Source organism: Delphinus delphis, chromosome 2 (genome assembly GCF_949987515.2).
Source record: "Delphinus delphis chromosome 2, mDelDel1.2, whole genome shotgun sequence".
NCBI classification, from domain to species: domain Eukaryota; kingdom Metazoa; phylum Chordata; class Mammalia; order Artiodactyla; family Delphinidae; genus Delphinus; species Delphinus delphis.
In genome coordinates, this window is record NC_082684.1 from 136,570,665 (window position 1) to 136,682,874 (window position 112,210).

The following is a 112,210-nucleotide window of genomic DNA, read 5'->3' on the forward strand; positions in this document are numbered from 1 at the left end:
TGAACTCATAAAGTAGGAGCTTCCAAACATAGAAAGGGTGTTTCAAAGGTTATCTTATCTTACCAATATGGCTTATTACCTAAAACACATAACACTCAATAAATACCTGTTGATTTATTACTCTTCAGTATCCTCCATTAAAACAGTACCTTTGGGATCATCTAATCCAGGGGTCTCTAACCCCTGGGCTATGGATGGGTACCGGTCCATGGCCTATTAGGATTCAGGCACACAGCAGGTGAGCGGCAAGCGAGCAAAGCTTCATTTGTATTTACAGCTGCTCCCCATGGCTCACATTACCGCCTGAGCTCCGCCTCCTGTCAGCATTATGGTGAGTTGCATAATTATTTCATTATATATTACGATGTAATAATAATAGAAATAAAGTGCACAATAAATGTAATGCGCTTGAATCATCCAGAAACCATCGTCCCCCACTCCACCCCCATCTGTGGAAAAATTGTCTTCCACAGAAACCAGTCCCTGGTGCCAAAAAGGTTGAGGACCACTGATCTAATCCATACCTTCTGCCTTAGAAAAGAGCAAACAGACTCAGAGCAATAAAGTGATTTGATTGTGGTCAGACTTTTAGTTCTTAGTAGAGCTGATGTTATGGTTTGCGGATGTAGTCCAGGAAAGATTCCCAAAGGTCTAATACAATGTACAGTGATGTAATAGTCTTCTTGTGCCGAGAACTGCTTATGTGCCTTATTGTGAAAGTACTAGTTATTCACATTCTTAATATTTTTGGAAACACTCTAAAGTTCTAGATTTGCAAAATAAAAACATTCGTTTATTTTTTTCTATTTTATTGTATGTGGCAGTCTACTAATTTTCCCCCAACATCTTTTCACCCCTTCTTCCACAGTAATAGAAACCCTGAGTTTTTACTGGGTCATGACCACCAAGAATAAAGACTATATTCCCAGCCTCTTTTGCAGCTGTGTGTGGCCATGAGATTACATTCTGGATGTAACCAGAATTGTCGTATGCATCTTCTGGGAAACATTCTTAAAATGTTGAGTCATGCCCTTCTCTCTTTCCTCCTTCCTGCTGACTGGAATGCAGTTGGAGCTCTAGAAGCCATCTCAGAAAATAAGGTGAACTTGAGAATGGAATGCTCACGTGGTAAAGCAAGAAAACAGGACACCAGTTTCCTAACACCATGGAGCACCATACCAACTATGAACTTACTACCTCCAAACTTCTTGTACGTGAGAGACAAACTTTCTACCTTGTTTATTGTTATTTTAGTGTATTTAGTTTTAGTTTTTCTGTTATTTGTAGCTGACCAGATCCTAATTAATAATCCCTGGGCTCAGGACATGGAAGCAACCTAAGTGTACATTGACAGATGAATGGATAAAGAAGATGTGGCACATATATACAATGGAATATTACCCAGCCATAAAAAAGCGAAATTGAGTTATCTGTAGTGAGGTGGATGGACCTAGAGTCTGTCATACAGAGTGAAGTAAGTCAGAAAGAGAAAAACAAATATCGGAATCTAAAAAAAAAAATGGTTCTGATGAACATAGAGGCAGGACAGGAATAAAGACATAGATGTAAAGAATGGACTTGAGGACATGGAGAGGGGGAAGTGTAAGATGGGACGAAGTGAGAGAGTTGCGTTGACATATATACACTATCAAATGTAAATTAGATAGCTAGTGGGAAGCAGCCGAATAGCATAGGGAAATCAGCTCCATGCTTTGTGACCACCTACAGGGGTGGGATAGGGAGGGTGGGAGGGAGGGAGATGCAAGAGGGAGGGGATATGGGAATATATGTATACATATAGCTGATTCACTTTGTTATATAGCAGAAACTAACACAACATTGTAAAGCAATTATACTCCAATAAAGATGTTAAAAAAATAAAAAATAAAAATAAAGACACACCAAAATATTTGCTTGTTAAAAAAAAAAAAATCCCTGGGCTCGTCACCTTGATTACTAATGCTGACGCAGACCCAACTGGGTGATACGATCCCAACCTGGGCATGTTATGTACAAGGCAGGGGCAAGTTGATGCCACAGTCTTGAGATGGAGTCCTCAAGTACATAGCAAATCACTACCACCAGCCAGTCCAGTACTTACCTAAGTGATAAGCCCAAATAACACCAGACAATAGATAAGACACAGAGACTTTGCTTTTCAAATGTGGTTTAGAAATAGTTCATGGTCTTTTAGTTTTAAAAGATTTACCCCATTTTTCTTCTTTCAAACTTCACCTCTGGACTGGGTTTCCAGCTTTCCAGAAAAACTTTTACACTCCATACTCAATCCTTGTTCTTTGATAGTCTATTTTTCCTTTAACACTATTCACTCTTTTCTTTTTTTAGCTCTTTCAAATCATTTTAATAACCTGGGAGTGATTCGAAGTATGAAAAGATTCAAACATTTTCCCTTTAAAGGGAATGCTACCATCATTGCCTCACAACAAGCATGATCAAAGGCAACGATGAGACTGGATTCCAAAGAGCAAGGGTCGTAGGAAGGCTTCAAGGCTCACGGATTGGAGAGCTTGGTTTCAGAAAGTCTCTCGAAGGCTAGCAGGCAGAAGAGACATGAAATTTTCGAAGATCCTCAGAGGATGGGGCACGGTTTCTGGGTCATGAGCACCTTGAAGTGTCTCTTGATGGTGATTTGGTGTCTAGAATATTTATCCAGGGAGAACCGAACAGGATGGGCCGAGCAGGTCTGTTGTCCCATGGGGTCAAACTTCTTCAGCATATAGACCCAGTCTCCCAGCTCGTTGAGGCAATACTGGAGAAACCCGACCACACTGAAGCCGGAGGTTCCAATTCCATCTGTAGCTCCTCTAACTGACAGCCTCATGTGTTTTCAACACTATTCACTTTTAAAAACATCAAACAGTTCTAAAAGTTTTAATGACATGGTCTATGAGAAAGTTATTTTTTATATTTCTGGTGCAATTGTTAAGGAAAATATATTTCTAGTATTCCTCACATATGAAAAAGAGGACAGTCTTAGACATTAATATGCCAGTGCCTTACAACTGTGGTAGTTATATTCACACAGACTTACGATCAATTACCAAAGCCTTTACATGTTCTAAAAGGGTCAAACAATTTACAAATTATATGGATAATAATAGGTAACATTTATTAAGTACTATCATTTAATCCTCCTCATAACCCTATGAAGTAGATACTATTATTAATAATAAGGAACTGAAGCACAAATGTCAACAAGTAGTAAATGATGAAACTGAGATTCAAACCCTCAGAGCTTCAGCTCTGGGCTTTTTTGGGGGGGCGGGGTGGCATATAACTTCTTAATTTCTCAAAGTGCTTTTTTTTTTCTTTTTTTGGCCAGGCAGATTGTGGGATCTTAGTTCCCCCACCAGGGATCAAACCCATGCCTCCTGCAGTGGACGCACTGAGTCTTAACCACTGGACTGCCAGAGAGTTCCCTCAAAGTGCTTTTATATTTATTTTATTAGACATAAAGTAGAGAATATAGACTGTTATCTGGATAATTAGAAGAATGCCTCTTGCCTCAGTTACCCGGACTCTTGAAGTTAACATATTTCCCATTTAAATTAATGTTAATTTTGTAAATTGCTTAATATTTTTTATCTTGCATTTATAGAAATAAAACCATAAAATTAAGGAAAATGTGGTACATATACATATTTGCATACATAATTTTAGATAGAGCTTGCAATTTACTTTCTCTTATTCTTTTCACATATTTATTCTATAATTTTAATGAAATATTTCAAGCTACAGGAAAGTAGAGAACGAATGTAGCAAACACTACTCATCTTCTTGGTCTGTCAAATCTTGATGCTATAGGTGCTAAAGGTAACTTTTTTTAGTTTTCTGAATAGTTAACACATTTATATGTTCCAAAAAAGTATGGTGTTAAATCCCCATCCCACCCTGTCCCGTATGTCCAGTTCCCATCTCCACTTACTTATATATTTATTTTGTGTGCATGTGTGTGCAAGCAAATATATATTGCACGAATATATTTGGACTCACATAAAAAAAAATTAAAGGTAACACATTTTTGACATTCTTCTTTGTGCCCACAATCCTAACACTCTTTACTGCCTCTTTTCTCGGCTCATTATTCAATTAATAGAACACTTATGTTCATGGAATTTTGTTAGTAACTCCGAAGAATCGGTAGTTTCTCATCAAATTCTGTTTGCCTCCATCATTTATATTCCATCCACAACCCAGTTTTCTAAAAACCTGAGATCTGCTTCCAAAGTCTGAAGTGCATAGAGCATAACGAACACGAACATCACGCGGACAAGGAGACTAAACTCCTCGGAAGAATTCGTGAGGGCGTAAGCGGTAGGGAAAGCAGTGCGGGATGGGTCGGACGCCGGAAAGGTGGGGATAGACGTGGGTGGGCGGGACCTGGGGGAGGTGGGTCCGGTAGGCACCGCCCAGGCTTTTGGCGCCAAAAGCCAAGGACTCTTCTCGCGAGAGTCTCGCGAGATACACCGTTTCCCGGCCGCGCGGATCCCTGTGCTGTGCCTACAGCAGTCGGCTCGAGGTGAGCGCTGGCTGGCGGGAGAGTGGGGTTCCCGAGGGGAGAGCCGGCCGAGGGAGTCAGGCTGGGGAGCGGGGATGCCGGGAAGTCGCAAGGAGGGAGTGAGAAAGCAGGAGGACATGACTGAGACGGACCTGGGCTGATCGGGACTGGAGAGGAAGGAGGCCTGACCGGCTGCGACCTGTGCGGAGAGGAGGTCGGTGGGGACCAGGGCCGGCGCTTTTACTTCTTGTTTACGTTTCGGGTCTGTCTCCCTCTAAACCAGGCCTTTTAGTGTAAGGGAACGTGTGTCAGATAGATCTTTATATCTCCAGTTTCTGTACCGGGGCTTCTAAACACTGGAGGCGTCCTGTGAATGTTGAATGAATGAATGAATGTGGTTGAAGTGAGAGGACAGACAGGGGAGTGAGGATGAAGGGAGGTCGGAGAAGAGGGATGGGATGGGAAGTTTTGTGGTTTGAGGACTGGGTAGCAAGGAGGTCATTGAGTCAGTTTGGTAGGACTTCCTAGCGACAGGGACTTCTGTTTTGGTGACTTAGAAAAAGTTGGGCATTGGACACCTAAGGGTCTGGGAACGAATTTGGATATTAAATTTTTTTGTTACCTTCACCCTTCTGCGAGTCTGAGGACTAGAGGAGGAAGTGAAGAGACCTTAATCAATGTCTAAAAAGAGACTAGGCAACCATTGTCAAGAAGTTAAAGACAGAGCTATCTTTTTTTTGCGGTACGCGGGCCTCTCACTGCTGTGGCCTCTCCCGTTGCGGAGCACAGGCTCCGGACGCGCAGGCTCAGCTGCCATGGCTCACGGGCCTAGCCGCTCCGCAGTATCTTTCCGGACCGGGACACGAACCCGCGTCCCCTGCATCGGCAGGCGGACTCTCAACCACTGCGCCACCAGGGAAGCCTAAGACAGAGTTATCTTATTCACTACAAGTTTCCTGACAAGTCCTACCCCAGGCTTGTCTGGTTCCTTGCATTGCATCGTTACACTTAATATAGTTTGTGCCCTGTTATCTCGTTCATAGCTCCCTGTTGGCTTCAAAGGTGTGAGCCCCATTTCTTCCCAGAAGGCTTAACTATTGATAGAAGGAGACCCAAAAGTTCGTTTTTTCTGCAAGATGGCTCTAGTAGTGCTTCTTAGTTGTCTTTAACTTCATTTGAAACAATGAGATATCAATGTGCATTTAAAAAAAAACTTATCAAAATTGGTGAATTTTTGTGTAGCCATTTTGATATTGAAGATGGAAGACAAAAAGCAACACTTTGGGCATAATTATGCTTTGTTATTTCAAGAAAGGTAAAAATGCCACTGCAACATAAAAAAGGATTTGTGCAGCGTATGGAGAAGGTGCTGTGACCGATCGAACTTGTCAAAAGTGGTTTGTGAAGTTTCGTGCTGCAGATTTCTCGCTGAATGATGCTCCACGGTCAGGTAGACCAGTGACGTTGAAAATCATTTGCACCAGCTTGGTTATGTGAATCACTTTGATGTTTGGGTTCCACATAAGTTAAGCGAAAAACCTTCTTGACCATATTTCCGCATGCGATTCTCTACTTAAACGTAAAGAAAACGTTCCGTTTTTAAAACAAATTGTGATGGACAATGAAAAGTGGGTACTGTACGATAATGTGGAATGGAGGAGATTGTGGGGAAAGGGAAATGAACTACCACCAACCACACCAAAGGCTGGTCTTCATGCAAAGAAGGTGATGTTGTGTATATGGTGGGATTGGAAGGGAGTCCTCCATTATGAGCTCCTTCCGGAAAACCAAAGATTAATTCCAACAAGTACTGCTCCCAATTAGACCAACTGAAAGCAGCACTTGACGAAGAGTCCAGAATTAGTGGAAAATGCATAATCTTCCATCAGGATACCACAAGACTGCATGTTTCTTTGATGACCAGGCAAAAACTGTTACAGCTTGGCTAGGAAGTTCTGATTCATCCACCATATTCACCGGACATTGAACCTTCGGATTTCTATTTATTTCAGTCTTTACAAAATTCTCTTAATGGAAAAAATTTCAATTCCCTGGAAGACTGTAAAAGGCACCTGGAACAGTTCTTTGCTCAGAAGGATAAAAAGTTTTGGGAAGATGGAATTATGAAGTTACCTGAAAAATGGCAGAAGGTAGTGGAACAAAATGGTGAATACGTTGTTCAAAAAATTTCTTGGTAAAAATGAAAAATGTGTTTTTCATTTTTACTTAACCGAAGGAACTTCAATATGACCTTTAACTGCCTTTCCAATTTTGAAAACCTATGGTTGATACTTTGGTTTTTTTTTATGTACTTGTGGTCTTGGAAGTTTAGAATTGGAGAGAATTTGGAGATCCTCTAGCTCCAGTAGTTTTACAGTTTTGGGGAAGCTTTGGAATTCTTCACTCCTCCATTCAACAATTATTTCAGGGACTTCCCTGGTGGTCCAGTGTCTAAGACTCTGCGCTCCCAATGTAGGGGGCCCAGGTTCGATCCCTGGTCAGGGAACTAGATCCCACATATGGCAATGAAGAGTTCGCATGCTGAAACTAAAGATCCCGCATGCCGCAAGTAAAGACCCCATATGACGCAACGAAGATCCCGAGTGCTGCAACTAAGACCCGGCACAGCCAAATAAATAAATAAATATTTTTAAAAAACCAAATTCTTTCTTTCTTTTTTTAGTGGCCCACTGCAGTTATTAAATCCTGCTAGACAGGAATTATAAGTATCATTGCCATCAGAACTCTCACTATCCATAAACTCAGGAACTGAACAGATTCAGATAATTTTTTGAGATATCTTTCCTTCATGAACTCTCATGTTATCCCAAACTCAGGAATCTGATAGATTTGGGTAATGCATTACACTACCCATGACCTGAACTCACTAAAAATAATTCTCACCATCTGAGTTCAGGAAACACATGGATTGCATAGTGAGGATTCCTGGGCTACGTGAAATGAGAAAGCTCAGTTGGCCACCTCAGTTCTCTCTGGGGCCACCCCCTTGTTCCCCTCCTCCAGGGTCCCAGCCTTGCCCTCCAGGAGCCCCTTCCCTGTGCATTTCCCTCTTGGCCACATTTGAAGTAGGCGTTAGGAGGTGTGCCCTCCTTTGGGGCTGCAGAACTGCTCAGGTTTTCTGCTAGTTCGAGTTGGGAGGACCAAGGTCAACAGCTATTTCTTGAGCACTGGCTGTATATCACTTCTGGGGATACAGTAGAGGAGCACAGAGACCCACCTTGTCATTGCCCTTTTAGAGCTACAGTCTATGATGGGAGACACATTAATCAAATAATCACACAAATAGAACCTAATATTGGAACTGGGTGAGTGCTACAAAACTTGTACTTGACATTTTGAACGCTTGTCATAGGAGGATTTAATTTAGGAAAATTGGGGGAGACTTTTCTGAGGTGACGGTTGAGATCTGAAAGAGATTAGGAGTCAGGGAAGAGCCTTCAAGATAGGAAACAGCTTTTGTAAAGGTCTAGTGGCCTGAGGGATAGAAAGAAAAAGCATGGAGAATGGTGTGAAATAAGTCTGGAGAAGTAGGAAAGTGCTAAACCCTGCAGGGCCTTGGAGTTTTATCATTATCCTAAGAGCAGTAGGAAGCCATTGAAGTAATTAAGCCTAGCAGTAATGTGATCAGCTTGACATTTCCAAAGGTTCAGTTTAACTGTAATATGGAGAATGGATTGAAAGGGCAAAATGGATAGGAGTAATGGTGTAATCCAAACAAGAAGTGTTAGGAAGTGGTTGTGGAAATAGGGAGAAATGGACGGACTCAAGGGTTAACCTGGAAGTAAAATGGACAGGGTATTTAGGATGGGGGAATGAAGTGTTAAGGATGACTTGCAGGTTTCTGATATATAGCTGGATAGGTGTCATTCATTGAATTGGGAAAATTTAGAAGGTTGGTTTTATACATGATGAGTTATAGGTGCCTTTGAGAAATTTTAGAGCTGTAAAATGAGAAGTAGGGATTTAGAGCTCAGATTTGATGCTCAGGTGGAGATAAAAAATTAATGGGTCATCTATAAATTAAAACCATGTGCATAACTGAGTGAAGAGGGCCTAGGATGAAGTCTTGGATACTAACTGACCAGGTTAGAGGAATATGAATCTGCAAAGACGATCCAGGAGGAGTGTCCAGGAAGGGAGGAAAGCCAGTTGAGTACTGTGTTTCAGGAGTCAACAAAAACACTTTTCCAGAAAAAGGAACTGATCAGAAGTGTCAGATGTTTCTGAGAGGTCAAGTAAGATGGTACTGAAAAACATTCTTTCAAGTTACCAACTTAAGGATTATTTCCATTTCTTCAAAGGAAACCTTACTAGAAAACCAATATGTAAACAGTATTTTTATTTTTCCTTTTTCGATCCTCCTGCACAGCTTATGGCATATTAGTTCCTGGAGCAGGGATTGAACCCGGGCCCTCAGCAGTGAGAACGCAGAGCCCTAACCACTGGACTACCAGGGAATTCCCAACAGTATTTTTAAAAAGCTTCTCTGGTTGAAGTGGGGGTGAAGTATTGTACCCTGCCTATTTCACACCCCTTTGGACCACAGTTTGAAACCCTCTGAAAAGTTAAAATCATCATTTTATGATGGGGAAACTCAACAGTTGAGGTAAAATTATTTGCTCAAAATCATATTGTTATTTAGTGGTAGGGTCTACATTAGAACTCAGTTCTAATTTCTAACTTTGTTCTTTTTTCCATAACTTATCTTCTTCACTTCAGTTCATGATGTGTGAGTTTGAAATATGGTTTAACTGACTGAAACACATGCATTTTGCTGCAAGTGGAACTTAACTGTGTAATAAGACTACTTGGATGCATAAACATGTTTACTTTTTTCCCCCCCTAGAGGAAAAGATGCTAGAACCACAGGAGAATGGCTTGATTGACCTACCAGATTATGAGCAGACAGAAGATGAAACTTTTCCTCCATTCCCACCTCCAGCCTCTCCAGAGAGAGAAGATGGTGAAGGAGCTGAACCTGAAGAAGGTCTGTATAGGGTTCCAAAGTGGTGTCCATGTTCAGCTATCCATCTAACAGCTTAGAAATGATACATTTTATAAATGAGGCTTAAATTACTTAAGTAATATTAAATCTTGGTATATTTCACCAGAGTTAGGGAGAGGAGCACCTGTTCCTGTACCTCCAAAGAGAACAGTTAAAAGGAATATACCCAAGCTGAATGCTGAGAGGTACATTTACTATTTCCTTAAATATTTATACTTTTCTTTCCATCATTTTTTCCCTTTTATGTTACAGGCTTTTGGTTGGGATGATTTGGAGATCAGACATTTTTCTCAGTTCAGTAGTTAATATTTTTTTCTTCTTATGGTCTTGGTTTGGCCTTGATGGCTTTAGAAAACTTGAAATTTAAAACATATTTCTATTCACAGATTAATTTCAGAGAGAGGGCTTCCAGCATTAAGGCATGTGTTTGATAAGGCAAAATTCAAAGGTAAAGGTCATGAGGTAAGAAGTGTCTGATTTTTATTTTAGACCTTTGTTTTTTAAAATATCAATAAGACTGTGGGCCCATTATCATGTTCTTAGGAATCTTAGAATGTTTCACAGATACCATCATTCATCATCATATCTCTTTAGAAACTATGATGTAGTAGAAAGGACACTATTTGAAGACATTTAGGAACTGTAAATCTCTGCACAAACGTACATTTAAAAATTCTCTTTGAATTGTGTAGCGTGTAGATACAATTTTTTGCAGATGATATCTTTGTAGAGCTTTGCAGTTTATGAAGTATTTTCAATTATATTCTTTCATTATCAATCTCTGGGGTAGGTGTTGGTCCCGTTATCTAGTGAAGGAAGCAGAGTTTTAGAGTTTTAAGCCTCCACTGCGAGTGGTTAAGGGCAGAGCCTCGACTTTGCATTTCACGGCCCAGCTAGAGTAACATTAACACAGCATGAGCATGATCTTGGTGTGGTATTCAGGATAGTTGGAAAGAGGGAAGCAGCTGGAGGCAGATAGCAATTCAGAGGCTATTTCACTACCAGCAGAATGAGGTGAAATAGCCTGGATAGGGTAATAGTAGAGGGATGAACAATATATAATACTTGGAGGTGATTGGGAGGTACAAAAGTAAAAATTAATCCCAAGATTTCAAACCTGGGAGGCTGAAAATTGTAGTACACTTGCTTAGTTTCGGTGGACAGGAAGGGAGAATATAAGTCTGTGTCCTATTTTGCCACAAAACTAAACATAAATCAAGATACTTTAAAACCATGCCCAGCTCGGTTAATTCATTGCTCTTATTGAAATTTTCAGGTAGTAGTGATGAATTGATGCTTTGAATTTATGACCTCTTCATCATTTTCATAATAAGTACTTTAAACTTATACAAAGGATAAATATTTTGTGTTCCTTCACTGGGTGAGGTTGGGCTCTGAGTTTGTCTAGTCTTCTGTACTTTGCCTTTGAAAATTCTACTATTTTCTAACAAAGTTGAATCCTCGATGCTTTTTTCTCCATGTATGACTTGGGACTTCACACTGTATTTAGGTATTTCTCTTCTCTGTCCCTTGGGTGTAATGTGATATTGTGAGGTGGCTGATCAGCTACCCCAACAACTGGAAAATGGTCATAGGTGATTGAACTTTTTTTTTTAATTTAAAAAAATTTTTATTTTATTATTTTTGACTGTATTGGGTCTTCATTGCTGCACGCGAGCTTTCTCTAGTTGCGGCGAGCAGGGGCTAACTCTTTGTTACGGTGCGTGGGCTTCTCATTGCAGTGTCTTCTCTTGTTGCGGAACACGGGCTCTAGGCGTGTGGGCTTCAGTAGTTGTGGCTCACAGGCTCTAGAGTGCAGGCTCAGTAGTTGTGGCACACGGGCTTAGTTGCTCCACGGCATGTGGGATCTTCCTGGACCAGGGATCGAACCCGTATCCCCTGCGTTGGCAGGCAGATTCTTATCCACTGCGCTACCAGGGAAGCCCGATGATTGAACTTTTGAAAGAACTTTTATTTTTATCAGAATGAGAATGAAATGACATTATGTTCTCAGCATTACATATTGAGTTATTGGTAGAGTTGATTATTTTAACCATTAGCTTCTTAGACAAGATCACATACCACCACAAACAATAATTGCCAACATTTGAGGACTTGCTTTGTGTCAGACACTTTACTTGTATTACTTAATCCTCCTAACAACCCAATGAGGTATGTATGTTCTCGTTTTATTCATGAAGAAAAAGGCACACAGAGGTAAAGTGATTTGTTCAAAGTCACACAGCTATTAAGTGGTAGAATTTAGATTTGAATCTATGCAGTCTGATCCAGAGCTTTTAACCAGTCTCCTATTTTAAAATACTATAAGAAAATAAAAAAATATTGTACAGTAAAATCAGGAATTTGAAACTTTTTTCATTTATTACTCTAGTTTATTAAACTTTGTTTTTCATTTTCATTAAAAAATTTTTCTAATGTTAAATTGAAATTTCAAATATAGAGAGGTATTGTGATCTGAGAATGTTTACACTGTTCTTGCTAGTCTTTGGTACTTTGCCCTTGGGATTTCTGAACATATTTTCACAGAGCTGATTCTCAGTGCTTTCTGTATATTGTTTAGAGACCTGTCAGTTTGTATAGTTATTTCAAAAAGATATCTTGCCATATTTTATTGAAGTTTATTTTCAAGTATTTATAGGTCTGAAAAGACACATGTGATTATCTTTTGACTTTTATTAAGTTTTCATACTGGGTTTCTGTTTTCCTCTGATTTTTAAAAATCTATCCAGTGCTATTAGACTGCAGTCCTCTAAGCCAGCAGTCCCCAACCTTTTTGGCACCAGGGACTGGTTTCGTGGAAGACAGTTTTTCCCGGGGGACGAGGGGTGGTGAGGGGTGTGGGGGATGGGGAGTGGCAGATGAAGTTTCGCTCTCTTGCTCGCCCATTGCTCACCTCCTGCTGTGTGGCCCAGTTCCTAACCCACCGTGGACCGGTCCATGGCCGGGGGTTGGGGACACCTGCTCTAAGCCCTTGATAAATATTTTTCTTCTTAAAGTTTCTTTTAAAAGTTTATTAACCTTATAAATATAAAAGGACACGTGACTTTGTTACTATTATTCAGTTCTAAAATCTGCTGACAAGGTCAGTTGTGAGAATGAGTCTTCTATTTAGCATTTTTATTTTTATGTTCCAGGCTGAGGACTTGAAGACACTAATCAGACACATGGAGCACTGGGCGCATAGGCTATTCCCTAAACTGCAATTTGAAGATTTTATTGACAGAGTTGAATATCTGGGAAATAAAAAGGAAGTTCAGGTAGGTGTTGAGATCATTATGAATATCATTCACAATGCTAAATTGTATAAGGATAGATTAGTGAGGCTAAGTAGCTCTTTGGGGGTCTTCATTTTCAGTCTTAGTAGAGAGAAGGAACTAATAATAGCTATTTGAACAACTTTTTTTGAAACTAATAGTAAAATCAATGACCGTTTTCCCCCAAATCTAAGTGAAAATGTAAAAATGTTTTTTATTTTCAGACCTGTTTAAAACGAATTCGACTTGATCTCCCTATTTTACATGAAGATTTTGTTAGCAATAATGGTAAGAATATAGGTTTATCTACTTTATAATAATTTTGCTTTTAGAAATGGATCTAGTTGGGGTAGGCAGTGTTACAGGACTGGGTTCTTAGTCTATTTTGAGTATATAATTAAAGTACAGTAAATAGGAGTGAGTTAAGATGCCTTGGTATGTCTAGAATGTTGTACATGATATTTGTTTCTTAAAGACATGGTGGTATGCCATTAAGAGATGTTGTAAAATATATTTAGCCACAGAACATGAGCTTTTGAGAACTCATGATGATGGCCCATTGATCCTTTGTAGTGCTTGCTAATAAAAATATATGACAAGATACAGTGTTCATATACATGTCCACCATTATAAAAAAGTGGCTCTGGGGCTTCCCTGGTGGCGCAGTGGTTGAGAGTCCGCCTGCCCATGCAGGGGACGCAGGTTCGTGCCCTGGTCCGGGAAGATCCCACATGCCGCGGAGCGGCTGGGCCTGTGAGCCATGGACGCTGAGCCTGTGCATCCGGAGCCTGTGCTCCGCAGCGGGAGAGGCCACAACAGTGAGAGGCCTGCGTACCACAAAAAAAAAAAAAAAAAAAAAAGTGGCTCTGAGGAATTAGGCAGAACAATTTGATGATGAAATAGGTCACATCTCACACAAGAGTACAGATCTTGTATGTAGGACTTTAGTTAGACCTATGTGACTGTTCCTGGTATTGATTGCATTTGTTAGTTGTACAATGCAACCATAGGCAGTCACACACATCAAAACATATGGTTCCTGCCGACAGAGTCTGTATAGTTATCAGATTTTCTGTGCGATGGCTCCATACATGTTTGTTTTTTGTTTTTAAAAAATTTAATAGATGTAGCAGAAAATACAGGCTCCATATAGAATCCCCCCAAATTATTTATAAACTGCTTTTGAAAGTGTGAAGGATTGTGATTTAAATAATCCAAGATTTAATTATTTGGTAAGGTATGGTACGAATTGATGGCATGGGATTTGATAGATGGAAAGGAATTAGTTATTAGAGTCTAAATCCCACAGCATATACTACTGGGTCAGTTAGTTTATTTATCGAACTTTTGTTTGTTTGTTTGTTTGTTTTTTAATTGATATTTTTTTAAAATTGGAGATGAACAGGGGATAGTGTACGGGGCAAAGGAGAACACAGTTACTTTTACCTAGGGGAAGGGAAAGCTTGGTAGGAGAGGGGAAAGCTTCACATAGGAGGTATCACAAGTACTTTAAATGATAAGCAGTAGAAGTTAGGCAGAGGTGATTTTGGATAGAGGCAGCCACTTATGCAGAGGCATAAATGAACATGGCACCATTCATGGAATTACAGGCAAGTTGCGGTATAGGGTACATAGAGGAGGCCTGTATCAGAGAGCCTTGTTTGTTGTTGAATCTGTTTTCTTTGTATCCTAAGAGAATAGTCTCCAGACTTTTGCATGAGGCACTACAACAGTAAAAATGTTTTGAACATTTTATTTTTCTAATACATGTACTGCTGTACTGATATGATATATAACGTACATTTTTGACCTTAACATTGCAGTTTTAAAGTAAGAACAATATGATTGAATATTCTACTGAATAATTTTTACCAAAAATTTTGGGCTAATACTTTTTGATCAGTGGTTTGAAGGTTTGGTTGTAGATTCAGTTTTTTCTCCCAAATCTTGGTTTTAACCTTTCTAAGTTGCGTAAACCCAAATGGAAGTAGAGCATCATTAACTGCACTTAGTAAATCTTGGTATTCATCTTCCAGTCTCATTCACCAGTGCAAGGACTTTTGTTGAAGTTTACTAGCAAATTTTCATCTGCCCCTTTTCGCTCGTTTTACTTAAAATTAGTCAGTTTTTATATTTTTAGCACGTGTTGTCATGTCATTCCTCTGCTCAGAGCCCTGTAGTGGCTCTTTATTTCAATCAAAGTAAAAGCCACAGTCTTTATATTGTCCTACTTGGCCCTATAGAATCTTGTTTTTGTGTCCTTATCCCATTCCTCTTGCCTCCCTGACGGTATCTTTACTATTCCGTTGCTTCAGCCACACTTGCATCCTAGCTGTTCCTTCAGCCTTCCAGGCATATTTCTATCTTAAGGCTTTTGCACTCTGCCTTGAACACTGTCCTTTGCCCTCCCTCCTGCCCCTAAATCTGCATGGCTAACTCTCTCACCCGCGTCAAACTGTTTTCAAATGTCAGTTCAGTGAAGTCTCCCCTACCACACTGTTAAAATTGGACCCCCAGCCCCATTCCTGATTTCACTATGCTTTTTTTAAATAGCTCTTATTTCCCTTTAATTATTATGTAGTTTGTTTATCTGTTAGTTTATATGTACCAGAGTGATGGCATCCTGTAGCACATTGACTATTCTTGGCTTTAGCTTCTTTGCCACAATAGCTTGCCTATGAATGTGGCAGTGAATGAATTTCATGTGTGGTTCTAATATTTTTTAATGCCACCTTTATCCTAGTCAAAAGGGGTTATATTCACATGGATTTTCTGTTAAGATATTGTTTGTACTAAAGAGGTCATTTACTGTTGAAGAGATCTTTCCTTTCATGGCTCACAGAAAAGTATTGAATAGTTTTTTATGTATTTCATTACTATTAATTCAGAATCCTATAAGCCCTATAAGGTGAAGCATATTAGAAATCCTGTATATTGCATAATTGGTTCTAATACTTGTTTCTTAACTTTTCCAGCAATGTTTTCTAAATGTACTCCATCAATATTTCCTGACAAAGGAATGTATTTTAGTTTCTTGACACATTTTTTTCCATATCAGGAAGGAAAAGTGTATGGCTTTCTGTCTTTCACTATTAAGGAAGAAACCTCAAAAGGGGCTTAGATTGTAAAATGCTGGATTAAATACATGATTTTTAAACCTCACTGGTTTGTATTTATGTTTTAAATATTTTGCTAGTTGTGATGGTTTTTACTGGCATTAGCTAATACCTCACTGTACAATATGTGCATAGGACAAGGAGAGTAATTGTAAACTCATTTCCAATGGTGGTCTTGGTGATAATGAAGTTTTTTTTTACCTACTTGTCAGATCTGATGAGGTTATTTATTATTTTTTTAACACCATAATGTGAATGATACAGAGAGAAGGTGAAGTGTCAGCTTTGCCATCTTCTTAGTTCTTGCTTGTACTTCTGTTATCTTCTACCTACAGGTGTTTTGTTATTTTGCAGAAATCTTTTAAAGCTACCACTTGTGCATTTTGTTAGGGTTGTTTTGTTTAAAATAGATAGTATGTCAGGTTGCTTAACTGGGTAGTCAGAATTAGCTATATATCATAGTATGCTGAAATTAAAAAATGAGTGAGGACCCAATTCCACCCTTCCGCAGTATGAGCTTGCTGTCTTGAAGGTAGCTTACAGACCAGATGATTAGCTGTCATATAGATAAGTGATAGTTTGTCACTGCCAGTTCTTTTAAATATAAGTTAGTAAAACTTAATTTTTCGTAATTCTTAAATGAAATATAAATGGAAGATCTCGTATTTACTTTTCATACCCTGTGGATCATTTTAGGAACATCCTACTTTGAGATAACTGGTGTACAGAACTTTAAGAATTTATTAAGACTAATCATGTAGAGAGCACTGAATTTTTTAAAAAGTTAACTTGGAAATATGTCCACAGATCTAAATTTCTTCCCCTTTTTCACTTTGTGTCTCAGTTTTACTGTACACAAAAAATAGCCTATATAAAATCATTACTGTGTATCATACAGACAATATGGCAAGCTACTAAAATGTTTTTAATATAAAACAAGGATAGGGCTTCCCTGGTGGCGCAGTGGTTAAGAATCCGCCTGCCAATGCAAGGGACACGGGTTCGAGCCCTGGTCCGGGAAGATCCCACATGCTGCGGAGCAACTAAGCCCGTGCTCCACAACTACTGAGCTTGTGCTCTAGAGCCCGCAAGCCACAACTACTGAAGCCTGCGCACCTAGAGCCTGTGCTCCACAAAAGAGAAACCACCGCAGTGAGAAACCCGCACACCACAAGGAAGAGTAGCCCCCACTCGCCACAACTAGAGAAAAAGCCTGCACACAGCAACAAAGACCCAGCGCAGCCAAAAATAAATAAATAAATTAAAAGAAAAACACAATAAGGATATACTTTGGATTCTTTAAGTTCTTTTTTTAGCAACTAAGAACTTTTGCTTTCTGTTCATGCATGTTTTTAAACTAGTATTCCATTTGACTTAAAATGCCTCTTTAAAGTGATTAATAAATATTCCTTCTACTTGTTTGAATCAAGCATGTATTTGTAACATTCTCATACCTCACAAATTGTTTCTTCAGGTCTGGCACCTTGTTGCTTTAAACTGGTTTTCAGTTAATAGCTGCATAAGCTCTTTTTCTAACTAATTTAACACTACAGATGCACTAATTTTTTCTTTTCTACTGCAGATGAAGTAGGGGAAAATAATGGCCATGATGTAACTGCTACCGAGTTAGATCCCTTTCTGACAAACTCATCTGAAAGTGCAAAGTTTGCTTCTGAGTCGAGTAGAAGCCTAACAGAAGAACAACAACAAAGAATTGAGAGAAATAAACAACTGGCCTTGGAAAGAAGACAGGCAAAGCTACTGAGTAGTAGTCAGTCCCTAGGAAATGGTAAATTTTATGCTGGATTTTATGTGCTACCATTAATATATCAAGGGCATGTTAGAAATTTTAACTTCTTTACTCTTCCCCAAAATAAAATACCTCTAGGAATAGACAAATGTGATATAGTATATTAAGCTTATGTATATTTGAGAGAGAGTGGGCTTGAGAGCTAGCTGGAATCCTCAAAGAATATATGCGTCCAGGATGGTTTTCTGGGTAGCTGAGTGTCTCTTAAAAAATTGTTTTAATCATTTAAAATTGATTCTGGATCTTTCGAAAACATATTCTTCCCTGACTCCTTAAAACATGTGACATACAATTTTATCTTTATGATAATTAAAACATTACTGTGGTACTTTCCTAAACATATAAAATTCTTTGTACCCATTGAGGACTTTAGAGCCATTTGCTGTGACATGAATAGGTCCAAAAATGCTTTTTATTGCAGCGTTTCACTTCTGTTGTGAGCCGTCATGTTTGATTTCTTGTTGATTCCCTTGTCTCTTTTAAAACTGCCTTAAAATTTGCTGTTTTTTAAACAGACTGTGGGTTTGGAAACTAGACAAGTTTTGTTAAAACTATATTTAAAAATAATTGCAAATTGGTTTTGAATGAAGCACGCACAGTCGCATTTATCTTTGTCAATTTCCAATCCAGTTTTTTCCTTTTGAAATGGGAAAATAGGAATTACAGTAAGTAGTGAAGATTACACGTTGTAAAACAAGTTTCACCCAAAATAATGAAATTCTGAAGTGAAACTTATTCAGTGGTATTATTATGATTTTTTTCCAGTTAGAATGATTTTTTTTTTTTAACATCTTTATTGGAGTATAATCGCTTTACAGTGTTGTGTTCGTTTCTGGTGTTTAACACAGTGAATCAGCTAAACATATACATATAATCCCATATCTCCTCCCTCTTGTGTCTCCCTATCCCACCCCTCTGGGTGGTCACAAAGCACCGAGCTGATCTCCCTGTGCTACGTGGCTGCTTCCCACTAGCTGTTTTACATTTGATAGTGTATATATGTCAGTGCCACTCTCTCACTTCGTCCCAGCTTACCCTTCCACCCCCCCATGTCCTCAAGTCTATTCTCTACGTCTGCATCTTTATTCCTGTCCTGTCCCTATGTTCATCAGAACCATTTTTTTTTAGATTCTATATAAATGTGTTAGCGTACGGTATTTTTCTCTTCCTGACTTACTTCACTTTGTATGAGACTCTAGGTCCATCCACCTCACTACAAATAACTCAATTTCATTTCTTTTTATGTCTGAGTAATATTCCATTGTATATATGTGCCACATCTTCTTTATCCATTCATCTGTCGATGGACACTTAGGTTGCTTCCATGTCCTGGCTGTTGTAAATAGTGCTGCAATGAACATTGTGGTACATGACTCTTTTAAAAATATGGAATGCTTCACGAATTTGTGTGTCATACTTGCACAGTGGCCATGCTAATCTTCTCTATCATTCCAATTTTAGTATATGTGCTGCTGAAGCAAGCACTAATTTTTTTTTTTAAGTTTCAAAAAATTTTTAATTATTTATGTTTGGCTGCATTGGGTCTTTGTTGCTGCACGTGGGCTTTCTCTAGTTGGAGCAAGCAGGGGCTACTCTTCATTGCAGTGTGCAGGCTTCTCATTGCAGTGGCTTCTCTTGTTGCGGAGCATGGGCTCTAGGTGCATGGGCTTCAGTAGTTGCAGCACGTGGGCTCAGTAGTTGCAGCACATGGGCCCTAGAGCGCGGGCTTCTGTAGTTGAGGCTCGTGGTCTCTAGAGCACAGGCTCAGTAGTTGTGGTGCATGGGCTTAGTTGCTCCATGCCATGTGGGATCTTCCCAGGCCAGGGATCGAACCTGTGTCTCCTATATTGGCAGGAGGATTCTTAACCACTGTGCCACCAGGGAAGTCCAGGATGGATTTAACTTTTAACTTAACAAATGGATGTTTTGTACTACCTTGTGAAAAATTTAATGAAGATACAACTATTGTTGATGACAGTTCTTCCTTGCTGTCATTATCAAAGTTTACGTGGCAATAAGCATTTTAAGGCTCATCTTCTATTTATAATATATGACTTTAAGGGACTTCCCTGGTGGTGTAGTGGATAAGAATCCGCCTGCCAGTGCAGGGGACATGGGTTCAATCTCTGGTCCAGGAAGATCCCACATGCCATGGAGCAACTAAGCCTGTGCGCCACACCACTGAGCCTGTGTTCTAGAGCCCATGAGCCACAACTACTGAGTTCTTGTGCCACAGCTACTGAAGCCCATGCGCCCTAGAGCCCATGCTCCACAATGAGAGAGACCACCGCAATGAGAAGTCCACGCACCGCAACTAGAGAAAGCCCGTGCACAGCAACAAAGACCCAACGCAGCCAATAAAAATTAAACAAAAGATATTTATAATATATGACTTTAAAATTTTTCACTAGAAATGAGTATCTTAAATGTTCTTTACTGTAGATCACTTTGACATACATCTCATAAGAACATTTGAGTTTTAAAAACTTCTATCTAGTAGTTGTGATTTTTTAAATGAGAACAGTTGCATTTGACTGATTCAAAAGTCTGAGTTCAAGACTTGCATTTTGAATGGATTTTATACATGTATAGAAATGGCTTTATTTGGAAGAAAGTTATCATAATTAACATTAACTAAAGTGATCGTAGATTTCATCTCTACTGATTTAAACATGTGAAGTTTGTATTAGGTAAGATTGGATCAGGTGCTTGTAATGAATAATAATGATTTCTCTTGCAGACTTGTTAATGAACACACCCAGTACACAGACACCTGAAGAGGGTAGTACAGGTGAGGAGCAAAAGGAGGAAGAATCAAATGGATTTAACAAAGACCTTCTAGACAATCCACATAATGATGCTGCTGCCAATACTGTAAATGAAGAGGAGGAATTAAAAATAGAGAAAATGCCACTGGACCAGTCCTTTTAAAATACATAATAGTAAGTTAAAGCTTCATCTTGAAATGTTACTGAGGTTGGATAGGCCTCAAATGAGAAAATCTATTAACTTGCTATCTTCCAAATTTGAGATGACGATGCATTTTGCCTACTTTGAGTGAAAATCCTTATATAGTGAAACTTTTATAGATTCCTGTTTAAAATCTGGTATTATCTATACTTGTTTCTTATCCACTTTCGTTGTCTATTTATTCTCCTTAGTGTTTATTTTTATATGGGTATGACCTTGTAAAAATGATTGGTAGTTAATAAGTAGCTTCAACTGCTAGTGTGCCATTGAATGCCCTGTTTTTACTAAATTGGGTGGTGTTTTAAGATGTAAATATGTAATAAATGCTAATGTTCTTTTTTTTTTTTTAAATAATAAGCTCACAAACTATCCCTAGAGGCTTTATAAAAGTTTCTCATCGCTATTTAGTTCTACACTTTACACTTTTGGTAAAATGTTCACAGTTGTTATATGTGTTTACATGTCTTTTGAGGAGTCACTTTAATACTTAAAGGGTCACGTGAAAAGCTGATACATTGCCTGGCCTGCATAGGTGCTGGGGAAGTTCACATGCTCCTTGGTACCTTACTGACTAGTTAGTTGGAGAGAAACTTGCAAAGTATAATGGGGAACACAGAGCACGTAGGGAGGATTCGGTGGAGATGCCAAGGATTGGGAAGAACATGTACAATAATATAGAAATGAAAATCTAGGAAATGAGAGCTTTGGGAATGGTGAATGTGAGGCTGAAGTGTTAGGGCCACGTGGTGGGAGGACCTAATTGGAGTTTTTCCTGCCTGAGTTTATCAACTTGGTGGAAGGGTAGTTGCAGATAGAAAGTACCACGTTGAGAATCAAGTTTAGAGGTTGGTCTGGTTCTCGGCAGGAGATTCCCATGGGGGAGAGGGAAAGGCAAAGCTAGTTTTTACAAACTAGGACATGGGAAGGTTGCTTTTTTGGGGGAAGACTGGCGGAGTGATGGTGCTAAGTAACAAGTCTCCAGCAAGGGCAAGTCCAATGCAACTCATCATCCAAGGAGAGGGTGGGAATGGAGGTTTGAGAGAACAGACCTTACCCTGTGCACCCCACCCGGCTCCCTAAGCCCTATCCCCAATTGGTGCTGGGGACAGCAGGGGTGACTGAGTCAAATACGAAATAGGGAGTTTTAAAGTGGATACGTGGACAGGATGGAGCTTATTATCTGAAGGTGACTGAAAAGTTAATCTGGCAGATGTCAGAGGGGCCTATGACCCAAATGTAGCAATTACTGGAAAAATTAATACTGTAAAAGAATGGATTTGAGACAAGCTAACCAAAAGTCAATTCTGGGTTTATTAGCAAGACCAGCAACATGATTTGCAGAGCCAGGATTCAGTATCTACTTATCTCTGAAAAACCACTTTCCATAGTGACCTAACTGTACTTTATTTCATGCAACTTAAATTAATGATAAGAAAACATTTCACAAATATCTGAAATATCTACCCAATCCCACTCAGGGATTGGGTGACATGGGGTGATGCAGAAAATTACATCTTAATGTTTAAAAGAAGGTAAAACATTCATGTAAGACAAAGGTCTTTTAATGAAGTCAGAAGAGTTTCATATTCCATAACTGTTGGAAACATCCAGGAGAGCCAGGTCTCTTATTTCCTCTAGAAGTGTGTACAGGCTTCTTCCCTTTGTCTGGCAATATTTTTGATAATCTTTCTCAATGACATTTACTTTGACTTCTTGAGCAAGCTGAGCTTCCTCCATTGATCTAGTTACTTCTTTCACTAAATCACTCTTTAGCAAGGGGAACTCTGCTGAAAAAGTTCTGTATCTGGCATCATGTATGGTTTGTTGCTTATTATTTCAAGCCTTATTGTATCAGAATGGCAACGTGAGGCCTGTACAGATATTCTCACCTGTCATAGAGGAGAAAATGCATATTACTAAATCACAGTCTTTGTTCTTTGCAGTGAAAGCAATACTTAACATAAATACAGACTTACTGTTACGTGGTCAAACAAATGGAACGTAACAGATTCCCCTCCTGTCGTGGTAGAGGTGATTTTGTTTTGAAATCGTTGAAGGGATCCTGGTTTCCATTCAGAATGGCCATCTGGGCTGCATGAGATCACCAAACCATCTTTATTTTTTAGATAAGCAGCACCTTTAATCCCAAACCTGAATCATTGTCAGAATAAAAATCCAGAGATAATATATTCTTAGTATGCAGATTTTGTATACTTATCTAGAATGCTAGTTTTTCTTACAGATTAAAAACAACTTTTCCAAAAAAAAAAAGAACTTTTCATCTGATTTACCTCCAAATACCTATTTCACTGAGCAGATGGAAACAAAATGTTTGGCTAAATAACAAAATAAAACTCTAAGACTGATACAGATGTACTAGATTCTAATATCCATTTCTACTTACATAATGAATTATGTATTACATTATGTACATATGATAACTACAAAACAGTTGCTAAAATAAATGCTTTAATAAATTACATCTAATGTACCATTTATATACCATGTCTATACTTTAAGGTTAACCATGATTTCTTAATAACTATTGTGTTAGAAATAACATACCTTGGTATAAACACAAGCACACCGTTTGTCCTAATTGAATAAATAACCCCATCAGCTATGCAACGCTCCTCAGTTTCTGGGTCTTTGTCTTTAAAATACATGCACTGGAAGAGCTCTGTAGACTGCTTCTGAGAATGCTGTGCTGCCTGTAAGAAGAAGCACAACCCCAAAGCATGATGATGGACTTCCCTGACATCCCCAGAAGAAACATGGGATTCATATTTCCACAGAAACAATGACTTTTAAAAAAGGCTAGGTTCTAGAAAACTATTAATACAAACATTCTTCTCTATTATGAATTAAGTCAAATTTGAGGGACCCTTTTTCATTCCCTCAAAAATGTCTTAGAAAATTCTTTTAAGAAAACAACTTGTTATTTAAAAACTGTCTATAGTTCATACAGGAAGAGGAAAAGTATCCAGGTCTATGTCTTACCTTTATTTTCAAGTCTGTCCTACCAAAATCCTGCTGGTAGAAGTGCAAATTAGAACTACTATTCTGAAGGGCAATTTAGTAATAGGTATGAAAGTTTTATTTGTGCAGCCCCTTTGACTCAGCAATTCATTATTACCAGGAATTTATCCAGGCAAAATGTGAGAAGTCTGTAAAAGTGTATACACAAGGATGGTTGTAAACTAGATTGCCTGAACAGTGCTGCCTAACAGAACTTTCTACAATGATGGAAACGTTCTGTATCTGTGTTGTCCCATAGGTAGCCACAAGCCACACGTGTCTGTTGGGCACGTGAAATGTGGCTAGTGTGACTGAGGAACTGAATTTTTAATTTAAACCAACATGACTAGTGGCTATAATGTTGCACAGTATCAAACTAGAACCCTGGATACAGAAAATAATGTTAAACATTTAGGCAGCTTCCAATCTTATGTATCACCAAATGGTCTAGTTCTAAGCTGTACAACATTATGGCCACTAGCAACAATATAAAATAGAATACAAAGCAGTTTCTAAAACAATGATGTAACTATATTGACATGGTGTGCTATCAATAACATGTTAAGTGAAAAAAGGCAGATGACAAACAGCAGGTATGATTGGATAATTTTATAAATAAAAAGAATTGTCTAGAATTGTTATTATCTTTGGGTAGTAAGATAATAATAATCTTTCACATTTCTACATTTTGGGAAAAACATCTAACCCGTGGTAAATCTCATAAATCCACATTAAGTCACTTCAGAACATTTGTAAATGTATTGAGAGCTACTCAACAAACTTTATGATTTTTCATATTATTTCGTTGGTTGGAATAATTCTAGAGTTTAATTTGCTAGAATATACGGTACTTCATTCCACTATACAATAAAGCTTTTCTGTTAGCAAAAGAGATGATGGGTAAGAGAATTAAAAATTCCCTCTTACTCGGTTTCTGTTGTTGATATGTCTGCATAATTCCTCCAGATCTTTGTTGCTGAACAAATTTTCCTTAATTTCCATTTTCTTATCTTTTGAAATGGCTGCCATTAACAGTCGGTGTACTATAATATCTGAGTATCTTCTTATCGGAGAGGTAAAGTGAGTATATTTATCTAATGCTAGACCTTCAAAAATAAACCAAAAAATCAAAATAAACAAAAAGATATACTTTTTAAACAACTTGCTCAAGGTTATGGGTACACAGAATAAAATTTTATCATTCACCATAGTGATGGAACTCTTCCTCGGCACATGATCCAGTGGAGAAATACAGTGCGTTAGACATGGCTTGTGTAGCCATTGATCGAAGCAACCAGTTGACAATGGGATCGTTGGGATCATTTGCATTATCCAGAGAATCAGCCAGTGCTTTATTGGACCTGACAAAAAAATGTAAAAACTTTTATTTAGTCCCCAGCCATAATTTACAAGTCAACACTCTGAGGGGAACCCTTCACTCATCATCTGAATACGTTCATCTGCCAGTAGTTAAATTTATTTTGGACACATTTCAGAAGCAACTTTTTTCAACTATAGAAATCTAGTTTGCGGGGCTTCCCTGCTGGTGCAGTGGTTAAGAATCTGCCTGCCAATGCAGGAGACACGGGTTCGAGCCCTGGTTGGGGAGGATCCCACATGCCACGGAACAACTAAGCCTGTGTGCCACAGATATTGAGCCTGTGCTCTAGAGTCCACAGGCCACAACTACTGAGCCCGTATGCCACAACTACTGAAGCCTGCAGCCCGTGCTCCACAAGAGAAGCCACCGCAATGAGAAGCCTGCGCACTGCAACGAAGAGTAGCCCCTGCTCGCCACAACCAGAGAAAAGCCCGTGCAGCAACGAAGACCCAACACAGCCAAAAAAAAAAGAAAACTAGTTTGCTTTTGAGGTTTAAACAAAGAGTGTCAGAATTCAAGTACATTTCTTTTTTTGGTGCCATGCTGCGTGGCTTGCAGGATCTTGGTTCCCCGACCTGGGATCGAACCTCCGCCATGGCAGTGAAAGCGCCAGGTCCTAACCACTGGACCACCAGGGAATTCCCTCAAATACGTTTCTTAAGTACTGAAGAGTAATGTGCTGAACTTATGAGATGAAGTTATACTCAGCACATAGTGGGTGGCCAGGTACTTGCTGAATTAAATTCCTAACACCCTTAACCTTAAACATCCTGTACAGGTCAAAGAATGGATTTTTTCTTTTTTTAAATCAAGAATTATTGAGCCAGGGGCTCCCCTGGTGGTCCAGTGGTTAAGACTCCACGCTTTGATCCCTGGTCGGGGAACTAAGATCCTGCATGCCAGGCAGCACAGCCAAAAAAAAAAAAAAAAAATTATTGAGCCAGAGAGAGTTAAAAAACAAAACAGAACTAAACCTGAGGTACACAAGTAGAAGAAACCCAGAAAAAGAAAACCTTTTTCTTTTTTTAAAGAGGGCGAGAGGAAGCATTCTATTTACTTTTAAGTAATTTTTTAAAACCCAGGAAATATAGACTTATATTAACAATTTAATAATATAGTATATAATTCAGTTTTGTACCATAGCCTGCCAAGAGAAATGGGGAAGGAGAACGGCGGATGATAAAAGGAGAAGCAATGTGACAGAGTGGGCACTAATGTGAGCTTTCAAGTCTGACAGACATGGATTCCAATCCTGGCTCTGCCCTAACCAGCTGCTAAATTATCAGCAAATTAACCTCTCCAGACTTAATTTCCCTATCTGTAAAAGATGAATGAATGATCCAAGCTAACACCTGAAAGCCCTTAGCATGTGCGTCTGGCACGCACTCAGAGCTCAACCACGGACTAAACCAGTTAAGAGATACTATCTCCTAAAGAGAGAGGCAAAAAATCCATTTTCATAAATGAATAAAAGATATATTAGTTAGCACCTGTTACAACAAAATATTGAAAAAAGAATCCCCTTTATACATCATTTTTAACAGGGAAAATATTTTATCCTGGAGGTGGGGAGTAAAAACGTCTCATTCTACGGAGGGATGGTATAAATTTACCATCGGTGTGGTGTCTTACGATATTGCCACAGAGATAGGCTGCATTTTTAAAGTTTTGAAATAGAGGATTAAGTCTTCGCATTTGCTTAAGGGGCAGATGAAATTAAATCAAGGATAACAGGTTCCTTACTTTTATATTACAAACTGTAGTGGGTCAAAATTACGCCTAAATAAACTTGTTTTAATTTGAAGTCTCTAGGGAATTCCCTGGCAGTCCAGTGGTTAGGACTCCAAGCTTCCACTGCAGGGGGGGCATGGGTTCTACCCCTGGTTGGGGAACAAAGATCCCACAAGCCACGTAGTGTGGCAAAAAAAAAAAAAATTGAAGCCTCTATACCTACATTATAGTAAGTGAAGAAAGCCAAGAAGTTTTCTATTTTTGGTCAAAGATGTGGCTGTCACATTTTAAGAACTACTGTAAGATCAAAAAGTGCACAGCATCCCCTACCAGTTCCCTGCCCCCTCAAAAGAGGAATTACCGTGTATCTATGAAGAAGCCCTTTGCTTTAGCACACTCTCGGAGTTCAGAAAAAAACTCCTGGTGTGGAGGAGGGTGCCGGCGCAGCAAGGCCTGGCGAGGGAAGCTCTCGTAGATCTTCTTGGCTACCCAGTGGTTGGCCAGGATCATGCATTCAGCCACCATCTCATGGACTTCCAGGGGCTGCTTGGGGATGAGGTCGTGAATGTTCTTCTTCTCATCGAGCTGGATGCGAACCTCTACCCCTTCCAGCCCCAGGGCTCCGCATCGGTCTCGTTTGGCTCGGATGTGGCGGGCTATGTCCGTCAACTTTCCGATTGCCCACAGTAACTCCTCTAGCTTGGCTTGTCGGCTCTTCTCATCCATGTCCCTGAATTCTGGAATATCATCAACAATGTCGACGTTTCCGTCCAGTAATTCTTGGGCTGCTTCATAAAATAGTTTGTATGCTGATCGAATAATGGTTCTGCCATACCATACTTTCTTAATGTCATAGGAGGTTTTATCCAATTCCCACATGATGCTTACAGCATACCTACAAAACCAGTCACACTCACATCATTATTTAATTCTTCCATTTTTGAAATAAACAGAACTAGACCCTAAATGTAATTTAAAAAAATGACATTGCTACAGGGCTCTGGTCTGATGTTTCAATCCAACACTCCACTGCTAAATCAAAAGGTACTTAAAATTAAAACAAGGTTAGATTAGGTTCTGGGGAGCTCTGAGCAAATCTGAAATAAGTTCACGTGGAATGTTACAAACCTGACTTTATGGTTCTCCATTTTCCTTAGAACAGCATAGCACTGATAGAGTTAAGTCTCCTGGGCTCGCTAGCAAAGAAGAGCAAAGCCTTTCGAATGCTACCGGATGACAGTGAACTAGGATATCAGCCTTGATGGTAGGTTCATTAGTAAAAAGTTCACTTAGTAAAGAATCACTTTACCACCAAATCACGCTAATATTTGCAACTCACATAAAAAACACTGGGCTAACTTCTTAATGTATAAAGAGCTCTTGGATATCAATTATTAATAGATCAAGAAAGCAAAAGAAAAAGGGGCAAGAAACATGAAATAGTTCACAGAAAAGGATATACAAATGACTGTTAGGCATACAAAAAATGTTTGACTTTACTCATAGTAGAAAACTGCAAATCAAAACCACTCTAAGATACCATTTTTATTTTTCAAATTGGCAAAGACACAAAAAACCACAACATTGTGCTGGCAAGGCTGTGGGGAAACTAGCATTCTCATACATTGACGGAGAGAATATAATTGGTATAACCTCTGTGGAAGGCGATTTGGTTATTATCTATTTAAACACAAATGCATATACCCGTTGACACAGAAATTCCACTTCTAGGACTTTATCTTCCAGAGATACTGTACTTTTAAAAATGTGAAATGAGTTATATTCCAAGTAATTCAGTACAGTTTTGTTTATAATAGCAAAAGTTTGGAAACAATCTAAATTTCCACAGATAACTGTTATTAATATGGAATGATTTCCATATTAATGATCTCCAAGATACATTGTTAATTTTTAAAAAAAGCAAGGTCTGAACAGTGTATATATATATATATATATATATATATACACACACACACACACACACATACATACATACATATGGTCACCATTTGTATAACAAAGAAAGACCACATGTCCATAGGTATGCATGTGTGTGTGTGTGTTTATTTTTGAAATAATAGAAAATAGATATTGGTCTTTGTCCCTAGCTCTTGACACAGTGCTTCTGAAACCCTTGTAATTTCCTGGGAGGTAGGAGTGTCTTTTGTTCTAAGGAGGAGACTCTGGGTGGGCTCCTGGATGAGGGCTGGTCACTGGAAAGACCAAAGCCATGATTAGAAGCTTTCAGCCCTGCCCCTCATTCTCCTGAAAGGGAGAAGGGCTGAAAATGGAGTTACTGATCGATCGTGCCAACGTGATGAAGCCTCCATAAAATCCCCAAAGCGTGAGGTTCGGAGAGCTTCTGGATTGGTGAACACATGGAGGTGCTGGGGAGAGTGGCATCCTTGGGCCTGGAAGCTCTGTGTCCTTCCCACATACCTTGCTCTACACATCTCTTCCATCTGGATGTTCATCTGTATCCTTTATCATATACTTTTATAATAAACCAGTAAATGTAGGTAAACTGTTTTCCTGAGTTCTGAGAGCTGCTCTAGCAAATTAATTGAACTTGAGGAGGGGGTCTGGGAACCTCTGATTTATAGTCGGTTGGTCAGAAGTACAGGTAAGAATGTGGACTTGCAACTGGCATCTGAAGTCTAAAGAGGGGGTCATGGGAACCTCTAATCTACAGCTGGTCGTTCAGAAGCATGCTGACAATCTGGGCTTGTGATGGTGTCTGAAGTTGAGGGGTGGGGACAGTCCTGTGGGACTGAGTCCTTTACCCTGTGGAACTTGATGCCGTCTCTGGGCAGACAGTATCAGAACTGAATTAAATTGTAAGACACCCAGCTGGGGTTGCAGAGAACTGCTTGGTGTAGAGAAACACCTCTACACGTTTGGTGACCAGAAGTGTCAGATGTGACGTGTTCCCTGTAAAGGCAAAGGAGACTCACAGGAAAGAAAGACGTAGCGGGGAAGAGCTGGATTTTTCCCTACATAGGAAGGTGGAAAACTGAGGGTTTTTTTTGTTACAGTATTATGTCTAGGAAAATACAGAAGAAATCGGTAACTGAGGGAAAGTGGCAGGTGGGAGCCTTTCACTAAACATCTTTTCGAACGTATGAATTTTGGGCTACATGGTTTTATTATCTATTCAAAGACAGACATAAACTTTACAACAAAAAAACAAAAAACTCCCTAAGATCATGATCCTCATTGCAAAACAGCCTCAACCAGGGAACACATATGTACAAAGGTATATACATTTGTTCCTAGACTTTGACTTTAAAAAGCCAGCAAGAGGGAGAAGCAGCCTCACAGCTGGACAGAAAGAAGAGAGAAAGAGGAGCGGAAGGGAAGGGAAGGTGAGAGAAACAAATCTGCCCCCAAATAAATGGTGCAGCAGGGTGTAGAGGATGTAGGGGGAAAGCAGGGGTGGGGAGGCGGGCAGGAGAGTATATCAGAAAGAAGACGAGGAAGAGGCCACAAGCGAGAGTCACTAGTCACCACAGAAGGGGCAAGACAAGCTCTGATGATAAAAGTAATGAACAAACTCACCTGTCAACGCCTCCCAGGAGGGAGCACACATCAGCGCTGAGGATGGAGGGCAGCATGTCATAGCGACGGTCCGCTAAGTAATAAGTGGTGGCCCTGTGAATGACACACATGCAGGCACATGACCTTCAGCAGCAAGAAGCAGGACTGCTGACGGTACGGGCTGCAGTGAGGAAAATGGCCGAAAGTTCAGCACAAACTGCCCAAGGCTGTTGCTTTTTCATCAAGTGCAGCAGACTGGGTAATACAGCTATTCCCATGTTCCCACTTTTCTAAGTGATACCGCTTTGGGCTGAATATTCTTCCACTGATATAAAAGAGAAAGAAAAAGTGGTACGAATCTTAGTTGTACAAGAAAAATTAGAGTGTAATGATCCAGTATTTATATAAAATAGGATATTACTACAAGAAAAATGTAACCCATTTCAATTCAGAAGGAAACAACACATGAAAAGATTGTTAAAAAAGGAAAGGTAAATTGATCAAGGTACTACTTTTCTAAAGGAAAAGGGGAAGTGGACCTCAATTTTTTTTTTTTTTTCCTGGAAGAGATCTTCAGAATTGTTCCCAACTGTGAAATCTTTGTTTTAAAAATCTGAAACTAGCAGTTACAAAATACATTACAGTCACACATAATCGCAGTGCTGATTTCAAACAGCGTTACCTTGTTCTAGCTTCAATGTCAATATAAGAATGCGATGTCACAAAGTGCGTCACGTCTGCGATGTGGACCCCGAGCTCTAGGTTGCCGTTATCCAAGGCTCTGACTGAGAGGGTGTCGTCCACATCTTCACAACCTCTGGGGTCAATGCTGAATACCAGATGGGTTTTCCTAAGGTCTTTACGTTCTCGTTCCTCTTCGGAACTCACCTTCCAGGGATTTTCGGCTGTGTTTACTGGCATCTCACACATCTGTACAAGGAGAGTCCCCAGATTCAGAAATTCATGCACCAGAAATTTCCTATAAAAATCCACTCTCTACCATTCTCAATGTGACCTCATGGAAACCCCATTCATTACCCATTACCTTATGCAATTAACCTATGTTTGCTTTTTTTGAGCAATAATTATTTATTAGGTGCCTCCAATGTGTCAGGAGCTGTGCTAGGCTCTGGAAATATGGGAGTCAATAGGAAAGACACAATCCCCATGCCCCTGAAGGCGCTACGGTCGGACAGGAAATGTCCCAGGGTGTTTACAGCCTCTTCAGTCGTGGAGGCTGGAGAATGAATGGGTGGCTTATAAAGAGTACAATATCCACCCCATTTTCAAATCCATTTGAGCTTTTAATTCAAGTCAAGCCCGGATAAAAACCAACATGTCCCAAATATTAAAAGCATATTCCTTTTTGAAGCAGGATCAATCTCGAGCATTTTCTCTGCATTGTTACCTGTTCAAGCCATCAATTTGCAGTTAAGTAGGCTAAAAGGGAAGAATTCTAGTCCTGTGAAGTCTAATCCACGCTTTATTTTGCTCTAACATTTTCACTAAGCTGTCAAAACAAGTCAACAAATAATTTCCAGATACTAACGGTAAACATAAAAACTTAAGAATGTAAAATATTCTAAAGTATTTTACTATTGTAGCCACCACTCTGTCAAAAATTATAATGAAAATAAGATACCCATATGCTCTTTTTTTTAAAACATCTTTATTGGAGTATAATTGCTTTACAATGGTGTGTTAGTTTCTGCTTTATAACAAAGTGAATCAGCTATACATATACATACATCCCCATATCTCCTCCCTCTTGCATCTCCCTCCCACCCTCCCTATCCCACCCCTCTAGGTGGTCACAAAGCACCGAGCTGATCTCCCTGTGCTATGCGGCTGCTTCCCACTAGCTATCTATTTTACATTTGGTAGTGTATATATGTCCATGCCACTCTCTCACTTCGTTCTAGCTTACCCTTCCCCCTTCCGGTGTCCTCAAGTCCATTCTCTATGTCTGCATCTTTATTCCTGTCCTGCCCCTAGGTTCTTCAGAACCTTTTTTTTTTTTTTTTTTTTAGATTACACATATATGTGTTAGCATACGGTATTTGTTTTTCTCTTTCTGACTTACTTCACTCTGCATAACATACTCTAGGTCCATCCACCTCACTACAAATAACTCAATTTCGTTTCTTTTATGGCTGAATAATATTCCATTGTAGATATGTGCCACATCTTCTTTATCCATTCATCTGTCAATGGACACTTAGGTTGCTTCCCTGTCCTGGCTATTGTACATAGAGCTGCAATGAACATTGTGGTACATGACTCTTTCTTTTTTTTTTTTTTGCGGTACGCGGGCCTCTCAGTGTTGTGGCCTCTCCCGTTGCGGAGCACAGGCTCCGGACGCGCAGGCTCAGCAGCCATGCCGCTCCGCGGCATGTGGGATCCTCCCAGACCGGGGCACGAACCCGCATGCCCTGCACCGGCAGGCGGACTCTCAACCACTGCGCCACCAGGGAAGCCCCTATTTTTAGTTTTTTGAGGACCCTCCATACCGTTCTCCATAGTGGCTGTATCAATTTACATTCCCACCAACAGTGCAAGAGGGTTCCCTTTTCTCCACACCCTCTCCAGCATTTATTGTTTGTAGATTTTTTGAGGATGGCCATTCTGACTGGTGTGAGGTGATACCTCATTGTAGTTTTGATTTGCATTTCTCTAATGACTAGTGATGTTGAGCATACTTTCATGTGTTTGTTGGCAATCTGTATATCTTCTTTGGAGAACTGTCTAGGTCTTCTGCCCATTTTTGGATTGGGTTGTTTTTTTGATATTGAGCTGCATGAGCCGCTTGTATATTTTGGAGATGAATCCTTTGTCAGTTGCTTCATTTGCTACCCATACGCTCTTTTTTTAAAAAAATAAATTTACCTTATTTATTTATTTATTTATTTTTGGCTGCATTGGGTCTTCGTTGCTGTGCATGGGCTTTCTCTAGTTGCAGTGAGTGGGGGCTACTCTTCGTTGCGGTGTGCATGTTTCTCATTGCAGTGGCTTCTCTTGCTGCGGAGCACAGGCTCCAGGCTCACGGGCTTCAGTAGTTGTGGCACACTGGCTCAGTAGTTGTGGCTCGCGGGCTCTGGAGCGCAGGCTCAGTAGTTGCAGTGCACGGGCTTAGTTGCTCCGTGCCATGTGGGATCTTCCCGGACCAGGGTTCGAACCCTTGTCCCCTGCATTGTCAGGCGTATTCTTAACCACTGCGCCACCAGGGAAGTCCTTGCTACCCATATGCTCTTGATGGCAGTGCAAACTGGCCCAATTTTTCTGAGGAACAATCTGCCAATTCATAGCAAAAGCTATTTAGATTTTTTATGCCCTTTGACTTGGTGATCTCACTTTAAAGATTACATTCCAGAAGAAAATGATCAAAAAAGAAAAGTAATATTTATGAAATGTTTGAAGTGGCACCTTTTATAATACTGGAAAATGAAAGAGCCCAAACGCTCAGCAATTGAGGAATGCTTAAGCAAACTAGAGTACATCACTAGAGAGTAATTGCCACCACTATTAAAAATAAGTAGGCTATGTCAATACAGAGAAATGATTCTTAAGTGAAAGAAGCAGAAAATAGACTGTGCACACTGTGAGTATAGCTATGCAAGAATAATAAACAAGATTTACGAGGATTTTAAAAGATCATAAAGTGATAAAAATAGCTGACGTTTTATGTTCACGGAATTTTTGTTTTCTGTAGAGGTTACAAAAACAGTTTCATAATGAGCATGATTTTTTGACCCATGGGTCAGAGATGTACGGAACCCAAGAAGCTGCTCCCTGCAGCTTTCTGCAGGCCTCTGGTTGAATGATTATGACAGGGACCAGAGCCCAGTTGGGTCTGTAACCAGGTACCCGTGTAGTACCACGGGGGATGGACGTATACTGACTGTAAGACACTGACATACCATTTGTAAGCACAGTAGGAAAACGTAAAAATTTGAGAGCTGTGAGGCTGCAGGAAACTAACTCTGCACTGGAAGCTGACTTCAATCTGGTTCAAACACAGAATAAAGAGTGAGATTTTTCCATTATCTGTGGTTTTAGACAGTGGGTTGTTACATAGTACAAAGATTTTTCTTAATGACAAAACAGACAACAACAAAAGCAAAAAAAAAAAAAAGAAAAGTAGAAAAAGTCTTTTATCAGAACAAAGGACTGGCGGAAGTCTGACCTGAGCTTCTGAGAAGGGGACAACTGAAATGCTGTTCTCCACCAGGATGGTTGCAATTTCCCCTTCCAGGTCTCCGATTCTTCCTAAAACACGCACAAAATGTCCACTTGGATACATGGATGTCGACTCCCAGGAATCAATGCGCACAACCACCCGGAAGTCCTGAACAAAGAGGGGGAAACATGAGCCCAGCGCCAGGAGTCGAATGGGTCAATTAGCAGCACCAAACAAACGCGCGATAAACAGCATCAAGCTCCAAAGAGAGTGGCCAGTTTGCAAATAGCGGTTTTTCTTTCTTTTCTTTTTCTTTTTTTTTTTTTTTTGCGGTACGCGGGCCTCTCACTGTTGTGGCCTCTCCCATTGCGGAGCACAGGCTCCAGACGCGCAGGCTCAGCGGCCATGGCTCACGGGCCCAGCCGCTCCGCGGCATGTGGGATCTTCCCGGACCGGGGCACGAACCCGTGGCCCCCGCATCGGCAGGCGGACTCTCAACCACTGTGCCACCAGGGAAGCCCCTTTTCTATTCTTTTATTGGGTTCTTCCTGTTTTACTAAATTGCCAGATGGTAGGTAAATGCTTAGTGCAATGCTTTGAAGGGAGGCATTACCTCTCCACACCAAATAAGTGGGAGTGAGAGTGTAGCCTGAGACAGAAAGCCAACTGTGACACATTTGAGTTAACGTTTGTGACACAAGGGAAAAACCCAATTATGCATAGTCCAAATTAAATTTCAAAACAAAAAATCTCAATGTTTTTGTGTGGGGGAGTTACTTTCTAATTTCTTTAAAGTTACTTTCTAATTTCTTAAGACATCTTTTGGTGGAGAAGAAGGTTATCCGTATGAACTGAACCCCAATGCTTCCGGATTCCAGCAAACCACAGACATGGAAAGCAATTGTTACAACTGGCCTCAGAGAGCCTGCGTGAGGCTTTGGGGATGGAAAGGTACACAACGACCAGATTACTGGCTGGGGACATCCTACTTCAGTGTCTCACTTACAAACTGCAAAACATCGGGCAAATCAAATTGGGCGATGCCTACACCCTTCGCCACAGTAAAGGTTAATTTCTAACTTTCTTGTTTATGTCTTCTCTCCAGGGCTCTTATTCCTTTAAGGATAATCGATTCTGTGAAGTACCACTATATCATCCCTACAGGGCAGAGCCATCGTATTTCTATATCGGTTGCTGAAAGAAAGCTTGTTAGTGTTGGCAAAGTGTATCTATTGAAAAGTTTCTGTGTTGGACAGCTGGATAATGGATGTTCTCTCTAGCTGTGCTACACAGCTCTTTCTAGGACGGTTTCTCTCTGGCCTTCATTTTTTAACCAAGGACTACTTAACAGATGGTTCTATATATTTAGAATTTTTAGAAAACAGGATCTCAGAACACCAGATGCCATCACTAATTTATCCCTTCCTATGCAAAGGAGTTAACAGTTCCTGGTACTGCTCAAAAGCTGGCAAAGACAAGAGGCAAAGAGTAAAGGTACCTGGAGGGCTTCTGCTTGCTGAGTGCTAATTCGGATTTTGGGAATTCTGTAATCCCAAGGTGTAACTAGGATTTTCCGAGCATTTTTGCCCTGCGATTGGACCTCTTCTTTGGATGGAAATGTCACCACATAATCCCGCCAGTTCTTCTGAAGGATACCCACCACTCTGCCTTTGGGAAAACAAAACAAAATAAAGCCTTAACTGGTAAGATGTCACCTATCTGGACTCTGACCAGTTCAGCAGTGAGAAAGAAAACAGGAAATGCAACATCCCATTTTTTTAAGCACATCCACACAAGTTGAGAGATGCTTAAACATTTGCCTTCCTTCTATTTTATTATTAAATGGATAATTTTTTTAAGATAGATAATTTTTTAAATTAACATTGTCAGTGTGCCCCTTCTTTTGTGGGGCCTGGTGTGACATTTATTTATTTTTAAAATAAATTTATTTATTTTTGGCTGCGTTCGTTGCTGCATGCGGGCTTCCTCTAGTTGCAGCCAGCGGGGGCTACTCTTCATTGTGGTGCACAGGCTTCTCACTGCAGTGGCTTCTCTTGTTGCAGAGCACAGGCTCTAGGCACGTGGGCTTCAGTAGTTGTGGCACTCAGGCTCGGTAGTTGTGGCTTGCGGGCTCTGGAGGGCAGGCTCAGTAGTTGTGGCGCACAGGCTTAGATGCTCCATGGCATATGGTATCTTCCTGGACCAGGGCTCGAACCTGTGTCCCCTGCACTGGCAGGCGGATTCTTAACCACTGTGCCACCAGGGAAGCCCCCGCTAAGAGGGTTTTCATTTTAAGATCAGACATACTATATAGCATATTTGGGTGCTGATGAGAATAAAATAAACCAGAGAGGGGAAACTGACAATGTAGGAAAAGAGATGATATCATATATTAATAATTGCAGTATTTCTGGACTAAGGAAAAATAAACCTTCCACATGGACGAGCAGGCAACTTTACAGCTGGCTCACCTGTGGGCATGGGCTCACTCGGGGACTCGCCGTCATTCTCACCCAGGGCGGTGGTTCTTCCTTTCCATTCATTTTTAGGGAGCAGTTCGACAACTACCACGTCCCCGTGAATAGAGCGGTTTCGAGCCTTCGTCCCGTGGATTAGGATGTCACTGACTAGACCTGTTTTGGGGGGCAGTACAGAGAAACCCCATAACGTCAAGGGGGAGGCCACACCAGTGAGGTCTTTCAAACATAATACGTTCGAGATCTAATCAGCATTCCTGCAAATAAAAGCTCCCTCCTTTCAAAGGTGAAGTTAAACCGAAGTCAAACTTTTGTTCCGCAGGTTAGGAAGGAAGAAACACTGCTGCTATGCCATGCTGTATAATGCACTTTCATAAGGCCACTCTCAACCATCTTTTAAGGTAGGTTCCCTGCATGAGGCAATGTAAGCCCACACTGGGACTCTCTCCCATAACTTCAGGGGCCATTGCGGCCAGGGAGCGGTCAGCGGGCTGCTGAACTATGGACACTGCAGAACTGACAGGGAGAAGTCTGATGAGCAGAAGCCCGGGGTAAGCCACTGCTTCTCATTCTCCTCAACCTCGCCAGGTGCCCCTGACTATCTATCAGGGTTACTTTCACCCTGTCATTGCAGAACTAACAATACACTCTATTATGATAAAACTTATTTACACATTTTTTTCATTGATGTTACTTTTTATACAATTCCAATGAGGCAATACGGCTCAGTGAGGCAGTACAGGGCAAAATCTTAAAGTCACAGCCTGCCTGCCTCAGCCTCAGGTGTAGCCCCGCCGCGTACCAGGTGAGTGATCCTCGTAAAGTCACTTTGCTTCTCTGTATTTTAGTTTCTTCACGTGTAAAAGGTGGTAAACAATAATAATACCTACTTGAAGTGCTTACAACAGTATCTGATGTATAATAAGCACTCAGTAAAATATTAGCTATTACCATGTTTTAGAGTTATTACCATAAAATCAGGAATTATAGACAAAAAGCTGGGGAGGAAAAAAAACCAACCCATGATCCCACACAGCCAGTGTAGGTAGGGATATTTGACATGGCACACGTGATGTGACAATTTCAACTTTGCTTTCTTCAATGTGTAATATCAGAATAAAAAAGTGGTACGGAAATTTATGTAAGGTTTACACTGAACCTGAATCTTTACTGCTGGCTCCTTGAAGTCGAACAAAAGCTTCTATTTGTGCTCTGTGTTTGTTGACGTTCAGAGTTCCCTAAAATCAAAATAAAAATCATTTAATGTGAAAAATTTCTGCTTGCTTTACCCTCAAAAAAGTACAGTTAAAAATTTTAATGAAAATATCCCCATTATATTTTTATAAGGTTTGTGATCCCTTTCTTTAGGAATAATAATAATTCATTACCAAAGTTTATTTTCTCCAGAGAATGTACCATGATTTTTTTTTTTTTTTTTTGCTGTACGTGGGCCTCTCACTGTCGTGGCCTCTCCCGTTGCGGAGCACAGGCTCCGGACGCGCAGGCCCAGCGGCCATGGCTCATGGGCCCAGCCGCTCCGCAGCATGTGGGACCTTCCCGGACCGGGGCACGAACCCGAGTCCCCTGCATCGGCAGGCGGACTCCCAACCACTGCGCCACCAGGGAAGCCCCTGTACCATGATTTTGACATACTCTTAGCTATACCAAGTGCTTCAAGTGCCAGGATTTATCTTACCTAAGTGATGAGTGGTCTTTAAAAAATCTTCTACCTCAAAATATCCTCCCAGGAATGCTGTAAACTTCATTACCAGTTGGAAGCATTAGCCTCTCCATAGATATACTCATTAAAACACCCACATTTTAGGGAAGGAGTTTACAGTGGTAGGCTCAACCTTCAGACTGCATAAAAATCGTCTGAGTTGCTCGTTAGAAAATGTAAAATTCGTGGTAGAACAGTTCTGTATCTTGATTGTGGTGGTGAATACACAAATCTATGCATGTGATAAAACTGTTATGTGCACACAGACACACACACACGAGTGCATATAAAGCTGTTGAAATCTGAACAGCAATTTTATTTGATTCCTTCTCAAGACCCTGACAGCACGTGGGTCCTGGGTTTTGAGGGATCACAAAGGGGACCTTGAAAGAGGCAGGAAAATGGCAAAGGCCTGAAGAAGCCAAATTTCAACAACTTTAAAATTTTGCCAAACCTCCAGACCTTGATTCAAAAATATATTCTTTCCCAGTGACAGGAGGCATTTAAACGTACTGTGTAATGCTCGGTATGTAACCTAATTAAGAACACTAGAGGGACTTCCCTGGTGGCGCAGTGGTTAAGAATCCGCCTGCCAATGCAGGGCACATGGGTTTGAGCCCTGGTCCAGTAAGATTCCACATGCCGCGGAGCAACTAAGCCTGTGTGCCACAGCTACTGAGCTTACGCTCTAGAGCCCATGAGCCACAACTACTGAGCCCGCGTGCCACAACTACTGAAGCCCATGTGCCTAGAGCTTGTGCTCTGCAACAAGAGAAGCCACCGCAGTGAGAAGCCCGCGCACGGCAATGAAGAGTAGCCCCCTACTCACCACAACTAGAGATAACCCACACACAGCAACAAAGACCCAACACAGCCAAAAATAAAATTAATTAATTTTTTAAAAAAAAAGAAAGAACAGTAGAGAGTACGTCCAAACTGGAGGGCACTGTCTACAGAGGAGACTCCCACATCACCTTGAACATCGACAGCCCTGGCCTACTGAGGCCCGTCTCATTGACAGCCTTTGAAATCAGAGGCCTGTGACAGGAGGCAAGTAAAGAGAAGGAAACACACTGGCTGATCCTGGCGCCGATTCCCCATTACCACCCTCACCTGGATGTAGCGCCCAGACTTAATGCCGGCTTCTAACACTTCCAGGGGTAGATGTTCTGGGTACTCCTTCCCGTGGCTCTCCTGACTCTCATTCTCTCTTTCTCGTCGAGACTGAAGGATAGACTCACAAAGCTCGTGGGTGGCCTTTAAATCAGGCCAAAAATTGTCCAGGTAATTCTGCATTTAATAAAGGCACAAGAGAAACATGGTCAGAAGATAATGATTCTTTGTTATAGCAGCATTACAAAAAGTCCTGAACAGGAACTGCTGGCATGCAGTTTTGAAGAAGTGTTACATGAGCATTACCCTCCCAAGCCTCCTGCTACCAGTTCATTTCTACCATCTCACTAATCCCTGCAGCCTTGCCAAAGGAACCCAGGGAGGCCATTCCTACTGTGGAACGCTTCTACCTCCCTGATTACTCTGCACTTTCAAATCTCCCTCTCCACACACACACGTGTACGTGCACACGGCCGGGATGCCTGTCTTTACACGTATCTCACTGCTGCAGATAACAGCCCACAGTGAATGGAGAGGAAAAGCTCCTACGTGTGCACTGTCTCTTTTTTTTTCACCCTGAAATATCTGAAAATTATAAGAAGCCTAAACAAGCAGGCAAAAAGTGGCAAGGAGTAAAGTGTAATAAGGAAGTGTCTCCCCTCCCCCAACCCCCTGGCAATCTTGGAGGAGCAGAGAAGGGGAAAGATGTTTCTGTCCTTTGGTGTTAGGCTATCCAGCCTCATAAACTCCCCAAGGACTGCGTCTTCTTTTGTGACTATACAGATGTAGTCACACTTTTCATGTGGGGACACCTGATGCTCTGTCAATGTGACAACCCAGTACGAAACATAATTCTGAAACAAGTGTCATGGTCCCCTCCAAGGAGAACATTATTGAATATTATTGCACTTCTTGGTGTAACTTTCAGAGAGGCCCTAGACAAGACACCAAGGCGACCACCCACAGGGGGCTGGTGTGGTGAGGCTGACCGTGCTCCATCTACTTCCTGTGTCCAGAATACATGCCCTCGCATGGTGCACCCTCACTAAATAAAACCAAACTTACGCATGATTTTAACTCTACTTTAAGCCTAAATTACAGGCTGGCACATTCTCTTTTCTCAAACTAAAATGAAGTTAATTATCTTTACTGTCAACTCCAGCACTTCTCCCACTAATTTCAGGGTCTTGTTCAAACTGCTTCCTTTCTTTCTCTAGTCCTTCCAGAAGTTCTGTCTGTGCTAACATCACTGCAATTCTATGGTCACTAATCACTCATCAACACCAAATGTTTGCCACTACGAACCAACTCTTCAAGAGGGATTTATTGTCCTCACTCTTCCCCATCTACCTTCAAGTCTCCACAGAAAATTCTGGGCTTCCTGCTCATCTGAACTTCACAGCATCTCTTTTTTTCTGCTGTCATACACCTCTATGAAGCCCTTGGTCACACAGTTTGCTTAGGAAATGCTATACAAAATCAAACTGTACGGTGCTGCCAGACTACAGAGAAAAGTAATTTTCATACAAAGTAGAAAAATATAATCTTAGTCAACTGTCCTCTGCAGGAACAAGACATGATGTATTGCGACAGAAAAAATAAGTGACACTGCCATTAATATCCAGCGCCCCTGGAATTCTCTGGCATGCCAGACACTTTTTTATAGCAGGGCAAGAAAATTCTATTGGCAAATCTTTAGCAATGCATGCACATGGGAACCCTCATAGGCTCTACAATTCAAAATCCAACTAGACTTTCTGTAAACTGACAGGGGTAATGGAGGGCCTTCGTCTAGTTTCTGAATCAAAAAACAATATCAACCACTGGAACCTGACTGACCAACTGGGCAGGCAGAAGAGACCAGTAATGTATTTTTTGTTTTTTTGTTTTGAGATCAGTAATCTATTTAGAGATTAACAGGCATCCTACTCTCTGAAAAGGTACCTAAGAAATAGGAGAGCTGTGTCCTTAAGACAGCTCAGAAAACTGTCACCGATAATGCTGCCTCTATCTGTTACATGTACCCCAAGCTGGTCCAACAGCTTTCACATAAGTAGTATCACATATCACCCCTTCCTTTATCCCTACTGACCTCCACCCATGGTCACAAGTAGAGAAGAGTGAGGAACAGTGGACAAATAAGACTGGCCTTTAACACTATGTTTTGGGAGAGGGTGTGGAGAAAAGGGAACACTCTTGCACTGCTGGTGGGAATGTAAATTGATACAGCCACTATGGAGAACAGTGTGGAGGTTCCTTAAAAACTAAAAATAGAACTACCAAACGACACAGCAATCCCACTACTGGGCATATACCCTGAGAAAACCATAATTCAAAAAGACACATGCACCCCAATGTTCACTGCAGCACTATTTACAATAGCCAGGTCATGGAAGCAACCTAAGTGTCCATCAACAGATGAATGCATAAAGAAGATGTGCCACATATATATAATGGAATATTACTCAGCCATAAAAAGGAACGAAATTGAGTTATTTGTAGTGAGGTGGATGGACCTCGAGTCTGTCATACAGAGTGAAGTCAGAAAGAGAAAAACAAATACCGTATGCTAACACATATATATGGAATCTAAAAAAAAAATGGTTCTGATGAACCTAGGGGCAGGACAGGAATAAAGACCCAGACGTAGAGAATGGACTTGAGGACACGGGGAGGCGTAAGGGTAAGCTGGGACGAAGTGAGAGAGTGGCATGGACATATATACACTACCAAATGTAAAATAGATAGCTAGTGGGAAGCAGCCGCATAGCACAGGGAGATCAGCTTGGTGCTTTGTGACCACCTAGAGGGGTGGGATAGGGAGGGTGGGAGGGAGACCCAAGAGAGAGGAGATATGGGAATATATGTATACGTATAGCTGATTCACTTTGTTATAAAGCAGAAACTAACACACCATTGTAGAGCAATTATACTCCAATAAAGATGTTAAAAAACAAAACCTATGTCTTGTGCGTATTCAGAAAGACAGTCTGGGAGGCAGCATGGTGGTTCACAGTGCTGGAGTCAGACTGCCTGGGCTCTAACACACTTCCAGCACTTTCTCCCTGTGACTCTGGGCAAGTTGCTTAGCTTTTCTGTGCTTTAGCTTCCTCACCAATAAAATGGGGATTACAACACCTGCCTAATAGTGTTGTTGCAAGAATTAAATGAAATAATACGCTCAGAACAGTGCCTGGCATAGATCAACGTTGGGTATTATTCTTAGGTGGAACCATGTAGAATAGCCATTTTGTAAGTCAAAAACAACAGAATATTGGCAGTTTTATCAGATTCAACCTATCATCATCATCATTACTACTAGTATTATTATTATAACTATAAACATGAATTTACTATGAACTGGAGTTTATTGGGCTGCAGTCTTGGATACTGGAGGCCTTACAGTCACAGGGAGTTTGCCCAAATTTGGCAAACTCAAGATTAATTAGTTGGAGAGTGATGAAGACATGGAACTTCTTAAAGTCTTCCTTCATTCTTTTTTTTATTTATTTTAAATTTAAATTTTAAACTATTATTTTTTTTTCAGTTTTCACGTTTTATTTTTATTTTTTACATCTTTATTGGAGTATACTTGCTTTACAATGGTGTGTTAGTTTCTGCTCTATAACAAAGTGAATCAGTTATACATCTACATATGTTCCTATCTCTCTTCCTTCTCACGTCTTCCTCCCTCCCACCCTCCCTATCCCATCCCTCTAGGTGGTCACAAAGCACTGAGCTGATCTCCCTGTGCTGTGCGGCTGCTTCCCACTAGCTATCTATTTTACGTTTGGTAGTGTATATATGTCCATGCCACTCTCTCGCTTTGTCACAGTTTACCCTTCCCCCTCCCCATATCGTCAAGTCCATTCTCTAGTAGGTCTGTGTCTTTATTCCTTTCCTTCATTCTTTATTTTCCCTTTTCTGTACTGCCAAAGCCATCTAGAGCCTCACGGGCACTACTATGGAAATGAACACACGCAGACACACACACTCATGCACACACACATACTTATATAGACACACCAGCTGGAAATACCTTGAAGGAAATCACAAACACTCCTTCCGTTTCACTTCCATACTGCTGAATTGCCTCTTCATCTTCTGTCACCATAACGATTGGCATCCTGTCTTGGCAGTGGTGATAGTACCAAGTGGCTGCATTGTAGATGCTCCTAGAAAGCAAGAGGCACGTGAGCCCTCCCGAGGCACACAAACCCAAGCTCTTGTTCAGAACTTCACACCTGGCTTTTAATCTTTTATCCTTTGGTTTATATAGACACAGTCATTCGTTCATTCATTCAACAAATACTTCCTGAGCACCCATTATAAACATGCCCTGGGTTGGGTACGCTGGGGGATACAAAGATGAATCAGAAAATGCTTGACATCTCTTCTTCTCTAAGACATCCAACCACCACAGAAACCGCTTTCATTTCTTGATATGGCCTAGCAACCGTGAGGCTCTGCCACCTTTTAACACATTTTAACTGGGGGGACGGGCCACACAGCACCACAAGGATGATAAGCTAAATTGAGAGAGGCTTAAAAGATGAAGAAACAAGTCTTTGGCTAAGAGAAAAACTAGGCTGCAAGTAGCTGAAGATCATAATCCAATGAAGACAAAATCCAATGTGGCACCACCAATATGAAATGTCTGAAAATCTTCCTGAAAAGAAGCTGAATTGGAAAATGGAGTCTAGGTCTGGGGACATGTATTCAAAAAAGGATCATGTGTCCAGTGAAGTGGATCAACTCAGAGAGTCAATTTCTGTAGGCATCTGTTTCCCTTTCTGCAAATTAAGATGCTATGTAAGGTTCCTTTAGTTCTAGAATTTAAAAAAAGATTCACTGAGTACTGACTGTGTGCAAGACTGTGTAGTTAGTAAGTGTGAGTACTCACATATGACCCAATCTAGGGAAAGATTTGCTTTCCCTTGCTGGTGGGAACTTGGGTTCTATTAAGGACTCAGTATATATCAGTGCTTATTTTGCTTTAGAGAATTTAAATATTTAATGGCTATACAGATAAAGAATTATAAGGAAGAAGATGATGTAAATGTTTTGTACGGATAAGCTATTTTAAAGCTTAAGGTCTCTTCTGCCTTCTACAGAAGACTGAAGCAGAGGCTATGGGTGCACCTGTACCCTAAGCCCACCTCTGACTTTAGCTGCATCTGGGTGGCACTTCCATCCCTCATCAATGGCCCACTGACTGGAGCTAACACCCCCGGGGAATGGCCCTCAGCTAAAGGGGTAAATAACTAAATGCCCTCGCCTCCACCCTTGGAGCTGACTTCTGAGGCACACTCTACATGGCTTCTACATGGCTCCCAGAGGACTGAGCCTCAGTTTCCCTCAGCAGTAATACATCCTTTACTGCTTTCCCTCCTTCTCTGGGTCACTCTCCCCACTCCTGCTTCTGGGAATTGCTTCTCACATAAACAACTCACCTCCAAAATCCTTGCTTCAGGTTCTGCTTTTAGGTGGATCTCAATTAGGACACCGCACTTCCTAAAACAGCTTTACTAGAATTAACCTACCCATTTCAGTTTAATAAGACTGGCTGGGATATTAAAGCAACCTATACCAGAAAAAGTGAGATGACTTTAGCTTAAAAGTAGGACGTGTCCCTGCCGCTCTCTCTTTCTCTCTCACATACACACACACACACACGCGCGTGCGCGCACGCACGCACTCACACAGCATTAAAGCTATGTATGACTTTTGGATCACTGGAATGAATGATCCTACTAGCCTTTAGAGGTCTGGGGCAAACTTACTCTGGGCACCTATAGCTCCTTAATTACAATTTCTAAAATATATGTAGTCAAATGACATATCTAGAATATTGACACATTAAGCATTTCAGTATTAATCACGGTTCCAGAAAAATTGTTGGTTTGTTCCACCATACTATTTAGATCAACTCCCAAATAACCAATGCTAAAGAAATTAAAGAAGACGAGCGTGTGAAAACCCAGCTATTCAGGGCCATACCTGCTCTGCCACTTCTCCATGGACTCCCCTCTTTCCCGAGGGAGATAGCAGGACTGCTGGAATTCATTAGCGAAGAGAACACAATCATGACGCGCATCCTTCAGGAGATTTCGCAATTTGTTATACTGTCTGTGACACAGAGGAGAAAAGTAAATCTAATCTAGCAGGTACTCATCTCCTGCCACCTCTTGCTAAGGTTCAGAAAAGATGAGGTATTTTAGAGCGAAAGATTGATTGTTTAAAACCTGAGAAACACTTATTTACATTGGCCTTAATGTGTGCTGCGCTCTCGGGCTGCTGTTTCTCCATTTTGCCTGCTAGAATGTGCTGGAGCAGGGCCTCATTAATTAGTTTGTGGATCAGTTAAACTCCTCTACTCCCCTCTCCCTTTCTGGCTATTTATTATGTAATTATACAACCCTGCCCCACACAGCCCCTTCATCAAAGGCTCACAAAGGACAATGAGGCAAGCAGAGTTTAGTGCTTTATTTTTTTTTAATTTTTTTGCAGTACCCGGGCCTCTCACTGTTATGACCTCTCCTGTTGCGGAGCACAGGCTCCGGACGCGCAGGCTCAGCGGCCATGGCTCACGGGCCCAGCCGCTCCGCGGCATGTGGGATCTTCCCGGACCGGGGCACGAACCCGTGTCCCCTGCACCGGCAGGCGGACTCTCAACCACTGTGCCACCAGGGAAGCCCTAGTGCTTTATTTTTGTAACTCACTTTGTTCTGTAAATGGTATTAGACATTAATGTTTTACTTTCTGCTGGCAGCCCTAGGAAAGAACATGTAAGTTTGGGAATTTATCTGTGAACTTTATTGATGCAGCCGCATTGTTTACATGAATGAAGGCTAGCTTCATCTATCAGACAACTAACAGAAAGTTTTAAGGTTTTTCCCCATCAGGATACTTTTTTTTTTTATGTTTTAAAATAATTATATTTAACACACAGTGTGAACAGGTAGCTCTATCAAACTAGGACATACAATTTTTCTAATCCCTTGTACAATGGAAGAGAGATGTTCAATTTTTTTTTAACATCTTTAATGGAGTATAATTGCTTTTCAATGGTGTGTTAGTTTCTGCTTTATAGCAAAGTGAATCAGCTATATATATATCCCCATATCTCCTCCCCCTTGTGTCTCCTTCCCACCCTCCCTATCCCACCCCTCTAGATGGTCACAAAGCACCGAGCTGATCTCCCTGTGCTATGCGGCTGCTTCCCACTAGCTATCTATTTTACATTTGGTAGTGTGTATATGTCCATGCCACTCTCTCACTTCGTCCCAGCTTACCCTTCCCCGTCCCTGTGTCCTCAAGTCCATTCTCTATGTCTGCATCTTTATTCCTGTCCTGCCCCTAGGTTTTTCAGAACCCATCAGGAGATCTTTCCAATAATCTTGGCCAAAGAAAATAACATATGAAGTCTCATATGGGTCAGTTTCTAAGAAGGTGCTTTTCAATTGTCTAGATAATGTGAAATACATAATATTCACAATTATCTTAAAGGAAGTCAATTGTTTATTTAAAAATGGATTGATATTAAACCAGATGTTAAATTAACATATAAATTATCCAAGATAGATAACTGGCATTTAACATAATAACATTTGTGCCCTTCCATTCCCACCTCCAGCCTGCCGCCACGGATTTTTAAAAATGAGTCTTTTCATTAAAGCAAACGCAGAACTCTCTAACTTATCCCCTCTAAATAAATGCCAACTACCAGTATCTGCGTCGTCTCAACACTTCATCAGAAAACAAGAAACACTGATTTTACTTTCTTAGTAATTCTAATTTTGAGCCACCTTAAAAAGAATCATCAAGTAATAACAACTTACAAAATGTCCTAATAAACAAAGGGATTCAGTTTCATTTCTGTGAATGGCAGCTTTCCTTAACAGAATTCCACTTGTGTAAATAAAAGCTGCCTCCCCACCCGCAGAAGTGCCTAGAACACGTTAAGTTTGTAATTTTCCCACTTTCACAAAGATACACTTAAAATCATTTTTCAAAACCTCTTAGAATATGCATACAAGGGTCTCCATCACCGTGCTACCAGGGTCGTCCCTGCAGGAGGGAAAGGCAAGGACTTTCAGTTTCTGCTTTACGCATTTCTGTCATGCATGAATTTTTTTAAAAGAGCACTTTTTTGGTTAAGCAATAAAAGATTCTAGAAGAAGCTTTATAAACATCTGAAATTTATTATTTCAGACAAAACACTGCAAAAATATTGACTATTTTTCCTGATCTTTTCCACTTTTTGCTCCCTTTATCCACACCCCTAATAAAGCACCTGAACCCAGGGCAGGTATTTGTTTACAAACTTCCTCCTCTGTGCTCCACTGAGTGCCTTCAGGGGACACACCTAGACATTCCCGATGCTGCCCTTCGGGTCTGCGTGGTCCTGCTCATGGTGAATTCAACTCAACCATCCATCCCTCAAAAAAAGGCAAAACTAGAACTACCATATGATCCAGCAATCCACTTCTGGGTTTAGACCCCGAAGAACTGAAAGGAGGGTCTCAAAGAGATATTTGTACACCCATGTTCAGAGCAACATTATTCATATTAGCTAAAAGGTGGAAGCAGTCCAAGTGTCTGTCGGGAGATGGATGGATAAACAAAATGTGGTATATACATACCGTGGAATATTATTCAGCCTTAAAAGGGAGGTTCTGACATATCCTCAACACGGATGAACATTGAAGACATTATGCTGAGTGAAATAAGCTAGTCAGTCGCAGAAGAACAAGTATTGTATGAGTCCACTCATAGGAGTTTCTTTGAGTAGCTAAACACCTGGAGATAGAAAGTAGGACAGTGGTTGCCAGGGGTCTGGGGGAGGGGGAAATGGGGAATGAGTGTTTAATGGGTGTAGAGTTTCAGTTTGGGAAGATGAAAAAAGTTCTGGAGATGGGTTGCACAACAGTGTCAATGTACACAATGCCATCAAATTGTACACTTAGATATGGTCAACATGGTACACTTTATGTTATATATATTTTACCACAATTAAAAAAATAGCTATACTAATTGTCATAACAAAATAAAACAAACAAAAAAATAGAACCACCCATTTCAGCGGGATGAGTGCCATGAAAGGAAAAGTGCAAGGTGTGACAGGAACATGGGAGGGATAAGGGAGGCACCCAGGAGGAGGCAACGGACCTGAAGGATGGGTAAGAGTTAGGTAGACAAAGGGCCCAAAGGAGGAGAGAGAGGGGACAGAAAGCTCAAGAAAGCAGACAGTAGGCTTCCTTCTTGTATCTCTAGTACTTAACCCATGGCAGTCGCTCAATAACTATTTTCCAAATGAATCCATGAACTCACAACCCTTTGTGACAACAGTGATCCAAATACGAGATAAAAATGTCCTGGGACAAACTGATATTTTCAAAGCCCGGTTACTCTTTTGCTAGGCCTCACATACATCACTGCATTGGTCAGCACACCCGTACTTTAAACCTGGGGCTTCTCGAATCCTGTCCTCTCCGAATACTGATGCTCCACAAGCCAGACCCGGGCGCTTTACCACCACATGAAAGTAATGACAATCCTTGCCAATGTTTAGAAAAATATATCACCTAACAAAAAGAATTTTCTCAGTTTTCAGTTTCACTCCCATGTATTTTCCTTAGACTTTTAGTGTGTGCTTCCATTTGTCAGCTACCTATCAGCCAGATAAAACAAATGAACAAATGGCACAAGAATATTAATGGGGAAAGCAGGAAACAAACAGTGAATCACTCTGAGTGTGACAGTCGGGTTGTCTTGTAGGCAGTGGGCTTACGGCTATAATTTAATAGGGCATCCATACAACACAGTCGTAGTTTTTGCTAGTTAGGGTTGGTGGTGCATATGATGGAATTAGATATATGAGTATTCTGCATGGAGCCAGCAAAGAACATCGTGGTGCCTTGAACAAGTCTGGCCTGAATGACAGGACAACAGTTCCAGATAGTCAAGTACAATAAAATTATCTGAGGTTTAAAAAATTCCAGGCTTACAGAAAAACCCTAGTTTCCCTGGTCTGGCTAAAGTGTTTTTGAAATCTCCATTATCTAAACATTTCAGACAATTTCTTAGGGGGACAGCAAAACTTACCTTCTCTAGACTGATCTTTTTTTTTTTTTACTATTTTTATTCAATGGTGATCTTACCTTCAGATGCAACATCCCTTCCCCCTGCTGACTACAGTCTCTGGGGATTAGAAGTGGGTGTCCCACAACCAGTGGCGAGAGGTACAAGGAAGTGAGTCCTGTACTCAATGTTGCATTTCTTCAGTTTTTGCAGAACCCAGGTAGGGTCTCCTAGACTTAAATTCAGAGGTCCTTGAGTTTTCTCCAAGAATTTCAGAAGTTTCTATTTCCATTTATATGAGGTGATATTCTTAAAACATTTTTAATGGAGTATATTTTGGACCAGGCTTCAGGCTGCAATGCCATTTGGTGTCAGTGTCTGCCCTCTTGGAAGCCTCAAGACACCTCAAACTCATGACCTCCCACCCCCCACCTTCTCCAGTGTTCCCCCTCTTTATCCAGTTACATAAGCCAGAAACCTTAGTGTCATCCTTGACACCACCTTCTCCTTTATCTCACTTACCTAAAGCCATTACTAAGTCCTATAGATTAAAAAACAAAAAACAAAAAAAAAAACAGTGGGGATTCCCTGGTGGTCCAGTGGGTAAGACTCTGCACTCCCAATGCAGGGGGCCCGGGGTTTGATCCCTGGTCGGGGAACTAGATCCCACAGGCATGCCCCAACTAAGAGTTCGAATGCCACAACTAAGATCCTAAGCAGGGGGACTTCCTGGCGGCGCAGTGGTTAAGACTCCACACTCCCACTGCAGGGGGCCTGGGTTCGATCCCTGGTCAGGGAACTAGATCCCACATGCATGCCCCAACTAAGAGTTCGCATGCCACAACTAAGACCCCAAGCAGCCAATATAAATAAATAAATAAACATAAAAAAAACCCCAGCTTTATTGAGATATGATTCACATACCAAAAAATTCACCCTTTTAAGATGCAGAATTCAATGGTTTTTAGTGTAGTCACAGCATTATGCAACCATCACTACTATCTAACTCCTCTTTTGTCAGCCCCCAAAAGAAACTTATACCCATTAAGCAGTCACTCCCCATTCCCTCTGACCCTTAGCCCCTGGCAACCACTAACCTACTTCCTGTCTCTTGGATTTACCTATTCTGGGCATTTCATATACACAGAATCATACAATATATGATTTTTGTGTGTGTGTGTGGGGGGCTGGATTCTTTCACTTAGCATAATAATTTCAAGGTTCATCCATGTTGTAGCATGTATCAGTACTTCATTCCTTGTCATGGCTGAATAATATTTCATTGTATGGTTAAACCACATTTTGTGTAACCATTATCAGTTGATGGACGTTTGGGTTGTTTCCATTTTTGGCTATTATGAATAGAGCTGTTATGAACAAACATTCACACACAACTTTTTGTGTGGACATATTTTCAACTCGCTTTGCTATATACTTAGGAAGTTCTATGGATCTTACCTACTAAGCAGCTTTTAGAAATGTCTATTTCTCTCTCCATCTCTAAGCTACCAACATCTCTCATGTGAACTAAAGCCTCCTCTTCTTTTCTCCAAGCCTCTTCTCCACTAGCCTAGTAATCCTTTAAAAACAGGAATCTGATCATGCCCCTACTTAAAACGCTTCACCACATCCCTGAGGCCCATGGGGGCCTACCTTAGTCCAATCCAGGGCTCTCTCCTCCCTCATGCTCCACGTTCTCTCTCCCCATGGCCTTGCACAGCAGTTTCCTCGCCTGGAAAGCTTTTCTCCTTTCTTTGCCTGGTTTCCTCACACTCATCCCTTAGAGCTCAGCACACGCATCTCACTCAGGAAAGCCTTTCCTCCCTGCCTAGTCTGGGTTCTCCTGAGCCCAGCACCCCTCCCTCAGCGCGCCTGTCACAGCTCACTTCTCCATCTGTTTCTCTGGTTATCGATTACTGCCGGTCTCCCCCTCAAGAGCGTGTCTGCCTTTGCTCACCACTGTATGCTCAGTGCTAGCACAGTTTCTGGCACATAGAGCCTCTCAATAAATATCTGTAGATACACAGATGAACAGCTGAACACATGATTGAAGGCAGTGGACAGGTCACCCTTACAGGGAGATCACACGAGCCCTCAGTAAGTAAGCACTTGAGGATTGTTAGATAGCAGAATGTGTGATTATCCTGATCAAAAACTTGACATTTTTCATACTGTTTTGTATAATATACTTATGAGGACATTTTTCTGCATTGATATTATTGAAATCAAACTACAAAATCATATTAAATATAGAGCTTATGCCTGTAGCCATAGAGGCTGTGTCTTTCTAGTATTAAACCCAACTCTGGTGATTTCATGTCAGTAAAATAATGTCACTGGTCACATTAAATTAATGTTCATTTGTAGCCTTGTTTAGTTTGAAGGTCTGATTTGGGTTTAGGGTTGCATTAAGTACTTAGGTATGAGGATTTATGCCTAGATTTATGTTGAAACATATTTAAGTAACAATACAATGAATTAATTTAAATTAACACTGGGTATCCATGAGAATTTTTTTCTTTTAGAAACAAAGTCGACTACATTACTCATGTTGAGTAACACTGATGTAGGATGGGGATCACGTTGACCTCTTAGGTCCTCTCCAACTATAATATTTTGATTCCAGTCTTATGTTATGTACTAAGAAACTGAGATTCAAGCTATACAGAAGGCATTCAGGAGGGGGTCAAAAGGAGAAAGCAAGGCATCCTTCTACCAGACACTAGACCAGACTAGGTATTTTCACCTGACAAACCTTTCCTAAGCAATAATATTCCTAAAAGCATATAAAATAGAATGAATTATTTACCAGCATCTCAAAAATCTCAGAGGAAGAACTGAAAAACAAAATGTTTTCCAATATTAAATGAAGCAAAGCACCAGAGAGGCTCTGCTAGGCCACCTTTGGTTAAATACAAAAACTCAAATGACTTATGCTTAACACTTATGAAGGCCAAATTAATCAAGCAAATCTCCTGGATCTTACATATTGAATGGCTCTCATCAACTTTAAAGTTAGCTTTTAATATATGACACTTTCCAGGGCTTAGGTAATTGTGGTCCTTTAGCTGTTTCAACCTGAATACACCTGCTGGTCGCTTAACAGGTAAAGAAAGCACAAAGTCCCCAACTTGCTGATTCCTTTTCCTGCCTCTTGTTCCTCTTCATCAATCATGTTCATCTCCCTGCATTAAGACCAGTCTCAAACCTATTTCCTTCGGAGGGCTTTTTAAATCCCCACACCCCATGTTTACTTCTGCACTTTACATAGTCCCCATTAAATTATTTACATGTGTCCAAGGTATGTCATAATTACCCTCTTGCTTCTTGCATTTAATCCCAACAAGACAACAAGTTTGTTGAGAGAGGGAACAAGACTTCTTTTTGTACTCCAGAAGGCCTGGAACTAGGAACTCGAAAAGTGCTCACCAATGGCAAAACCAGAGTATTATCCTGTGGGCCTGTTCCATAACTCCTCAGCTTTTGTTTTCACGTTTAGTGCATTCAGAGACACGGTAAAGCAATGGAAAACCAATCGTTTTTCATCAAGTTAACTACTTTTGAAATGTTCAGGAAAAAAGACATTTAAATTCCAATTCTTTGCTTTTGAATATCCCCAGGAATTGATTTTTAAAACAATCCTTAATATTAAAAACATTTTAGAAAACAGAAGTTGAAAAGGCTTAGCAACCCACATGATAACAACAAATTGATTTTAGTAGCAGAAATTGAAATACGACACCTGGAACAGCATTTAAACCTGGATGTGTATAAACATCTATATCTTTGTGTCTGAACAAAATCAACTTCAAGCTCATATAAAAATATTCTATCTGAAAAACCTGCACACAACCTAGTTAATGCATATTTTTTTGAACTGAGCATATAATAAGAACAACTTATCATTTTCATATACAAATAAACACACTTCATCTTTTACTACCAAGGTCTGAAGAAACCACAACATTTGAAAAAGAATAAACACATAATTTCTGCTTAACTTGTGGTGTTAAGAGGTTGGGTATATAATTCTAATATGCTGTTTCCATACAGTCTTCAAGTTCAAATCACAGATCTTCTCCCAACGTAAAGGAAGCAAAACCATTTATAGAGTATTTGTTTAAAAGGTGAACAACTGTTCTTCATTTAGGTACAAGGCAAGCATTTTAGACTGATTTCAATCAGAAATTCTTTGTTTCGCAAATACAATTCCTCTGGTTGGTGGTTATACTAGTAATCTAAAAATAAAACAAGTTAGTTCTGGTTTCATTGAATAAATCACAACTTGCCTCCACAATAAAGGAGCCTCAAATTTTAAAATACTTTCTTTTTCCCAAGGGGAAAAAAATGTAAGTTTCTGAAACAATATATCTATAAATAAGAAGATTAAATAACATGCAGTCTTCAACATGATATAGGCAATAGCTCTGCTACTATAAAAATGCAAACCAAAAGGCAAGAATCTTAAATACCCACATCGTGGGGACACTGCAGTTTATTGATCTGCAGTCAGACCTTTTGGCCAGGTGTTGAAGCAGAAATATAAAATAATGTTACTGCATTCCTCACTGGCAAAAAGAATGCCAAATTAGTTCAAAAAGTCTTTTCTGACGAAAATAATGAATTCCTCCCCTTTCTCTCCAACAAGGAACCTCTTCTAAAGGGGGAAAAAAATGTCCGCACCATAAAAAAATAAATAATGCAAAACAGATACCTCCGGCCTCTTTGATGCTGCACAGCTTGACATGCCGTTTGCATGAAAATAATTCCCTTCAATTCAGGAAACTCAAGGATCTCGAGGTAATCTTGAACGACTTTCCAATCTGGGATCATGTAATGAGTCACGTCACTAGACAAGAGTTTCCCATCTGAAGCATAATTCAAAACAGAAGAGATTAGACAACGTTTGCAAACTTAGTTTATTATGATTTCAATGTCACGGAGCCCCAGTGTGCAGAACAACTTCCAATCTTAACTACATTGTGTAGTTTTTGTTTTGTTTTGTTTTTTTGCGGTACGTGGGCCCCTCACTGTTGTGGCCTCTCCCGTTGCGGAGCACAGGCTCCGGATGCACAGGCTCAGCGGCCATGGCTCACGGGCCATGGCTCCGTGGCATTTGGGATCTTCCCGGACCGGGGCACGAGCCCATGTCCTCTGCATCGGCAGGCGGACTCTCAACCACTGCGCCACCAGGGAAGCCCCACTGTGTAGTTTTTAAAAGACAAATCTACTTTGGTAGAGGCCCAACGTTCAGGTAAATTCAGCACCTTCATTTTTCTTAAGCTGTGATAATAAAAGCTCAACGTGGTTTATGGTGTTGCCAGTAATGTAAAAGATGACGGATTAAAAAAAAACACACAAAAACAACCAAATCTTCAGCACAACTTAACTATATATTGTTAACCCACTGACCTACACTCACATTCCAATGGGGCTCCCCAAATACACGTTAACCACTTGTTTATGCCCAGCCATTTTAAGTCGGTTGTGTCTCAAGCTTGGGAACGTGTTCAAAAGTCTCCAAGGGCCAAAAAGACTGAATTGACTAGAAAAGATGCTCAGTGCAAGCAGGGGCGGTGGTGGCATTTCCACCTAGCCCGCGTCTCGGAGCTGGTTAGTCAAGCTGTAATTGAAATGTTCACCTGAACCGTAAGCTGAGGATCCCAAATATTCGCTGACAAGGACCACCACGCTCCTCTCCCACCATAGGGAAGAGAACCAGTAACCATCGTTAAGTCGGCCACCCCAGCAGCCCAGAAATCAAGTGGAGGAAGGTGTAGTGGGCAGCCGACCCAAATCCAATTTCCCCATGACCTTCCTGTACAATGAGGGCCCAGATGATCCACAAATCCTACAGTCAAGAGGGTTCTCCACTGGATGTCTGAGGCCTAGGTGCTGGCAGGGAGCAAAGCAAAGAAATGTACAACGAGGAGCGGCACAGCGTCGGCTCCGCGTGCCCGGCTCGCACTGCAGGGCCCACAGCTCGGGTCCACCGGATTTCACTGCGGCGAGCCTGGGGGCAGGACGCTCCAGCGCCCACAGGCCCCTCGGAAAGCCCCAAACCGCGCCCTCTGCGCTGCGGGGGCGCCTGCCTCTCGGCCCTTCCGTTTTCCCGGGCAGAGCAGTCGGGAGTCGCTGTGGAGCGACAGCGGAGCCGTGGCGCGGCTCGGAAGCCGCCGGCCCCTCGCGCCCGACCTGCAGCCGGGCCGGAGGTGATGCCTGGAGGCCGGCGGAGGCCCGGGGGCGTCGGACTCGTCAACACCACGGCCTCGCGCTCCGCCTCTGGGACGCGCCCTTCCGCCTCACGGCCGACGCTCTACCCCGGCGCCGCCGCCCTGACGCCCGCCCGGTCTCGGCCCCCGGCGATCCCGCCCGGGCCAACCCGCTCCCGCCGGTCCTCGTCTGCCCACCCTCCCCAGCCTCCAGCCCCTGCCCTGACCGTTGCGGCAGACGGCGGGCTGCGGGCAGAGCGAGCTGTTGCAGGGCACGCTGGGCCGCAGGTAGTGCTCCCGCACGATCCGCAGCGTCCGGCCCTGGAAGGTCCTCAGGAGCAGCACCTTCTCCCGCTTCTGCAGCATGCTGGCGGCGCTCCCCGGGCAGAGCTCCGGGCCCCGCGAGGCCGCCCGGAGCAAGCGGCTGGGAAGCGGCGGGCGCAGCGCGGCGCGGGCGGAGGCGAGGCCGAGGCTTCGGGCCCGCCCCCTCGGCCTGGTTTCCGCGGAGCTCCCGGCCGGTGGGACCTCCTGGCGGCGGCCTAAGCGCTCCGGGCTCCGCACCGAAACCGCCGTAACGGCCCACGCCCTGGGGTTGCGAGCAGCAGGAGGCCGGCGGTGTGGGCGCTGCAGCTGGGCCCACAGTCTCCCCCCCAACCCCGCCTCAGTTTCTCCCCTTCCTACAATTGCCTGGGAGGGGTGGAAACCACGCAAAAGACTTAAGGGAGACAACCATAATACAGGTCTTCCTCCGCTTAACGATGGGGTTACGTCCTGATAAACCCATCTAAGTTGAAAATTTATTTAACACAGCTAACCTACCCAACATCACAGCTTAACCCAGCCTACCTTAAACCTGCTCAGAACACTTACATTGGTCTACAGTTGGGCAGAATCATCTAACACAAAGCCTATTTTATGACAGTGTTGAGTATCTCAAGTAATTTATTGAAAACTGCTGAAAGTGAAAAACAGAATGGTTGCAAGCGTATCGGTTGTTTACCCTGTGCTGTCTGGGAGCTGGGACTTGCCCGCCTGCTCAGCATCACGCAAGAGTAACGCTAGACCGGAAAAGATAAAAATTCCAGGTGGGTATCACTTTCACACCGTGGCAAAGTCCAAAAATTGTAAGTGGAACCATGGGAAGTCGGAACCGTCTGTACATGGAAGCTAGTTTAAAGTTTTGCGAAGATTTGGTGCAACTCTGAAGGATTATTGTACTTTGTTTCTACCCTCAGGTTCATATGGGAATGGGGCTGCCTTATTAATATGGATAATTATTAGTGTTTTGTATTAATATAGACAATTATTAGTACGTTCTGTTTGTTGCTCTTGCTATCACTGAAAGAGCTAAAAGAGCCAGCAAATAAGCCAGCACCCCTGCCAGCCCAACATTTTTTCCCCCTTAAAAAGCTGTATTTATTTTTAATTTCTTGTATTTTTAATCCATATAAAAATTCAAACAGTGCAGATAAAATGGAAACTAATCTCTTCCTCTGAGGTAAACATTATCTATTCAACCTCAACATGATGGCGTTTGCAGCCTCTGGCAAAGGAATTTTCCTTTAAATTTGATAGAGACTAACACACAGTCTCTTCTGAGATCGTACTCTTGGCTGGATGGAAGCCACTGTTCCGCCAAGCTCTCGACAAAGACTTTTGAGCTGCATCAGGAGCTTTACAAAGAAGTGTCACATTTAATTTCCACAACAAGTCAGTGGAGTCAGGCACTATTATCCCCATTTTACAGACGATGAAACAGGATTACAGAGGTTAAGTGTCCAAGATTACACAATTATTAAATGATGGAATCAATATTCAAGACAGAATCTGGCTGAATCCAAAACAGGCTCTTCACTAATTACCATGCTATTCACAGATGAATAAAATATAGCTCTTGTATCCAAGGAGTTTCTAGTCAACTTGTTGAGGAATAGTTAAGGAAGCTCAACCAGCTGGCTGGGAACATTGATGCTTCCTGTTATGCTAAAGTGAGCAGAACTAGAGTATCCTGTTTGATCACTTACTCTAGAGGAACATATTAAAAAGTCATGTTCCCTCACTCATTGCATTTTTTAAAATATTTATTTATTTTTGGCTGCATTGGGTCTTCGTTGCTGCGTGTGGGCTTTCTCTGATTGCGGCGAGAGGGGGCTACTCTTTGTTGCAGTGCATGAGCTTCTCATTGGGTGGCTTCTCGTTGCGGAGCTTGGGCTCTAGGCGCGTGGGCTTCAGTAATTGCAGCACATGGGCTCAGTAGTTGTGGCTTGCAGGCTGTAGAGCGCAGGCTCAGTAGTTGTGGAGCACAGACTTAGTTGCTATGTGGCATGTGGGATCTTCCTGGTCCAGGGATCGAACCCGTGTCCCCTGCACTGGCAGGCAGATTCTTAACCACTGGGCCACCAGGGAACTCCCCTCACTGCATTTTAATGTCAAGTTATCTGCAGTGTGGGACGATATGAGTGAGATCTGAGACAGAATTTCACAAGTTAGGTGAACATTACAGTGCTGGTCCACAGACCAGAGCACTAGGAGGGCCCATAGGCAACCAACAGTGCAGGAGGTCAGTTCTAGAGACCCCAGAGGACAGACAAGCAACAGGATTTGACCCCTACATAAAAATGCTTCTAACAGTTGCCCATGATTCCCTCCAAAGCTCTCCCATTTTCATTTTTCTTTTACTTCTGATTATATGTCCTTAACATCTCTCTTTAGCATTTCGTAACTTTAAACTTTCTCTAAATTGGGACTAATGATCTTTTAAGGTCGAGAGTATGTCTGGGGCCTGTTGAAAGTTGATGTTATCGATATTTAAAATAATCCAAGGCCCATCAAGCACTTCTTTTGCTTGCATGGCAGCAATAATGTACAAGGTATGTTCTCAAAAGCATGCTCCCTTAGTTCTTCGAGCTGATGATCTAAAATGGACAAGAATGCCTTTTTGTTGATTTGTTTGTAGATACAAATATGTTTCTCTATCAGTCAGAATACACTAGGTTATGCTGCAGTAATATACAACTTCAAAAATACCAGTGACTTAAAACAAGATGTTGCGTGGGTACCTGTAGGATCCATTCTGTATTCTTTCTCCAGGGCCCAGGCTGATGGAGCCAGTCCTCACCGGAACACTGTTTGCTGTTCATTGGCAGAGGGAAGGGAGCCCTCGAGACAGCCCACAACGGCAATTAAAAGCTCAGTCCAGAAGTGATACATGTTGCTTCTGCCTATTGGCCAGAGCTAGTCACGTGAAAACACATCCAAGGTCGAAAAAGTGTGGCGTGGGGTGCTTGTGTTGCGTAGTGCGGATGCTCCCTCCTGGCTTGAAGGCAGTGCGCTAAGACCCTTCGGTGAGCGGCACTGGTGACTCCTTGTCTGTCCTTAACTCAGACCCCTCAGCCCTAAGTCAGTTGGCTCTACCATCACCTCAGCACTTGTACCTATGACGACTCCAGCTCGGCCCACTCTGGTCTCACCTCTTTTTACAGTGCTGATCTACATGTGATTTCTTGTGGCAGAGACTGGCTCTCTGTTAACCAAATCCATGTCCTTTTTTCCTCTGGGCACAGGTGAAACACATTTCCCAGCCTCCCTTGCACGTAGATAGGTGTGGCCACAGAATGGAATGGCACCCTTTCCAGGCCTGACCCTTAAAAACCTCCCATGGATATTGCTCTTTCCTGTTCCTGAATGGATGCCAAAGCCCAGGGGATCTTGGAAGCCTGCATGTTAGACAGCACACACCGACCCCTCGCACCAACTGTGCAGTTCTTCAGGGAACTGTTTATAGTTCCCTGAAGAACTGTGCAGAGCACAGCCCTGCCTTGCCTACCCAGGAGCATCCACAGGGGTCTCTTGCAGGGGAGAAATAAACTTTTCTTATCGCAGCTGTGTTACCCTAAGGAATACACACCCACTTTACAAAGGAGATTAAGGAACTTGCCGAAGACTTGCCCATTTGTTTAAAAACTCCTCACTGGATATTAAAAGTCCTGATGAAACTGCTTCAGGATCCTCCAGCAGTTCTAAATTTCAGTGCCACACTGGGAAGGATGCTTGGTGGCCTGCTTCCTTTGCAGTTTTCCCTTTCCTTGTCAATCCGAGCGCAGATGGACAACCTGGTGCCCAGATAGCATAATGCTGTGACAGCTTGTAGTGCTCTCTTGCTGATAGAAATCTCTGATTGTGGTCTGGTTTACCTGGTGCCTGACTGCAGTCTCCTTCAGGCTGAACACGAGCGTGCTTATGCTGCAGGAGTTTGTAGTGTTTGCCTGCCTTTTTTGCAGAGGCGCCCTGGGAGTGCAGACATCAGCAACCACTGGATTATTATCAAAAGGACTCATCCAACGGTTAGCCCAGAGAGGGTGGGGCATCTTTACAAAGAGCTAAGAGGGCAGGGAGGTTAAGTATACAAAAGGAATTCTGGACAGTGAGCTCCAAGGGCTAGAGGGGATTACTGAAGCAGGCTTTGAAATATTCTGTCTTTATTTATTAACCTGCTTGTTGCAACACATTCCAACAATTCTGAAGGATGCCAAGTAAAAACGGTGAAGTTCTGCTTGCATGCAAAGTCTACTTCTCCCAAGTAATTTACCACTGCTGATATCTGATATGCATCCTAGAAGTCTTTAAATATAAGGCAAAGTTGGCAACTTTTTGAAGAGCTTGTCAATCTATGCAGCATCAACTACTTACCGGCTAATGTTTCTCAAGCTTTTACTAGGTGCCAGGCCCTGCTCTAAGCACTTTTCCTGTGTTTTCTCATTTAATCCTCAAAACAATGCCTGGACTGTAATACTGTTACCAATTTCATTTTGCAGGCAAGGAGACCAAAGTACAGGAGGACTGAATAATTACCCCAGGCCACACACTCAAGCAAGACTTGGAACCCAAGCAGTTTGGTTACAGAGTCCAGGCAGTGATGACCCAGCCATGGCACCTTTCAGCTGCTAAACAGCCAGGTACAGAATGGGGTACTTTCTTCGTAGCGGACCATTGGATAAACTCAGTTATTTTAGTTTAGGGAATTGGAAACAATGGGTTTCAAATATTGACCCTACTACTTTCCTAACTTCCCTGGGCCTTAGTGATTTCAATTATAAAATACAGCTAGCAAAACAGATGTTGCTGAGTATCAGTATTAACGCGTCAATGACTCTAAAGGGTCATGTAAATGTCTAACATTATCCCATTTAGCTGAAGAATCAGCTTACTTTCATTTGTGCTCCATCTCAGTGGAAGAGTCATTGGAGGACAAACTGCTGCTGAGATTGCTCTGCTACTTGTGTTAGGGATAATTTAATTTCCTATCTGTTAAAGGCTGTTAATCCTTGATTTTCACTTTTCTCAGCAGATACAATGACTCCCTTTTGGCTTTCTAAACACCCTGTGAATCCCCATAATCCACTTTGCAATGATTACTCTAAAATGTTCTGCTTAACTCTTTCTAATTTTTTAAAAGAGAAAATTATTTTGTGCTTACCAATTGTATCTCGCCAAGATTTTTACTGTACTGTTAACGTACCGATAATTTTGCCCTTCTACCACAAAGGGGCGCTGTTTCACTGATTTTTGTTTGCGGGGAGGGTGCTTCAGCTAAAGTACCTTCTGCGCTGGTATCTGAGCTGTTGAAATTTGGCCTTTCATATGTTGCCATTAAAATGCAACCAATTATTTGAGACAAGAAACAAACCAGCAAATAACCTTAACATTAAACAATACCTTCATCCAAGGAGCTCAAAGATCCAGATGCTCCAAAATTAATTAGAAACTAAGCTTCAATGATTAATACAGAAAAGAAAAAGAAAATCCTTTAAGTCTTGAAGCAGACTAAAAGAAAATTCAGTTATGTGGATAGCCATTTATAATTCAAATATAGAAACGTTACTATCTGTCATTTTAATTTTTTTGTATTGGTGTTATTTGATGAAATTGTTTTCATTCGTCTTGTAGGATTATTATTACCAGTGAAATACCAGTCATGGTGAAGAGTTATTTCATTGGATGAATGTATTACAAGGAGTTTTCCTGTTTAGTTTACTATTTTGTTACTGCGTATGTTTGAATTTGGGAAAGTGAATTCCATTTTATATCTTACAATGATAAACTTTGAATTCTAAAACCTAATAATGACGGTAGGAATGTTGTGAAAAAAAATGGACAAGAGAATAAGGAGTACTTAGTAATAATCCTAACCTCTAGGAAATCCTCCAGGTTTTGGATAAATATAAGCAAAGTATTAGATTTTAAACTTTAAATCTAATTACTTAATAGTCAAAAGGCATGTTAAACTACATATTTGTTATCTTGTTCTAAAGGAAGAAGAATGAGGGCCAAAAGTTAAAATTACATTATACTTAACTTTCTTTACATTTTAGGCCAGAGCAAGGCCTATATCTGTTCGTATTACGTTTCTTTTGCTGCATAACGAATTACCATAAACTTAGCAGCTTTAAACACTCATTCATTACCTCAGTTTCTGGAGTCAGAAGCCGGGGCATGGCCGCATTAGGTTCTTGGCTCAGGGTCTCACAAGACAGAAATCAATGTGTCAGCTGGGCTGATTCCCTTCTAAAGCTTGGGGTCTTCTTTCAAGCTCACATAGTTGTTGGCAGAATTCAGTTCCTTGCAGCTGTAGGACCCTGGCCCCTCTTCTCTTGCTGGATATTAGGCAGGGCTCTAAAGATGGGCTGGATGTTAGGAGGCCACCCACAGTTCCTTGCCATGTGGCCCCTCCATGGGCCCTTTCACACTTCAAAATCTCTTTCACCTGGAGAACTCAGTTCCTTTAAGGGCCACTGAGGATAATCTTCTATTTTAAGGTCAACTGATTTGAGAATTTAATTGCATTTGCAGAATCCCTTCACAGCAGCACCTAGATCAGTGTTTAACTGAGTAACCTGGGGAAGGTGTGTATACACTGGGGCACAGGAATCCTGAGACCATCTTAGAATCCTGCCTACCTTTATTAGTCTGTTCAGGCTGGTATAACAAAATACTACAGACCAGGTAGTCTATAAAAAAGAGAAATTTATTTCTCACAGTTCTGGAGTCTGGAAGTTGGAGATCACAGTGGCAACATAGTTGGGTGAGGGTCCTCTTCTGGGTTTCAGATTTCTTATTGAATCCTCATATGGCAGAAAGGGCTAGGGGTCTCTCTGGAGCCTCTTTTGTAAGGCACTAATTCCATTCATGAGGGTTCCACCTCATGACTTAAGCAACTCCCAAAGGCCCCACCTACTAATACTATCACCTTTGGGGGTTAGGATTGCAACATATGAATTTTGGGGGGACACAAACATTCAGACCATAGCACTACCATAATAACGCTTTATAATAAACATTTGAACTCAATAAGTTATATTTAAAATGATGGTATTTATTAAGTATCTGAGAGCAGCATAAATGACTTTTAAAAAAAATGAGAGAACCAAGCCAATAATTCAGAGGCTATATGAAAGTAAATGAATGATAGATAATGCTGCCTTGGTTAGTTCAAGCTAAGGAGGAGAAAACTCCACCAATACAAACTCACGTTCTATTAATCTTCAAGTAGCACTGATTTACGCTGGGCCCAGAATTCACTGAGGAATCATTGCATAGAGTCCAGCCCCTTTTGCTAACACAGGATCAACTTGGAGCGGGCAGTGTGTCTAGGGGATCTGGTGGGTAAGAACCATCTCCTTTTGTTTTACCCCTTAGTTGCTACAGAGGAGTGATGCTGTATCCCCCAGATTAAGATCCTCTCTTAAAATCCCACTGTGACAGGTGATAGGTCGCCTTGGCATTTTTGAATATTCGAATTTTAAATTTAAAATGTCATCATCATCAGAGGCATCATTCATTGTGTCGCTGACTGCCGTCATCAAACCCAGGAAAGTGGGAGCCTGCCAGTATTTGCAGCCCATCTTCCGTGTAGAATTGTGATGGGGTCAGAGCCATGATTAAGGAAACTTCTCTGATTGCAGTGTTTGGGTGGGGAAAAGCAGGAGGGTTTTCTTCTCATTTTTTTCTATTAAATCTGACAATTTAAGAGATATCATTAAAAAATATTCTTCTCCCCAGGAGAGAAAAGGCTTGGCTCTTCAATATCTTTCATTGAAACCATAAGGCTCTTGTTATATTCACCATATTAACCTTCAAGGACTTGTCTTTTCTGACTTGGAGCATTGAAGGCATTTTGATCCCCTTCCAGTTCTACAAACAACGTTCTTTAATCAGCTTGAGGCATCACTTGATCAGAGAAAAGCACTTCCTCACTCCCTAATGCAAACAGCACCTGCCAATCCCCCATCCAGGAGCAAGAGAGAAGGGCTGTTCTTTGAGCCCGCAGAGCACTGTTGTTTCAAATGTACATTAAACCAAAGAAAATAACCTGAAACCTACAGCCTCATTAATAGATGCAGAGCATAGTGGCATTTAGAGATTTAAAAAAACAAGTCCACGGACCCACATATCCACACAACATATTTGTTTACTTATGGCCAGTGTGAAAAGCCTGATATTGATAGCATCGTGTTTCATTTCCACTGGCATTAAGTTCATCATCTTAGTGAAAATGTAAAAAGGATAAATAACTAAACGGGAAGTAAAAAGTGTATTGTTAATTGTATTGTTGATTAATACTGAGCAGGCTGTAATAAACCACACATTTTTCTTTCAAACTACTTGTTTTAAGCTTTCTCCAATTTTAGAAGGGTAGGATATATATATATATATGAATATATAAAAATATATAAATGTATATATATTTTAAATAATTTGATATGTACATATGATATATAATGTATATATCACACATATATTATATATGTAAAATCAGTTATGATTAGCTGTGTTGTGCTGCAGCAATAAACAACCCTCAAATCTCAGTGAGTTAAAACAACAAAGGTTATTTCTTGTTCACACTATATGTGCCTCCACTCTGGGGTGTCAAATGTTTGTTTGTTTTGGCCACGCCATGAGGCTTGTGGGATCTTAGTTCCCTGACCAGGGATGGAACCCACGTCCTCGGCGGTGAAAGCGTGGAGTCCTAACCACTTGGCCTCCAGGGAATTCCCCGTCCCTCCACTCTGCGTCATCCTTACCAAGAGAGCTAGGCTGATGGAGGCGCCCTTTAGTGCCTCTGCAATTGCTCTGCAGGGGAAGAAGAATGAGACAAATTGTGGACACACTCTTAAAGATTCCAGTTGGAAATGACACTAGTGACTTCTGCTCACATATCACTAGCCAAAGCAAGTCACTTGGTCACACCCAATTCCAAGGGCAGAAGACAGCCAGAGATATTTGGTGAACAGTACTAATATCTCTCTCTTTCTCTCTCTCACACACACACACTCTCTCTCTCTATATATATCTATATATCTATATTTAATGTGTAGATTGAAAAGGGGGGAAATAAGTTCAGTTGTAGCCAAGTGAATAGAGTCAACTTTGATTTATCATTGTAATATTGTTACTAAGTTTAGAATCATTGAAAACAATGACATAGGCTATGTTCATAGAATATACTGCAGTCATTTTGAAGCATAAGGCAGATCTTTATGTACAGACATGCAAATATCCCCCAGAAATATTGAATTTTAAAAAGAGCAAATAGCAGAATACCATGCTATCATTTATTTGAAAAAAGACATATAATTATATTTATGTGCATATGCCTCTGTGTGTGTGTGTCTGTGGGTGTGTGTGTGACATGCATAGGAAAAGGCCTAGAAAGGTTATTACCAAACAGTTACTACTCATGGGGAACAGAGAGGGATTTGTGTGGCATGTAAGAGACTATCACCCTTTTTACTTTGCATAATCCTGTATTGTTTGAATTAATTACATCCATTTATTCATGTATTGTTGTATTATTTTCCTAGGGCTGCCTCAACAAATTACCACAAAATTGACAGAACAGAAATTTACTCTTTCACAGTTCTTGAGACCAGAAGTCTGAAATCTGTCAGGACCGTGCTTCCTCCCAAGGCTCTAGGGGAGAATCTGTTCTTTTCCTCTTCCAGCTGTTGGTGGCTGTTGGCATTCCTTGACTTGTGGCCGCATCACTCCAGTCTCTGCCTCCATGGTCACATTGCTCTCTCCTCTTCTGTGTGTCTCCTCTGTGTGTCTCTTCTAAGCATATTTGTCACTGGACTTAGGAGCTACCTGGATAATCTATCATGGAGGGATAACTAGATTTGGAGCTGGAAACTAGGGCAACGTTGGTGCCATGGGCTAAATTCTCATCTCAAGATCCTTAAGACTCCTTTTCCAAGTAAGGTCATGTTCACAGGTTCCAGAGATTAGGATGTGGACATAATTTTTTAGGGGGAAGTTGAGTGGAGGGCATCATTCAACCCACTACCCTTACGTAATGTGAAAAAAATTGGAAAGGAAAAGATTGAAAAACAGGAAATCACCATTAACAGTGATTACTTCAAGGAGGGAAAAATGTACAGATTTTCTACAGTGAACTTATATAACATTGATAATCAGTAAAAACAAACAAACAAACAAACAAAAACATACAAAATAATAGAGCAATAGTAGCAACCAGCACCATAACATAAAGCAAAACACGGGCAGGTCCTGACTTACACATACCCTATTAACAAATGACCCTGACACATCAGAAAGGAGTGGGAAGGTCACATCTTCACACTCAGTGATGGGGCCAGGTGTGGGGCTTAGATTTAGACCAGGGACCCTACAGCAGCCTTGGGTTTTAAGAACCCCAGAGACGTTAGCCTTCTCTCATGCAAGGATTGGTACCCAGGAAGAGCCACCCACCTCACCAGGAGAGGGGAAGTACTTTCCTGGCGTTGATTTGTAGAAATTAAAATGCTTTTTTTTTTAAAATGCTTTTCTCCTCAAAGAAGCAGCATTATTAAGTAGAGGTTGCAAGCATGAGCCCAATTTCAGCCCAACGATGTGTCTTATTTCATCTACACTGTGTATAAATCTTTTCACCAACTATTTTCACCTGAGATTTTGGTGTTTTGCTTCTCCTGATCTGCTGCACTGGGCCTGCCTTCTCCCAGGGCAGCCACTGCTGGAGCTGGGGAGGGGCTGCACCCTTTAGATGGGACATGCGCAGTGGTCTCCATCATTCCCTGGTCTCCTGACCCAACTCTCCTCATTTACATTGTCCACCTGGCCACTACAGGCATTTGAGTTTGCAAACCCCCGGTGAATAGAATGAAAATCATTTTGTGGTACTAAAACACAGTACGTTAAGGGTTAAGTGGGCTTGGGCACACTGTTGCTTCCAGGGAAAAATGCGATCTGAGTTCCAAATAGCCAACAAATGAACTTGAAGCAGACAAACTGTTCATAAATTGGCGACTCCTCTACAGTGATGTTTTATACTCTGTGTAAACAAGCAATGGAAAACGCATACCCATATATGCACGCAGATACCAGAAATTCAATTCCATGGGCGATTTGGGAATGAAGTTTCAAAATTCTGCTGAGAATGATTATGTATGTCTGAGTCTGCATGCAGGTGGGCGTGTGTGTACCCCTGGGGGCCTGGATGTGCTGTCACTCTGCTCAGGCCAGAGCCTGTCCTTATAACCCCAACTGTAGGGCTTGTTGTGTCATGAGCCAAAATTAACCTCATCATGATTGGGTTAGATCCAGAGGCCTTTATAGAATTTCCTCTCTGGGATCTGTGTTGACTCCTGGCAGGTGTTTCCAGCAAAGCTCTTGAATTTTTAATTTGAGTTGAGCTGTGGAGGTGAAATGAAGTGGGTCATAGGGGGAGTGTTGCCTCATTCAGAGCTGGAGCCTTTTGGGAAGGCAGACCTTTTCTGTAATTTTCAGAACAGATTGCTGACTTTCAAGACCTTTGTGAGAAGAATGTTCTTAAGGTTTTCCCCTCCTAAGTTGATAAGTATTTAATGAGCACCTACTCTGTTCATAGCAGTTGGTTAAGGTACACCAACAAATTAAGATGTGGGCAGTGCTTGCAGACCAAGGAGCTTTCAACCTGATCAGGCAGTGGAGACACAAAGAGGCAAAACATTAAATAACAGCACAATGTCATGTGAAACAGATAAGATGCCACAGGTAGTGAGCCGTGAATTGCCACATGGACGTGTATGTGGAAGAGTATTGCCAAATACACTTAGAGACTCTAAGTATACTGTCTATAGTTTCAGGGAAGAGAAATGTCATTTCAGGCCGGGGGATGGCCAGGCAGTGCAGGTGGTGGCTGAACCGAGCGTAAGCAGAGCAGAAGGTAAAACACCAAGCAGACATGTGACAATGGGAGAATGGAAGGTGGCTTTGGCTGAGTGACAGGGTGCCTAATCCTGGGCTTTGTTGCATAGGCAGTGGGGAGCCCTTGAAAGTTTTTGAGCAGAGGAATGGTATGAGCCAATTCATACATTGGGAGATCAATCTGGACACGATGTCAGGATGGTTTGGAGGAAGAAGAAGGAAATGAGAACAGAAGGAGACTGGGAGGGAAGCTCCTACGGAGGAGAAATGGCTTCAGCTTGGGTAGGTCAGAGGGACTTGAAAAGAAGGGATAGATGGGGGAGAGTCTTAAGGGACTTGGTGGCAGACAGATTGCCATGAACGGGGAGGAGGAGAAGGGGCAGCAATGGCATCAGGGAGGGCTGACTCTCAGTTTGGAGTCGGAAACTAGGACAACGGTGGTGCCACGGGCTAAAAGAGCCAAGAGTGGCGGGAGGTCCGCTGAGAGATGGCGAGAAGGGCAGGCTGATTTGAGTCCCGCTTTGAGGCCCTCATGGGGCGCCCAGATGGCAATGACCCAGCTCTGGTGCCACATTCTCAACTACCCTGTGGTGTTTTCCATCTGTATGTGTTCATCTCTTAACGCACACTCTGTGTGCTCAACACCAGTAAGTGGATGGGACCTATTGCGGATGCAGAAACTCACTCGGTAGATCTCCACGCCCCCATTGCCTTTCCAGCTGGTGCTCAGTAGTCTCAGAATCAGCAGACCAACCACCATGAATCGTTGCCTGGTTGAGTAAGTATTTGTACCTGAATGATATGAGAGATGTGCAGTGGGTATTCTACTCCGTATCTCCACCTTCGGGAAGGCCCATGCCTCTGAAATTCTACAAGCTCTTTTGATTATGCTTCCAGGGTTCAGCACTCCCCAGTGTCAAAAAACCCTTGCTTACGCTCACTTTATATTATTCACACCGAGCTTTGACCTTGACAATGGCGTTTCTTTTTTCTTTTTCTTTTTTGGCTGGGCGCGGGGCCTGAGGGATCCTAGTTCCCCAACCAGGGATCGAACCTGTGCTCCCCGCAGTGGAAGCGCAGAGTCCCAACCACTGGAGCACCAGGGGATTCCCCGCAATGGAGTTTCAAAGTGCCCCTGCTTTTCAACTAGGCCCCCTTGACGTCTGTGAGCTCATGTGTATGGGGGCAGGGGGGAGTAATTCCATTAAAGGAAATTTCAGCAGGGACGTTATTATGTTTTTGCAGAATACTCATTAATTACTGCCATGCCTTCACCAGAATGGGGAAAGCAAAGGAACAGCCGCCCTGACTGTTTGGGATTGTGGCTAAATGTAGGGACAAAATCACCAAGCGAAGCCTGTTCCTAAGGGACGATTGAGGATGCATTGTTAACGGGATTCTGAGTAAACCCGTCCTTATTCCTTTTTATTCTTCCTATTTCCTTGTCCTCTTCAGTTTTCGCCTGTTGGGCATCAAGTCCTTTTTCTCTGCTCTCTGTGCTCCCTCCACGTCAATCCTCGCCCCCCTTCTTTACCCCACAACTGGTCTGCATTGATATTCATTCCAAAAAAATTACCCAGCCCATTCTGCGGTGGAAAGCTGAGACCAGGGACTGGTGCAACTGTTGGACTATATAAACGTGACTCTTTTTCAGGTAGCATCTAAGATGCCAGTCATAGCAGCCTCATTTTAAAAACTATTTATATCCACAAAAGTCTATAATAGCATTTTTATTGTGTACGCCTGTGATTGGGCGCGTGTTTTTCCCCATGCCAGTTTCTTATTATCGTTCAAAACTGACTACAGCCTTAAAAGATAATGAAAACAGAAACACTCTTTCTAAAAGGCGATGACTGCTTTCCATGTCCTGTGCTCCCCTGCCTGAAGGGGCCGGTTTAGTGTTTAAACCATCCGGAGCACCTGACTCCCTCAGAACCCAAGTTCACATCCTTGCAGCATTGACTCAGTCTTTTATTCCTCTGCAGAGAATAAATCGAATACCAGGCTATTTACTGCGCCAGTGTCTTTCAGATGAGCCCTTAAAACCCAGAGGCTCTCTTTGGTTGCTGGGGATGTTGGAGTTTTCCCTGTCCTGCTGTCCTTGCCCTGGGTTCCAGAACCTGGCCTGGTCCCAGATGTCACCCACTCGCCTTTGAAGAAAGGCGTTTATTTGGGCCTTTCTTTTCTCAGCTCCTGCTGTTTCTTTGCTTCCATGACATGACCTGCTGCTTTCACCCCTTAGTTTTCCCGTGCATTAAAAAAATCAAGTAACAAAACAGTTTCCCTCAGAGTGAAAGTGCTACAAATACAAGCTCGTTACCTGTATTCCATTATTATGAATAACTCACCAACTCTCATGCCATGCTCATGATTGACTTGCAATTGTGGGTTGTGTTTTTTACAGCGGCTTCTGAATGGTATTCTCCCCTGGTTGTTCCTTAAGCCAAGCCTGGAACCCGTGGGTCACATGAGAAACGGTGGATTATATAGATTCTACCCTATTGTTGTTGTTTTTTTACCCCAAGCCTAGATATTGGATCTGTCATTAGTGATGCAATAATAATACCTTCCATTTGCCGTCTTATGCCTTTTCAAAAGTGCTTTCCACGTTCTTGTGATTGATTCTCACAGAATGTGTTTGACGCAGGCAGTGCAAATATTACGGCCTGAGTTTATAAGGAAACAAAGCGAGGGTAAGTGACTTGCTCAAGTTCTTACAGCAAGTCTAAGAGGGACCTGGGATGGAACCAGATTTCATGATTTCAAGGTGTGTGGTTTTCCTACGGCCACTGCATCTATGATGAACTCAAGGCAGTTGCTTTCACATACAAGATTTCATTGGATCCTATGCTGACCTTACAACCAAGGGTGAGCAGGTATTATCCTCATCTTCCAGATCAGGAAGCAGAATCTCAGAGACGTCGAGTTACCAAGATAATATGGTGATAAATAACAGAGACAGGATTTGACCCCAAGGCTCCAAGCCCACTGCTCTTGGTGACACTTGGCTGGCTGATTAAGGACACCACCAGCTTGGCCGAAAAACTTAAGACTCATCCTTGGCTCTTTTTATTTTCTCTTAGCTTATATCTGAGTCATCAGTAAATCTTTCTGATTTTACCTTCAAAATATATTCTAAATCAACCATTTCTCACCACCTGCACTGCTATTATCCTGGTCGAAGCCTTTGCTTTTTCTCACGTGGATTGCTGCAATAACCACCTAGTTACCGTCCAAAGATGGTCCCCAATGAATCAGGCCTCCTAGGAGTCATGCCCATCTGGTTCTGCAACATTGAATCTCAGCTGGTCTGTGACCCATTTTAATCAACAGAATGTGGAAAGATGTGATTCGATGCATTTCTGGCATAAGCATTGAGAATGTTTTTGTACTTCTGAGAGCCCTTGAGCCATCTGTAAGAAGTCCAGTGACTCTGCTGGAGAGACAAAGTGAAGGGGCCACGTGGAAAGTCCACATGAGGGGGTAGAGGCCCTGAGGCTGTGGAGTGAGGGAGAAGTCCCCCTGTCAGAGTTCCAGCTGAGCCCAGCCTTTTCATGGTCCCCACAGAGGTGCCAGGCTTGTGGGTGAGCATCCTGGGCATTTCAGCCAGTGGTACCCTCATAGACTGCAGCCCAGACTGATGTCACCTGGAGCGGAAGAACCATCCAGCTGAGCCTGACTGACCCACAGAATTGTGAGAGAGAATAAAATGATCGTAGTTTTAAGCCACTAAGTTTTGGGTTAGTTTGTTGTATAGCAATAGAAAACAAACACCTGTTCCACTCTCACTTGCTACCAGTCTCTTTTCCACACAGATTTTTTTTAAATTTTTTTTTTTATTTTACTTTTATTTTTTTGCGGTTACGCAGGCCTCTCACTGTTGTGGCCTCTTCCGTTGCGGAGCACAGGCTCCGGACGCGCAGGCTCAGCGGCCATGACTCACGGGCCCAGCCGCTCCATGGCATGTGGGATCTTCCCGGACCGGGGCACGAACCCGTGTCCCCTGCATCGGCAGGCAGACTCTCAACCACTGCGCCACCAGGGAAGCCCTCCACACAGATTTTTAAAAAATTGTTTTAAAATACATACAGCATCTTAACCATTTTTAAGTATATAGTTCAGCAGTTAAGTACATTCACATTGTTGTGCAGCCCGTCTCCATAAGTCTTCATGTTGCAAAACTGAACCTCTGTACCCATTAAACAACTCCCCATTACCCACTTACCCCAGTCCCTGGCAACCATTATTCTGTTTTCTGTTTCTATGAATTTGACACTTCTAGGTACCTTGTATAAGTGGAATCATATAGTATTTGTCTTTTGGTGACTGACTTGTTTCACTTAGCGTGATTTCCTCAAGGTTCATCCAGGTTTAACATGTGTCAGAATGTCCTTCCTTTGGTTGCTTCTGCCTCTGGGCTATTGTGAATAATGCTGCTATGAACAAAGGCATACAAATATCTCTTTGAGGCCCTACTTTCAATTCTTTTGGGTATACACCCGGAAGTGGAATTGTTGGATTGCATAGTAATTATATTTTTAATGTTTTGAGGAACCATCATACAAAGAAGATTTTAAAACATAAATTTTGTCACTCCGTTGCTCTGAATGCTCTGTTGACTTCTCATTACTCTTAGAATAGTATCCAAGACCCCTACTCTGGCCTACAAGGGCTGATGTCACCAGCCCATGGGCACCTCACCAGCCTCCCTTCTTCCTTCTCTCTGCTTCAGCCATTCTCAGCAGCTTACTGCTCCTTGTCACCCCAGGCATGATCCTACCACAGGGATTGTACACCCGCCATTCTCTCTGCCTGAAATGCTCTTCCCTGGTTACCAACATGGCTCTCACCCTTATTCAGGTCTCAGTTCAAATGTCCCTTCCTTCAGAGAGGCCTTCTCTGATCACCCCCATCATCTGTATGTCTTTTTTTAAAATTCCTCACTTTATCTCTACCTGGTAAGTAGGGAATTTATATTAATGGCACACACATATAATACTAACCATGTGCCTGGTTCTGTTCTAAACCCTTTGCATATATTATATGTAAATATGCTAAATAATTTCCCTAAGGCTCTACAGCTAGTAATTGACAGAGGCAGGATTGAATCAAAGCGATTGGGATCCAGAATCCACTATATTATACACACCTCAATATAAATGTATATGTGTAAAATATGTATATATTATGTATGTGCTTTTTATTGTCTGTCTCTCCCTTTGGGTGTAAACTCCACGAGGACAGGGACTTTGTTTTGTTCACTGTTCCCCAGGGCTTAGAACAATGTCTGGCACATATTAGGTTTTCAATAAAAGTGAATTGAATGAATCAGTGAGGGGACGAATGAATGGGTTCTTTGTATATTAAAAAAAGCCTCTCAATTGTTTTCGCCCTTGACTTTGATTGTGCCCTCAAACCACAGCTAGCCAAATAGAGCAATTGCACGTTGTAGGTGCTCAAGAATTATTTATTCAGTGAATGATTTGTGAGCTGCTTGAGGACCCAGACCTGTGTCTCTTATCTCTGTCACCCTCACAGCCCCAGTCCCACTGCTGGGCTGCCCAGCCTTTGTTGCTGCTGTGGGAGAGGAGACTTTATTGAGGGAATCTCATTTCCTGTGTTGTGGCAGTGAATAGGGGCACTTGTTATCGCAGAAGTAGCTGCAAGGAAACTGAGGTTGCAAGTTCGAGGCCAAAGACTATGTGGAAGAGATACCGTTTTCAGAATCTTTCACTGTTTTCAATCCTACACATAAAAAGCCTCATTTTCCATAGGATTTAGTGTCAGCTTGTTTTATTTTTTTATTTCTTTTTTTTTTTTTTTTTTTTTTGGCGGTACGCAGGCCTCTCACTGTTGTGGCCTCTCCCGTTGCGGAGCACAGGCTCTGGACGCGCAGGCTCAGCAGCCATGGCTCACGGGCCCAGCCGCTCCGCGGCATGTGGGATCTTCCCGGACTGGGGCACGAACCTGTGTCCCCTGCATCGGCAGGCGGACTCTCAACCACTGTGCCACCAGGAAAGCCCTTTATTTCTATTTTTAATAGATCTTTATTGGAGTATAATTGCTTCACAATACCGTGTTAGTTTCTGTTGCACAACAAAGCGAATCAGCCATATGCATGCACGTGTCCCCATATCCCCTCCCTCCTGAGCCTCCCTCCCAACCTCCCTGTCCCACCCCTCTAGGTCATCGCAAAGCACCCAGCTGATCTCCCTGTGCTATTCGGCTGCTTCCCACCAGCTAACTATTTTACATTCAGTAGTGTATATATGTCGATGGTACTCCTACTTTGCCCCAGCTTCACCCTCCCACCCCGTGTCCTCGTCCATTCTCTGTGTCTACCTCTTTATTCTTGCCCTGCCACTAGGTTCATCAGTACCATTTTTTTTTTTTTTAGATTCTATATATATGCATTAGCATACACTATTTGTTTTTCTCTTTCTGACTTACTTCACTCTGTATGACAGACTCTAAGTCCATACACCTCACTAAAAATAACTCAATTTCGTTTCTTTTTATGGCTGAGTAATATTCCATTGTATATATGTGTCACATCTTCTTTATCCATTCATCTGTTGATGGACATTTAGGTTGCTTCCATGTCCTGGCTATTGTAAATAGGGCTGCAATGAACATTGTGGTGCATATCTCTATTTGAATTATGATTTTCTCAGGATATATGCCCAGTAGTGGGATTGCTGGGTCATATGGTAGTTCTATTTTTAGTTTTTTAAGGAACCTCCACACTGTATTCCATAGTGGTTGTGTCAATTTACATACCCACCAACAGTGTAGGAGGGTTCCCTTTTCACCACACCCTTTCCAGCATTTATTGTTTCTAGATTTTTTGATACTGGCCATTCTGACTGGCGTGAGGTGATACCTCATTGTAGTTTTGATTTGCATTTCTCTAATAATTAGTGATGTTGAGCATCTTTGTCATGTGCCTCCTGGCCATCTGTATGTCTTCCTTGGTGAAATGTCTATTTAGGTCTTCCGTGCATTTTTTAACTGGATTGTTTGTTTTTTTGATATTGAGTTCCATGAGCTGTTTGTATATTTTGGAGATTAATCCTTTGTCTGTTGTTTCATTTGCAAATATTTTCTCCCATTCTGAGGGTTGTCTTTTTGTCTTGTTTATGGTTTCCTTTGCTGTGCAAAAGCTTTTAAGTTTAATCAAGTCCCATTTGTTTATTTTTGTTTTTATTTCGTTACTCTAGGAGGTGGGTCAAAAAAGATCTTGCTGTGGTTTATGTCAAAGAGTAGTTTTCCTATGTTTTCCTCTATAAGTTTTACAGTGTCTGGTCTTACATTTAAGTCTTTAATCCATTTGGAGTTTATTTTTGTGTATGGTGTTAGGGAGTGTTCTAATTTCATTCTTTTACACGTAGCTGTCCAGTTTTCCCAGCACCACTTATTGAAGAGGCTGTCTTTTCTCCATTGTATGTTCTTGCCTCTTTTGTCGTAAATTAGGTGCCCATATGTACGTGGGTTTATCTCTGGGCATTCTATCCTGTACCATTGATCTATATTTCTGTTTTTGTGTCAGTACCATACTGTCTTGATTACTGTAGATTTGTGGTATAATTTGAAGTCGGGGAGCCTAATTCTGCCAACTCCGCTTTTCTTTCTCAAGATTGCTTTGGCTATTCAGGGTCTTTTGTGTTTCCATATGAATCGTAAGGTTTTTTTGTGAAGAATGCCATTGGTAGTTTGATAAGGATTGCATTGAATCTGTAGATTGCTTTGGGTAGTATAGACATTTTCACAATATTGATTCTTCCAATCCAAGAACATGGTATATTTCTCCATCTGTTTATGTCATCTTTGATTTCTTTCATCAGTGTTTTATAGTTTTCTGTGTACAAGTCTTTCGCCTCCTTAGGCAGGTTTATTCCTAGGTTTTTTTTTTTTTTTTTTTTTGCGGTACGCGGGCCTCTCACCGTTGTGGCCTCTCCCGTTGCGGAGCACAGGCTCCGGACGCGCAGGCTCAGCGGCCATGGCTCACGGGCCCAGCCACTCTGCCGCATGTGGGATCTTCCTGGACTGGGGCACGAACCCGTGTCTCCTGCATCGTCAGGCAGACTCTCAACCACTGCGCCACCAGGGAAGCCCTATTCCTAGGTATTTTATTCTTTTGGTTGCAGTGGTAAATGGGAGTGTTTCCTTAATTTCTCTTTCTGATTTTTCGTTGTTGGTGTATAGGAATGCCAGAGATTTCTGTGCATTAATTTTGTATTTGCTACATTACCAAATTCATTGATTAGTTCTAGTAGTTTTCTGGTGGCATCTTTAGGATTTTCTATGTATAGTATCATGTCATTGGCAAATAGTGACAGTTTTACTTCCTCTTTTCCAATTTGTATTCCTTTTCTTTCTTTTTCTTCTTTGATTGCTGTGGCGAGGACTTCCAAAACTATGTTGAATAAGAGTGGCGAGAGTGGACATCCTTGTCTTGTTCCTGATCCTAGTGGAAATGATTTCAGTTTTTCACCATTGAGAATGATGTTTGCTGTGGGTTTGTCGTATATGGCCTTTATTATGTTGAGGTAGGTTCCCTCTATGCCCACTTTCTGGAGAGTTTTTATCATAAATCGGTGTTGAATTTTGTCAAAAGCTTTCTCTGCATCTATTGAGATGGTCATATGGTTTTTACTCTTCAATTTGTTAATATGGTGTATCACATTGTTTGATTTGTGTATACTGAAGAATCCTTGCATCCCTGGGATAAATCCCACTTGATCATGGTGTATGATCTTTAATGTGCTGGTGGATTCTTTTTTTTTTTTTTAATTTAATTTATTCTTATTTATTTTTGGCTCTGTTGGGTCTCCATTGCTGAGTGTGCGCCCTCTCCAGCTGTGGCCAGTGGGGGCCACTCCCCGTTGCAGTGCCCAGGCCTCACTGCGGTGGCCTCTCTTGCTGTGGAGCACGGGCTCCAGGTGTGCGGGCTTCAGCAGTTGTGGCTCGCAGGCTCTAGAGCGCAAGCTCAGTAGCTGTGGTGCATGGGCTTAGTTGCTCTGCAGCATGTGGGATCCTCCCAGACCAGGGCTCGAACCCATGTCCCCTGCATTAGCAGGCAGACTGTCAACCACTGCGCCACCAGAGAAGCCTGTGCCGGTGGATTCTGTTTACTAGTATTTTGTTCAGGATTTTTGCCTCTATGTTCATCAGTGATATTGGTCTATAATTTTCTTTTTTTGTGATATCTTTTTCTGGTTTTGGTATCAGGGTGATTGGTGGCTTCATAGAATGAATTTGGGAGTGTTTCTCCCTCTGCAATTTTTTGGAAGAGTTTGAGAAGGATCGGTGTTAGCTCTTCTCTAAATGTTTGATAGAATTCGCCTGTGAAGCCATCTGGTCCTGGACTTTTGTTTGTTGGAAGATTTTTAATTACAGCTTCAATTTCATTACTTGTAATAGGTCTGTTTATATTTTCTATTTCTTCCTGGTTCAGTTTTGGAAGGTTATACCTTCCCAAGAATTTGTCCATTTCTTCATGGTTGTCCATTTTATTGGCATATAGTTGTTTGTAGTAGTCTCTTATAATCCTTTGTATTTCTTCAGTGTCAGTTGTGATTTTTCCTTTTTCTTTCTAAGTTTATTGATTTGCATCCTCTTCCTTTATTTTTCTTGATGAGTCTGGCTAATGGTTTATCAATTTTGTTTATCTTCTCAAAGAACCAGCTTTTAGTTTTATTGATCTTTGCTATTGTTTCCTTTATTTCTATTTCATTTATTGCTACTCTGATCTTTATGATTTCTTTCCTTCTACTGACTTTGGGTTTTCTTTGTTCTTCTTTCTCTAGTTGTTTTAAGTGTAGGGTTGGATTGTTTATTTGAGATTTTTCTTGTTTCTTGAGGTGAGATTGAATTGCTATAAACTTCCCTCTTAGAACTGCTTTTGCTGCATCCCATAGGTTTTGGGTTGTCATGTTTTCATTGTCATTTTTTTCTATGTATTTTAAAAATTTCTTCTCTGATTTCTTTAGTGATCTCTTGGTAAGTTAGTAGTGCACTGTTTATCCTCCATGTATTTGTGTTTTTTATGTTTTTTTCCTATAATTGATTTCCAGTCTCATAGCATTGTGGTCAGAAAAGATGCTTGATAGGACTTCAATTTTCTTAAATTTTTGAGGCTTGATTTGCGACCCAAGATGTGATCTATCCTGGAGAATGTTCCATGTACACTTGAGAAGAAAGTGTATTCTACTACTTTGGGGTGGAATGTTCTATAAATATCAATTAGATCTATCTAGTTTATTGTGTCATTTAAAGCTTGTGTTTCCTTATTTATTTTCTGTTTGGATGATCTGTACATTGGTGTAAGTGGGGTGTTAAAGTTCCCTACTATTATTCGATTTCTCCTTTCATGGTTGTTAGCATTTGCTTTATGTATTGAGGTGCTCCTATGTTGGGTGCATAAACATTTATAATTGTTATATATTCTTGGATTAATCTTCTGATCATTATGTAGTGTCTCTTCTTATCTCTTGTAACAGTCTTTATTTTAAAGTCTATTTTATCTGATATGAGTATTGCTACTCCAGCTTTCTTTTGATTTCCATCTGCATGGAATATCTTTTTCCATCCCTTCATTTTCAGATGTATGTGTCCCTAGGTTTGAAGTGGGTCTCTTGTAGATAGCATATATACGGGCCTTGTTTTTGTATCCATTCAGCCAGTCTGTGCCTTTTGGTTGGGGCATTTAATCCATTTACATTCAAGGTTATTATCGATATGTGTGTTCCTATTACGATTTTCTTAATTATTTTGGGTTTGTCTTTATGGGACTTTCTCTTCTCTTGTGTTTCCCGCTTAGAGAAGTTTCTTTAGCATTTGTTGTAAAGCTGGTTTGGTGGTGCTGAATTCTCTGAGCTTTTGCTTGTCTGAAAAGCTTTTGATTTCTCCATCAAATCTAAATGAGATGCTTGCTGGGTAGAGTAATCTTGGTTGTAGGTTTTTCTCTTTCATCACTTTAAGTGTATCCTGACACTCCCTTCTGGCCTGCAGAGTTTCCATTGAAAAAGCAGCTGATAACCTTATGGGGATTCCTTTGTATGTTATTTGTTGTTTTTCCCTTGCTGCTTTTAATATTTTTTCTTTGAATTTAATTTTTGTTAGTTTGATTAGTATGTGTCTTGGTGTGTTTTTCCTAGGGTTTATCCTGTATGGGACTCTCTGTGCTTCCTGGACTTGGGTGACTATTTCCTTTCCCATGTTAGGGAAGTTTTCCACTATAATCTCTTCAAATATTTTCTCAGTCCCTTTCTTTTTCTCTTCTTCTTCTGGGACCCCTATAATTCGAATGTTGGTGCGTTTAGTATTGTCCCAGAGGTCTCTGAGACTGTCCTCAATTCTTTCCCTTCTTTTTTCTTTATTCTGCTCCTTGGCAGTTATTTCCACCATTTTGTCTTCCAGCTCACTTATTTGTTCTTCTGCCCCAGTTATTCTGTTATTGATTCCTTCTAGTTTCTTTTTCATTTCAGTTATTGTGTTGTTCGTCTCTGTTTGTTTGTTCTTTAGTTCTTCTAGATCTTTAGTAAACATTTCTTGTATTTTCTCAATCTGTGCTTCCATTCTATTTCTGAGATTCTGGGACATCTTTACTATTACTCTGAATTCTTTTTCAGGTAGATTGCCTATTTCCTCTTCATTTATTTGGTCTTGTAGGTTTTTACCTTGCTCCTTCATCTGTGACATGTTTTTTTGCCATCTCATTTTTTTTTTTTTTTACATGAGTGGGATTGCGTTTCTGTTTTACTGGTTGTTTGGCCTGAGGCTTCCAACACTGGAGTTTGTGGCTATGAGTAGAGCTGGGTCTTGGTGCTGAGATGAGGAGCTCTGTGAGACCTCACTCTGATGAATATTCCCTGGGGTCTGAGGTTCTCCATTTGTCCAGTGTTTCAGACTCGGAGCTCCCACTGCAGGAGCTTCTGCCTGACCCCGAGGCTTGCGCACCAAGATCCTGCAAGCTGCGTGGGGTGGCAAAAAAAAAAAGAGAACAATAACAAAGTAAAAATTAAAATTAGAGTAGGAAACTAACAGATATGTTAGAAAGAATGTAAAAATAAAAATGTAGATGAATCAACAACCAGAAGGTACATCAGTACCACAATAGTAAAAAAGAGGAGGAGGGAAAAGAAAAAACAAGGTGGGGAAAGGCCTTGGCTGTGGAGAGCAGGGCCTAAGCAAGCGCGAGGTCTGGGTGGTGGGCAGAGCCAATGCTCAGGACCCACAGGGCTGGAAAAGGCCCTGGGGGCTGTGCGGGGTGGGGCTTAGGCTCAAGGAACAGAAGGGGCCCAGGCGTGCTCCCCACCCCTGGTCTCAGAGGGCAGGGGACCTCACCTGGGAGCCCAGCAGGCTTCCTGGGCTGGAGTGGGCGGGGCAAACGCCCTCCTCTCCTCTCCTGCTCCTCCCGTCTGAGGTCTGGGAGGGCCCCTTCCGCCTGCCTCTCCTGACTTCCCGGGCCTCCCTCCTATGCCCCCAAGACCAATGCAGCTGCGGGTGGGGGCAACAGGGGGCCTTGGAGGGCGGGGGACCAGCCTGGGAGCTCAGCAGGCTCCCCGTGCCTGAGTGGGCGGAGCAATCGCCCTCCAGTCCTCTCCCGCTCCACCCTGAGGGCTCCTTCTGTCTACCTCTCCTGTTCTCCCCTCAGCCTCCTTCCTATGCCCCCAAGGGCCCACACAGCCTGGAGGGGTCTTTGGAGGGCAGTGGATTGGGCTGGGAGCTCAGCAGCCTCCCCGTGCCTGAGTCTGTCAGCTTGTTTTAGACACAAAAACAAGTTTCTCAAACTATTTCCAAAACAGTGTTTCAGAAAATATCCGTGATCTCCTTTATCATTCTCCTCCTAAAGAACTTGCATGATGTAAAACACATCTCCTCTTGTTAGCTTTGGAAGAGCTGGAACTTCAGAGGTCTGCCTAGTGCCTTGCACAGAGAAATTGCTCCAGAAGTGAATGCCAAAATAATTAATTATTTAATGAATTGTCCTCTTCAGAAATTCCTACAAGAAACTCAGTTCCATGATTGGGTAGTTTTTCATCGAGGATCTGGTTGTGGTGCAACATTTTTTTTCCTCTCTCTAATTTTGAATATACCTAGGAGAGTCCTTCCAGCTACCTTTTCACCAGATTGTCATCAAAATGCAGGTCAGAAGTAAAGGAGACAGGTATCTATTGAAGAGTGGCATCAATGCATTAAAAGGCACACAGGTGGCCTTAAAGTCTTAATGCAGCTTTTTAAAATAGCTAATTTATACACCAGGCTACTCCAGTTCACCCTGGCACACTGGATCATATTATACAGAAAAGTAGATGGAACATACATATAGTAGGCGATGGCTGGGCTCAGTTATGACCTTATTTTTACTGATAAAGACAAATCTCATAATTCACCGGTAGCAATGTCAGTCTTTTATCTTTCCCTGGACTCATGAGAATACAAGTCACGTCCACTGAGCCTGCTGTCTGTGTGACAAGGAAACTCAGGCAGCCAATCATGGCAAAGGTGATTCACTCATTTGCATTCAGAAATCCTGTTGGTTAAAAAGCAATAAAAGTGTTGGGGCTTTTTTCTTTTTCTTTCCCTCTATAAAAAGTGGCTCACTGGTGAAATATACGCCTTCACTCATCTCGCAGAGCTGCTGTAAAAAATAACATTTGGCAGTGGGAAGTGGGACTTTTGCTTGAGGAGCTGATGTGCGTGTATAATATTTGTGTATTTCTTAGATGTCCATGGACACTTATCAATGCTTCTGTGTTCCAGAGACTTGTACAGATAAAGTTTACTATGGTGTGGGTCTTGAGTTTTAAAGTATACGTCAGGATTTGTAAAGTGCGAGATCGCAGAATGAAGTGGTAAGAGAAACGGGGACTGGAACAGTAGTACGGCGACATTAAGTGAAGTATTTAATTTGACTCACACTCTAGTCATGAGAAAACACTGTGCTTTCTTTCCCCGTGCTCCCTGCCTGCTCTTACTCCATGTCAGAGTCCTGGCTGCCCACAGCTGCTTCATCCTCTGCCCTGTTCTTTAAGTCCTGATTTGGTCTCAGAACCCAGACAAGGCCTCGGAACACGCGGCAGATTCAAGAACACCCCAAGTTGCTCAAGGGAAATAAGAAAGTGTAGGGGCTTCCCTGGTGGCGCAGTGGTTGAGAGTCCGCCTGCCAATGCAGGGGACACGGGTTCGTGCCCCGGTCCGGGAGGATCCCACATGCCGCGGAGCGGCTGGGCCCGTGAGCCATGGCCGCTGAGCCTGCGCGTCCGGAGCCTGTGCTCCGCAGCGGGAGAGGCCACAGCAGTGAGAGGCCCGCGTACCGCAAAAAAAAAAAAAAAAAAAAAAAAAAGTGTATGGGGGTGGTGGAGGGTGGAGTGTTTCTGTGTTGCTGAAGGCTGGTCCCTGCCCCCCGCCCGGCCCCCCAACCTACCCCCTGCTGGAGCATAAATCCAGTAGAGGAACCTAGACGTTTATTTTCAAAGCAGGAGCTGCATCTTCCTTTGTGCTCTGCGCTGTGCTAAGTGCAATGTAGGTGCTGGATAAATGTTAATAACAACAGCCGTATGATGAAGACAATGATAACGTGGTAACCCCACTTCCTTCATGCCAAGGGAGTTTAAGAGATTCAACCATTTCTTGTGGTTGATGTTAATATACCCAGGGGTAGTATTCCTCGTCTGGCAAACCCTGACCAAATGGTCCTTTCCTGTTTTCCCATGTGACTGGAAAGCAGGTAGGAGGTAGGAAAGAGGTCCCGGAGCCCAGGGCTTCCTGCATATTCATCTTCAAAACTGTCACTGTGAGAATGAGCAAATGCCCCTCATGCGTTTTGCCTGCCAATCAGACCCCTTTGTCCGCAGAGACCCTTTAAAAAAACAATAATGACACCTTTATTTTAATTCTCCTTTTTGGTCCCATTTCAGGGTTCTGCCTTTTAAATCAGCTACACCAGAGCTTCTTCCTTCTCGTCTTGCTCCTAATTAAGGACAGTAGGGGGTTTCCTTTGGTCTTATTATTTTTACAGTTTTAATTACACTGATCTTAGCTTAAAACATAACTCATTTAAGTGCTGAGAAGATATGTATTTTCTGGCTCAGTGAGGGTTTTCCCCTCCCACGCCTCTTAGAAGAGGACAGAGCTGAGAGATGGCCCCTCTCTGAGCACCAAACCTAACTAAGCTTGCTTTGTCCTGGATGAAGGACAGGGAGACCATGCAGGGACCCCAGCTGCTGCAGGAGAGAGCCCTGTATCTTCAGGAGAATCGGCATTTTGCCAGAAAGAGCAGCCATCATGGTGGGAAGCCAGAGCTGGGCTGTCAGCTCTAGGACATGGGCTGTCTCTAAAGGTGACTGATCCACTGGTTGCTCTTCCCTGCGCTTCATCGCACCTGGCTGGTCACGCTTAGAAGGACAGTCACCATGCCATTCCCTTCCTCCTCCTCTTTCCTCTGGATCCTGGTCTATCACGGCCTTGTTGGAATACTGCCACTCGCTCCTTCCTAGAGTCCATGTGATTCCGTGGTAAAAGATTTTGAGCACTGAAGGCCAAGACCAAGGTTTGAAGCCCAGCCTGGGCAACACTGGTGATGTAGTCTTGGGCAAATGATTTTCTCTTTGAGCTCTGGGGGCCTCTTCATAAAAAGGGATTGTGATGTCCTCTTGGGAGGGTGGTTGTGAAGGATGAATATGGTAATGAATGCTAAGTGAAGAATGCCTCTTGGCATGAAGTTGGTGCTCCATAAATGTTTGTAGCCCCTTTCCTTAGTCTGATAGGTATAGGTGAGTACCTAGAAGGGTGGGCAGATATTTGAAGGCCTGAATAATGAAGACAGCAATTCCTGAGAACACACAAACACACACGCATAAAATATCTATCTTGTCCTTTCTGCCTGTCCCCATCCCATTCTTTTCTCATGCCCCTTTTCACTGCCTCCTCTTCCACAAGCTTTACTCTGATTATTTCCAGCCCACATGGAGCCTGCTGAACTCTTTTCTACTTATTGCCTCAACCACACGACTTAACATTTTATTATAAGAAGTCTTGGTTTGTATATTAAGATCTTCTCTCTCTAATAAGGTAAGCTCCTTGGGAAGCGACTAAGCATGATTCTTTTTCCTGTGTCTTGGCAGCATTCAGCACAGTCCCACGCATGCAGTATATGTTTAATAATTGATTATTAAGTGCAGTGCCAATACTAGTTCTACCTGAGGGTAGAGACTGTACTTTATATATATATATTTTTTTTTTAAAAAAAATAAATTTATTTATTTTATTTACTTATTTTTGGCTGCATTGGGTCTTCGTTGCTGCGCGGGCTTTCTCAAGTTGCGGCGAGCGGGGGCTACTCTTCATTGCGGTGCACAGGCTTCTCATTGCGGTGGCTTCTCTTGTTGAGGAGCACGGGCCCTAGGGTGCACGGGCTTCAGTAGTTGCAGCACGTGGGCTCAGTAGTTGTGGCTCACAGACTCTAGAGCGCAGGCTCAGTAGTTGTGGCGCACGGGCTTAGTTGCTCCGCGGCATGTGGGATCTTCCGGGACCAGGGCTTGAACCCGTGTCCCCTGCATTGGCAGACGGATTCTTAACCACTGCGCCACCAGGGAAGTCCCTATATATATTTTTTTGTGTCTCCACAGTGGTTTGCCCAGTGCTAGCAACTAGGCACTCACAGGTATTCAGTAAACATCTGTCAGATTGAGATTAGCTTTTGCTGTTGAAGGATGATGGGTTTGAGGGATAGTTAAGCCATTGATATGAAAAGTATAACACGAGACCTGGGGAATAAAAGCTGAATCTACAAAAGGTTGTGAAATGCCTGGGATTTGGGGAAGACGTATTTTCTTTTATAACAGTTTGTAAATCATGTCCTGGTAGGGCAGAAAAAGAACAGCATAGGGAGTTTGGAGCCTTGGCTTCTGGTCTAGACTGGGACAATTTATTTGATATGGACACGTGGGCCAGGTCCGGAACCAGGTGGCCTCTGGCTTGCAGTAAAAAAGAAGTTTCCTCTTGACTCAGGGGCCCTTTGGAAACTTGTCACCTCTCAGTGACCCTGTGGACAGCTTCCGGTTTCTTCTGATAGGTTTGATCTTGGCCCATAATCCTTAAATAGACACAACTTCCAAGGAAGCCGATTTGCGTTGAACTGAAAGTCAATCGGGCCACTGCAAGAATATGAAATTAGGCCTCCGGGGATGGAAAGGCAGTTATTTTTCAATTATCCACAGGTCAGAGGCAGCAGTGGGGCTGCTCATCTGGAGTCACCCTGAGAAGTGACCCTCTGTCTTGCCTAAGCGTGACCGGAAACTCAGCTGGCCCCGTCTCTGGGTTGCTCTGTCTATCCCCCGACCTCTCACGAGGCTCATTGTCCTTCTGTGTGCGTGCACAGCCCTGGCTCCATCCCCTTCCCAGGCCCTGGCTGAGGGTCCCCCAAGGCTGGTGGCCAACGTGTTCCCTGACCTCAGGAGCTCAGATCTGTAGGCCTTTGTGTCTCTAAGTGTCCACTGCACACAGCAGACACTACAGGAACCATGAGAGGTAGTCTTGTAGGCTACAAAACCCAGCAATAACAAAACCCAGCAAAGGCACAGGCCCTGGGCTAGCTTCATGCTGTTCTGGTGGCAACATGCAGGGGTGTCCTTAAACGCACAGAACCAGGGGTCAGGGTAAGTCCTGCATTATTGCTGGTATTCCACACAGCCTTGTTTCCCCCAGGCCTATTTCTTTCAGCTGTCCTTCGCACTTTCCCCTCAGCGAAGCGCAGGAATCCTTCCCAGCCAAGCTTGATGGGAGTTCCAGGGCAGCCATGGAGCTGTCCTCAAGCGCACAGCCTGAACGCTTCCATTAATTCACAAAACGTTCTCCACGAGGGAGCCAGACAAGCTGCGTTATTATCCTCATCAATCATCTCGCGCTGAAGAAACTGAGGCAGCTGAGGGAGAGGAGGGCTGCCTGAGTTGGCTCATCTAGTGGGATGAGAAGGAGGAGAGAGCAAAGGTGCAGGCAGCCTCTGCTTGGCTCCCTCTGGGGGGCTGGGAGGGGGTAAAGAGGTGAAAGGGTGACCAGCCCACTGGAGGCGCATTTCAAATCAGGCACCACACCAGGGCCGTTTTCTTTTCGGGTCTCTACCTTGAATACATTTTGATTCAATTTGTATGGTCTGGATTAGTGGAAGGGAATGAGGTTTGAAAGAGGTCAGCTCCATTACTCAGTGTTATTAATTATGTTATCGGGCATTAAAATCTCAAAAAACTAGGTAACTAATAAATTTTACATACTGAAAAATCACAGATGGGTCAGGCAAATGGATAAATTCTTAAAAGTATTTAATACCTGTTAAGAGGACAGAATGATAAATTCAACATTGAAAACCAATATCAGATTCGCAATTACAGGCCATTTATCATAACCAACTGCATGGACAGCATCTTACTGTGGGGAGCACCGTGGGATTCATAAGCAGAGACCCGGAACAAGTCCATATGAAACGAGATAAATCTGCTTTCCATATTTGAAACTTATTTCCACTTCCTATCTTTATTGCCAACAATAATGTTATCTTTCAAGAACAAATTGTTACACATTAAACCCATGCATAATGAGCCCAGTTGAGTCAAAAACTTCCCTAAAAAGAGCTTTAAATTATTCCAAATTGGGTTATTAGCTTTAATTCTAATTCCTCTGAGAGGGCCCACCAATCTTATGGTAAGTTTCAGCACTTAACCAGTTTGTTTCCCAAGGTTGGGCCCCAAGGTTCTGGATTTGTTTTCTCCTCCTTCTCTCCACCTCCCCTGAAGAATTAACACTGTCAGGCTAAAGAACAAACACGATAATATTTAACAGAAGTGTTAAACAAATTGCAAGAACATTGCAATATATATATATATATATATATATATATATTTTTTTTTTTTTTTTTGTGGTACGCGGGCCTTTCACCGTTGTGCCCTCTCCCGTTGCAGAGCACAGGCTCCGGACGCGCAGGCTCAGCGGCCATGGCTCACGGGCCCAGCTGCTCCGCGGCATGTGGGATCTTCCCGGACCGGGGCACAAAGCCGTGTCCCCTGCATCGGCAGGCGGACTCTTAACCACTGCACCACCAGGGAAGCCCCTATATTTTTGATTTTAAGATGAGTGATTCTGCTTTCTTTGAATCTTTGAGTAAATGGAATGATTTGAATTCAGACCTTTGCATGTCATGGCCATGACACCAGCTAGGTCCATGTTTTGACACCTACATGTTCTGAGATCAAGTGGCAGGGAGATGATTTGGCTGTGACATCTCTCATTTCACCTACTTCCCAGGCTGACCCAGCTTACAAGACTCCAGTCAAGACATAGGATGGAAAAAAAAAAAAGACAAAGGATGGATTTTTTTAAACTTAATTTTTTCCTGATTTCAAGAATGAGGTGCTCAAATGTAGAAAATTTGGAATGCGGGGAAGAAAATCCTAACCTCCTCGTAGAGGTCACTGCCTAATTACATTTTGGCATGTCTTCCACCGTGTTTTTGTTTTTGTTTTTTTTTGCTGTGCATTTTTTCTTTACACAGTTCAGATTATATATACACAATTTTCTATCCTATGCCATCATAATTTTTCTGGTTATATAATAGTCCATTTTATAATGAACCCTTTCCCTAATGCTGGGCACTTAGGTTGCTTCCAACTTTTCTCCATTATAAATAACATTGCAATAATCATCTTTGTGCATGCATATTTGGGTGAATTTCTAATGATCTCTTTAAGATTTGTTCCCAGAAATCTCATTGCTGGGTTAAAGAGTGTGAACATTTTATGATTTTTTGATATATACTAAGGCTAAAAAGAGAATTTTATGTAAACCCCTCATTCCTGAATTTTTTAATTGTTTGTACAAGTTGCAGCCTAGAGGTTAAAATCATGGATTTTGAATTCAGATCCATCTGCATTCAAGTTCCAGGTCTGTTACAGACTAACTGGGAGACTCAACCATTCAGAACCTCTATTGTGGATTTCCCTGGTGGCGCAGTGTTTAAGAATCTGCCTGCCAATGCAGGGAACACAGGTTCGAGCCCTGGTCTGGGAAGATCTCACATGCTGTGGAGCAATTAAGCCCGTGCGCCACAACTAGTGAGCCTGTGCTCTAGAACCCACGAGCCACAACTACTGAGCCCATGTGCCACAACTACTGAAGCCCATGCACCTAGAACCCGTGCTCCACAACAAGAGAAGCCACTGCAATGAGAAGCCCATGCACCACAACGAAGAGTAGCCCCTGCTCACCGCAACTAGAGAAAGCCTGCGGGCAGCAACGAAGACCCAACATGGGCAAAAAATAAATAAATTTTTAAAAAAAAAGAATTGATGTTGTAGGAAAGAAGGAGGGTATTTAAAAAAAAAAAAGAAAACCTCTATTGCCACATCTGTAAAATGGGAATCATGATACCTACATCTCAGGGTTGTTGTTGAAGAGAAAATGTGACAGTGGTTATCAGATGCTTAGCACAGCACCCCCTGACACACAGTGAGTATATTCCATAAAAGGCAGATGGTATTGGTCTTTATTCAGTTTTTAGTGACAGAATATTTTATGTAATTTTTTTAGCAAAATCGTATGATAATTTAAAATTTTTTTCTAAGTTGAAGTCTAGTTGATTTACAATGTTGTGTTAGTTTCAGGTGTACAGCAGTGATTCAGTTATACGTATATATAATATATGTCTTTATAACGTGTACATAAAGGTGTCATATAATTTTAAAACATTTGAGCTTTAATAATAGTCTCCATTATCTGCAGAATAAAATTCTAACTTATTATTGGTCAATATCAGATCCTGTCTCACCTTCCCCACCTTTTTCTCTCCTTTCCCCTGCAGTTGGCGTTTGTCCCAGCTGCCTATGAGAAGCATCCTTCACGACTGCGCCAGATGCCTTCGATCACTGTGCCCATGTCACTTCTCTCTCTAGCCTGTCCTTTCCATTCTCTTCACTGTTTATCAAACTCTACTCATGGATTTAGGCTCGGCTTAGGCTCACCACTTCCCTCAAACCTTCCCAGATACCTCCCCAGGCAAGATGCATATGTTTGTCCTCTGTGCTCCTGTGTACCTGGGTTGCAGAATATCTATCTCATGTGTTACAGAAGGTAAGGTGTGTTTCAGCCTCTCCCACTAAACTGGGAGCTCTATAAAGGTCAAGATCACGTCTTATTAATCTTGGTTTTCTTTAGCGCCTACTACAGTGCCTGACACAATACAAGGACTCAATAAAAGTTTGTTAAATGTAGCATAGGTAGTGGGTTTGATCAAAGAAAGCCATGAATGGAATTTAAAGGCAAATTGAATTTCAACTGAATTGATAGTTGATTGGATTTTAATTTTTTATTTACCATGGAACCTTAAGTACAAATGCATTTTGTTCTATTGTGGAGCGTTTTCTAGGCCTTGAAGTACTTACTGCTATTTGCAAATCATTTCCAGGCAAATTATTGAGATTTTAAAATGTACAAGGAATTTCAGTGGACCCTGTATAAACATATATCAGAATATCTCATGGGAGACTACAGAATGTGTTCATTATATGGGTGGGGACACGGAAGCCCAGGAAAGAGAGACAATTGAGTTACTAGGGCCTGAATTTCCTGCCTAAACTTAAATAATATTATGGTTAAAGCTGAAATTTAAAACAGCCTTCATATTGACTCCACATACCACTTGACTAGCCTGGTAAAGTATCTGGGTTGTGCCTAATTGACGAGCACTATCGTTATCATTATTTTTGTCTGTTTGCTCAGTGCTGGCTCTCCAGTACCTAGATGGTGCTTGGCACATTGTAGGTCCTCAATCAGCATTTGCCAAATGACCAAATGAATCAGCAGTCACATTTGGTATGACCCAATCTGCAGCCGCTTGTGGAGGGTTCTTTAGTTCAACCTGACAAATCTTTATAGAGTGCCTTCAGACACTTTGCCATGGAGTGGAGAGTATGAAGATGAATAGCATACGGTTCCTGTCTTCACGATCTCAAAGTCCAGTATGGAAAGCAGACACATAACAGATAAATGCAGTGTGCTAAGGTTAGTGGTAAGAGAGGCCTATGTACACGGTGACAGGAAACCCAGAGGAAGGGTGCTCCATCCAGCCCAGGTGCTTCAAGGAAGACTTCCTAGGGGAGGTCATGCCTGAGTTGCCTTGCTGGATGACAAGAGTGAGGCTGAAGAAAGATGGAAGGACATTCCAAACAGAGGAGATGTCACTAGGAAAGATAAAGGTATGACATCTCATTCATGAATCCATCCCATCAACATTCACTGATGGCATATTATGTTCCAGGTGTCGTTCTAGGTGCTGGATATATGGTGGCAAACAAAACAAAGTCCCTTTCCTGGCGGACCTTGTGTTCTACTGGACACAGGGGCCACAGGCCTTTCAGCATTGCTGGAGGACCCAGTGCAGAGCAGGGAGCGATGGTGGAGGAAGCTGAAGAGGAGGTGGGCAGTTTGTTTTACGTGGAAGAGTTGAGTTGATAGCCTACGTACTTCCACAAAGGATCTGAGGCACATAAAAAGCTAAGGATTTGCCAAATCAAACTACCACTGGGCAGGAATCCCAGACTCCGTCCTGAGGAGGAGATTCTTCTGCTTCCCCCCGAGGCTCTTGGTTGCTGCAGGGAGACTGCCAACACTGCTGGAGAAAAGAGGCTGCTTCTGGACCCTGTGTACTCCTAGAAATCCCCCTGGGTTGATTCAGTAATTGGATTTTGACTCAAGGCTGTGAGTGGAGAGCCTGGTACATAGTGAGAACTTCATAAATGTTTGTTGAATGAAAACATGAGGGTGATGACTTTATCTGTAAAATAAAGGAGTGGCTAATCCCTCTGAGCTTTGACTTCAGCCTAAGAATGAGCAGCATTATGAACATCCTGGAAAGTAAGATGGTTCCTGTACCAACACCCTGCTCAATTTAAGTCAAAGGATAAAATGTCACAAGTAAAACCATGTGCCTGGGCTTCCCTGGTGGCGCAGTGGTTACAAATCCACCTGCCAATGCAAGGGACGCGGGTTCGAGCCCTGGTCAGGGAAGATCCCACATGCCGCGGAGCAACTAAGCCCGTGCGCCACAACTACTGAGCCTGCACTCTAGAGCCCACAGGCCACAACTACTGAGCCCACGTGCCCTAACTACTGAAGCTTGTGCACCTAGAGCCCGAGCTCCGAAACAGGAGAAGCCACGACAATGAGAAGCCCGCACACCGCAGTGAAGAGTAGCCCCTGCTCACTGCAACTAGAGAAAGCCCGCGCACAGCAACAAAGACGCAACACAGCCAAAAAATTAAAAATAAATAAATAACTAAATTTATAAAAAAAATATATGCCTTTATTTCCAAGTTCAACCGGCCATTCACCCATCCAAGTTTTACCATCCATGCATCCATGCAACATGGCTAGGCACTGTGCAAGACACTGGAGATATTGAAATGACTTTATGGAATTCATCATTCAGTTCACCACTGTCAAATGACAGTGAGAAGAGTGCTAATTGAAGTAGGTAAACAGGTAGGGTGAGGGGGCCAAGGAAGGCCTTGTCAATGAGCAGACTTTTAATGGATGAGCCTGGAGTTTGCCAAGCTTGAGAGAAGATGGGAAGGGCGTTCAGGTTCTGAGAACAGCAGAAATAAAACCAGGGGGTTCAGAACACTGTATTGACTTCGGGACCTGCAGTAAACTGGTGCGGCTACCAGGTAGGATGTAATGGTTGACAGATTATTGAAGATGGGGAGAGGGGGGGATGTGTTTAGAGGTATAGTTTCCCCAATTAACTGTTGCAAATAAAATTTAAAAATGCTGTAGTATCGAAGAAATATGCCGACATTGACTTGAGTCAGAGGTTTACTCTCCACCAAATGGTTTTATTGTCATTACTATTCTTTTGGAAGCATTTATTTAGGTTTACTTTGGACCCCAAATCAAAGCAAATCAGAATATGACAAGCGTGTGTGGATGAGATGAGTTATTTGATGAAGAATGCGTTTGCTCCCTTTTGTAAGCAGTTTATATCCTGCTGGGCTGCAGACTGCTGTGGTATAGGAGCTATTTCCAATGATTTAAATTTGACCCCTAACAAACCACATTTTATAATGACTTTTTACCCAGATAGCATCCATGATATAACTGTAACTTATGTGAAATCTGCACATATGGGTATATTAAGTTCATTCATTGATTTCCAGAATCTCAAATCCTCCGAGGATTTTCCCGAATCTCCATGATGCCTCAGAAGGCCTCGTTTTGCATCCGATCCTTTTACTGCAATAAAAAAGAATCAGAAATTCATGTTGCTTGTCTCCATTGCACAAAGAAGAGTTCCCTCTCTTGGACAAATTGGTCTTGGGTAAAGTATGCCACATAAATTGCTTCCAGATCATCTTGTGCCTGTGGAAGGACTAAGGGCTTGAGACAAGATGCATTTCACAGCATCATATTTGGTCTCTTTTCCTGGTAAACATGGAGGAAAGAGAACAAGAGGCCCAATCCGAGTTTGCCTGGATGCAAGAAAATCTGGTGTCTAAATGCCACATTTCTTGGGACTGTATAATAATCTATAATAGTGGAGCATCATAACAAATAGTGTAACAATTTCATGATGATAACCTATACTTTCAAGAAACCCATGAAATGTAGAATTCAGAGATCTCCAGCACTAGCCTCTGAGAACGATTCACAAACTCAGTTCTCGATTCAAAGAGATTGGCACTTCTGACGTTTATGCGTAAATAGATCTCAACCAATCTCATTAAATATTCAATCCATATTCAAAGTTATTAAATATTGAACATGATTTAATAAATACAACCAAGTTAATCAAGACTTCGATTGGTGGTTGTGGGTTCATAAAAAGCTTGTGAAAGAGTCATTCCACTTGAGTTTTTCCTGATCCTCTGTCTCCCTCCCCTGTCTTTAAGTGAGTGTAGGAATTGTATTATATGTGCATGTAGGCGTTTTTTGGGCTGTGTTGGTGTATATGTAGGAGTGTTGGGTTGCTATCTCTTACAAATTTGTGTCCTGGGCAGGGTTGCTGTGTGTGGGCATATTTGAGGATGTGCTGGGTGTACTGTGTTAGTGTGTGTTATGTGAGCAGATGTAGCACTGGTGAGTTGCCTTAGATTCTGCCTGCTCCACAGTTTCTTCTTTGCACCTTGTCAATGGCTAGGACCCAGGGATCCCACAGTCCCCTCTAATTCTTTGGAAGTACCCAAAGATTGCTTTTTCTCACGGTTGTGCAAGGGTAGAGTTGGCCCTTTGCTTGCCTTACCCTAGTCCCAGCCCTGCAGTGAGAGACACTATAGCATCGAGGATAGAGCTTTGAAAAGGCTGGAGTTCAAATTTGGGTTTTGTCACTTTATAGCTATGTGGCCTTGGGTAAGTTACCTCTTGGACCCTCAGTTAACCCTTTTGGAAAGGGGGATAATAATGCCTGCTGTATAGCATTGTTGGGAGTTTTAAATGAGATCATGTATAGGCCTTATTAATAAATTGTAAATATTTTACTTATTCTTTTTACAAGGCAAGGCCCAATGTGAGGCTTCGTAATAGACATGAAGGTAAATAAGACCCCAAATCTTAGAGTCTGGTGGAAAGAAAGACATTTTCTCAAGTGCTCTAATATGTCAGGTGTCACTTGAGGAGTTTAAAAGACCCTGCAAGGGCTTCCCTGGTGGCACAGTGGTTGAGAGTCCGCCTGCCGATGCAGGGGATACGGGTTCGTGCCCCGGTCCGGGAAGATCCCACGTGCCATGGAGCGGCTGGGCCTGTGAGCCATGGCTGCTGGGCCTGTGCGTCCGGAGCCTGTGCTCTGCAGTGGGAGGGGCCACAGCAGTGAGAGGCCCGCATACCGCAAAAAAACTAAATAAATAAAAAATAAAATAAAAAAAATAAAAGACCCTGCAAGTTCCAAAAATCTTTCCACCACTCACAGATTCTAGCCATCCCTGGCATGTGTTGGGTGTTCCTCCCTGGGACTTTGAGCCAGAGCTCTGCAGAAAGAGGGAGGGGAAAAGGGGGATCCCTCAGCAAGGAAAGGAGAGAGAGGGAAGGAAAACGAAGGGAATTTCCTGCACACTTGAGCAAGGAAAACGTGTGGACTATCATGGTCTGAGCCTGGACATTCTGCCCAGCAACGTAGCCTTCTGACAATCTACTTCTGAGAAGGAGGAGGTCTTCCTACCTTGGTCACCAGAGTTTTGGCCTCCTCACCTCCCACCCCTGTCCAGGCTGAAGTGTGCAGAGGTGGAAATGGAACTGGGTTTCAGATGCCACCCCCCTGGAGAAGATACACTCTGGAGCCCCGTAGAAAAAAGCATTAGAGAGGCTGAGAGGAGAAGGTAGAGGGTGGGAGCCAGGGCTATGAAGTTAATTCTGCTTGGGCTCTTCTTGCCTTCTGTGTGACCCTCAGCTAGGGAATTCTCTCTGAGCCTTGGTTTCCTCCAAGAGATGAGGATGATAGCAGTGCTTACCTCATTATTTTTCCCATTTTGCAGATGAGAACACGGAGGCATAAATGAAGTCACCCACTCAAGGTCACATAGCTAACAAGTGACAGGACCAGGATTTGAACTCAAGCAGATGCTTCCAGGGCTCCTGCTCTCAATCACCTCACTCGACTCCTCTGTTTTAACGTCTTCTTGCTCGGTTAGAGTGTAAGCTTTCAGAGATCAGGGCTTATAGCTTAGAATAGTGGACTTTAGTCTCCAGTTATACCTTCAGATGATTAGAGCGGTCCTAGATGTTGTCATAACTCCAAAATAAACTTGTTGCAGTTGGGTTGAATATTATACAGCAATAGGATGTACAGAGCAGTGCTTCCCATAAGCGGGCTCTCAGGGACTGGCAAACGAATGATGGATGGTGGGCTCCAGCGTCACCTGGAGCTGACCCTCAAAGATATTTGCTAAAAGTGTTCCTGGCTCTGTTGGGACATGTGTCCTTGGAGGCCTGCCAGCTGGGTGGAGAAGGTGTAGCTTTATAGATCCGTGTGGCTTTTTAGAGTATGACAGAAAACCAGGCAATCCTCAGCCCCGCGTGGAGGGGGCCAGCAACACTCAGCCACGAAATTCACACCTGGCAGCATGGGAGTGTGTGAGAGAGAGACCGGGAAGTGGGTTGCTTCCCATGCATTTGCTTGCTGAGTGGGGGGCAATGGTTATCCAGGAAGAACTGCCCACCTCCCCAAACCTGTTAGAACTGAAGTTTGAGAAGGTGGGAGTTGCAACTCATAATCCAAAAGGGAATGTGAGGATGAAGAAAAGATATTCAAAAACCTATCTTGTATTATATTAGTTGCTAACAGTTATCCCGCGCTACTACGTGTAATATTTCCTCACAGGGCTCACAGTAATGTTATCATTCCCATTTTACTGATAGGGAAACTGAAGCTGGAGAGGTTAAGTGGCTGTCCAGTGTCATAATTAGTAAGTGGTGGAGCAGGAATACAAACCGAGAAAGTTAGAACCCATTCTCTTAACCTTTAGCATCTCTGATACCCACAAACTGCATTGCCTGAGAGCTGGAGAAACCCTTAGAGAACATCTATTTCAGCCTCTTCAGAGTCAGGTGGGGAAACGAAAGGCCAGAGAGGGGCAGCGATGGACCAAGGTGACACAGGTGGTTGGTGATAGCCCTAAGATTTGACTGCACGACCCAGAGAGTGAGCATCTCCTTGAATTTTGTGCCCTAGGTGTGTCTCACTGGCTTCAACCTGGCCCCAGTCCTGACCAGACTCTTCTTCTGGTTGTGTGGTGTGAACAACAGAGGCCGAGGCATGGGTTTAATTATTTGATTTGATGTCCCAAGGCAGGTAACTCGGTGTGATATTTGTGTGGGGTTTTGTCAATATCCCAAGGTAGGTTTCTACCCAGGGGCTGGATGGAGGGTCTGCTTCTGGTTGGTACCATGGAAGGGACAGTACTGAAGGGGAACAAACTCTGGCCTCAGCAATTAGGGATGAAACTAGGAGAATCATGATCCTGTCTTGACAAAGCAGAGCTGCAGAACGGGGTCCATGGGAACCGGAACCCTACACCTCTCCTCTGGATCCCACTGGGCTGAAATGGGGAAGTGCCAGGAAAAACTTCTAGGGGTGGGACTTACCCCATGAGACCCAGAATGAAGTCCATTATCAATGGTTGAACTGAGAGGGCTAGGTGCTCAGACACATGTACAGACATGCATTTCCCAAAGCCTCAGACAATGTGTCTGCTTTATTCACAAAGTAATTATTCTCCTGAGGTGTGTACAGCACCTTTTCCAAGTCTGGGCCTTCCTGCTCTCATTGTAGTTCAAGGAGAAAAGGAGACAAACCACACAAGCAAAGCACCCTGCTGCTACCCCATCCCTGATAAGCAGTAGTCGGTAAGTCTCTCATTGCTTGGAGGAGTGCGGGTGGGAAGAAGGGGTTCCCTTTGTTACTTCCAAGCCAGGTGCTCCCTTCTGCCTGGCTCAGACCCCCTAAGAATATTGTGCGGGCAGTGGAGTGGCGTAAGGTGCTGTTGGAGGGAGAAGGCTTCCTCCTGGTGGCCCTGGGAGCTTGGGGCTGGGGCCAGGCAGAGAGGCTGTAAGCAGTGGATGGGCCTCTGTCAGCGGAGGAGTCCTTCCCAGGCTGCAAGGAGCAGTGATGGTCTAGGCCTTGCCTCTGGAGTAGACCTCAGCAAGGCAAGTCCCTGCTCTCTGCTCTCAGGGCCTCAGTTTCCTCATCTTACCCGGCATGGCTCAGCTGGCCTAGAGGCCTGACAGTCTGAGTTCCCGGCCTTCTTGCCCGCCCCCTGCCCAGCTGTTTCTCAAGCCCTCGTCTCCAGCCCTGGCTCGTCCCTCTCCCTCCTTCCTCAGCCTGTCACCAGCACGGCCCGGGGGCTCCCCCGGTCCTCCTGACCCCCGGGGGGATCGCCAGACCGGAGCTGGGAGACGGAGGCGGAACGCAGGCCACTCTGACCCACCCGAGGGAGAGGGGGAGTAGGGATGAGAGAGGAGGGCAGACACAGGAGAAGGTTAAAAGGAGGAGAAAATAGCGAAAAGAGATAGAAAGGGGCAAGAGAGAGAAAGGAGGAAACGGAGAGAGACGAGGGAATGAACGTAAAGTTGGGGGGTGGTGGTGGAGGGAGGTGAGAAGAGGGACTGGGAAAGGTTCAGAGAAAAAGGAAACCAAAGGAAGGCTGGAGGGAGACACGGAAAGAGGAAAAAGAACAAGCGAGCGAGAGCGAGAAAGCAGGGTCTGAAAGGACCGAAGAGGGAGAAGGAGAAAAAAAAAGAGGCGGTGGGTGGGGGGAGAGAACGGAGCGAGGGAGCCACGAGCAGGGAGGAGGGAGGCTGGGAGGGAAGGAGAGAGGGAGGGGCCGAGGGACGAAGCGGGTGGGGGCTGGCTCGGCGGCGGCGGCGGCAGCGGCAGTATCCGCGGCTCCAGCCGCGCGCCGGCTCGCTCACTCTCTCGCGGTGCGCGCTGTCCGCCGCCCGCCGCCCGCCGCCCGCCGCCCGGCTCTGGGCTGCCCGCTCGCTGCTCTGGCTCCTGGTCCGGCGCGGCTCAGGCTCCGGAGGACAGGACCACGACTGGCCGACTGAGCCCCGGGCGGGCCGCGAAGCAGGTAGGTGGCTGGGCGGGGACGGCAGGGATGCGGAGCCTCGGAGCGCTGTGGGCACAGGGGGACGGGGTTTGGGGGTTTTGGTCCCGGGGAAGGGTCTTTGCATCCCCGCGACTAACTTTACACCAGCCCCGTGGATTCCCGCTGCCCTGCCGGGGTCCGGGCTGCGGAAGCCGAGTTTGGCGCGGGAGGAGGTGAGTGCCGGTAGAACGCCAGGGGTCGGGGCAGGATGTGGAGCGCCCTGGCGTGGGCAGGCGCGGACTCCCTGGCCTCAGTCCGGACGCAGCGCCCGCGGCGAGGGAAAACCCGAGCGCAGCGGCGCGGCGCGGTTGTCTCAGGGAGGGCGCCCGACCTCCTCTGAGTCTGGGGACTCCCGCCCCCGAGCCGCCCCGAGACGCCCGGGAGAGCCGGGGTCCGGGCGTAGAGCCTGCGAGGCGCGGCCAGGTCCCCTGAGGTGGCCAGCGGTGCGCCTAGCTGCCGCTGAGCCCCGGGCGGTACCATGTGCACTTTTGCTTTTTGGAGGCGCGAAACGGAACGTATACCCCTTTCCTGTCTTTCTCATCCAGTCGTCCCGACTCTAAGGGGAAGTCCGAGTCGACTCCCCGGACGTCCCTCCTGCCCTCGGCGGCGACCCCAGCTCCCGAAGTTAAGAGAAGCTAGTCACTCCCAGTGCGCGCCTGGAGCGCGGTTCCGAAGTTCCCAAGTTCTCGCCTAGTCCTGGGCGGTGGTGTTGGAGGTGGGGCGGGTGGTGGTTGTGGTCCCTTGGAGCAGCAGAACGCCGCCGCCTTCCTCCTGCGCTTGGTTTATTTTCCTTATTTGTTTGAAAAAATACGACGAAAAATACGCAAAATCGTTCCTCGAGGGAGTCAAGGTCTGTGAGTGGGACGGAGCCGTCACCCGACCGGAACCTGGGTGGCTCCGCTTCAGGATCTCCCGCTCCGTACCGTCCTCCCCCCCCCCCACCCCACGGGGACGCAAAGAGCAAGGCCTCCAGCAGGTTGGAGGAGGCCTTTAGGTGGTTTGGGCTCCGGGCCATCTCTGCTCGCTCAGGCCATGGTACTCGTGCGCGAGCATCAGCGCCCCTTCCACGCTCTGCCGGGAAAGTAGGGGTGTCGGCAAGCGAAGGCTGGCCGGGTGTTTCGTAGCCTGCTGGGGGCACGTGTCCTCTCGTTCCCGGAGTCCGGGAGGCCGGACTTAACTCGGTGCGGCTTCCGCGGAGGTCGCGGGACCCTGGCTTCGCAGCCCGCTTTGTTGGAGTGCTGTTGGAGAGGTTCTTTTGAAGGGTTTAGAGCAGCTTTAGTGGGACCGAGAGTTGGGGGCTTTGCGGAGAGGGTCCCTCGGCCCTTGTCCCCTGACAGTTGGGCGGGGTCCCCGCAGGGCGTCGAATCGACCGTCTACAGACACTCCATCTTCAGCTCCTTCGGCGGGTTTTTCCCTGGTTGCACATCACGCACCAGCTCTCTCCTTAGATCATATGCTGTTTAAGCCGCTAGAAATTCCAGGTCCGCGACTGCAGTCTCCACCTCTTCCTCCCAACTCACAGATCAGCAAACGGAGGCACAGAGAAGTGAAAGGATTCGCTTAGAGCTAGTTAAGGGTGTGAGGGAATGTAAACCAGGTCTCCTGCCTCCTAGTTCAGGGCTTTTTTTCTAGTACTCTGTGCTGTCCTTACCACTTTCTCAGCACAGGGCAAGTGTTCCCAGCCAGGCCACTGTAAGGCCTTTGGAGGCTGCAGGACTGGGTGTGTGTGAGGTTAGAGGTCGAGGACTGGTCTCTTGTCAGGTGCTGTGCTGTGATCATCCCCCAGGATAAATCACTTAGGTGACAGTTGGTTACATATCTATCCTGCCCCTGCACTGAAGTCTGGGGGTAAAGGAAACCCTTAAGACTCGGCCCAGCCCCATAAAGTACAGTCCACAGGGAAAGAGCAGCCTCTGTTTTGTAGTCAAGGAAGGCTTCCCAGGTGAAATCACTATTTGGAGGGGGCAGGATTAGGGATAGCACCTGGAGAAGGGATGATTTGGAATTGAGTCTTGGGTAGATTTCTAATTGAGGGAGAAGGATCATGGGGCATGAGGCTTGAGTCCTAAGAGGTTAGAAAAGCTCTCCTTAAGTGTCTGGTCAAAAGACAGTAGAGTCAGCACCAATGAGAATTTGGCCTTTGAGTGAGAAGCATGAGGGCAGCTAGAAGACCCAGCTGCTTAGAACTCAAGCTCAGAAGCTGTGGTCAGTGCCTGATCACCCTTCAGCTCCGGCCCCTCCCTGCACAAGGATCCTAATATCAAAAAACAAAACAACAAAACAAAACCAAAAAAAAAAAAAAAAAGAAAACCCCAAAACAAAAATCCCAACCCTGGCCCAGAGGTCTTCTAGTTCCTAATTTAGGGTGAGAAATTGGCTGGGTACTCAGCACTCTATGAGCCAAGCGTTGTGGCTCCAGCTGGGAAATATTCAGGCTCTTGCTTCTCCTTTTCCCTTTTCTCCTTCTTCCCTGGGGTTTCAAATAGTTTCTTTGCCCCTTTCCAAACATAACTTCTAGATGCTTGAAGGTTTGGGGCCTACAGTTGGACTTAGTATGGTCAGGGCATTTAACGTGCTAGGAATATTTAGTCAACAAACAGTTCTTGAGCTCCTACTTTGTGCCAGGCACTGGCCTAGGCCTTGGGAGACAGCCGTGAGCCAGTCAGTCAGAGTCCCATACCTCGTGATGCTGACATTCTAGGCGTCATCCTCCACAGGCTTAAAGTCTAGTTGTAGAGTGGAGGCAAACACACAAAAGATGTCTGAAGAAGTGCTGAAATGGGACAATGTAAAAAAAAATTAGTCCTGAGCCTCCCCTCTAGGGGTTCAAGGCTCTGAGGTGAAAAGGCTTGAAGCTACTGACTATGAGATTTGGAGATTCTGTGGGCTTCCATGACCCCGGCTCCTGGTTGCCAAGGGTAACCCAGAGGCAGCTGCAATGATGACCTTAGATGTGGCATTGGAGGACCGCTCTGCAGAGCTTCTGCCAGTCAGAGTATTGCGGGAGGGAGCTGGTGAGTATTGGCAACTGTGATCTTGCTATCCATAGAGACTGGTGCCAGGTAACCATGTACCTGTCAAATTCCAGCATCCACAGCTTCTTGGTGAACGCTGCAGCCCCACTGTATACAGATGGGTAAATGGGGCCCTGACTGCAGATTGAGACAGCTCTGCAGAAAGGAGCCCAGGCCCTGTAGCGTCCAGGTATCCCTGATCCCTGATTCAATTTAAAATAATGCTCTTTCCTTCCTGTTTTGTAGACCAGTGCTTCTCAGACTTCAATGTGGAAGGCTTGTTTAAACACAGATTGCTGTGCTCCACCCCCAGAATTTTTGACTCAAAGAGTCCGGAGTGGGCCCAGTAATTTGAATTTTTAACAAGTTCCCGGGTGATGCTAATGCTCTTGGCCCCGGACCCCCGCAATGAGAGAACCACTGTGTTAGAACAAGGGAAAGTGAGTGATTTTCTTGAGATTATGCAATGAGGGAGCCTGGAACAAAGGCTGTGATTGAACTCTAGGAACTCCCAGAATTCACCTATGCATGATCCCCTCTCCTTTACCTCCCAGGAGGCCACAGAATTAAAAGAATATTTTATCTTCATCAGTACACATACAGAGAGAATATATTGCAATATAATTAGGGAATAAATAGGTGTCGTGTGTTGGATGTAGACTCCATGCCCTGTGGCTCTGCGGGGGTTTATTATAGCACTGTTATAATTGTAAAGGTGTCATCCACTCCAAGAGCCCCTCATGAAACTTTCATGGCCCCCGTGGTCATTGTCCTAAAAGGCATGTCTTCTTCATTTAAAAGAAAGAAAGAGAGATTGCTTCTCTGGCTAATGGGGCTATCTGTGTTTCATTTGACAGCAACTATGTAATGTGTTTTTAAGGGGCAGAGAAAAAAATTGAACAGTGTGAACAGAGAGGGACTGGAGGAGGTCCACCTCACAGGTATACAGATCTGTTTGTGGAACATTTCAAAATGTTTTGAAACTGTCTGTCTGTTTCACCTGTGTTTCTGATGTGAAGCTGTATCTCAGCAGGAGGAAAGGAGAGTTTGTGTCTCACCTTAGCTGGTTGGGAAAATGTAAAAACACATTTTATCCCCAATGTGTTAATTAGACCCCAAAGAAAAGAACCATAAAAGAGTTGTTCTACTAAATGCTGGTATTTTTCATCTGGATTCTATTTATTATTTTACTGTCGAGAAGGAGCAAAAAAAAAAAATCCATGTTTTTATAGCAAATAAAGCTGGCTGCAGTAATTATGCAGGCTCAACATATTTGTTCTGGAGCAGGAAGTTGGAATTCAGCCTGACTCTCAAACATTTGGGTGAGATCTAATTGAGAAAGACATTTCAAAGAACAAATATTTAGGAGTGCGGAGTTTCGCTGATGGTCTCTCTGGGCTAAGCGTGAGTCCCTCGCTTTTAGCTTGATCCTTAGAGGTGGTGCCTGGTGATGGGGAAGGACCTGGTCAGTAGTGTTGAGACCACAGTCCAAACGTGAGGCTGAAATTTAGAGATAATCAGTGAGTCTGAGTAAAGGGAAGAAAGATGCCTTCAGGGAATATATCCTTTGTAACTGATGAGCAAAGGGAGAATCAATGAATCAGAGATAGATTGAATACTTACTGAACGTCTAATCTTGGGAAAGGAACAATGAGGGCAGGGACCAGGACTTTTACTTGTATATCTCCCATAATGCTTGGCTCAGTACCTGTAGTGACAAGAGCCCTTGATTGGAGTGGGTATCAGTCAGGGCTGCAAGTAGCAAAAAACCTGAACACAACTGGCTGAAACAATAAGGAACTTAGTATCTCCCAGTACAACAGGTGTGGACTGTCTGCCCCAAGCTTAGTTCTTTCAGTGGTTCAACAGCATCATCAAAGGTTCAGATTCTTTTCATCTTTTCTTGGTCTCGTGGTCACAAGATGGCTGTAACAGATCCATGTATTACACCTTTACAATATGCGGAGGCAGAAAAGGCAGGAGGGGAACCTTTACCAGAACGCTCAGCAGACTTTCCCTCGTGTCCAGTTGGCTGGAATTGTGAGTCACATGTTCATGCATAAGCCAGACACAGGCAAAGGAAGGAGACCATCATAATTGATCTAGAATAATCTTGATTTGTGTGTTGAGCCTCAGAGAGGAAAAAAATTAGGAGGCTTTTGGAAAGAAGAAATGAGCGATCAACAATATCTGCTCTAGAGTTTAAGACCTGGGTTTGAATTTTCTGTACTCCTTTTTAGCCCTGTGACCCTAAGCAAAGTATTTCACTTCTTTGTGCCTCAGTTTACTCATCTGGGCAATAGGGATTTATTGGGCAGATAAATCTGAATTAACTCAATAATTGCACTTGATTAGTATGGAAGAAGTACATTATTTGAAGATCTGATCTCTGACATCAAAGGATTATAATCTAGTGCAGGAGACATGTGAGGACTAGACCATGTAGACTATCAAATAATCAGAGAACACACCCAGAGAGTAAACAAATAATTATGACTTGCAGACCAACCATGGTAGGAGGAACGTGACATCAGTAGGAGCCACAGTAGTTAGGGAAGACTTCCTGGAGGAGGTTGTTCTTAGTGCATACAGGAACTCCAGCATCTTAGTATGGATGGGTTATGAGCTCCTGCCCAGCTTGCTGCCTCTTGCTTTTCTTTTCTCAGTGGTAAAATGGGACCGTTAGACCAAGATGAGATCCTATATCTTATCTTCAGTTGCCGATTAGATGATATGATGATGATGATGATGTTTGGCTGCCATTATAAAGTCTACATGCCTAGAATGAAATCTAATGTCTTCCCACTTCTCAAGCCATCTGCCCTTCTTGATTCTTCATTCTTGTTGGCAACACGGTCTTCCCAGATGCTTGGGCTCAAAACCTTAGCAACGCTTTTGCCTCCTTCCTCTATTTCCTGTATTGAAGCACTGACTTTCTTTCGTTTTCATTATGTTTCTTGAATATAAGTCCTCCTTTCTGGCATGAGACTTCGCCTTTGTACAGGTTCTTTCCACCTCGTGCCGGGTGATGGCAGTGGCCTCCTGATCTGACCTCCCAGCCCCAAGGCATAGTGCCTGGGGGTCATAGGGACGTACATCTCCTACAGGAGCAGTCTATGAGGCTCTGCAAATAGTATCGTCCGGAATTCTAGTGCAGAGGCGGCAATGAGCCTAGAATCTGTGCTGTAGACACATTATGTTGCCTGAGGTGCCATTTCCCAGCCTCTATCTCCCTCCTTCAAGTCATCCTAAAATGTCATTTTTACCTTACATTTTTCCCCATAGTGTTCACTGGATGAAGCCCAGACTCCTCATATTGACCCTCGTAAGTCTCCACAATCTGCCTGCATCCTTTCTCCCCATCTTTACCTGTCAGGACTCACCACCACCTTTGACTCTGCTTCGAGTTCTGCCTTTCTCCGTGTTTAAGCCAAACCATCCTTTCCTTCAAGGCCATTGTTAGAGCCACATCCTCATTTGACCTTCCCTGACACCAGAGCCCACAGCCATCTCGAAGCATCGGTCTTTCCTTCCCCTGAACTTCTGTAGCAATTATTGCCTACACCACAAATTCGGTACTTCATGATACACTCTAGGGTCATTGTTCAGCATCTTGTTGAAATGTTCCTCGTCTTCCCAATTGGAGGTAAGGCCGTCGAGGTCTGAGATGGGGTGGGAGTGGATCCTTCTCTGTATCCAGTTGTGACATGCAAGCACAGGGCACTTCAGTGAATATTTATTGAATTAATAAATCACAGGAATAAGGGAAATAAGATTATCTACTTGAAAAGTCAGGTAATCTTCACCCTTTTTACCTTAACCTCACTTTGGAGGCGGGACTCAATTCGATGAATGCCTGCCTACTATATGCTGGGCACTAGTTTAGGTGATTTTGGGGAGTTGTTTTAACTCAGCCTTGTAACCACCCTGTGAGGTCGGAATTATGGTCATCATTTTACAGGTGAGGAAGTGGAGGCTGGGAGAGGTTAAGTGGCTTCTTCCCGACATTCTCCTGACCATGGGTGCCCTGTTCTCCCAGTCTCTTTTCCCCATGTGCTGTGTCCCACAGCCTCCTTCTGTCTCTTGTCTCTGATAAGACTCAGGCCCTCTCTTGTGTGTTGGGGGACTTTTTAAACTCTGATGTTTACAACAACTCTCTCCTGAAGACCTTCCACCCCCCGTTAGGTTGTGGCTCATTTTGACCCCTCACCTTTTTACCTTGACTATCTCTTCTGCCACCCTCAAGCCTGGGCCAGAGATTCCTTTGATAGCATAAAACATTCTGCTAGTGGGATCAAGCTGGATCTGAGCCAGGGTTTCTGAACTCCTCTGCCCTCCCTTTACCTCCACTTGACCCTTTGTATCCATCCACCCTCGCCTGCCACCACTCCTGTTCTGTGTCTCTGGTGTCTTACATGTGGAAGGAAGACACTGGTAACCTGTCAACAGGAAGGAGGTCTCTGCTACCTCCAGGAGCTTTGACTGGCATTCTTCCATCCTTTATGGCATTCTTCCATCCTTTATAGCATTCTTCTTTCCTCTCATTCATTCATTCTGTAAATGCTGATCATTGATTACATACTCAGTATAGCAGGGAACAAAACAAAGCCCTTTCCTTCATGGAGCTTGCATTGAAGTGGGGGAGACAGGTGGTAAAAATTGAACACATTATATACTTTATGCTTGTTGCAATGAAGAAAAATAGCAAGGTGAAGGGGTATGTATGGTGATGGGATGCAGTGTGGTCAGGGAAGGCCTCTCTGATGGTGACATTTGAGCAGAGACTGAGAGGAGGGATGCCATGTGGGTATCTGGGAGTAGGGACACCAGGCAGAGGGGATAGTAAGTGCAAAGGCCCTGAGGTGAGAACTCTCCTGGTAAGTCCAGGGATAAGCAGGAAGGTGACAGTGGAGAGAAGGAGGGGAGCTTGGTAGGAGGTGAGGGCTGCCCACCTCCAGCTTTGTCATTGCCTCAGGAACGCTGTTGCCTTCTCCCAGCTTTTGCCACTGGCTGAAATGATCACTTCCCTCCACTCAGCCAGGTCCCACTCAGCCTTCACAGCTCAGCTCTGGCCCCCCACCTTCTAGGGGGCTTCCATCTCTGCCATCTCTCATTGATCTACCTCTCCCCTGAGTTCCTACAGCTCCCATCTCTCCACTACACAACCGAGCTGTTGAATATCTGCTGGCTGGTTCATCTTCACCTGGGCTCTGTCTGTGTAGGTCTCACCTCCCTAACAAACCAGCTCCTTGAAACTGGTTTATCCCTTCTCCCCAGGAGCCAGCACTGAGCAGGGCTCAGTGTCTACCTGTTGGTGATGCTGGTATCAGAAGTGGGAAAGGGGCAGGCTCTGCAAAGATCTGTGGATGGAATTTTCTTCATACTACGTTCATTATCCCTTCACAATAGGCAGGAAATCTTTTATTCTGGACATCCTTGGAGCACTTTGAGGTGGGAGCCTCTGGAAAACTCTGCCTGGAGCTGGGAGAGGAATCCACTTTTCCTCAGGACTTGGATGAAATTTTGGCTCTGAGGTGTGGTGGGGAGAGGAGCTGGGGTGCAGAGAAAGCCACTTGTTTATTAGCCTTTATTGTTCAGTCAAAGTAGAATAAGATGTTTCAGGAGCAAAGGAGGAAGGAATTTACCCAAGAGTCCAGAGACTTCCCTGACATCCAAGGTAGGGATCCTGAGTGTGGAGATTGACCTATGAGTGACCTTGGGCAAATCACTTAACCTTCACCTATTGCAGTTTCTTCTCAGCCAAACCTCCCCTCTGCCCATCCACTGTAGAAGAAAATGAACAATTAACCTGATTTTTAGGCTTGGTCTCTGCATTAATCTTTAGGTCAATGGTTTTAAAACTTGCGAAATGTACAGATGGTTCCATTTTAAAGGGAGAGGGACTTCCCTGGTGGCTCAGTGGTTAAGAATCCGCCTGCCAAGGCAGGGGACACGGTTCGAGCCCTGGTCCGGGAAGATCACACATGCCGCGGAGCAACTAAGCCCGTGCAGCACAACTACTGAAGCTCACACGCCTAGAGCCTGTGCTCCACAACAAGAGAAGTCACCGCAATGAGAAGCCTGCGCACCACAACAAAGAGTAGCCCCCGCTCACTGTAACTAGAGAAAGCCTGCATGCAGCAATGAAGACCCAGCGCAGCCAGAAATAAATTAAAAAAAAAAAAAAGGAGGAAAAGGCTTCCCACAGACCTCTAATATTGTCTTAAATTACTAATATAATAATATATATATTATATATAAACACAAAACTAGACATAAATAACTTATGCTTATAGCTCATTCATAGTCTTAGTGCCCAAACAAGTTTATAAATTAAAATGCAAACTACAAAGCCAATAACATTCAGCTTAACAATATTAATTTAACGTGATAGATGCTGTTGTGCTAAGACTACATCAACCCTTGCTACATGATCATGGTTTTGGTCGCTTCCTCCACCACACGCCCTGTGGTGACTCAACTCTCCCCCTGCTTCTCTTAGCTTGAACAACTGTGAAGCTTTTGTTCCTACAACGTGCTGAAGGGTCATCTGGCCAGCCCTTGGCACAAAAGCATTTGTGTGTCAGGCAGCCACTTTTTTGTCATTAGCCCACAACAATGAAAGGAGCTCTCTTTAATTCTAGTGCAACAACAGACGCTGACGCAAAGCTGCCTTGCGACTGAGTGTGACTACTTGATCACTGAGATGAAACCACAACACTAGTACTTCAGTGCCTAAGGAACCCCTGCTTGAGAACAAATGTTGCGTGCTCTGAAAGAGCGCCCCCAGGGGTCTGAAAGAGTTAATGCTAGAGCTGTGGCTGATGGTTCTGCAATCCTAATAATAGAAACCACATGTTGGACCTTTGCATGCACCACTATCTCAAGAGGTAGGTAAAATAGTATTAGCCTTATCGTACAGACGAGAAGGTTGAGGCGCAGAGAAATTGAGCAGTCAAGGTCCCACTGGACACTGGCAGCGTCTGGATTCCACCCAGGTCTGCATGACTCAGAGCCCCTGAATTTGCTACCAGGCTTCACTGCCTCCTTCCCTATGGACCCTCACCAGGTTTCAGGGCTCTTTGATCAGAGTACAAGGACTCTGGAGTAGTTTGGGAACCTCTAGATTCTCCCAGTGGACTCACTGCTTTCTGGTGGAGTAGTTAGGGTGTTATTTGATGCCTAAAAGAGAAGTGAAGCTAGTAGAGAGCAGGATAATGGTTCTCAGATCCTCGGGTGGCTTTGGATGGCAGTGGCAGGGGATGGAGGCTTCCCTGAAGGTGCGTGGGAGGAGTGGACGCCAGTTACCCTAGGAGAGAAGATACCTTAACACCGGCTACCTTGGTTAGGGCTTCACACTTTAACAAGCACGTTTTTGGTGCATTTATTTTCAAGTTTGTCCTTTTTTTTTGAATTTTATTTTTATTGTGATAAAATACACGTAACATAAAATTTACCATCTTAACTATTTTGAAGTGTACAGTTCACTAGTATTAAATACTTCATAATATCACGCAGCCATCACCACCATCCCTCTCCATAACTTTCTAGTGTGTATTTTACAACTTTGCAAAGCAGGTCATTATCCTCAGAAACAAGGGCTCAAGTGGCTTGCCCACAGTCACACCCCAAACCTGTGCCTGCTTGCCTCTCAACCATGACCTTGAGTGACAGTGGTGGGCTTGGTTTCCCAAAGGCTTCTGTGGGACCATGTGAGGTGGCCAGGCTTTCTGATGTAGGGGCTGAATGGGATGACCTTGGAAGGGCTGTCCTGGAATTGATGCTGCCGGTCAGGGTCGGCGTGACTCATTCCTGGGTATCTGGAACCCACCTTTCCTCAGATCGAAAATTATTTAAAACTTACTCCTGCCCTTGGAAGCTGCCCTCCCCCTGCCTGACTCGACTGGTTTATCATCCAAGCTTAAAATAACTATAGTAAATAATAACACCCCAAAACTTTTTTATCCTGCAGTGGATGAGCAACAATCTACGTATGCAAATAGATGGCACGCCTGTCCCCATGAATATTAATTTGGAAAGAGAGCCCAAGGTCCTAAAATACACTCGGAACCCTCAATGTGGCATTTTGCAACTCTTCCAGCTTGCTCCAAAATCACGGCCTTGTTATATATATCTCAGGGTTCCCCTGCTCCAAGCTGACCTCCCTTTTGAACCTCTGAGGCTACCAGGGGGACATAGAATATCTCAGGTAGGCAGGCCAGAGGCCCGGGGGTGATGGCTGAATCCTAACCCCTGGGGCTGTGTTTGACCTTGTCTTTCCCTGGCAGGGCCCAGGCCCGCGCTCCTGTCAGATCCCAGCGTTAGCAGTGAGTCCCCAAGGTCAGGGGACAGTTCTGGGGAACATCGCAGGGCAGCTGCCAGCCTCAGGCTCTTGTGCTATCAGGGAGATGGAAGGTGGGGGAGGGAGGGGCCTGGAGAATCAGCTTGTCTTATCTCTCAAATGAGGCAAATGAGGAAACTGAGACCCTGGGATGGTGGGTGACTTGCCCAAAGTGACATGGTGACTTTATGGCAGGGAGTGACAAATATTACTCATTCTTTGCCCTGAAAAGCACATTTCCTTTTCAGTGTGTGTGTGTGTGTGTGTGTGTGTGTGTGTGTGTGTGTGTGTGTGTGTGTGTGTGAAGTGGTGGGCAGAGTGGCATTTAAAGTTTGTATACTTTTGGGGAAAGAGTCATTTTTCTAGTGTGAACATTCGCCCAGAGACAGGCAGAGACTGAAAATCCAGTCTTGTATCCCATTTGGGTTGAAAGAAGTGGTTGCCTTCCTCCCCCAGGAGATTTCCAAATTAGATTACACTAAGGCCAGAAGTAACGTGAGGTTGCATGGTAGAGCACACCCCAGCCAAAGTGATGAAGGGGCCAGATGGAGAAGGGCAGGAGTGTCTCTGAGGAAGCCAGAGAGGTTAACCGCTGTCTGGGGAGGACCGCGAGGTGGAGGAGTGAAGAGCTGGCAGTGATGTCTGTGTCCCACTGTGTACAGGGAAGGCTCTGCTGGGGGAGGGGGAATGGCGTGGCTTCATGGTACCCTACGAAACTGGGTCTCTCTCTTTTCGGCTGCTTACTGGGTAAGCTCGGGCTCTCCACTCACCTTTGGGTTTCCTTTTCCTTGTCAGTAAATATTGGAATATTCACCCCTCTACATCCCACTTCTTAATCTTGCTTCGTGAAGATCAAATGAGGATTTAAAGTTCCTGCACCATGCCTGGTACACAGTAGGTATTCAGTACGTCTAGACTGTTTTCTTTTCCAGATAGATTTATCAGACTGGCTGCACTGGGTCAGCATGGAGATGTGTACGTCTGTGTTTGTGCCCGTGTTGGTGTGTTTCTACGTGTGTGTGTCTGCGTATGTGTTTGCGTTCATCCATGTGTGTGGTGGAGTGAGTGGGTGTGTAAGTGAGTCTCTGTGTCTTTGTGAATGGCTGGGTGTCTGTGCGTCAGTGTTTCATGACAGCATGACTGTGTGTTTCTGTGAGTGTGTGTGTGTTTTAATGTGTGTGTCATTGTGGTGACAACAGTTGTGTGTGCGTGTGTGTACACGTGTATGTAGTGCAGTGCTGATGTGACTGGAAGAGTCCGTGGGGTTGGGAAGGTTCACAGTGCCGTGGACGTGGGTCCTCTCTAAGATGCTCCCAGCCAAAGCATTCACCTGGTTCCTGACCCCAGGTCCTAACTACCCTGGGTTCGCTTTCCTCTACCTCCCTCTAGAGGCCACTGGGCGCCTTAGCCCTGACCCGGCCCTGGATCATTTGCATACGTTTGCATATTACATGCATATCATTTGCATTGTCTACATAGACTCTGCTTTCAGTTATGCAGTTTTCAAGGTAAAATGGAGTTGCTCTTCTTCAATGTCATTATATTAAGAATTGCTGCTTTTTCTTTTATTCTTTCTGGTCCAGAACTCCCTCTCAGAACTGGGGAACTGGGGGAGAATGAAAGCCCAAGAAACCTCTGCTTTTCCCTCCGTTGAGCAGAGGGATTGGTTGGTGGGTAGAGGCCCTGGGACCCTGGGAGGAGCAGCTGGGGGGAGGAGACTTTCTTATTCCACCGGCAGCTGCTTCTGACCAGAGCCACCTATGTCATATGGGAGCCAGAGACAAATACACTCCAACATGTGCCCTGTTGCCTGCTTCTCAAGCCTCCACCGACTTCCCCCTGTGAGGGTGAAAAGGAAGGGTCACTTTGGATGTTTCAGCACCTCTCTACCCATCTCGGGCTGGGGAGGGACCTTGAGGCCAGGGCTGGCCTTACGGGAAACAAAGGAGCAAAGGATGTTTTTTCTTTTCGAATACCTAATACATTATGTGTATATATATATGTATATATGTATATTCATTAATTTTCTTCCAGTTTTATTGAGATATAATTGACATACAGCACTGTATAAATTTAAGGTGTATGGTATAATGATGTGACTTACATACATCACGCAGTGATTATCACAATAAGTTTAGTGAACATCCATCATCTCATGTAGACACAAAATTAAAAAAAATAGAAAAAAAATTTTTTCTTGTGATGAGAACTCCTAGGATTTATTCTCCTAACAACTTTCCTGTATAACTATAGCAGTGTTCATTATATTTATCATGTTGTACATACATCCCTACCTAGTACAGAAGTAATGATATTTCTAATGCCACAGAAAATACCAACCCAAAAGGCTTCCTTAGGAGGGCTGTACCCCCAAAGTATCTTCCTTATGGGCCATCACTGGGCTCAGCATTCCCTCTTTAGATATGGGTTGAGTCCCTTCTGCGTGGTTTCTGGCATGTTCCCTAACTTGTCTGAGCTCCCATTTTCTCATCTGTGAAAGGGGCAATAATAATAGTACTTAATACTAATAACAGTACATAGGGTTTTTGTGAAGATTAAATGAACAGTGCAGGTAAAGGGCTTAGCTTAGTTCCTGGAACACAATAAAGACTCAGCAAATGTTAGCATCAGCAGTTCTCATGGGCTCCCTCTGAAAACAGAGGTTCTGTAGTATGTCTTTTACACTCTCGTATAAATTGTTTATCAGATGCTCCTCAGACTAGCAACAGGCTTGAATCCCTTCAATGTCTTTCAGGAAGTCAAGTCCCCAGGGAACCTGGGCTGCTTTTGCCTTCCCATGGGTGGAAGCATTTCCAGGAGCAGCATGGGAAGCAGGAGAGATTCTTTGTCTGTGTCTCCATGGAT

General features: G+C 43.2%; 2 protein-coding genes, 2 long non-coding RNA genes, 2 other non-coding genes and 1 pseudogene across 8 annotated transcripts; 4 read left to right on the forward strand and 3 right to left on the reverse strand.

The window, feature by feature from the left end:
* The first annotated feature begins 286 nt into the window (after positions 1 to 286).
* On the forward strand, positions 287 to 3,606 carry LOC132419831 (uncharacterized). Its single transcript, XR_009518255.1, has 3 exons — positions 287 to 331; positions 1,069 to 1,210; positions 3,344 to 3,606. It is a non-coding gene; the product is annotated as an uncharacterized lncRNA (long non-coding RNA).
* LOC132419830 (H/ACA ribonucleoprotein complex subunit 3 pseudogene) lies at positions 2,591 to 2,842 on the reverse strand (annotated as a pseudogene).
* Positions 3,607 to 4,492: 886 nt separating the features above from the next.
* TIPIN (TIMELESS interacting protein) lies at positions 4,493 to 20,682 on the forward strand. Of its 3 annotated transcripts, none has more exons than XM_060005737.1 (8): positions 4,493 to 4,540; positions 9,387 to 9,527; positions 9,652 to 9,730; positions 9,932 to 10,007; positions 12,701 to 12,823; positions 13,045 to 13,108; positions 17,519 to 17,725; positions 20,487 to 20,682. In XM_060005737.1, the coding sequence occupies exons 2-8, from the start codon at positions 9,395 to 9,397 to the stop codon at positions 20,675 to 20,677; spliced, it is 873 nt and encodes a 290-aa protein (XP_059861720.1). In that variant the 5' UTR covers positions 4,493 to 4,540; positions 9,387 to 9,394; the 3' UTR covers positions 20,678 to 20,682. The 3 variants fall into 3 exon arrangements, with proteins under 3 accessions (XP_059861720.1, XP_059861719.1, XP_059861718.1); XM_060005736.1 differs by having other exon boundaries at positions 4,496 to 4,733; XM_060005735.1 differs by lacking the exon at positions 4,493 to 4,540 and adding an exon at positions 6,197 to 6,669.
* LOC132421460 (small Cajal body-specific RNA 14) lies at positions 13,779 to 13,914 on the forward strand. Its single transcript, XR_009518706.1, has one exon. It is a non-coding gene; the product is annotated as a small Cajal body-specific RNA 14 (non-coding RNA).
* On the reverse strand, positions 19,127 to 19,231 carry LOC132421243 (U6 spliceosomal RNA). The gene has a single exon (XR_009518534.1). It is a non-coding gene; the product is annotated as a U6 spliceosomal RNA (small nuclear RNA).
* A 1,615-nt stretch (positions 20,683 to 22,297) lies between the features above and the next one.
* DIS3L (DIS3 like exosome 3'-5' exoribonuclease) lies at positions 22,298 to 56,612 on the reverse strand. The gene is given in 18 exon segments (XM_060005733.1): positions 22,298 to 22,497; positions 22,500 to 22,605; positions 22,693 to 22,867; positions 23,282 to 23,427; positions 24,662 to 24,840; positions 24,941 to 25,095; positions 27,208 to 27,741; positions 30,405 to 30,497; positions 31,066 to 31,313; positions 34,567 to 34,728; positions 36,059 to 36,228; positions 37,032 to 37,193; positions 38,197 to 38,275; positions 39,871 to 40,047; positions 43,910 to 44,045; positions 45,871 to 45,999; positions 54,668 to 54,821; positions 56,393 to 56,612. Coding segments are annotated over 18 exon segments (3,144 nt in total). The 5' UTR covers positions 56,532 to 56,612.
* Positions 56,613 to 56,831: 219 nt separating this feature from the next.
* On the forward strand, positions 56,832 to 89,415 carry LOC132420890 (uncharacterized). Its single transcript, XR_009518466.1, has 3 exons — positions 56,832 to 57,250; positions 60,980 to 61,120; positions 89,221 to 89,415. It is a non-coding gene; the product is annotated as an uncharacterized lncRNA (long non-coding RNA).
* Positions 89,416 to 112,210: the final 22,795 nt, after the last annotated feature.

Excerpts from the sequence above, each read along its gene's own strand:
- TIPIN (XM_060005735.1), top strand. Across the intron at positions 9,731-9,931 it reads CCCAAGCTGAATGCTGAGAG|ATTAATTTCAGAGAGAGGGC; the intron begins GTACATTTACTA and ends TTCTATTCACAG. Across the intron at positions 12,824-13,044 it reads GAAATAAAAAGGAAGTTCAG|ACCTGTTTAAAACGAATTCG; the intron begins GTAGGTGTTGAG and ends TTTTATTTTCAG.